Raw genomic sequence first — 113916 nt, forward strand, 5'->3', positions numbered from 1 at the left:
GGGAAGAGCAAAGATGAGCATGTACAGCTGTATGAAGCTTTTTGTTGTTCTGGTAGCTGCTAGTGTTAATCTAACACTTCCCTGTTTAAATTTAGTTAATGATCAGACCTGATGGGTTTGATTTTAAAAATTACTTAATTTTATTCCATGCTTTTTCCTTATTCTGCACTTAAGCTCCTCAGTGGGATATCCTGTGAAATTACTTCCTAGTGATTGGCATGTCTTGTAACACAGGTGTTTTCAATGATGTTTTATAACCACTGGTTAGTTAATTGGGGTGGAAGGATGACAGGGTTTTTTTCAGGAAATTTTTGACAGTTCATTGTTTAAAATCACAATGAAGACTGACAGAACACTTACAGGAACATGCATTGGCTTTTCTTTTTAGAGAGCACTGAATACTGTTAAAAATTTCACCTGTGTCTTGAATTAAAATGTTTCTACTACAATTGTAGAGTTCTTACAGTATATAGAACAGTTAAATACTAAGGAAAGGGAAGTTATCTGCTGGCATTTTCTGGAGCTGATTTGCAGACAGCCATGCGGCTTAAGTTATAGTCAAGATATACTTAATAGAATCATGAAGGTAATCAACCATTAACCTAACACTGCCAACACTAACCCATGTCCCTGAGTGCTATATCTACTTCATGGATGGTGACTTGTCTGCTTTCCTGCACAGCCTGTTCCAGTGCTTCACAATACTTTCAGTGGAGAAAAGTTTTCTTAATAGCCAGTGCAAACTGTCTGTGGCACTAAGTGAGGCCCTTGCATCTTGTCCTGCTGTTTATTACTTGGGAGAAAAAGTGACCCCTATCTCACTCCTTTCAGGTGGTTAAGGAGAGCAATAATGTCTTCCTAGTCTATTTTCAAGGCTAGAGAAACCCTCTTACCTTAGCTGCTCCTCCTAAGGTTTGTGCTCTAGGGTCCCACGGAGTGAACCCCCAGAGGCCTGTAAGAGGCCCCGGAGTTATTACTCTGTTTCTGAGTGTCAGATCTTCATCCACTGCTGGAGCCTCACCCACCTCTGGAGGCAGTTCAGTGGCTTCTGGGTGATGGCCTTATGTGCAGAGACTTCTGTTTTTTGCTTTTTTTTTTGCCCTGCTCCAAAGTAGAAGGGTTTCCTGTGTCTCCCGGGCAGCTGCAGAGGTTGCTCATGGTGCAGGTGAATGGGTGTCTGGGTCTGGTAGCAGTGAAGCTGCAGGACTGGCCAGGGTGAGAAGTGACAAAATGCTGCACAATGGAGTTGGGAACAGCCCTGTGAGCAGCAGGGTGAGAGGAGGAGGGGAGAAAGTACTGCAGGTATCATAGGGGACATTCCCCTGCTGCCTTGGGCAGAACTCCAATGGAGCATGGACTTCCCTGCAGCCCTTGGAGGGAAGTAGGCCGGGTAGGGATCCACGCTGCTCTCCGCAGGACCTGCACTGGGGCGCGTGGATGTTTCCTGAAGAAACTACAGCCCCTCTGGCAGCAGGTTTATCCTGAAGGACTGTGGTCCTTGGCTGGGATCCGACTCTGGAGCAAGGGAAAAGCGTGTGGAAGTTGTAGCAGCAGGGTAGAGTTGGTGGTAGTGACAGAGCCCAGCTCGGTGCCTTGCTTCTCTCAGGGGAGTGAATCTGACCCCCAAAAAAAAGACTTGGGATGTGAGAGGTATTTAATCTTTGTTGCTCACTTCCCTGCATTTTTAACTGGCAACACATTGAGTTTGCTAACTGGTAAAATGATGAATGGAATAGAAGCTCAGCTGGAAGGAACATCTAGAACAAAAAGAAATACCTGGTCCAACTTCCTGACTACCTCAAAGTGATGAAAAGTTAGAGCGTGTTGTTAAAGGGCATTGCCCAAATGCCTCTTAAATGCTGGCAGGCTTGAGGCATTCACCACCTCTCCAGGAGGCCTGTAGGATAGACATTTTTCTTAGGTCTCCCTGGAACACCTTCAACCTTTTAAAAAAAAGTGATAACGTTAGGTGTGACTGGGAAAACAAGAGAGGAATTTAGTGCTCTTCTAGGTAAGTAGGGCAAGAGACAGCCTCATTAAAACTGAGGAGCCCAAATCATTTTCAAGACTGCTTAGCCTGGAGGCATAAAAATATTAACAACTTTTGGAACTTCTGGAACAATGAAAGAGGTTGTTATCTTGAGCTAAATCTAAAGAGCCAAACTACTGCCAAAGCCTTAGTATTGCAGTGTGTGTTTTCAGCCTAGGGGTTGTGCTAGAACTATTTTAAGAGCTTGCTCCCAATACAGACCTAATCCTTTGGTTTGCTGAGGCTAGAAAGTAGAGTCCCTCTTGTTCATTGTCTCCCAAAACTTCTGTTTCTAGAAGTGCTGCAAATGCTTATGAGATATATGGAAATTTAATTAGCTGTAACTTCTCAAAGATAAATATTTCAGACTCTCTTGACTGGAGTGTTTTCCAAGGTCTGTTTAACCCAGTCTTTCCAATGCTATAAGCTATGGGAGAGGGTTCCTGTGGAGTCATTTATTCCAGTAGCTGTGCCATGTCAATGGTCCCAGCTATCTCGGCATTCTCATTGCTTTGGCCTCACCTTGTGTTGTCCCCTCTGCCATGAGAGTTTCAGGGAGCTCTCCCATGGCCATGTGACCAACCAGATGGGTTAAAAACAGGCAGGCAGGGACTTTAAAGGGAAATGGAAAACTGATGTTGCTCAGCTATACTGCTGAAATGAATGGGTGAAAAACTGTCTGTGCTTCAAACAGACCTGTCTGGCTCCTCATGTGCTGGCAGACCTCAGTGGTGAGCAGGAATGGGAACTGGTGGTGGGATTGAGGAGCAAGTCATGCCAGATGTAGGATGAGGGATAAATGTTTAAAGTAAAGCCTGCAGAGCATCATGGTTTTTACTTGCTTTAGAAATATGGAGAGGAGGCTACCCCTTGTTTTTTTCTTGTCTTTCTCTGACCCCATCTACTGAATTGCTTATGGGTCCCTTCCAACCCAAAGATATTCTGTGGTATGATTTCAGTCATCCAGAAGTTTCAAATCATTTGAGCTCTTGAGAGCATGTAAAAGATGAGCTAGTAACTTTGATCTAGTGGGAATTAAAAGCTTTATCTGTGTCAGTAGTCTGCTGGTGGTGTAGCTTTGTAGGTGTATGTGTTGTTTTCAGTTATTTGTTGCCATTCATACCTTGAAAACTTTTAAATAAAATTTTATGTCACCAGTTTGGCTGTCCCAGTTGCTTTTGGTTACATGGACTGATTTTCTTCTGTTCTTCTGAGGATAGATTAAAAATATAATTTACTCAAGTTTTGCACTCATTTTCTCACAAGGATTTTGTTTTAAAGAATATGGGGACAGCACTCATTTTATGCAACATGAGCTTCCTGGCTCTTGACCTTCTTTGCTCTGTTCTTCAAAAAGAAAGACAGGTGAGGCCCATTATTTAATTTCATTTTTACTGCAAGCAAAATCGGCAATATGGGTTTAGATACCTTTGCAGAAGAAGTGCTGCTATATGCTATCACAAAGGCAAGCCCCTGCTCAGTGAGTTACAGTGGCAGGGTACCTGTGTGGGCCATGGTGAGTTCCTTCATCCAGTAGAAGTGTTTTTCTGTACTGAACATGTATTTTTTGGGAGTGCAGAACAACATGGCCGAGGTCTGGATCATGCTTGTGACCTGGCTTTCCAGCACTGCTTGGCTGTCTGGTGGCAGTGAGTGAATAGTTTTTCCAGTGAACAAAACTTTTACCATTTTTAAGCATTTAATTGTGAACAAATGATACTCAAATACATCTGAACTTCAAACACACTAAAATACATTTTATGTCATGCTGATCAAAATATATTTAAATAGCTTTAAATATTTTATAGTGCATCCAGATTCATGCTCAGTGGAATGAGCATGATTCATGCACAATGAAACTCAATGGATGAGTTTCATTCAGTATTTTATTTAACTTAAAATTATGTTTTAAAGTTGTTTTTATGCCCAGATATAGGGAAGAAAAATATGTGGTTAAAATAAAAGCAGTAAGCCAGAAATGTTTTTATGAAATGAGATTGAAAACATCCCATACCTCTTAGGAGCACATTTTCCAAAGGCAAAGGCTGCAATGCCCCAAGAAAATGTAGTCATGGCATCACACTCTGAAAGCCTAGACAGGAGTGTGAGTTTATCTGATTGACTCAGAGTGAAGTGAACTGCATTTGCAGCGTTTCTGGTAATGTGTTCTGGAGCTCTGAAAAGTGTGAGTAGTGACAGCAAAGGGAATGAATTAATTTCAGCAATGGTCAGCACCTTGGTGAAAAGCAGGAACATGGCACTGCATTTTTTCAGACTGCTTTTCCAGGGAAGGACTTGCAACCAAAGAAAGTTAGGAAAGGCTTATGTAAGAGGAGCAGGTCTTAGCCTCTCAGAAGTGTAAGAAAGACCTGTGAGGAAATGGAGGGCTTTCACTTAAAACAGTTGATATCCTGGGCTATGGGACCACTTTCTGGCTACAGCACAGCCTGGGGTCCTGATCCTGATCTCTCTGATGCCCCTGGCACATGGAAATTCTCATCAAGGTCTTACCAGTGTTCCTCTGTCCCGAGCTGCCCTGAACATGGTGAAGGCTGTATCCAGATGCGGAATTAAGTCAGGTTTGAGAAGCCAGTAGGAAATCCTTTTGTGTGTCTTAGTCCAGATGTAGTTTGGCTGTGAGTGCTTTCTCTCTGTTTTGGTGAGATGGAATATGCCTCTCCAGGCTCATATTTTCTCTCATTAATTGCTGCTTCAAAAGCCATGGTACTCCTAGTTTGTTTTTAGAAACTTAGTGCCAGCCTGCAGCCTTTTGCTTAAGTAAAGCAGATGCTGTATGTTCTGGCCAATCTGAATTCTGTTAGTAGTCCAAATTGCAGGACACTTACCACATCTATCACTTTTTTATTAAAAGCAAAATCTTCATGGAAGTTTTACTTGAGTATTGTTTTAAGTAGGAAAATGAATGTCTCATTTCAGTCAACCAGTTCAACTAAGGAAGAGGCTGATCATGTTTGCAGCAATTTCAAAGAACTAGCAACAGAAACAGCATTAAATTAATAAAGAACTATGAATTTATCACCGTCTTTTACTGGACTAAGATTCTGTCATTTTCTTGGGAAGTGCATATTGAAGAAGCTAAGGAAACTTTTCCAGAAGAGCATGATCTTTTCTGCAAGTTGTAGGCAAGGATTTAGCTTTGGTCAGCATCATTTTCCTTCCCTTTAAGCAAGCTTGGTCATGACTATTTTTGTTATTGTTATTAACTTTGCTAACAGTATTGCTAATTTCTTTGCATGGTTATTTAAGTGTCTAAGAGTAGCTAGTTAGAGCCATACTGAGGCTCTTTCATTAGTTTCCTTAATCCAGCTACTTGTTCTTAGGTTAGTGAAAATTTATGAGGAGCAATACCATTTAATGATCGAGCTTTTGATCTATAACAAGTAGTTTGGGTATGTTTGACAGTACAGAGATCCTTATTCTGTTCTAAAACCTTGTGTTAATAGTAAAGAAGACAACAAAACTTTATTTGAACTAGAGATGTTGGAAACTTAAGGGAAGGGCTGTCAGAGACGTAGCAGTTTGACTTGTAAAGACAGTTATAGTTGGTGGCTAACTCTTTGATTTTTGAGGATTTCTGCTGCTTCAGGAAAACTAATGTTTAGTCTTGATGATCCTGTCCCATGGGGCCTCATGCTGTGGTTTCTACCTGATCTGACTCTGGTCTCCCCTTTACTGAGAACTTGCTGGCTAAATACGTTTAAATTCTGCTGAGGAGCTACTGCTTAGCGTTATTAGATATGTACATAGTTACTGGAGTTGCACCAAGAGAGGACAAGAACAGACAATATCTAGAAATACCTCCACTGAATTATTACACATAAAATCTCACATTGTCAAGGGGCGTTTTATTTAGGACATCATATTTAATGTGTGATTTTTCTGGTTTTTAGCTGTGTGCGAAGTGAATTTTAATCTCATTTGGAGATGAAGAAGAAGAAAAAGAACTCAGTGGAATAAAATGCTTTCAAATAAAACTAACTTCACAAAGACCCTGAGCTGGTTGTAGCAATATCCTGGAAGAGAGGATTTAGTTTTTCAGGTTTGTGGGTGGGGTTTTTTTGTTGGTGGTTTTCTTGGTTTTTGGGTTGTTTTTTTTTCTTTTTGCCAGGCTGATTTCTTCTGAAAACTGAGGTTATGCAGTTGTGCTTTCCTGTCTCTGTGTCCCCTCTCTCCCACCCAGCCTTGCTATGTAATGCTGGACCTTGCCAACCAACTTGAGTCAAATTTGACAGAGGGGATTCGGGTTCAAAGATATTAATTCTGACAAGTCTTTGCCTGGATGAAAAGGTGTCTTGTTTCTGCTACAAGCCCTTGGTTAAGTGCATTTGCTGTGCAGAGGGATGTGACCCAAGAGCCCCTGTGTGAGAAGAGCTTTCACCAGAGCTTGTGCCTGACGGGACTGCTGAGTTCTACTGCCTTGGGGTTAGAGCACTTGGAGGAGCTTTTGCTTTACCTTTTTTGGTTTCCTACAGAAGTTAGCACAAGCAAGCTCTGAGTAGATAGAAGTGACAGTGCCTGTTACCTGTTCAGTGGCACCTCTGTGGAGTGATTGCTCTGCTCCTGGCTGCAGCTGTCTCTGAGCTGTGTTGCTGCCAAAGACAGATTTGTGCTGCTGGAGATCCAAGTGGGAGAGCAGGCAGGAATCATTGCTTTTGCAGAGGCAATCGTGCTTCTCCGAAAGAGAGGAGGTCACAGTGGAGGGATCTCTTTGGCAGATGCTGAAGGAAGTCACGTGCAGGACTGGTGGATCTCCTCTTTTAATTTAAAATGCCAGTGAATGTGTATCTCATTGCACGCCTGAAAATTCATCCATGGGACACAAACTCCTTGGTAACTAAGCTTCTTTCTTCCATTCATATAAATAGACTTTGACAGCTGTGAGCAAACATCTGGACAAAGCAAAATAAGTGGGTAAAGCTCTGGTGGAATGATGCAATATTTTAAGGAAACAGCCGATACTTATTTGTGTTCTGTCTCCCTGCACCTACAGCTGTGATCACTGGAAAAGTGACATTTCCCAGCAATGTCTTTATAGCCTATGCACATAGTTAGATAATATTTAAAAAAACAAAAATTTGCTCTGAGTTATGCCAGGGTATGATGTATATTTCTTAATCCCTGACTGGAACGCCTTTCTACAGCCCATGTCAGCATGCACCCTTGTTTAATCAATACAGCAGCATGACATATGGGAAGGATGCCCATGTGATGGCTCTGTCTAAACACTCTCTGGTTGTAGTGCGAATGTGGTCTTTAGGAGAAGTAGTGTTTGGTTTAGCTAGAATTTAATGTGCTTCTTGATGAAAAATTGCCGGAAGACCTAAAGCAGTTCCTTCTGCTCGAGAACATATGCATTGCTTCATTAAAGTGCTTTTTCAAAAGCAGCAAATAAGAAGCTTGCAAACTTGAGTGGCGTAATTTTAATCGTCCCAGATGTTGAGTTTCATAGTCAGTTGCTGTTTGGGTTAGATATAAGCACCTTTTGGTCAGAGACTTCAATGTTTCCTGCAGCAGGGAAAAATTTTACTTGGATAATGAGAATAGCCTAGTCTACTTGGAATTGAAAAAGAAAAAAATTGATTCGGAGTATTAATGTTGGAGAACAAAGTTTTCTGCTTTGCAATTGCAGTTAGTGGAAAAGCTTGCCCCCAGCAGTGTTTGGAGCCCTGCAAATCCTGTTGGCTCGGAATTGATTGCTAATTAATGACCCACATTCTCACAGATGCACTGTGGCCTTCTGTGATGTGGCTGTACCAGTTGGAAACAATAGAGTCATTTATTTCCAGCTGTATCTGTCCCATGAATAAAGGACATGAAGTAGTGCCAGAGTGTGGTTTCTGTTGGCTGCAGCACAGAAATTTGGCAGCTTTTGTAGCCAAGGGAATGTAGTTTATAAAATTCAGAGATCTGATGACAACTGGTAAAGTTGTCTTCAAATTCAACGTGTTGGGCTTTTCTTGAGCACTCTTTGTGTATGTAAAGCCCAGTTCTGGCTACAACAGCTGCGTAGTTCAAAAAAACAGTTCAAGGCCCAGGGTGAAACCCTTGAAATGGGATGGAATATAGCCTTTACTCTGACCCACGCTAGTTAATCTCTTTCAATGAAGCCAGCATATACCTCTGTTTCTATGAGGAAGCCACTCAAGCTGGATCTGGTGTCTCTGCTTCCATCAGTGTGATGGTGGCTGTGTTTTCCTTTTACCATGGGCTGAAAATGCTCAATAGTACATCACCCATCACCAAAGCTGTGATGCTGTGATTGTGGACTGCTTCTGTTAAGCTGTCCTTGCACTAACGTGCGTTGGGCACCTCCCAGATAGGGCAAGGCTTTAATGTGCACCGTGAGGACAGTGTCCTCTGAGGCAATATCTGTAACTCATGTGTTGGTAACTCTGTAACCTCATGTGTTTTACCTGTGTTACATTGGGGTTTACATCTAGAACTGAACTGGGATTTTTTTCTCTTTGTATAAAAAGTATCAGTGATTGTTTTAATGTGTTTTGAAGTTATCTAAGTGCCAGAAAGATTAAATATTTTACAGTACTCAGGCTCATTGCACACAGGTTCTTTAAGCAAACTTGGGCTGACCATGTGCTGACCTCAGGCTGTTTTGCTGTTCCAGACATTCACCAACACCCGTGCAACTGGTTTTGACTGGTCCAGTGAAAACCGGGCTATATGTGTGATTTTGTTGATCAATTGAATAATCAAACCTCACTTCCTTGGGCTAAGCTGTATGAGGAGAAGCTGACACGGTGCTATTGATTTTAGCTCTGATAAGAGCTCTTCTCTGACTGACATAATGGCTGGAAGTGAGAATTGTGTCAGCTTGTAGAAGAGCAGGATAACGCACACTTGTGTGTGTTTGTGAGTATACATTCATGTGCATGCACGCACACACACTTATATTCACAGACAGTGAAGAGAGGCTGGGACACTTGCTGTAGTTCAACCCAGAGCATGTTTCAGAGGGTTTGCCAGCTCTTGCCATGGATATAATTTTTTTGCATTGCCCTGATTTGTTATAAGTGCCAGAGTGGTCCCATTGTTTGAGTGGGATCTTGGTCAGGTGGAATTCTGAGTGAACAAAGCGTGGCTTGGAGCATGTAGCATTTAGTTATTACTTTTTTGCCCCCTATGTCTGTTCAATGTTTTATGAATGTTTAGCAGAGTCTTTGCACAGCCTCATTAAGTGCCTTATTGGGCTGCAATGGCCAGGAGTGCTGTTAGCAGTTCCAGCAGGAAGTGTGGCCATGTATCCTGTACCTGCCAAAGAGCTGCTGGACTTGGGATAAGTAAGGCAACCAAATCCTAGAACAGTCATCAAAAATGCAAATTAAATTCCACAGGCTTCTGTCACAGATCATCAGTATCACGAATTTACATGTGCTCTGTGCACCTTTTCAAACACTGCCAGAAATGGACTTCTGCAGCTGTTGCCTGCAGCTGTTTATGGTTTAGCTGTAATTTCATAGTTCTGTACATGCTGGAGAAACCAAGATGGGTTATTGAGTACAGGCAGACTCTACAGCCAGAGGGAAGGACACTTTATACTATGCCACAGTGTAAATAATCCCACAAACCCAAACATGGAAAAGTAATTCTGTTGCTGACAGCTGATTTGTGAGTTTTCATGCCACAGGGATTAGGTGCTGCTTGAAGCTGACTTGCCAGAGGACTCCTGTAGTTGGAGCTTGCTGGATTTTGTTGGGGTAGCTCCATGTTCCCATAGTCTTCACCTTCTGGTGTTTGGGAGAGGGAATGAATTGTCCAGCTTCTCCCTGGTCCTTCCCTATCTTTCCTTTCCCTCTTCCCCTGACACAGATTTCCAAAGAGAAATAACTGGTTGCTGCTTTGTCTGTTGAAAGCTGTTCTTGGTTTTTGGCTTGATGTTGTCTTAAAAAGAGATTAATTGTAACGATGCAGAGCCATGCAGATTCCCCAGGCAGTGCAAAGGAGAGCTGCTTTACTGCGAAAACCAAGCCTTTTTAAACAATTAGCTGGTTATCAGTTTACATGGTTTTAAGACACAACAAGCCCAAGGCAACCATCCACCATACACCACGATGTGGATATGTGGCAGTCACGCAGCATGTCTCACACGTCTCTCTACCCCTGTTCCAGCTGAGTCACTCTTCCGTAGTTCCCTTCTACTTGGCCTAAGTAGCAGGCCTGAGCCATGATTTTACAAGGGTAACAAGGCCCTCATTTTGTAAGGCTTTACCTATATGCAACAACTGATTAAAGCAAAATCCTGCTAGTGGAACAATGATAGAGCATGATGTTCAGTACATACTAGTACTTCTCAAGGGAGAAGAACCTGAAATTTAGAAATTATGCAGGAATAGAGTAAGCATATGATAATTCAGTGTTGGTTGGAGGGATATAAAGCTGACAGTATAGGTCTACTAGCTCAGCATTTGTAGTGTTGGGCTTCAGTAGAAAAACCATCAGGTCACCAACAACAAATACATGTCAAAAAGTCCTTCTGGTTTATTCAGCGGTCGGAACATGGAAACAGTAGATTAAGTGTTGAGATCACACTGTGTCCATGCATTTTCTGGGTCAAGACCCTGCCCTTTTGGCAGCCCCTTTGAGATCATAGTGATTTCTGATAAGAGTACACACTTGCACCAATGCCACACAAATACCTTCCCAAACCTGTGCTGGTAATGGTCTTGTGCTGAGTATTTCTTATAACCAGATATCTGCTCACACTCATGGAGTCATTCATGCAGGAGTGGGAATTTTTGTACTGGAAGGTGTATGGTCCTCCTGGTTCTGCAGCATCTTTTCCCTCTCCTGCCTCAGCTGGTAGATGTCAAAATAATGGATTATATGTGGGACAATAGGCAAATGAAAAGGAGCAAATGGTTTTTTCCTGTTCTGCACCAAGCAGAGATGAGAATGCCCTCTTGTAGCTTCCTGCTGAAGTGGGACAGGAATAAGAACTGAGGGCATTTTGTTCGCAGGACCCCCGTGAGGCAGTAGAGGGGACTGAGAAGTGAGGATTTCTGGACCTTTAAACTCTAAGTCTTCTTCTAGATATAGTGGGCTATCCCTTTATGTCCATGTGACATCCAGGACAACTTGTGTGCAGGCGCTCACATGGAAAAAGGTTTCAGTCTCCAAACTGATAACTGCCATCACACACATTTTGTGACGCATATATGTCTTTCTTCTCTCTACTTGTGCAACTTTTTATCAGGATGTTTGGGGGCTGAGATGGGGACTTTTAAGTCCTCATAAAAGTAACTCACTCAGGCATATAAACCGTTGCTGAGAGCATGAGCATGGTGCTGCCTCTCCCTGCATCCTTATGTTTTGTGTGAGTGTCCAGCTCTTGAGAAAGCAAGAGGTCTTCAGAGGGCAGATTGTCACACTCAACTCAGAGAATTCACCCTGAAATGGCTAATTTTTTTACTTGATGAATGGAGAAAGTTTGCTACATGGAGAGAGGACTATCAAGTCTACTCCACTGAGAAATCTATATAAATGAGATTTTTTTTTTTAATCCTCCACCATCTTGAAGTGCCAAATAGATACTTTTCCACCAAGTTCATAGTAGTACTTGACTTGGAAGCATAGGATCATCTCTTAAAATGTGTTGTGTACCAGCAGGGACTGAAATATCTTGCCTGGAAAAAAACAGATCTAGCTTTTATAGCAGGACTCTTCTGTAGGTTGTGCTGATTATTGCTTTGTGCTGCTTGACTGTGATTTTTGGCACACAGTGTCACATACCAAATTCCCGAAATAAAATGCTACATGATATTCTAAGAGTTCTTATGAGGCTTTAAAAAGGGATTTGTCTGCTGAGTGGGTACCTCTTCTGGTGAAGCCAAATGATGCAGCAGCAATGGTTTAAAAGGAGAAAGCTTTAGTCAGCAGATAATTAGTCTTTTTAAATAAGTGCAAGGAGAGAAAAAGAAAACCTTCCATCAGACTTGTGTTTGTAGAAGTTGTCAGCAATCCTGCTTTGACTGGAGAGGGTGTGCAGCTCTTTGAATAGTTAAAACATCTGTTCAGCGACGTTGTGAAATGCTCGTGTTCGGAACCCCTGATAAGGGGGACTGCTGAGCTCTTGGCTCATAGAGGCTCCACAGGCAGCAAGGGCTGCACAAACTGTGGCCACTGCTTGCCTTTCCTCCTCCTGGGCAGAGCAAAACAGAGGAGACAACTACTATTTTACATGTGATTTTGCTTTGAGAGGGAGAGAGCAGGAAGTGCCTAGGAAATGGTTCATGACAGAAACCTGGAGTTTTAAATAGGAGAGAGGAGGAGGAGAGCTCATGGGCACAGTTTGTGAACAGTTGAAACACTGACACAACAGCAGCAGAGGAAAACCAGACTTCTGCAAGAGCAAGCACATCCCAAGCCGTCCTGATGGAAGGAGAGACAGTCCCCGAGGCCAGAGGAGCGGCCAGCAAAGCCACTCGGATCGCCCTCGGTGTCTTTGTGAGTGGCACTGTTGTGCTTGGCACGGCTCTTTTCCTGGGTAAGTGAAAGCATTGACACTAACCTGAGCACAACCCTCCCCAGCCTGTCTGCTGGGTGCCCGTGTTTCTGCCTCATGACGTCTTTTGGTGAAAATCTAAGTCTCTTTTTTCTTTCCCTCCTCTTTATGTTTATCCTGAAAGGGATATGAATCAGTAAAGGAGTTCTTGTTGTGGGAATCGTAGAGCTGGGGGGTGCAATGTGAACTCATGTAACATTTTGAATGCTGAATTTAAGTTTGGGTAATCAGTTGAAGGTGTTCTGACCAGAACTGGGTTCTTGCACAGGATGGAGAGAGGCAGGTGAGATTATGCTGATTACGGATTCACCGGTTGTGACCGATGTGGGGTAATAGTCTCTGTTTCCTGAAAATGAATCTGTGTAATGCACACATTTTATGGAATCTTTTGGATTTTCCTTCATTTGGTTTTCATTTAGGGCTTGACTAAAATTCCTGTAGAAAGCCTCAATAGTGCATATGTGTGCAAATTTTTTAGATCTTTCTGTTCTTCTAAGATGAATTGCAAAGTCGCCTGTACAAAAGTCATAAAGAGTGTATCTAGGATGAAATTGAAATATTTTCATCAGATATATAAACTGTAACTAGATGCAACAGAGAAGGAATTAGTTTTTCCCCCTCCCAGATTTGGAATTGCCTGTAGATTGGTTTTATCAGAATAACACTTGAAAGCGTATGCCTACGCTTCTGGAATTATGTGCCGAAGTATAAATATGCCCAGAAACTCCAACCAAAGAGGAAGCTGTGTTGTATTGTGTAAGAACTTTGCATAGTTGGATCCTCTTTTGGAACAATTCAGCCCAACTTTTTGTTTCTTTAGACCAAGACAAATTTCCCTAGATTAGTGGAAGTCTTCCCTCTGAGCATATCTTTTGCTTTCCTCCAGTCCTTTATGATATTGTGATCTTGTTTGAAAGCTCTGCTTTGTTTATAGTCAAAACATAGAAGACAATGTCAGGTTTTCTATAGAATATTTAAAGCACCAGGCTCACTCTTGGTTAGAGTTTTTCTGCTCTGGAGAAATTTCTGCAACATTTGCAGGCAAATAATTTCTGTGTTAGTGATCCCATTCAAGTCAATAAAACTTTTTATAACCATAAGCAGGTTCGAACCTTCAAATTTCTAGATGAAATTAAAAAAGTTTTTCACTTAAAGAAAGCAGTAGAGGATACCAGGGAGTAATAATGGAGAGACCTTATTTCTTTTTGCCTGCACTAGATTTGTTTCTTGCTTAGAGCAGTAAAAGCAATAGACATTTACCATCACAGCTTCTCAGAAATAAAACTTCTTTATCCATAGGCCAGGTGTGAAAATTCAAGCAAATATATTAATTCTTGTGGACAGTTTTCCAAGTGTGCCTGTGGCATGTTCTGTAGGCAGGGATTCAGTGTCAAAATTTTCATTGGCATAGCTGCTAAGAAAAAGAAAAGGCTGGCCTTGGGTCAACCAAAATGCTTTCAGGATTTGTTTGGAAATTGTCTGAAACTTTCAACCTAAAGAACCAAGGGAAAAAAGTTAAATTATTTTGGTTTAACATTTTTTCAGTTAGATGTTTCCATGCTTCATTGTGACATGGTTTTGTTTGTAAGTTTGAGCTTAATTTTTTTAGTTGTATTTAACTGTAGAAATGGACATAATTTTTTCTGTCCATATGAAACATTTTGGGCACCTTAAGATGTTCTTTTTTTCTTCAGTTTTCATTTAGTCTGCAAAATCTGCTGTTTCTGGTACACCTGAAATCAATTTTCCAGTCTGAGGAGTGATATGTAGCTTTCTCCTGCTTTCTTCTTCTCATAGTTGCTACAAGTCTAAGGTGGATGTGGGAGAATCGGGATTTGTTATTTACTGTTCCTTGCTCGTACTGCCTGTGGCACTCTGGTGGGAGTGGGGGCTGTGACACGGCAGGGGCCACCTCCTCCTTGGAAAAAGCAGATTGTTCTCCAGTTCTCTTGGGTGAGGAGTCAGGCAGATTTGAATCTCAATTTGAGAGCCTCTCCTCCTGACTTGGTAGTCCTTTGGGCTACTCTCATTACAGGAATGTTCACATTATTCGCTTCTGTACATTTGTATACTGTTTCCCTTATAGAGTTGTTGGGTTTTTTTAAGCTCAATTGTTGTGTGTATTTGCTTAAGAATCTGGTAACAGGCTTATCAAGGAAGAAGCTAGGATGCTGAGAGTTATAACCATGACTCTAAGTAATAACATCAAAATTAGTTATCTTAACAATAAAAAGGCAAGAGAACAAAACTGTGCAAAGTTTTTTCTGTCAAAATTAGCTGTTACTTAAAATGGAGATGTTACTGCCAAAATTTGATTCTAATGATAAAATTGTAAGTTTCCCAGTTGAAATGGCATTTTTCTTTTGTTTATAAGTGTCAAAAAGACAAGGGCTGCTTCAGATTAAGAATCAAATGATGTCTGGGCTTTTCCCTCCTTTCTCTGCTTTGCGAAGAAAAAAGTCTAGCAAACATTCAAGACCTGGATGGATTCTAAAGGGCTAAATTCTAATCAGCCCTATAATCAGGGATAAAAGGTGTGTTGGGAGGAGTGCAACACTTAATTAAAAGGGATATTATCCATTATTTGTAGTTCATCATTGTAGTGGCTCAAAATCATATTCTGGAGATCTCCACTTCTCTATTTTCTCCTGTTCTTCAATATTCCAATTACAATCTTTGTATGCCTCAAAACCTTGTGTATTTCTTGGTTAATTTACAAAGGTGTTTGAGATGTGTTTCACTAAACCAATGCAAGCTTTGGAAAGGCTGTCCGGAAATAGTTTTATATTCTCGTTTTCTGAGAAACTTGGACTGAAATCCAGCTATTTCTGTCATTAATTGTCATTAAAACTGTGAGACTGGAAGAGATGAAACAGCTTTATATTCAATTCTGGCTTTAGGACCTTTTGTAAAAAAAAAATCCTGAGCTGAAATGATGTTTCACATTTTTATATCACTTTTGAACAACACATAACTGCAGCAGAAATTGCTTTATAACTATCAGCACTGTTAAAGCTGTAGTACCATAATATATTCCATTGTTGGGTTTTTTTGTTCGGTGTTATTTGCTTTTTTTATTTTTGCCATGGACTGTTATTAAGATAATGGATATAATGAGACATTTCTTTATGCCTACTGAGCATATCTAGTGAGTGCTATTTCACCTATCCCTTGGGATTCTCCCTTCCTGATCCCAAGTATCAATTATCTGCATATTTTCTGCCTGAGAGCAGTGTCTGAAATTAGCAATTCCTGTGCTTAAATTTCAGTGGCAGTTGTAATACATGTTTTTAAAAGATGAGCAAAATTAACTGACAATTTCATAGTTTTTCTCAGCCAGGCTTTTGGAAGCAAATGCAATTACAATACTTTTGGGAGATGGTTCAGACAGAAACTGGGTTGTGCCTTATAAAGCACAGCTATCCTTGTGCCCATTGCAATCTGCTTTGTTCCAGGCTGAAATAAGGAGACCCTGGGAGAGTGTCCTGTTGGTGCTGGGCAGTGCAGTGCTGCTGCAGGGCAGTGTGAGCCCCACAGCTCAGGGGAGCTGTGGAAGCCCTGCAGAGGGTGGTGGGACTGCTCTGTGTTGCATTTCCAACCATGGAAGGTGCAGCCTGGTCTAGTGGAAGGTCCCTGCCCATGGCAGAGCATTGGAATTGGAGGGTCTTTAAGGTCCCTTCCAAGCCAAGCCATTCTATTTTCCCATGTTTCCGGGTTCTGGAGGATGACAACAATGCTGAATTGTTTGTGTCGTGGTGGTGCTCACTGTCAGTGAGTAGGGCTGAAGTGATGCCACTCCAGGCACTGTGCAGAGACAGCCCTTGCTCTCTGCTGCCTGTGGACAAAGAGGGGGAAGGAAAAAACAAAGGGACTAGGAGGGGAAAATTATTTGTACAAGCTGCAGTATTTACATAATATACATTCTAAATATTTACTTAATATACATTCTAAGTGCTCTAAATAAATGCAGCCAGAGAGGCACTGGGACCGGAGGCTGCACTGGTATTGGAATGATCGAGTACACAACATTTGGCTGCAGTTGTCAAATTCATTGCAAATGATCTCATTATGGTTTTCCATTTTGCAGTTAGCCAAGGTCTCATAAAGTTTCATCCGAAGCAACAGTACTGTTTGACTGCAGAATGCATTGAAGCTGGTAAGCAGCAGTTTTATCCTCTCAATTATATCATGATTATAGTATGTTAATGAGATATTTATACCATTTATTTTTTTCCCATTATACATTTTACTCAGAAAGCTTAATTAATGAGGGAGAAAGAGCAACAACCCCAAACTTAAAAAGTAACTGTTCAAGTTGCTTCAGTTTTGTTTATTTTGTACAATTAAAATTCATGTTTTAATTTGGTCTAATACTAGTCTAACTAGGTTGACTCAAAGTTTCCCATAGGGGTTATTGTTCTTTTTTTTTTAATAGGAAACAAAATGTTAACCTTCAGGTATATTTTTTTTCTTCCTTTCCAGTTATCAGAAAACTAGCAAGTGAATTGTAAAGCACAGAGATGCTGTTGTACCATATCTGGCACACACTTTATAGGATTTTAAATTGAAAGAGGATAGGTTCAGACTAGTTATATGGAAGAAAATTTTTATGATGAGAGTGGTGAAACACTGGTACAAGTCACTCAGAGAAGCTGTGTATGCCCCATTCTGGAGGTGCTCAAGGGCAGGTTAGATGGGACTCTGAGCAACCTGGTCTAGCTGATGATGTCCCTGCTTATTGCAGAAGGTTGGACTAGGTGACCTTTAAGGGTTCCTTCCAACCCAAACAATTCTATGATTTTATGACTAGGCACTGAAAAGCTACTGAGTCTTGGGCTTGTCAGACTGATCTCTCTCTTTCACTGACAGTAGTAACTGGTAAGAAAGCAATCACAAAAGGGAGCTGAAAATACAATTATCTTCTCCAGTGTACAGTAGATCAGAATTTGATTTGTTTTCTAGTGCAGTATTCAACTAGAGGTAAACACTGCATAGTTACTGAAATGCTAATCACAATCCACTTAATATGTATCACTACTAAATTCCTCAGGCAATTAATTCTATCATGGCAACAATGGAGAGGCTGTCTTCAGGTGTCTGGCTCCAGCAGCTCATGTTCATGTAGTGCTAGGTTCAGTCGTCGTTGCTGTATGGATCTCAAGAAGATTCATTGCAGATATTTTGTCTTCTTTGTTTGTTTGTTTGTTTCTCATTAATCATCATTTCTGGACTGTAGCCTTGTGTAATTCTCTGTTTAAGAAAAAGTGTTCCACAAAAATCAATGTAGTGTCTTTTTACAGCTGCCGGCATCCTGAGCAAGATAAATCAATCTGTAGATCCATGTGAGAACTTCTATCGATTTGCATGTGATGGCTGGATATATAATAACCCCATTCCTGAAGATATGTCCAACTATGGTGTTTATCCCTGGCTGCGACACAATGTGGACCTCAAACTAAAGGGTAAACGGATAATTTCTAAAAGTACTTGGTTGGCTTGTCACTATAGCTTGGTAATTGGCTGGGTTTGAGATGACCAAAAATCTCCACAGTTCTCATCACTGGAAAACATCCAACAGCCTGACTTGATGTTCTCTTTTAAGTATATTTTTCTTTGAAAATCGTATTGAATGATACTGAATTTAACATAAACAGAATTTGGGAGGAAGTATAGAACTGCTGGGAATTCTGGGAATTCTACCAGTTAAGAATGAAGGGATGAAATGATACTGATTATACCAAAAGGAAAAGACAAGGGGATTTAACTCTTTCTCTCTTGCAGCAGATTGTTACATCAGAGTGCAGGAGCTCAGCACACACGTGTAGGAATGTCTCAAAATCAATCATCAGTCCAGGGCAGCAGGCTGTCTCTAACAGTGGCCAACAGCAAGAAAATATAATAAGGCCAAACCAGAGTGATATTTTCCAGTACACTCACCTAGCCCTTGGCAGAGGCGATTTTCAGGCTTCCGGAGATGGAGGTTGTTTGGGTATTGGGTTTCCTTCCCACTGCCATTCAGGCTGCCTCTGAACTACCTGAGCTATCATCAGTGAAACAGAAAGTTGCTTAAGAATGTTTCTGGAGGAAAAAATAGCCCCAGGGTGGAAATGTGTAGGAAGAAAGGTATTTTAATCTCCGTGTGACTTAACTTTGGGCTATACTCTGCAGCGTGGCTACCTCACCAGGAAGCCCTGCAGACCAACTGGGGAGAAAGGGTGATGATTATTGTTAGGCAGGAAAATCTTGCCAGATTCTTACAGTCTTGGCTAGAAGTGAGTTATTCAAAAAAAGGGACATATTCAAGATTTCATATTGTTGGTGGTGTGCTTGAGCTTTGCCCACCTTGTGTACATAACTGACACATTAATTGACATGAGAACCTGGCTTGAGCTCACCACATAACAGAGGTCACTTTTAGGGTTTAATGCTTAAATATAGCACTTATTTTTCTTTGGATTTTGTGAAGACACCAAAGCCCTTCTCCAATTACTTTCTTCAGGATTATTGTATTCAATTTTCACTTCATTAAGTATTTTAAAAGCTGCATTTGGGTTCAGAATGTGAGTTTTGGTTTTCAACATACTATATGGTCTCAAGATTTGCATTTAAAGTCTGCTGAAGATGTCACAAGGTAGGGGAAAAAAAAATATTGCCAGAGCCTGTTTTAAGTTATGCTTTTCATTCTAATTGTTCTGCTGCCAGAATTGGGCTGTATTAGATAACAGTACATCCTGCATGAACCACAGCCACAAAGAGGCCAGTCTTAATTGAATATAGAGTAGCAAGCTGTCACTGTCGTCCTTAATTTCCTCTTTTTACAGGTCCTAATCAAGGACATCATGCCAAGCCAGATTTTTATTAGGTGTTCTTTCTGCAGTCCTTTTAGAAGTTGCTAATACATAGCTAGAAAAAATGCAAGACAAAGAAAGAATCATCCAAGTGGGAAGCATTTGCTTAATGGAAACTCCATATCAGATAAAGGGAGTTTATACAAAATTATTTTATAGGAGGGTCTTGGCACGGACAAGGACAAAGATGTGAAATGCTGGTTGATGTACAGGAGTGTTTTTAATAAAACATTTTCCATCTCCTCCTTAACTTTTTACTTCATGAACTGTCCAAAATACATTCTTGGTAATAAAAAAAAAAAAAAAAAAAAGAAAAAGGAAAGTGTTGGTAGCTGAAATAACAAGCATAACTTCAGACTCTAGGTATATTTGTGTTTTCTCGAGTTATTTCAATATATTAACTCAACACTGAGTTATTAATTTCTGTATGAGCACAACCTTGCTAGCAGAAATTTTATCAAGAGGAAGAACTCCTGCATAGGGAAACAGTTATAGGGCTGAATAGACCTTGGATGCAGATTTTATCTCTCCTTTCTCAAGAACTCTTAGTAGAACTTTGTACCACATGGTAAATATCCCTGTTGGACATTCAGTAGATTAAAAAAGCCTCAGTCTTTAAGACCTGGTTATTATGCAAGTTCTATGCTCTGAAATACTTATCATATTAAAGAAAACTGTTAATCTTAAAGTGATAACGCAGCTTGGCCAGAAAGACACATTTTTCATATTTGATTTTCTTTGATAGTATGATATAGATGGAAACATTTATTCAGGCTATATATTAAAGAATTATGTTACTTAACTAAACTTTTTGGCCATCTAATCTGTTTTCTGGTCCCTGAATGTTCCCGAGCCTGCTCCTGTTCCTGAGAAAGGGATTTTGGGCAAAGACCTGTTACAGAGGTTGCACAAATGTATCTTCAGTATTCTGGAAGCTTAATTTTCTTTTGTTCAGAAGCAATTTCTACAGAAGAAGATCTTCTACAGAATTTCTACAGAAGAAGATAATGGGTAGCAAGTGTAAGAATTAATACAGTCTTACAAAAAAACATAGTTTTAGCTATTTGATGTAATGTCCTGAGCCCTGCATTAGGTGTTAGTGGGTTTGAGAACAAAGCATTTTTTTCTATTTCTTTTGTGTTTGGTGTTTTGGTTTGTTTGCTGTTTCATTGGTTGTTGTTTTGTTTGTTTCTCTTTGTGTATGTGTGTTTGGGTTTTGTTTAGTTTCCATTTCTTGTGTTTTTTTTTCCTTTGTGTGTTTTTGGAGGTTTTTGAGACTCACAAGAGCAGACAACATTGCAGCTTCAAAAAAGGGCAGAACATTTTCTGTGTCAGTGAAGGTTTTTGGGGCCTTAATAGGGAATTCCAAAGAGAGGAAATGGTAGTAGGTCAATGGAAAAAACTAAGAGCTACTGGGTGGTAGATTTTTGTCTGCATATCTCTGGTTGATTAAAGGATCAGGATTAGAACCATCAATTTTGGGGTTCTTCTAGATCTGCAAAATGAAATGTGATAGTTAAAATACCTTTTTTTTTTTAAGATTTCGGTTTATAATGGGGTAAGAATATATATATAATGCTCCTGTGTGTTTCCCTAGCTGTCTTAAGATGCATTCAAGCTAAAATCCTATCATCATTTCCCCTTTAATTTCTTTTCCATACATTGCTTGAGGGTCATTTGGGTTTATTTTTCTGTGCTTAGAGGAACCCACAAACCACATGTGTAACTCACTTTGATCTCTTGGCTATACAAAATAAAGAAAATTCTAGCCTGGAGAAAGTAGTGGTAGGTCTTTCCTTGGATGTGACCTTCAGCAGGATTTCAGGCGTCGTGGAGGAATGTAAAGAAGATAATAGTGGAGAGCCAAAAATATCTCAAAAGCAGAGACTTGTGATTTGAGTTACAACCCAAATCTAGGTAAGGGGCATATAATATTTGGGTTAAAATTTCTTATAGACCTGTTCCTTACAGAACTTTCCTGGAGAGGACTGAGGTACAACTACCTCCCCTTAACCATTCCTGGCTGTTCCAGATTGTCCCTGACGTGAAGCCAGCCTTTCCTTTTCAGCCACACCACAGGAATGTGAAAAAGTACCTCACACTGAAAACACTCCTAGTGCCCAATAGACCTCTGATGAGGAGTCCTGTTGCAGTCCCTTGGAGTGCATCAAAATGGAAAGAATAATTTGGTCGTGGCCTGTGTTGTATGAACAGAAGTGATCTCAAACTGCAACAGCTTCAGGCTTGTGTCAGGCCAAGACTGCAGTAGCTCTATGAGTTACTCAATGTTTTCCCACTTACCATAAATTTACTGCAAAGCTATTTGTGTTCCTGATGAATTTTTCCATTTTGATTCATGGACCTCCATTAAGGTTTTAGGAGTGCTTTTGTATTGCCACAGAAAAGCAAGTGGCTTTTTGTGAAGAGTTCAGAGCTGGAAGTCTGAGGCACGTAATTCAGTGTTTATTACCTGTGGTGAACGTTGGTTGTGAACCCAGAAGCTTCTTTTCCTTTCTCTGAAGTCTGAAGGACAATGGTATACAGCTGGCTTTTTTTTTTTTCTTTCTCTGAGTGACCGTGCAGGAAGCAATAAATTAAAATAAAAACAACAAAACAAGACTCCACAAACATTCCTAAATCTCAGAACTGCAAAGGAACTGATTTTAATTATGTGAATAATTTCTGAACGCGTCTTCCAGACCTTTTAAATTTAATTTATGACTGTGGAAACCAGTTTACAAATTAAGTCTCCATACTGTTCCTGGTCCAGTGAGACACCTACTTCCGGCTGATTTGCTGTGCTAAGCTGTGTAGAGTGGCTGATTTCTGAATGTCAGTCAGTTTAAAATGAGGAATTTCCAATGTGGTAAACCAGAGAGAAATGGAATCCTTTTAGGAGAATATGGTGTGTGGGCTTCTGAATAACATGAGACAGACAGCAAGCAAAATATATTGGCAGCATAGGCAACTTTTCCCAAGATAATCTGCAATGATTTCCTTTGAAAAATAAGTTCTTTATGCTTAAAACCTGTAAGTAAAAATATCTCTTTGGAAATTTATGCTGTTTGACTATAGGATATCCTTTCAGACTGATCCCAGCTGTTGGTGTTGAGCAGTTGCTGTTGCTGTTGAGTGGTTGCTGTCCTGCACAGAGGACCCTGTGCCACAGGGCTCTTTTAGGGCTGGGTTTTTTCTCCCACCATTCAACTGGTGCTCGCCTGGGACCACTGGGATAGTTTGGAGGTGTCCCACAAAATCTGAAATGCAGCTGCTGACACTCATCCCCAGATTTCTGTATTAGCTGACCTGTCTCTTGTGATTTGTTTCCTTCAAAGTTATTTGAGCTTTTTGAGAGCTGTCCCAAGTATGAGGAAGAATATCAGCAGTAATTAAAATAAAAGAGGATATTTATGTTTTTGATTCCAATATATTACTGGGTAGCTGCTCTTGAGTGGAAAGAAAGCAGAAAATAGCAATAGCACTTCATGCTGTTTTGCTTGGTCTTTTCTGCAATAAATTGATCTCTTTTCAGTGCTACAGACACTTTTTTCCAGTGGTCCAGATCTTTCCTATAGTGGCTTATTTATCTGATTGTAAGAAAAAAATATAAGTGGCACAAGTCAGGTAAATCTCTCCAGGCAAGAAGTTAGTAGCTTTTTGGTAAAATGAAATACCTAAGTCAAAAGTGGAGAAGCCAGGACTTTTTCCAGGCTCTGTGGCTGCTTAGAATGAAAATTGTGTTTGTAATGGGTGATTTTGGAAAACCATGAGTACAGACAGGAGACAATTTTGGTTCCTAAATGAGGTTTAAAGGCAGCACAGTAACTGAGCCGCAGGATTCCCACAGCATCTCCCTTGTTTGGAGACTAGAATGGCATCCTCCTCTGAACCCTCCCCTAGAACCAAATTGGGGCATCCTGCTCACTCCTGTTCCACATGTGGCACATATTCCCCTAAATTTACAATGAGCCTGGGGTTTGTATGATACATATCACTCATACTTGCAGATACTGAATTTCAAAATTTTTGGTGGCTGTGTTTGGGTGGGTAATTTTACAGAATGAGGATTGATACCTTGGAAGGTGCAGCAACCCATGACATCCGATTCCCTTTTTTGTCAAAAAAAATCCCACAAGTGCATGTTGAAAATATTATTGTAATGAAGTAAATGTAATGCTGTCATTTAGTATGGAGCTCCACCTATATTGTAACGATTGGGAAATTTGAAATCTTCTGGTCTAAATATGGTTTAAAATCTCTAGCCAAAAAATTATAATGACATGTGTTATCTCCTAAAGCATAATACTGGGAGGCCAGAGGGGCAGGGCAGGGAAGAGGGCAATTCTACTCAAAAGAGTAAGATTTATTATTGAAATTAAATTTATGAACAGAGGCTCTCATCTCTTTATGAAACAATTTTTGGCTTGGTCACAGCTTGTGTACAGTTATGTTGACTTTTGGAGGAATTCACATGATGGGCTTATTTTTTGATACACAAACTCAGAGAATTTACAAAATGCTGAAACTGTAAACAAACAACGTTTCTGTTTCAGAAATGTGCTATGTATTAGGGCACTGAACAGCATTAGGAAGCATTTATGTAAGCACAGCTGTGTGAATGCTATTTCCATGAGAACTTCCATATTGTTAAAATGGATATTCAAGGAAAGAGTTGAAGAATTTCTTTTCAAGGGGAAAATGTCAGTATATTAGTTGGGTTTATTTGTCTAAATACACAATCCTTTAATGAAACTGGTATTTGGGAATATATGTTCGTTTTACTTGGTTTATGTTCCTTGGGAACTAGAACCTATATGAATTGATTAATTACTAGATTTTCATGAATTCCTGTGGAAATACATATTCATATTAATTACATCTATGTGAGTGCAAAATTAATTCATAATGATTTAAAGGTTTCATTGGAATATCAGAAGAATTAATAATAAGGGGCTCTTACTTTCAAGAGTCACTGCTCCATCCATGGTGTGATGAATGCTGCCATCAAGAAAATGACTGATGGACATTATTTGTATCAAATAAAAAAGATAGTTCCCTGAATTGATAACTGGTGTCTTGATCATGATTAAATACCTTTAAAAAAACCCAACCAACCAAAACAAACCAAAACCCCCACCACCCCCCCCAAAATCAAAACAATGAAAAAAAAAAAAAAAGGAAAGAAACCAAATTCCCCCACCAACCAATCACCAATCCATCCTCTCCCCTCAGCTCACAAAATAAAACAAGGGGAGGAGGGAGAAGCAGTTTATCAAAACAAGGCAAGCCTAGATTAAGGCATCGGCTCTACAAGGACCATTCTGAGGAATGAACTCATGGAGCTCCAGAATGCACTGGTAGTTTTATTAAAGAACAAACAAACAAGCTAGTTACTGGTTTGAAAATATGGAATTTTTAATATTTAATATCTAAGGCATATCTGAGGCTGTGTAAGCCAACACAAGGCCTTCCAAAGAAGTGGGAATATACAATACAGCAGGTGTAGGGCAATCTGAGAGGAGTCCAGTGCTCTGCATTATTTCATATTCCTGTGTGAACAAGGGGTTTGCCATTCTGAAATTTCTTTTGAGTGATTATTTCAAGCACTTATGAACTCCAGCAAGGCGATTCTGGTGACCCAATTATTAGCAATGGGGAAATGAGGGAAAAAAGGTAAGAAAGTAGTAGAAGGCTGGTTAAGAAGGGAATTTAAAAAACATGAAAGTGGAAATTAAGTATGCTTTGGAAATATTTTAAAACTGTGTTATAAACACCAGAAAGGTGTATTGATTTGCTATTTTTATTTTACTTTAGACACTCAAAGCAAAAAAGCTTTAATTAGGCAAGGATAGTTTTAAACATATGGTGAAAGATTTTTTGCAAGCCTTTTATGCTAGTTTGTTCTCCCATATATATATATTTAGGAAACAGTAGAGAAATCTAGACTATAATTCATCAGAAACTCAAAATAGGTAGTTATAAAATGCAATGAAATATATTTTGTACTGCATTAAGCTTGGACTGCTTCCCTTCCTGTGCTGAAACTGAGAATTGTTTACAGCCACCAATGCAAAAAGAAAAGGAAGAAGAGCCTTCATGTCAGTAACAATTAGCAAGTATTTCATTTATTTATGGTGGCAAGAAAACTTTTCATTGCTTTGTTTATTTGTGAGAGAGTAAATATTTTATCTTGAGACTGTGTATTTTCTTATTTTGGACTGCTGGAAACAAATTTTTATTTGAAAACCAATCATTTGCAGTTGACTTCTAATAAAGTGTCTGGTGGGGAAGAGGACTCCAGACTGCACATGTCAGACTGTGCAGAAGATACCTGAACTAGTAAGAAGCACTGAAGAGCAATTAGCAGAACTAGTAGTTTACAAAAAAAGAAATAATTTTAGGTTAGCTCATATTTTAGGGAAACCTCAGAAACCAAATATTGCTATCAATTGCTACTAGAGGAAAGAAATGTTTTTGCACACTTAAGTTGCCTATCAGGAGACATTCTCAGCAGAACCTGTGTTTTAAAGGCATAAAGGAATTTAATGAGGCCTTGAAATTATGTATTTGAGCTTGGATTGCACTGATGTCAGACAAGAACTGCGAGCAGGCATCTGCACATCCACTGAGATTTGTCTCTGTGGTATTTTCCAGGCAGGCAAGATCTTGCTTTGTTCTTCTTCCAAGGCTTTCAGATGCATAACGATTCTGAAATGGAAGCTGGGCAGGTGCATTTGTGTGGGAGTTTGACCTATGCTGTTAACCTGCTCAGTGGGGTAAAGTTATACTGAAACATTAAATGTTGTGGCCTACAGCAGATGTCCATGTCTTTTTCAGAAGAGTGCTCTGAGGGAACAGGTTTAACTCTAAGAATAGTCTTGGCTTGATGATACTCGTCTTGATCCCAAGAAACATATCCAGCTTGAAATACCAATGAAGTCTGTCACTTCCTTTTAGAACATACACACATACATATGTACATACATATATACATATAATATTCTTCACTCTCCCCTCTAGACCCCCTTCCAGCTATGAGTCCCTTTTCCAAGCTGAAGAGAAAAAAAGATATATATGTATCAGATTTTCTTATTTGACTATTTTGTATCTTGGAATGTTGTAGTCTAATTAAATTCTTATTTTCATGCATCAAGACCGGAATTGTTTCCATTGGTCGAATGATTACACAGCAGTCTTGTGTAAAATTTTATATTCTTTGGCCAGTGCTTTTGTTTTGGGCTAGAAAGAACATTGCGCCCCTCATAGGCACAATGAAACTTACCACTGCCGCCTCTCCTTCACTTTGGACTCTGAAAAGGAGGAATTGGAAACCAGATACTCTAAATGAATGTCAGCTGGCCTAAAACCATTCTGAAATGATCACTCTTGGAATGTGTAAGCTCTTGTTGCTTCAGACTGTACATTTGTCTAGCTGAGATGTCTGTAACAGCAGTGTGGTTTTAAAGTTTTTTGTCTGCCCTTTGGCATCCTGGCCAAATCTTTGCTCTGTGAACCACACTGACCTTGGCTTCTGAAACCCAGTGCACTGAGAGTTCAAAGAGAGGGCGATGCCTTGGTGCTACAGCTGGAGTGCTAAACAACCCCGGTGGCACAAGTGCAGTTGGATACTTGGGTTTTAGAGGTTACTTTTCAGGAACTCTTTTGCCATACCTCTTAAGCTTGAAGAAAATATGGGAAATAAGGGATAGACATTCTTAATTTGGACTAGATTAATCATAATTATCTTATAGTTCAGGGACCCCAGGGAATGACATTCTGCACATGTGTTGTGTGTTTGGTTTAATGGCTAAACTCCAACCAATGTTTGAGAAGGCTTTTCTCTACGTTTAAGAGGTAATTCCTCACAGAACATCTTTAAAAGAACCTGCTTCTGACATCAGAGGATCGTCTGCAATTGTCCAAAAGATTACTTGGGCTTTTATTTTTACAGAGGTAGCACATAATAGTGCTAACTTAGGGAGGAAACAAAGGTTTTCACTGATAGCTGTAAATAGGAACAGTTCTTTTATTTATTCATCTCATCAGTTCAGAAACTCAGTTCTTATAGCTGTAGAGCACAGTGAGGGGAGGATGACTAGCAGAGTCTTTTGGGCTCAAGTATTGAAAGTCTCTGTCATTGGGTATTTGCAGATAAACCTGCTGAATGTGTAGGCCCTTGGGCTGCTTTCTGAGTTTGATCCCAAAAGAAATGCATTACAAGCTGCTTTCACTTTAGTACTGAGGATCATCAAGCAACTCCCACTGTCTCTGAAATTAAAGGGACTGAGGGGCATTCACTGTCTTGAAAGGATCAAGCTCTTTGAGTGTGTGGATCAAGTTCAGCAAGCTTTCTGCTCATAAAGGAGCACTATTCCAATCACTAGGGCTCTGACATGAGTTAGATAGGGAGCAATCTGTGGCTCACTTTCTTTATCTGCAACGATGGATAATGACTGTGTCTCCTTAGTCTGTCATGTCTAAGAGTGCTTTGAGATCTGTGTCCTAAATGTATAGAGTGCAATTGCAGAAGTAACCACTGGATTATTTCCTATGACCTTTTTTGTGCCACAGACAACTACATTACCCATGTAATGCAGCTCAGTAGTTTGCACTGGGATAAAACATAATTGACTTTGGGGTAAAGTTTATCTCCCCAAAAAGCATGAAATCTTGAAAATATTAAGGGGCAGAGAAGCTGCTATCTCTTCTGGTTGCTGGTTCCAGTGGTTAATCACTGTCACTGCTGAATTTGTCTTCATTGTTCAACAGTTGGCTTTCTATGTGCCTTTTTTCAATAGACTAAAGACCTCTCTGGCACCAAGCATTTTCTAAGGGTGTTTTGATATTGTGATCCCATCACCCTTTCACATCTCTTGTGAGAAAAACCATGTTCCCTTATAGCATGCTTTGTTTGTCCCTCCCTTCTCTTTCTCCAGCCACACCCTCCAAAGAAACAACTCAATCGTTTTGATATTTCTCTGCCCTCTGTCCAACTGTCCAACATTGTTTTTACAATTCAGACAGCCAAAGGGCAGGCTGTGTTCCAGTCTGTCTCACCAGCCTGTGTACACACTAAGATCATCTCCCCACTTTGATACTTCCCTGGTTTTGCAGTCCAAGACTCCTGTCTGTTCTAACATTGCCCTGGGAGTTCATGCTGAATTATTTGTCTGCTTCTAGCTTTTCACTCCTCTAGGGTTACAACTTTCCAGGAAATGGGATGTCCCTTGGGGTTCTTGTATAATTTTTGTTTGTTTAGAGTCCAAGCATATTCCCTGGGGGATGTTTGCACATTGAGTTGTTTTTCTTCAAGATACAAAGCATAAAAATATATTTCAGATCATTGTCAGATATCACTGTGCAAACACTTGAGCTTGCATTTTCTACTCAGAGCAAATGTTTGTAAAAGAATAAGGACAAAAACTACTGGAAAAAATGCTACTGTCTTTACTAACAGAATGATTTCTCTATATCCAGGGTTGTAAAGTGCAGAGAAAACTTTTATTTTCCTCACTAGAATAGGAAATATCCTCATGAATAACATAGTGTTTTTCAGGATTTCAACTATATATATAGAAAACTGTCTGATATGGTATACAATATATATATATTGTATATATATATATATATATATATATATATATATATATATATATATACAATCTGATCAGGACACTGATAAATTGAATAAATATTTCTAATCTGAATAGATGGGAGTGCATGTTTCTTTTCTCTGCAAATCTGGCTTTACAATCCTTTTTCATGCAGTCCAAGTCAGAGGAAGGAAAGGTACGGGATTTCTTGGTGCCATAAATAAAATACGGCGGTTGAAAACCAAAGTGAAGCTGTGCAAGACAGTGGGCTGGAAAATCAACAAGGGCTGGAAATGGAAAGTAAGATTAAAGGTAAAACTTAGCCACAAGACTATCCTTAGCAGCTTTAGAATAGTACGCAGTTAAATAAACACACATGCAAAGCTTACTTTGCAATGTGCCTTGCTCTCACTTTTAACAGCAGATGATTGCTATTTACTTGAGGGTAGTGAACCACAGGAAGCTGGCCCTTTTTTAGCCCTCTTGCCCTGAAAAAGTACTATGTGAAGGGAATTGAATATAAACTTTCTTCCTTCACGTCCCAGCTCCCCATGCCCAGCTGTGCCTTTTTTCCTTGACTGTGTATCTGAGCATTTCCAGTTCAGACAAGTGAAGATCACTCCCAGCTATGGAGTGGTTTTTTGCTGGTGATGCTGAGACTTTGTGTTTTATACGAGAGTCAGGGAGTGCAATGATGCAAACCTGCCTGGTCTGGCGTGACAGAAATTCGAGAACCTTGACTGCAATGGGAACTTTTGCACCCCCAATGCCTTGGTACAAGAAAGTGAATGATGAGGCCATTTGCAACCTTGGGAAGTTTAGGATATTGTGAATACCTTTAGCCAGTTTCTGACTATGCAAGTGGTAGCTGCTTAATGAGATATGTTATTATAGAGCTGTGGAGTGCAATTGACAATAGGTGTTGACACTTGCCATGACTAAGTTTTATGTGAAGGGAATCATAATCTTGTATTTGAGCATCCTATGCCTATGGAAACATGAACAATGAGGTGCTGAGGTCAGTGATAGAGGCCAAGATCTTTTTTTAGCCTGAAGAGAACGACTTTGGAAATAATTTAAAAGTGAAAGATGTAGTTGAAAAAGAGCTATTTTGCTAAAAAAAAAAAAAAAACCATTCAAATGTATTTTTGATATTTGGCTAAGGAAATGGATCCAAACGGTATATTCAGCTTGCTTAAGCTATGCTGGTTCACTTTGTTTGTCCTGGTGATTTTTGGCTATGATGTTTTGCTTTGTAGGCAGGGTAGTGGCATAACTCAGTAGCAGCAATAAATTGCCACATTTTTGTTGATGTTAATAACAATTCTGTGCTTTTTCAGATGCCTGGAAATCAGCTTAGGTTGTGGTTTCTTTTTAACCTCTGCAGTCAGATTGCTATTCTATGTCTAGTGCTGTATCATTCAATTGAGAGCTGACAAGTGAGCTGTTATTTTAAGGGTGTCTTTTCAATATTGTTGGCGTGATGTGTATTTCCTAATCTGATCAAAACTATTTATTCCTAACAATTCTTCTTTAGAGGTACAATTTTGGTGTCCTAAAATGTAAGATTGCTTTAAGGAATTAGAACTTTTAGTTTGAAACAAGAAAGCAAGCAAGCAAGACAGCTCCAAGAATAAGCTCAATGTTCTTCTCAGTGCTAAGTGAGCTGTTTTAGTCAAAATGTTGGTAGTCCTGATCTCCCTAACTAGGTCAGAGTTTAAGGAAACTGTGCTTAAGGAAAGCCTATCAGACTGAACTTCTCAGTGGATTTATATAAATACCCACAGTTCCTTAGGGAGGTGTGAGAGTTGGAGCTTGGAAAGGCAAAGTAAAAAACTAAAGCAAATCTGTGGTATCTTATGAGGCACAGCAACATTAACTGGTCTTTGGTGGTCTTCCTCTTCCTATCCCTTGAAAGACAACGACGGTTTTGCTTACATTTTGGTGTCAAAACAAAAAATATCTGAAGCTATTCAGTTTTTCAGAGTGGAAAGACAATTCTCCCAGACCGCTATAGTTCAGGTGAATTTTTTCAGAGGGGCTGAATTTGCTCTCTGTGTGTCACTGGCTGGCATTTCTCTTACTGTAGATGAGAGCCTGAAATCCATGTCATGTGTCAGGAGGTGAAGCACTGCTCAGAGTGTGGGATGGCCTGGGGCAGGTTTGTTCTGCTTGCGGAGTCCTGGGAGAGCAGAGACTGAGCTGCTGCCCCCCCAAAGGCTGCCCTGTAGAGAGCAGTGTGCGTTGACCCACACAAACAGATATGCTCTGTATGGAGTGGGTTTGTCAGAGCCTGCAGATGCAGCCAGGCTACTCACAGGACCCAATATTGCTAATTTAGAGAGAGCTTGATGGGCCTACATTGATTTCAGTCACAGGAGTGACTTTCTTTCCATGAATAAACAACCTCTAGACTAATTGATTACATATATCTTTGATCAGTGTGCTGTGCTCTTCCCTTTTCTTGCTGCTCTTGCCTTTTCTTGCTATTCATCTTTAAGAATTTAAGTGCTCAAGGACATGTAAAATCCATATGTATTTCTGAGCTAAATAAGAAGCAAATTTCTAAATCTTGTATTTGGATTTTATTTTAGCTAATGTAGGAATCATGTGGATGTGAGCAGTGCTCCAAGTTTGAGCCTCTAAGTCTTTCTGAAAACTTGAGGTTAAGCCTGGGAAACCTCCGTAGCCTAAAGACCATCCATGGATCACACCCCTTATTTCCGTGTCCACAGGATTCAAACATCTTATTAAGTCTTTCATGTTTGATCACTGGATTTGATGTTATCTGAACTGAGAATTGTCTTCATAAAAGAATTCTGAGCAAGTTGGCAACATTTACCCCACCACACTCTCTGCAGGAGTGAGGTGGGGTAGATGTCACATTAATGACACGGTTTGATGGAAAAACACCAGGTCTGATTTTAACACAATTTGATGCAGTTGTATCTCTAGAGTTGATTTTATTGGCTCTTATAATCTGCTTCTCTCTTGAGCTTTAGCCATTGGATTTTATTAGCTTCAAAACTTCATGGTTGTACAGCTCACTGGCAAAGACAGAAATTACTGTAATGGCTTTAATGGGAGGGTAATTTTTCATCCTTAATTTTATGGAGGATTCATTTATCATTTATTTTAAAATGCCATTTTAAAAATGTGAACAGGTCTGATTATGCTGCTAAGAATTGTGCACGCTAAACATATATATTGATGATTTGCATTATAGTGTGTTTAACAAATTGGGAAATATTAGAGGATTTGAACCCAAAGCTATCCTCTTCAGAAGTATTTTTGTGGAAAAATCTTATTTGTGACTAAAAAGGAATAATCTCATTAAATTTCTTTAGGATCTAAGCAAAAGAATTGGGCAATGGGGTTGTTTCTTTCTTTGTTTGTTTTTTTAAGGAGAAAAGGTATTTGTGAGAGAGAACAAGTGGCATTTGCTCATCACTATGGTATTCCTTGAGTAATAAAGTAATAAACAGTTCGAGGTCTGCATTATGGTCCCCTGAGTGCTCACATGGGATCAGGAGGGGAATATCTAAGAGGGGCAGCATGGCTGGTTCCTGAGGGTGCTATGGAAATTTTTGGAAAAAAATGCCTTAAAATCCTGCCTCAAGCAGTGAGCTCCTAACTAATACTGAGACAAGCTGTTCAAACCCAGGCTGTTCTCAGCTATAGAACCCAGCAGTCAAACCCACCTTTTGCTTCCCAGGAGAAAGAGGCATTGCACGGTAGACTCTGCCAAGCTGCTGGAAAGAGCAGGGCTGGAGAGTGAGCAGCTGCCACTGTTTGCAGGAGGGTGCTGCTTTTGCATGTCAGTACCACCACCTCTCCAGTACTCTGCATGTCCCCAGCCAGTCCTGGAAGAGGAATAACGTTGCATTGACCTTGATCCAGCTCTGTGTGGGAGCTTTCTGGTCTTGACATGGCTGTCAAGTCTCAGTGGTTCTCTGCATTCACAGACCTCTGGGACTCTGGTACTGCCCTTTGTTCTCCCTTTTGTGTGGAGCATGCTTCTCAGCACGTTTGCGCTGTGCTGCCTCTGCTCATTTGAAACCCAGAGCCCTGGGTGGTATTTTGGTGCAGGGAAGGGAGTCTTGAATTTTTCTAGGCTGTTTAGCTCTGGCTGAGCACACAAGAGAAGGAACTTGATACCAGCAAAGCCACTCCTTCCAGTGGTCCCAGTAGCAATAAGGTAAGGCTGTGCAGGACCTGCTTGGGTCTTGCAAAACCGGACAAAGTCCAAGAGAGTTTGCCAGCCCTGTTCCTCTGCTGTGCTCAAGAGTTACCTGCTTCTCTTGGCCATGGAAGTGCTTGTGCTGTGCAGCAGCTGAGCTGACAGATCTCTCTGAAGTTCATCTGCCTCTACATTTAGACACAGTACTTTTTATCTGCAGCTGCATCATGGCTGATTTACAGCTTTCATCTAGGAACCTGTAACATTCCGGTTAGGTCCTGATTTCATAATGTGCCAGCACCAGAAGCTGAGCCACTTGAAAAAATTCCTGACTCCCTCCTCTGTGTGTTGGTTCCCACTCTCACCCCACGACTGCCTGTCACCTCAGTTGCTGAGGGTAGCTGGTTGTGAGGATGAGTAACAAGCTGCATCTGTCATTTGGCTTTATATCAGTTCTCTTTAAAGTAAATAAATAAAAAAAAATTATTCTTTGTTGGGGATTGAAAAAGGTGCCATTATGTCTGTGCTACTGCTTAAGAAAGTACGCATGGAGCCTCATACGTAATTAAACAAGTGCTATGATTAAGCCAAATGCTGAAACAGGCAAACAGTGTCAATGTTTTCCAAAGTATTGAAAAAAAATTATTTGTTTTTTCAGCATTGCTAGAGAAACCCATCAGCAAAAGACGAGACAGTGAAGCTGTACAGAAGGCCAAGATCCTTTATGCATCCTGCATGAATGAGAGTAAGTGGATTGATTTGAGGAGGGCATAGATGTACTCCCTGCATTTATAAAGGCAGGCTTTTTATCTCTCTGCAGAGCTCTGTAAAGCTCTGTGCAGATGCATGGATTTTGCTGATATGGATTCAACTGAAGGCAGAGGGTCTTTTCCACACCTGAAGCTGGCTGTTGAGACTGAGGTACACCCAGGCACAAGAAGTCAGTTTTAGAGAAACGTCTGCTTGACAGCACTATGAAGAGACATTTACCTGTTCAAAAGGATGTTAAACTGTGCCCCCAGGGTTGTGGGGTTAGTGCCTGGGGTTAGTAAATCAGAGGAATCCTCTGATGAAATTCTCATACTGATATTTTCAAGAGCCTGTTGCTCATCACCTTCTACATTTCTCTAAAACTGTTTCATCAGAACTCTACCTTAGGGATGGGTATAGACAGCCCTGAACTCTTTAGCTTTGGTATCTGCATGTCAAGCAAGTTAGCCATCTTTGCAGAATGCTTCTCCTCAGCTTGTAAATGGTGCTGTAAGGTAATGTAATTCAGGACACATCACTGCTCTTAGGTAGCTGCACAGGTGAAATAAGGCTTGGAAGTCCCCTTTGTCCTGACTCTTTCAGGATTTATTTCCTGCAGTTTTCTTCCAGCATGGCCTCTGTCTGACTGCCATCAAGTGAGACCATCTGCTCTAGACCCTTGGTGCCCTGATGCTGCCTGTCTAGCTTTGATTATGATCAGTAACCCCCCCTCCCCAAAAACAGTGAAGTTTCTATGCTAATTCCTAAGCAAGGAGGTGTTTTTTTTTTAAAAAAAAATTTGCTTAATGCCAGCCTTTGCCTTTCTTGAAAGGCACTGACTTGCTTCTCTTATTCTTGATAGAGATAAACAGGATTGGACTTCCATGCTGCTGTGCTCACAGGCAGAGCAGAGGCTTTGAGTTTCAGCTATTGTGGTTGCCTTGCCTGGAAATCAATCGATGCCAATAAATCTATGTCTTGTGTGGCTGCTGCTGCACTTGAATTGTCTGGAATGTAATTGTTGCCACACTTTGACATTTCAGATAAAATTGAAAAAGCCGATGTGAAACCCCTGTTAAGTATACTGAAACATTCACCTTTCCGCTGGCCTGTGCTGGAATCCAATATTGGACCTGAAGGGCTGTGGTCAGAAAGGAGGTTCAGCTTAGTCCAAGCCTTGGCAACTCTTCGTGGCCAATACAGCAGCTCTGTCTTCATCCATTTGTATGTGGCTGCTGATGACAAAATCTCCAATCGCTACATCCTGAAGGTACAGTACAGCATTTCTAATAGGTTACTTTGCAGGGTATCTTATGGTCTCTTTTTTAAAAGCACGTTTACATACCAAATGTTTACATTTGATTGTTGTTGTTATTATCTACTTGCTTACAGATGTAGGTGGGTGCCAATTTATGGGAATGTAGAAGCCACTATCAACCACATGCTATTGAAAAGTATTTCTGTACAGGTTTTCTTCTTTCGAATGGAAAAAAAAACATAAAAATGTCCAGTAGACCAATAGCCAGGGCCTATGTTCATGAGAATAAGAGGTCAATATTTAATTCTATATTGATGCTGCTTATGACTCTTTGTTTGCATGAAGAATGCTTTTTGTTTGTGAGGATGAGAAACGGTCCATCAGTAGCAGATATTTTGAATTTGAGCTGTTTTTCTTGAGATGGAAACAATCTGGTGCTTATGCAGCACCTTATGATCCAGATTTATCCCAAGTACTTTTAAACATGAAATAAGAGAATTTACCATTTTCCTGTAGTGCTATTGCTTTTAGACCAAAACATTACCAATTTGTTAACAGTGCATGGCATTACACAACAGTTTAGTAAGAAAAAGACTCAGGAAATGTTGCCTCTCTGCAGTCTGCCAAAACTTCAGATAAAATTGTGTAACTGTGGCAAGACTGAGTGCCTGGGCCATTGTTGTTTAAGAATGAGTTCAGATGAGTAGCCAGAGCAGACCCTCGCTCCATGGCTACAAGAAAATACTTCATGAAGGCAAGAGAGAAAGTGCCTGAGGAAATAAGAAAGTTACGATGGCATTCATCCCAGCAAAACAGCAAAATATGATCCTTATTTTGTTAGCATCTTGGCTAGTTGTAGGAATGTAGCCAAGAATACATTGTATTTATGGACTGTGGTGGTACTGGAGTGGATGTCAGTTCTAAGTCAGTTCTTCCACATGTCTTTTGACTGAGGCATTTAATTGGCATAAAACTGAAGGGTAGCTTTTCCCCATCTCTAGGACATTTTCCTGGATAGCCAACAGCAGATCAAGAGTTTGCTGTACTAAAGATGTCATTCTGCTACGATGCTGTTGAGATCCTGTGAGGCTTTTTTCAGTTGGAGACTCACTTAAAAGAACTGAAGCAGAAAAAACAGGGAGATGTTTATTTGGGTATCTCCTGTCATAGTATTTCAGTTCAAGTCGCCTGTCAGCAAATGGCTGGGCAGGGACACCCTCACTGCTGGTCTCTTGAAAATGATTTATAACCGGCAGTACCTTCACTCGCTGTGCTTAGGGGCACCCAGGAATTAAATATCTAACTGAAGCACTACATGCTATGAATAACGCATCGTTCTGTAGGGTATTCTGATGTTAATTTGATTAGGACCTTGATCTGCAGAATGCATCAGCCAGTGCTCTACTTTGTCCATGTTTTAACAAATTCCTTGGGGTGTGGATGTACCACAGAGTATTTCAATCTGCTTGTGGAAACGGCTTTATTGCAAAATTCTTTTTGTTCAGCATTGCAAAACCAACAATGGGTTATAAAAGAAATGGAAACTCCAAATAAATCTTTATTCAGCATTCAATATTATATATTTTTTTTTAATAGTGAGTACTGAAGCAGTTTGTTAACTTCTTTTGTTTATTTCTCATATTTCTGCTCCCTTGGTTTAATGTGCTGTCAAATCTAATTCTTAAGACCAGGGAATTTGAATGAGCATTTAATGTAACAGTTGCATGATTGAAATTCCCCAAATAACATGAAGTTAACTATTGCAAAGACACATGTACAAAAAGCATAGGAGTATATATATTTGCATCACTGTGTTGAGAAAAGAAAGTGATGCTGTTTTACAAAGAATGAGAGTTACATTGAACATCACAATTACTCCTTTTTGAGGGTAGTTTGTTTTATTTGTTTATGGTATATTTTAAAAGTTGTGAATATCAGCTAGTAGAAGAAAAGAATGTATTTATTTATTCACTTTAAATTCTAAGTTTTATTTATTTGTTACATGTAGGAAATGTGAAATATAACCTGAAGTATTTAGATTAAAAAAACTTATATGGATTGTATAAATAAATACAATCTATCGTGACTAGACTTATCTTTTAAAAACAATTGTGGCATCAAACCAAAAATGTGTAGAATATCAAAGCAGTTATTTCTGCTCCAATCAGTATCTTATTCAGAGTTTGGAAGCTGGCTGATTGAAGTTTTCAGCTTTGACTTCCATACCCTAACCTAGCTTGATCACTTTGAAAAGTTCTGGGAAATCTCAGTTCCCAGTAATTATTGTAAAATATATGCTATGCACTGATTTTTTCCTGGTTAGGAATTTGAAGCAGTATGCAAATATTCCCATGTAGATGTTTCACTCAAAACATTAAATGCAGATCTCAAACTTTCAGGCCTAATTCCAATATTAGGGTGAATGTAGACCAGAAAATCTGATCCATGTTTAGATGGAAAAGAGAAGTGAAGGTCAAAGTTCCATCTGGACTACCAGACACCTTTAGCTAAAGTACTGGGGACATAACAATATCCTGTGCATGCAGTCCTGGCTGGTAGCCACTTCAGTTTCAGTTCATCTGTGCAGAGGACTGAGTACATCACCCAGTGCTGGTCTAGGGTGAAGCTCAAAAGTGTAACCTCAGTTTCAGTGAAAAAAACCCCTAATGATGCCTCCCAGATAGACAGGAGCTCGCATGCTCCATCACCTCAGGGGCATTTGGTGCATACACTAGACTGGTCCCAAGCTGACTCTTGTACCCCTGAAATAGGCACAGGATGGATGCATGGTCATCAGCACCAATGGTTCAATCCTGTAAACTCAGTCCTTTTGCATTTCCTACTCACTGTAGCTGTTTTAAACACCTAAGTCACACCTGTGATTCTTTTCTTTAGGTGGCTTAGCTATTGCAGGGGTCATCTGAGGCTCCCCAGATCACAGGAATGTGGTTTAGTTAATACCTGTCAGCACAGCATAGCATTTTCCTGTTGTTTTGAAATCCTGTCAAACTCAGACTGGTGCAGTGTTAGATATTTGCACACAACTATTGTAATTGCCATAAAAATATGAACCCTTCCAAAGTTTCTTATCATTTTATCTTTGAATATGATGAATTTAGCTGTTAAATGTTACTTTGTGTTGTTTTTAACAGCTTGATCAAGCAAGCCTCTCTCTGTCATCTCGAGAGGATTACCTAGAAAACACCACAGAAGCCAAATCTGTAAGTACTGTCAGCTGGAAAATAGAGCCACCATTTCCCCCCTTATCTTTTTTCATTGTTGGTTTTGTTTCACTGAGTTCCAAACTGAGAAAGGGTTGTCCTTTCTTTGGATTTGGGTTTTGCAGGGTAGCAGAAAACACCACTTCTATCAAAACACTCTTGCAAAGTTTCCTAAATGAAGCTTGCACTTGTATACAAGTACTTCTGTCCCATGGTGGTTACTGTATTAGTTGTCCTAAAATACTGGTGTACATTTTTACACATTGTCTAATCCATTCGTAAGAGCTGAAAGTTGTCAGTCTAATCCAGAATTGCCATTTGCATTTCCTGAGATTTGTACTCCTTGAACGACAGCAGTTGTCTCTGTCATGCACGGTATTTTTACAGTGTTATTTCTCCTTTTAAACTTGCTCGGCATTCAAGGCAAGGAAAGCACAACCTTGGTTCCTAAGGCATGGAAGTATTGTACTCCTTCCTATAGCTGGGCATTTCTGGTCTGCTGCTACAACTCTCCTCAAGAGCAATTCCTGTTGTCATTTCAGTCTTTCTCTTTCTTTACAGTACCGAGATGCCTTTTTGCAGTTCATGGTTGATACAGCAGTGCTTCTGGGTGCGAATGCCTCCCGAGCTGAATCTGATATGAAATCAGTTCTAAAACTGGAAGTTAAAATAGCAGAGGTTGGTAATCTAATATAATCCTTTCTAGGAATGGAAAGCCATCATATCAAAAGTGTTAGCAATAGGGATTTTAGAAGCAGAAGGAAAGGAGCATATCCTGATGAAAAAAGGATGAATAATATTTCTCCTTTAGTTAAGTGTTAAACTGTAAATTTTATTCTCGGGGGAAAACCTTAGCCAAATACCCTTAGTATTTTAAAATGTAATGTCAGCTAGGCTGACCAGAGGCAAGGGGGTGGCATGACAATGTTTGAAGGATGGTGTATTAGCAAGGTCCTTTGGTCTGCCGTCTCAGTGGAGGTGGGGGATGGAGATCCATATGGCAACAGAGATACAGGCGTTGTTGGTGTGTTAGAAACTGTAGAAGTGCCTGAGGATGGTCCCATAAGAATTAGGTGATGAGATCAATATGCCAGCTGAAGTGCATCTATACCAATTCACTGGTACCCACTGGGCAGCTGGGAAAATATGACATAACTCAAGACCTTACATGTCTTTTCCAACCTAAGTGACTCTATAATTTTGAAGCTGTGTAGAATCTGAGCTCCTGCTGTGCACCTGTGTTGAGAATATATTACTCTGTTGTTGAAGAAGCAAACTGGGCTGATTCTCTGTGGAACAGTCCAAAAGCAGTGCATGATTTGGGTGGGATATTGAGTCTTGGTGGTGAGAGAGTGGTGTTTACAGCAGTACCTCCCTTAGCTCCTGAAGTGTTCTCATGGAGTAGTCTGGGAAAGTGGATGGAAAACATGAGTTTTAATTTAGGGGATCAACTGAATTTAGTGAAGCTAAGCATATTTAAATATGGTACTTGGTTCTGACATTTACTTGGTTAAATTTTTGCTCCCTAGTGAAGTTTATTTTATGCCACAGGATTATTGCGGGTTGAAGGAGTGTTTTTGCTTCTCTATATCTCTGTTTCAGAGTGGCTACTACAGGAATCCCACTCATGGGAGCAGCAAGTTCATTATAATTTCAACCTCTACTAAAACTAGAGAGAAGGGTTGGCCTCAGTGTTGGGAAACCACCAAAAGTAAGGGTACAGACTTGATGCTGGTTTGCAGAATTGCCAGCTGACCTGAGTATTCCTTCATATTGGCAAGGAAAGAAGCTATCCCTGTGAAAGGGTGGTCTCCTGTTAGCAGAGAAGCCTGTTGCACAGGACAGGTGATGCAACAGATGTCTTTTATCTGGATTCTGCTATTGCAGTCTACAGGATGCTTCTTAATGGTGTGTTTGTACAGAAGTGAGGGCCACCCACAATAGTGGCCAATCAGTGTTTCCATCTCTCTGCTGAAACGGATGAAATTTTGTCAAAAGTCTAAGACAAGCCAAATATTCTTTCAGTTATTTAGCATGGATGGACTAATGCACAAATACTTCCTTGTGACCCAGCACACATGAAAAACACTAAATATTTCTTCTGTTTATCAGTAACGGCAGAAGAAGATGTATCCTTAGCTCTGGTAACTCTAGTGCTTTGCTTAACAAGTGTCTTACAGAGCATTAATCCACAAAGTATGTAAGTGAAGCTGCTGTGTAAAAGTTATGCAACAAGCCATGCTTGCTTACACGTTCTTTTAGTAAGAATAATCCTCCTAATATCTGTCCAGATATTAGGCATGAGTCAATGGACATGGATTGTTGCATAAACCCTAATAAACATAATGATTATATAAGCATCTTACTGTGATTGAAGTAATCCTGTTTATGACTGGAGATTTTACTGTATCCTGTGTTCCTCTGCATTTTTTTCAAGTAAACATATGTAATGGAGAATGTCTATGCTCAGAAAGAGGCAGCAAAAATACTTTGGATATAGGAAGGAGTGGCATGTTTTGAGAGATCTTGTGTACAAAGACGATTTTTATTAAGTTTGAATCACTGGAGCAGGAGGGAAAGTTTTGAGAGGAAGGGACTAAATGGCTTCAAGAAGTGGGTAAAGATTTTTCAGATAAATGAACTTTGCAGAAGGGGAAAAGAAAGCAATTTTTTTTCCTCTATGGCTTGAGCAATACTAAAACCATAAACACTTACTGGAGAATTTTGATTGGAGAAGTGCCAGCTGCCTGGTTAGTCTGGTGTCAATCTCTGTCCTTTAGACTACCCAGCATACAGCCTGTTGTATAGGATTTCCCTTATAGCAGGGCTGGAATTGCCACTGGAAATTTTCGTTTCTCTTGAGTACTGAGAAAATATTGAGCTATATCTTGTACTTTCTTTGTTTTACTATTATGAACCACAGGGCCATCTTGGAGTCTGCATGTCCTTCTTGTCAGTTATAAAAGAACACGCTTCATATTTAGGATTTCTTTTGCTGTAACCTTGGACACTGCAGAGGAACTTGAGATAAGGCTCATTTGGTGTCGCAGATGAGAGGCCTAGCTGGGGAATGCTTCATTCATATCTGGCCTATAAACTCAGGTTTCCTGCTATGGAAATCAGGATGATGGGGTGAAGTGAGGAGAAACTTGTGTGTATCTGGCTGTTCCCCCAGGTGGAGTAAAGCCCTAGCAAGAATACATTCAAATCCAAGACATGAGATGCACTTCCAGTTATGAAGATGCACCTATCTCAAATCTGACAAATTAAATCTGAAGTTGGCTTCTACTTGATAGGAAGGAATGAATAGGTATTAATAGTCAAGGTGTACTTTTATCTCTTATGTATTAACATGTCTTTCCTTAGCATAATCAGAGCTAAATCAGTCTAGTAAGTCTAAAGAAGACATGCAGCTCATTAAATTTCCCAGTGATGAGTTAAACATAAAAGGAACGATGTTCTATTTCTTCTAGTTAAATGCAATCCTCAGAAATGGAAGTTAATGCCATAAATGCTTGGAAAACAGGTGGTGAGATATTTCTGCACTAGGCCTATGAAGGATGGTAATGACATCAGAGTCTCTGCAAGATAGACCTTGTTTTGATGGTTTTGTGCATTTTTTTCTCTTTACCAGATCATGATTCCCTATGAAAATCGAACAAGTGAGGTGATGTACAATAAAATGAACATATCGGAACTTAGTGCCATGATTCCACAGGTTGGTTGGAGATAATTGAAAAATTCTTCTTTTAATATATGACCTGTATAATTAAAACTGTCTTTACTGTTCAGAGCAGCATGTTAAAGAAGTATCATTAGGAATGTATGTGCTCATTTACAGTGTATGTTCTTTTAAACACAGTTCCAACTTTAATGAGGATTGAAAACATATGTAATGAATAAGTGCAATAGTTTCTAAGTTTTTAATAATTAAAGCATTGAAACCATTAGTTTTAAAGGTGGGACTTAGTTAATAAATCATCTCTCTTCATAGTCTGCTTTAACCAGCCTTCTCTTTGTCACTGCAGTTTGACTGGCTGGGATACATCAAGAAAGTGATTGATACCAAACTCTACCCTGAGCTTAAAGATATAGGTCCTTCAGAAAATGTGATTGTCCGTGTTCCTCAGTACTTCAAAGATTTATTCAGGATACTAGAAAATGAAAGGAAAAAGTAAGTATCCTATGATGGTTTCACCCACACTTGTAAGGGGACATCAAATGCTGGGCTTTTTTATATTTTTTTTTTTTTCATGAGTTTCAGCTATTCTTGGAATCGAGTCTCTAGGCAAACAGACTGTTTGATTTTGCCTGAATGAGGATTTAGATATTACCTTGTGCACAGCAGGAGAATTTTCCATTTCAACACCTTTATTCTGTGGTTAACACAAGTTGCAGTAAAGCTGCTCTTTCCAGATGCATTCTGCATCTCTTACTTGTATAGGGTCTTGTATCTTGTGAAATCCTTTACAACTGTAGAATGTGGTTGAAAAATGCAGGTAGCTCAAATTAAACATGGTAGATGTGCTTTGCACAGGGAAGCAAGACAGCTTTGGGCAGTGATGCAAAAGTGACATCCCATTTGAAACATCCTTATTGATGACATCTAGGGGATTTATGTGATAATTTGTTCTCTGAGGCATGTTACTGAACTTTAAAATAAATTTTGTTAAGATGTTGTCTCCAAATGTCAATCCTTGCTGATTTTACATTATGGCCACCAACCGAATGTATTTCAGGAAAAAAAATTACAAAGATTATTCTTGTATTGTCACTCTGTGTCTCTAGTGATGGAATGCTTACATTAATTCATGGTACCTGTAAAAATAGCACACAAATCAAACAATTAGAAAAATAAAAATTACTGATTTGCCTACAGATCACCAAATATTCTTTCTTAAAAAAGATTCAGATAAGTAGCATTACTGCCACCGCTATTAATCTATTGAAGAAAATTTTTAAAATTACTTGGGCTGTCCCTGCTTTCTAACTCAAAGTTTGTTCCATCGGTGGGTATAAATGTGTGATTTAGAAGATGCATATCTAGCAAGATGACAGGGGATTAGTTATTCCCTGCATAAAAATACACTTACATGCGAATACATTCTGTAACTACAGAGTAAATACCTGGAGACTTTTTCCTTTAGTTTCTTATTCAGGGAAAATCTGAGTATTCAAGAGAATTTAAGCCAGCCTGTATGTCGTGGCAGAAGGAGGCTGGTGTAATGACCAGAAATAATTGCAATGCCTGTTTTTAGCAAAACTCAAGACCAGGTTTCTGACCTCACGGATCAGGGAGAGAGGGTGAGCAAAAACAGTCTTGGGGTATTTACACTGCATGTTATAGGTGTTAATTGCTTAGGCATTTTCTGCCCAGTCTCATCCTAAGAAATTTGCACCATAAAATGTTAGAAATGGCAAATAGTGCTAAACTGAACCCAAGCGGGCTTCCAGTTCTTGTGTGTAAAATGTATCCAAACATCCCAGGCATGATAATCAAGTTTATGTTTATCTATTAGGTGGTAATGTTCATTACTTAAAATGTCAGAGTCTGCTCCAGAGGTAACCTTGCTATCTGGCCTGAGAAAATTAGGAAACCATCTCAATGTGAACTCCCAACAATGAGGTCTCAACATTTCCCTGTAGGGTGAACCCTGAAAGGTTAACAAAGATATTTTCTTTTAGGTAATCTCATTTGTCATTCTCCATATGACATTTTAAAGATTTATTTAATGTAAACAACATGAATTTGATTTGTTAATCAATTTTGTAAATATGTAGACCTGAAATCCCTAGAAAAGCATTTTAAAATTTTAGATTTGCTTCAGTGTTTGTAATGGGAATTTTCTTCTCATCGTTTCAGGAGATGGAGTGTCATTAAGAAAAGCAGGTACTTTCACCAAGTTAATTTTCTTTTCAGTTACAAGGCTACCCCTAAATTATACTTTTATTCCAGTGCCTTGTATGTCATCTTCCTAAATGAGCACCCTGCTAGCCTGGGTACTATTTAAAATATCACAAAAAGATGGCTCATGCCCCTGCATTTTACACAGTGGTCTGGTAAAATAGCTCATGAAGTTTGTTTCAGGTGGAGGAAAGAATGGAGTAAAAATTAAGTCTGACTACAGAAGCAGTTTGTGTTGGAGGTGGCAAGTTGTATGGACTCACAATCATTGTATTAAAAATTTCTCCCTTAGAGAACCTTCTGGGCAATCTTGAATTGTGAAATCATTCACAGGTCAATATTACTAGCAGAGAGCTCATTGACATGGTGTAGTATGAATTTAGCAGAAATTTACTTAACTGCATGTAGTCAAGTTACTGTGTGGAGCTTGGAATAGGTGCAGCAGTGTGGTCAGAGGTTGGTCTGAAGCCCCCAGGCCAGGACACTGCTCTGACTCCAGCCCAGGAGCTGGGCTCTCCATAGTGAGCTGCCCAAGAAGCTCAGCAACCAGCCTGCAGGAGTTTTCATCAGCTTGGGGTTAGCTAGCCTTAGTCATATCGGGTGCTGAAGTAAGTCACACCTTTGTAAGAGGTCTTCAGGGATTCCTCCAGCTTTTTGGTGTACTAATTCATTTTTAATGGGGTTTATCTCTACTACAGGAAGAAGAGAGGTGTGTATGTTGCTGTGATATAAATGAACAGTGGCAGAGCTGCAGTACAGCTGTGCCATGTGAGAGGGGAGACAGAACTGTGCTGGCACTAATTAGGAGCTTATATCTGTTCCCTGTTACCTGTGTGCTGGTGCTTCATGTGAGCCACAAACAGGATACTCTAAGTTGCATCCTTTCTGGAGATCTTTGCAGCTGTTGAAAGAAGCAGCTTTATTATTTTCATAGATCTTAGAATACATAATTAGTTTAAAAGAATTGTAGAATGGTTTGGTTTGGAAGGGATCCTATAGATTACCTTGTTTCAACACCCTTGCCATAGGCAGGGACACCTTGCACTAGGCTGGGTTGCTCAGAGCCCCATTGTGATGACCCACCCTGAAGGGCAAGAGCAGCCTGGCCTTGAACACTTTCAGGAATGGGGCATTCACAGCTTCACTGGACTACATGTTCAGTGCCTCATCACCCTCACAGCAAAGAATTTCCTGCTAGTAGCTGATAAATCTATCCTTTTTCAGCGTAAAGCCAGTCCCCCTTGTCTTATCACTCTATGTCCTTGTAAAATGTCCCTCTCCACCTTTTTTGTAGGCTCCTTTTCCTTTGTCTTACCTTCCCATATTTTTGCAGTATGGGAGTATTACTTGAGAAGAACTCTAATTCATATAGCATATCAGGAATTTTCTTCGAGATGGATGGAGGCACTAGATCTCTTTTCTGGTCTTTGTATCCATCTGAAAAATTAGAGAAGTTACAATAATTCATCTTGAATTAGTGCCTCTAGCAATAGAGGCAAAAGTTTTTCAGTACTTATAATTTGATTCGTGACTCAATTCTGAATACATTTTTCAAACAGATATAAAATTTGTGAAAGATATCTTTTTCTTAAAATGTCAATTAATTTTTCTACCTATCTCATATTAAATCTGTCCTCTTTAATTGCTACCATGTCTGTTGATTAAAATATTGCAAACTCAAAGAATTTTATATGAGCAACCTACTTTATTCTCAGACAGGACAGAAAGTACTTTAGTAAATATTCATAAGTACTGGTTTAATTTTAACTGTCCCAGCAAACAATCTCTCTACCACTTCCTTTGGGAGTGTGTGTCACAATAAGGGTCATACTGCTTAAAAGTCAGCCTACACTTTCTGCAACAGGCGTTAGGAAGTTAAAATAGAGTGTACTCTTCTGAAAGGTTACAATGACGAATAGTCTGGTCTCATTGAAAGAGCAGAGAGGATTTTTATGTTTTATTTGTATACTGGATTTTGCTCCCTGTTGTAGAGATTAACTTCTCTGAGCCTCAGTGAACTTTTTTGTGAAACTGAGATGAAAATCACCCCGAGATCTGCACTGTGGTAACTTTATCAGCAAAATTGTCAGTTTTTAAGCCAACTGAAGATAACCAAATGATTTAAAGTTTGCATAGTTAGCCCAAAATGTAAAATAATCATTTCCCAAACAGGTAAACAAATTCAGATAAATGACTATTTCAGTTTGTTTTGGAAAACAAACTAAAGCACACCGCACTTCAAACATGTGAAAACAAACCCCCTCAACCTTTCCACCTGTTGCCCGCTCCCCATTAATAAGCATTCAAGTGGGACCTCCCTGTTGTTTTTTGTATCGTAGATTCATTGTGGTTGCAATCTGGAATTATTACTGTCTCATCAGACAGCTTGGTTTTAGCATGTGTCAGCCTTTTCCTTCCTAAATTAAAACAATCCCCAGTCAATTATATTTCCTTCAACTGTCATCTGTCTTCATTACTTATACCTGACAAAAACATTTCTGAATTCTTGTTGATATTACTGTCTTTCAATAAGTCACCTTTTTGAGACCCAGCCTTTATCAATTTCAGTCTTTCAGTCACTACCATTTTGAGAGAGGTTCCTCAACTCAAATGTAAGGACAAGCACTGCTGTGTGAAAATAAGTACACAGAAGAGAGAATTGATTTTGGTTTTGGTGATGATTAAGTATCAAATTGTAATTGGTGTAATCAAAACATGAATTGGTGCGTGATAGTGATTAATTTAGCTAAGGAATTTACATAAGGCTTTTGATTGGAAGCAAATCTTTAACCTTTTAGTCTGTGAGATTTGTGTAAATGCTGTAGAAGTTGCTACAGCCGGATATTCTTCAGCTCCGCTGAAATATCTGAGGCAGATTGTTGTGAGGTTTCTGGAGTTCATGTCATTTACCAAAACAATGAGAGCTGAGGGCTTTTAGGGTGCTTCACTTGTCATTGAGTGAGAAAATTTCACATTCTCAGAAACTTGTTAAGGAAAAGATCTGAGCTTTGTGGCATTTCTTAGGTTGAAATGAATTTTTAATGATCCTGAATATTATCTTCAAATGGTGTGATAATCTAAACAGAGCTAACTATTTTGGCTTTTGTGACATGTACTGTCTTATAAATGTACATTATTCATGCTAAAAATCTTTTTCAGATATATTTTACAATTATTGTGGGCATTTAGGTGCACTACAGAGTATATCTGTGTACTAAAAGAGGGAGCGTATCCAGTATGAGAGGTGCAACAACACATCTTGAGCTAAGGTTTTGTGTGGGTGGACTGGAGCTTAGTTAGAGGTAAAACTGAAGTTATGTCTCAAGCAAATGCTGCTGTCAAGATGGCATGCCCACAAAGCGTGCTTCCAAGCTGTTATGATTCAGAGGAGGGAACTGCTTGGTATGTGTCTCTGAGTGCAGCTAATGGCGTGACGCTGTAGCCACAGCTGCATTGCCCCACACTTATGGCAGTGGGAGATTGCAGAAATGGGAGTTCTAGAGATGGGGGAGTTGTTCAGGCAGTCCATAACAGCACTCTTGGTTGCATAGAAGCCATTTTCCTACCTACAGAGAAGTCTATAGCCTGTCAAAAATGTTATGTATATCCCAGTGGGGAACAAATAACATTTGAATATCCTAGCTTTGAAGCAATGACTATCCTTGAAAAATATGTCATGTATAAAAGAAGATGAGAATAAAAAGTGTAGGCCATTGTTGGACTTGTTTTGAGACTGTTTGAATTGCATATTTCAGAATGCAGCCTTAGCTCATACAGCCACTGACGAACATGGAGAGAGATCAGTCTTCTGGATAAATCCTCCAGTCAGGTGCCCAAAGTTTTAGAAAAGGGGCATGGATGCCAGATCTCCTGAGAATTTTAAACAAGCTCTTCCTTGATCTCTCAGCCTCAATTCTTATAAGACTTTTGTTACTGACACTTCTCTTTTTTTGGTATTTCAGTTATCCATCTGAAAAGAATAGGAATGGTAATACTTTAATAACTTTGTGAATAGTAGAAGTTTTCAAAGCATATTGATAACTTCTAATGAAAGATACAAATATAAGATAATGAGAGTATATATGGGATGGACTGTTATCTGTTCTGTTACCATTTATGTGCCCTACTAATGAGGGGAGATAACATTCACTTTGATCTACAAAAGAAAAAAACAGTTGATCTCTGGATAGAACTTTGATTCCACTATTATTATAACACAGTTCTTGGCACTTCTAAGGGAAACAAAAGCTGCCTTTTGGAAAAAAACGTTACCTTAAAATGATGTACTAGGTGATGGACCTCTTATAAATAATCCCTCAAAGACGCTTATCATGGGGCACTTATATATTAAATGGCTGCAATCATACAGATTCTCCTGTGTAACTGGAATTTATAAATTTGGCCATCACTCATTAATTTTTTAGGTGAAATTTCCACCATTCAGGTAAAATGTTTGTAGACTTATTTCTGTGAGTGCTTTGTGGTATTTCATATGTGTTTACATGTCTGATAAAAATATGCCTGATTTGACAGGACTCTTGCCAATTACCTGGTGTGGAGGATGGTTTATTCAAGGTTATTTAACCTCAGTAGACGCTTTCAGTATCGGTGGCTGGAATTTTCTCGGGTAAGTTTTGCTGTCATAGCATTTACAAGGGTCCTGGTGTTGGCACTGTTGGTTTCCCTTATAGTTACGTATAAGTTTCAGCTTATACTTTTGCAAAACACAAAATGTTTTCCATGCTGGATAAATTTCTCGAATAAACTTTTTTTTTTTTTAAGACACCCTCTAAAACAATTGACATACATATTTTTGTGTATGACACTAAGACATTTATATGATGCTAATGTGACACTAAGACAAAAAAAGTCTTAGATGATGTTCAAAAGGTTTTGAAACCTCCCCTTTAAAAAATTTAGTCTTCTTTTGCAGAAACTTGAATTAGTTTATGTGGGCTGTGATATTCAGGCCAAAACCTTTTGATAAAAATCTAAACTTTTTGAAAACTACTGTTTGCCCTCGTGTGAATACAGCTATAGTAAAACAGAAGTCTAGGATTTCACTTTTCTAAAGCTCGCTCAAAGCTCTCCCATCTCTAATGCCAACATTACGTGAGGTATAGCACAAGGATACCCAGCCACTTCCACAGAGAAGATGATCAGATGCCTTCCAGCTTGGGGTTGCAGAAGAGCCAGAAAACTGTCACAAGCTGTGAAAGCAGAACTAATTATCTGTTCAGTAATATAGGCATTTCTGTAAAACACATACTTTTGATTAAGTGAACCGTGAATAGAAAGCCACCTTGGTAACTGTGTGGGCAGTGTGAGGGCTCCTTAACTAAACCAAGGATGAAACTGAATGGTACTTTGTCTTGTGTCTAAGCCTCTTTGGATGGTGAACTTTGTTTGCCATTATGAAAACTGGCTGACAACAGGAGGCTGGCACGGTGCAGGAGGTGTGGGTATTCTGGCCTCCCTGGTGAGGCATGCAGGTGACTAATTACAGAACCTATACTCTTTTTCTTTGAGTAACACTGGAATACTTCTGCATTGATCACATACCTAAAAATAAACTCCAATAGCTTGATGGAAACTACACAGGAAAGGCAGCCTCTTGTATTTCTGAGATCATATTCAAAATAGTCTTGTTAAGGATGCTATTTTCTTCATGTAAAATATGAGAAACTGGCTGTCAGAACCACAGTGACAAGTTTGTAGACGTCCCCTCCTGGGACATTTCTTGCTAGTCAGGTAGAATAGATTGATGCTAGCTATCAGCCAGTGTGTAGCATAATACTGAGTTACATTGAGTTATATAATGGCCAGAAGAAATCCTGAAGGGGATCATTAAGCTTTGTATACTGTGCATTTTAATATGGTAACTGGCTGCTGTCACATCTCTGGGACACAGAAGCTTAGGGAGAAATCTAATTTAAAGTTATTCAATACTTATTAATAATCTCATCAAGGCTGTCATAGAATTATGGAATGGGTCAGATTGGAAGGGACCACAGTGGGGTCATCTGGTCCAACCTCCCTCCCTGCTCAAGCAGGACCATCCCAGAGCACATGGCACAGGATTTTGCCCAGATGTTTTTGAACGTCTCCAGTGAAGGAGATTCCACACCCTCTGGGCAATCTGCGCCAGCGCTCGTTCACTGCACAGGGAAGAAATTCTTCCTTGTGTTCAGCTGCAACTTCCTGTGCATCAGTTTCTGCCTCTGGTTCTATTGCTCAGCATCACAGAAAAGAGCCTCCAAAAGGCTCCATCCTCTTGGCACCTTCCCTTCAGATACTTTTAAACAGTGATGGACTTCCCTCTCAGTTCTATCTTCTCAAGGCTGAGCAGGCACAGCTCCTTCAGACTTTCCTCATAAGAGAGGTATTCCAGTCCCTTCATCCTTGTTTCCCTTCACTGGATCTGCTCCAGGAACTCTGTGTCTGGCTTGTCCTGAGGAGCCCAGAACTGGACACAGCACTCCAGACCTGCCTTCCTGGGGATGAGTGGAGGGACAGGATCACCTCCCTGACCTGCTGGCAATGCTCTCCCTAATGCACCCCGGGACCCCATTGCCCTCTTGGCCCCCAGGGCACTGCTGGCTCATGGACAGCTCATTGTCCAGCAGCAGCCCCAGGCCCTTCTCTGCAGAGCTGCTCCAGCAGGTCGGCCCCCAGCCTGTGCTGGTGCCTGGGGTTGTCCCTCCCCGGTGCAGGACCCTGCATTGGCCTTTGCTGAATTTCAGACCATTCCTGTGCCCATCTCTCCAGCCTGGCAAGGCCCTTCCGAAGGGCTGCACAGCTCTGGGGGTGTCAGCCATTCCTGCCAGCTCTGTGCCATCAGTGAACTCCCTGAGGAGGCCTCTGCCCCTTCCTCCAAGTCACTGATGGATAAGTTAAACAACACTGGCCATGTAAATGGCTGTGAAAGCTTACAGCACAGGAAAAGCAGTGAATCAGCAGCTCATTCCTGGTATCTGCCCCTGGGACCTGGAGATGGAGAGTTAGCTGAGTGAAGTAAACAGCAGTAGCTAATAGTTAATAGCTGAAGTTAATTGGAGTAAACAATTCAGTGGTATAGGCTTCACAGGTCAATAGAAAGGCAGATCAAGGATCCCACAACATTGGATTAGTCTATTGTTGAATAGATTTGTCTAGACAGAGGATGGAGAACTAGAGACACTTTAGGATCATAAAAAGGATCCACCAGCTCCTTACCAGGTAAGTGAATAAAACTTTGAATTGCCACTAAAAAGATATGACCATGAGATCAATCAATGACACTTAAAGGAGGAAAGGATGTATTTTATACATTCGTTGTTTCATTAATTCAGTCAGCTTCAACCATCACGAGCAGACTATTTTTTTCCCCAGGTTCTCATTTTCTATTAGTGGCTTTTATATCTTGTATGTAGAAATCTTGGCACCAGGGCCTTACAATCTTTGCAAGGAGAAGGAAAAATACATGATGAGACTTTAAAAGAACTTCGGGTTTAGAAATAGGACAAACCTGCTGACTCAAGAGAAAGTGCTTTGAGTACCACATCAGCAACTATCAGCAGCTCCTCTGCAGTGGCACTTTGAGACCTTGTAAATGTGCAGTGGCACCTGGGGAAGAGGTCGGTTAATTGTGTCGTGAAGCTCTGAATTGACTGGGAGAGCTTGAAAGCTGCTATTTATAGCCACTGTTACTACCTGAAGTACTGTGTTTTAGAGTGGTACATTAATATTAGGAGGACCATTTGAGGGAGTTCCTGTTGGCTGTTGTAACATAAATATCAATAAACCAGCTGTGAGATATAATCTATTCCTCTCAGCTCTATTTTTATTGGTCTCACAGCCTGTGCTGCCTTTATGTCCTCCTTACAGTCAAGCCTCCCTCAAAATAATGATAATTATTATGTTGTAATAATAGTATGTCACAGTCTAAAAGCCGGCTCTGTCTCCTGACTATTTCCATGGCTGATGCATACTCACATCTTTTGGAAGGAATTTCAAGCTCTGATGACTAATGCCATAACTCCCCTTCTTCCCCCTGCGTCAGGAAAAACTCCATTGCGGGTTTACTCTCACCCCAGAGAGAATTTTTCTTCTCTTTTGTTCTTACCTTTCTTTGAGTGTTTTGTTGTGTTGTGTATAAAGGTTGAAGAATTTGGAAAAGGAGTTGATTGTCAAATTTGGCTCTGTTTAGGAAAAATAGCACCTTATTATGTATTGGTTTGACTAATAGGGTTTTCTTTTAGAAGCAATGTACTCTTTGCCATCGAAAATCTATTACTGCATACACAGTATTAATAAAAAAGCATTTGGAAATGCAATTCATTGGTGTATTTAAGTGTGAGTCATTGATTATGCTTAATTACAGACAATATGATAGGGAAAATCAATCTTTGAGCTACCAAAATATCTCACCTTCAATAGATGAGGGTTAAGCTGCACTGGAATTTTCCAATGAAATCTTTTCCTATTGGAAAAAGACAAATTCAAACCCTTCAATTTTGCTGGACATTTAATCTTGTGCTCAAAGGAGGAGAATAATGGGTAAAAGAAAGGGCTCAGAAACTGCAAAATTTGGGCTTAAGAGGCTTTTATAATCTGTGAGACCAAAATCCCTATCCCACCTGCTCTGACCTGATGCTGACTATACTCTGCCTTTACACAGCTGTCAGGTGTTAACTGCTGGACTGGGATTGGGCTTGTTCTTTGTGGAAAAGCTTAAAAAGTTCCTTAAGTGGAAAGGGAACACTTTGAACCTTGAAAATAACAAAATTTTCTTAAATCAGCACTGCTTATTGCTCATATGGACCTATCTTCTGTCTTGTTGTGTGCAGGATTTATTTACACAAACTAGATCTTAATGAGCAATGTAATGTTAGCTAGGTAAGCACCCTGTGAGAAATAGAAACCAAGGTGGCAAATGCTCTTGAGTTCTGTTTTGCCTTGCTCCTTGTGGTGTTGACCATTCTTTGCTGTTTCTTTTGAAGCTCATTTATGGTGCCATCATCAGAGTCTGAAAGTATGTATTTAATACCATTCCTTTAGTAAAATATGCCAGTTGTCCTACCAACATCTTTCTACTGCAACATAGGGGGATTTTTTTATTTTTTGGGGGGAGACAAACATATTCAGTGTTCTTGATGATTCAAACTTCTTTTCTCCTGAAATGCTTTGTTTTGGAAAGGAGCTGAAAGCAACTCTTTTATACAAACTGCTATAAAAGTAGTTGGACAGGTAAATGACAAAAAGGTGTGGACTTGTACCCATCTATGTTAGATGTGATTAATTCATGGCAATGGAGGGCTCTGCAGGAGGTGTTTCATAAAGACTAACCCAATTTTCATGAGGACAATCTTCTTAGGCTTCTCAGCCCATCAGAGGAGAGGCAAATGTTTTCAGGAGATACCTCACAGCAGGGTTTTCCTAGAGAAAATTTTCTCTCTACTTAACACAGAAACAATACCAAGATTAGTCCAAAGTTAGCACTAATTCTCTAAGCCTAGTCTCTCTAAGCCACTGCTACCATTGTCCTGTTCTTAAGTTTCAAATCTTACAGGTTTTTTGTGGTGTTCAAAATATTTGTCATTGCATTGGATGAAAATAGAAATAACTGTACTGTATCATTGTTTCCTTTCAGTAGCTTTTTGAAAAATATGCTTTGGCCTATAGCGCATGTGGGTTCTTAAACAGTATGTCCCTGTCAACAGGTGATCCATGGGACTACAACTTTGCTGCCTCAGTGGGATAAATGTGTGGACTTTGTAGAAAATGCCCTTCCCTATGTTGTGGGTAAGATGTTTGTGAAAGCCCATTTTCAAGAAGACAAGAAAGAGATGGTAAGTCCTCTGCAGTCTCTGTCTGGAAATTTTCAATCAGTGGTTTCACCCTCACAAATTGCTGATGTTAGAACAAAGTGTATAAAGAGATAAGATGCTTAAAAATGTTTTAATTGAATTTAAAAAAACAAAACACGAGGAGAAAATTGAACGACTTTGAAGAAGAGTTACTTTTCTGTGCATCTGGGTACTGCCCCTTCTTTCCATCTGCAGTCCTTCAGACAAATAAGCAGGCAGTTCAAAAACAGGTTGACTGCTGTTAATTTATGTAAATAATGAAAGCCAGGCTGTGCAGGAACAGAGTGAGAGGTATTGATGAGAAATGTTTTAGTATAGCTAATACAATTTATTATAGTAAAGTTTTTACTGGCTAAGCGAAAAACTGGTTGATATTTCTCTGCTTTAGGACTGCCCTTTGAAAACTGTAACTACTACACCTGTAATCTGAGCAAGAGACATGTGACTGATGTGTGGCCCAAATTAAGGGAAGCTGAGGGCCACATAGTGAGAGTTTATATTTGTCATTTAATTCTTTTCTGCTGAACACTGGAAGGAAATATTCTTCCATACATTTGAGTCTAGAGAGATGTTCATCCTCATTCTAAAATTTCAACAATAGCTATGTTATCACTTCTCTCAATAACACATTCAAATAATTAATTACCCTTCACAATAATGTTTGACTTATTTTCGGTTCATGTTTTTCTTATAAGGCTTTCCAATATCTGTTTTTACAGCCATTGATTTTCCAGCAGTAATCATTTTTGAATTGACTCCTTTAGTTGTTGAACTTAGCTTTCCATGCAGGAGAGGCACAACCGTTTAGGAAATGGCATGAGATGGCACCCTGGGAGCAACAGCTCTGTGAAAGCCCTGCACTGCCCTGGCTCAGTAGCCTGAGTTTGTCTGTTTGACTTTATCTACTTCGACTACTTTCTCAGGGAAGGAAATCATAAATAATATTTTAGAAAGCACACACTTATTTGACTTGCCCAAATCTTTGTCATCTGTTTCTCTCTCAGGTTCTGCATTTCTTTTCATATTTGCCTTCATCTAGAGTTTTCTCTCTGAGATCCACCTTTTCAATCCACTTTTTCTTGATCCAGTTTGTAATGTGCTATTTGGCCATTTCGTGGCAAAAATATGCCAGGCATATGCAGTGTGTTATCCTGCAAAGATAAGTGGGAAGAGTAGGAGTATAAAAAATGTACACTTTATGGAGGGGATGGACACTTTTTCATATTTGCATATATGAGGGAAAATTATGAGAAGCAGATAGAGCTGACTGGTTTTTCTTGAAATAAGAGTTAATTGGAATGTTTATTCGTGTGCACATTCCTTTTGGACCAAAGCCTTGGAAAATTATAAAGTCTGAATTCACAGTAACACCCATAGTGAGAAATGCATATAAAATTCAGTGTAGGTCACAACATTCTGTCTTAAAATGAACAACCCATGAAGATAAAATTACATACAGGTAAAATTTGTTGGATTTCATTTAGAAGTGTGCTTTTCAAATTAATAATTTGTGGTGTTATCATTTTCATTTCACTGGTTCTCATTTCTATTTCTTTTCCTTAAGCAATAAGAAAGCATGTGAGTAAAGCACTTTTATTTGTACAGATTTTTTTTCTTTTCTACCTGACAGCATATATCTGTCTATGATAAGCAAATCCTGAGTTATGGATAATATGGATTCTTTTCCCCCCACCCTGTGTTTTGTGATTGATGTTTCATACCTTAGATACTTCTCTTTTTTTTTTTTTTATCAAGAAAGACATTATTTGTGTCTAAATATAGCACTGCTTCTAACTCAGAGTGCCCGCAGTGTTTTTTACAGATACGCCTGAGCAGTTTCAGTAATAACTTTGATAGCAGGAATAGGTTTCTGCCCCTGCCCCCTGCAGCTACAGCTGCTGCATAAAGCCCAAGTATACACCAGGGCCCAGCTGCAGAGCTTGAGTTTGAACTTGTAACCTCCAAAGGCAGGGAGTTCACCTCATTAGTGAAGGAAGTTAATTGAGTCAGTGCTCTGTCATCAATATCTTTAAGTTACCCTAGTTCCTGGGATGCAGTTTACTGTGAATGTTCACTCTTTAGTCATATTTAATGCTAGACCTGCTCCAGTTGACCCATATTGCCTCTAAAAATAAGAAAATGTTTTTTGAAACAGGTAGGAAAAAATGAATAATCCAAGGAACTTTGCTACATTTTTTCTGACTGCACCACAAATAAAGGACAGTTCCAGATTAAAATATTCATCTGATACATTAATGAAAATTTAGCTAAAAATAATGTTACTTTTGAGGGTTTAGTCCCTGCTTTTAATGACATTTCAGATCTACTAGATTTATAGAGTAAGATTATACAAATCTCTGCTGCTTGACATTTTCATTATTTTTAAATGTAACATAACTGATACCACAAAGTTCCAAAAAGTCTTCATCTAATGGCTATCTGTCATGTCTTGTGCTGTCTCAACTCTGGTTTGTGCTAAAGGACTCAGGCAATGGCTGGATCCCTCTCATTGCTTCACTGTCACAGCATTCCCCATGGCTATCTGTCATGGGGTTAATTTGCTGATGTAAATAGAGGCAGCTGGTTGCATACATTTTTCTGGGCTGCCAGACAGATCCATAGGAATGAGGGTTCTTTAGACTTATATAATACATGTCTTAGCCATTCTATTTCTTGTTTTCTGTCATTTCAGGATTTTCTTACTGTGCATACTCACCAAACAGTCCTATTATTGTTAGTTTTTACTTGCTTGAGATGTGGTCTTGGCTTTGCAGAGGTGTCTAAAGAGGCAGCTCAGATGAAGTGGTTGTGGGCTTACCCAGTTTTGCACAGATCCAAGATGTCACTGGTGGTCCAGGACCACAGAAGCAGTTAAGGCTGCTCAGTGGTGAGACCCAGGGCTTCCCTGTAAGTAAAGGGTAGCAATGCTTCACAAATGCAGGCTAAATATTTGGATGCTGCTTTGTATTTGGATCATGATGCTGTCAGCCCAAATTCAGTTCTTAGCCAGTATTTACAAGATGTGTCTCAGTCTCTCATAAACCAAAGCAGCCCACAGACATTCTCTCTGCAGGAAAGGGTTTATTTGTGCAGATACCTTTCAGCTGGCTCCTTCTGCATGGGCCAGCGATCTATAACCTAAGGGTCAGAAAACTCTCCAAAGGACTGCATCTCAATGTTTTTCATGATTTCAAGATGTGTATTCTCACAAATATGACATGAAATGATCAGTGATGAACAGGGTGTGTGATTCCAGAAGGGAAAGGAGATGGAAAAAAACTTACTTTCAGAAGAAATGTCTTAGTCCTGGAGAAAGCAGAAATTAGTCTTCAAGGAAGGACAGCAGATACCATCTAATCTGCAATCATTTGTGGTCTAACCAAGTCTATCGCTCCTACATACACCAAACCTTTCCTTACAATGATTCAGCCATGATATGTTTTACTGGGGAGGGATTTACTAAATATTTTGCAGATGGAGGAATTGACTGAAGGAATTCGCTGGGCTTTTATTGACATGTTAGAAAAGGAAAACGACTGGATGGACTCTGAAACAAAAAGAAAAGCTCATGAGAAGGTAATAAATATAAATGTTGAATAAGTAAAATCCTGTTATGATAAAGATTTGACTTGAGTGACAACACTATGTCATGGACAGTAATTGCAGTTCCAGTTACTTACTGATCATTTTGTTTGTGAAGGGACACTTGTTTTTCTGGATGCTCAGCCATCTGATCTCCTGCATCGCTGCGGAAGTTGTTTTTGTTACCTTGTTCTTCTTCCCTTGTGCCCACCTTTCCCTATCTGGCTCTGCCTGATGTAGACTATGAGCTTATTTCAGATTTGGCTTTTCTTGACAAAGTCTTCACCTTGGCTGGGATCCCAGAGACACACCAATCTACAGAAAGAAAACAGTGTCTAAAACACCTGTTACAGCTGAGGGTATTTTCTGTGAAGATGAAGGATCCAGCATAGAAGGGGATATGAGAATAATTCAGGTTTCATGATTTTTCCCGTGTTGTGGTGGGAGGCCTAACTTGAGAACTGTCTTTTGAGAGTGTAGGGGTGATCCCAGCTGAATATCCATTTCCTAACAGAATGCCATTTATGAAGTGTTATAATCAAGAATGGCATTGCTGGTCTTGCTTGCTCTTCGATAAAGCCACAATAAAATTCAGGAGGCAAAGGTGAAGGCAGGAGTATGTAGTCAAAACCTCCTTTTCACTCTATTCCCATGTTTGCAGCATGTGATGAGTGGAAAGGAAGATTGTCCAGATGCAGAGCTCTGCCCCCAGAGCAGAAATTGGTGGGGACATATAAAAAGAGAAGTGGAGGGCGTTGTGTAGGTCTGTGTCCTTATTTGTTGAGGCAATGGGATATCAGTGAATTAGTAAGCATCCTCTTTGAGTAAACTGACAGGCAAGTGCAGCTGAACTGTTCCTACTCTCTGTGCTTGAATAAAAATAGCAGCGTTTTGATTTAAAAGCAAACATGGCCTTCAAAATTTTTTAGTAATTCTAATGAAAAGGCTGTTGAGCCATTTTATCATTGGAAAGATTTAAATTCCATATGCAGTCCATTTACATTTTATACGGCAATGCTCTTCATATATGTGCAAATGAAATAGAGCTGCATAAATGCACCAATAAACTCTATAGCAAGAGAACAATAGTAAAATGACATTTATTTCCTGTTAACCTAGTGGTAAATGGGCTGCAGTTATTACTTCTTACTGGCTGTTATGCTTTTTTTTTTTTTTAACTAGAAATACCATTAGAAATATAATGATTTGTAATTTAGATATTTGTTAAAATTGATGCAAAATAAAAGCAGGAAGATTTTCTAATGATTTCCTTAATAAAGATATTTCTATATAACAACCTGCTTAGTGAGTTTGTTCAGAATTTCCTACCTGCCTTTCAGCAGGGAAACAATACAATCATTGCCAAAAACGAACTCCTTAAAAAAGCTCTCCCTTTCCCATTTTTAGGAGGATTGTCATCAGAAGGCAGGCTAAGTCTTTGGTAGATAGAGGTGGCTGTTTCCCTCTTTTGACACATTTTGGAAGCACACGGCACCTTGCTCCCAATTTAGATGTGTCACTGAAGGTTCTGAAGTTAGTGGGGAGAGTCTGGGCTGAACAATGCGTGACAAACTAAATTCCATAGGTACAACAAAATAATACTACAAGCCATAGTACTATCAAATGTATAGCCAGTGGTTTGAAATCATTCTCACTGAACTGAAAAACTGTTTCATAGTTTGGTGACATAGGAACCAGGTCAAACTTGTAAGACAGGAGTGTTATGTAATGTCTTAGATACTGCAGTAACAATTATGTGATACAACTTGCGTCCACAAGTTTAAGTTCCTACTCACAGAAATAGCTACTTGGCTGGAAGGAAAGAGCCTAGAGAGACATTTGGTAGATTTCCAGACGTGGAATGTGTGCATGTTTATTAAATATTATTTATTGTTAATGATAGGTCTTCTATTTGTCCTGGAACTCTTGGATGAGCATGTTTTTAATTCAAGAACTAGATTCATTATGTGTAGGGTCAGATAATTCACAGGGGAAATCTAAGTTTTATAATACAACAGAACCTTCAAAATCCGTTACACTGTTCTAATTAAATCTCATGAGCCTAGCACTTTCTGCTGTTACTTTTCCAATACTTAGGCTTTAATAAAGCAGCACAGACAAGCAGGAATTTTATGAGGGAGATTGGTTGGTTAAAAAAAACCCCAATATTACTTTATTGTAGAGATCTTCAAAAGTTACATTTCTTTGTCAATAAATGTCATCCACATGCTGGACTCTACACCCAGGATGGAGAAGCAGCAGGTACCAATTATTTATTGGGAGAGAGAGGGTGTAGGGCAACAGCTAGGGGCTTGGGGGCTGTCTGGTTTGGAGGAAAGGAGGCTGAGGGGCCACCTCTACATCTTCCTGAAGTGGGGAAGTGGAGAGGGAGGTGCTGATCTCATCTCCCTGGGGTCCAGTGACAGCGTGTGTGGGAACAGTTCAAAGCTACTTTATCAGGAGAGGTTGGGCTGGACATTAGGAAGCTTTTCTTTGTCAAGTGAATGGTCAAACACTGGAACAGGCTTCCTGGAGAGGTGGTCAATGGCCCAAGCCTGTGTTTAAGAGGCATTTGGACAATGCCCTTGAAAATGTGCTTTAACTTTTGGTCACCCTAAGGTGGTTGGGTTGGTGGTGTCCACCAGGGTGTCCATCCTAAGGTAGAAAAGATATTCTACCTTCCAAATGAAATGTTCTAATGCTATTCTATCAATTAAGTAAAGAAAAGAAGCTTGTTTGGTCTTTTATGTTTCATCAGTAACTGTCACATTGTCCCGTGTGCAGATTGGACCTTCTGCCCAAAGTTCCATGGCAGAACTGTACCCTACATGTAAATGACTGATTCAGATATTTTGCTCATCCTATGTATTTTTAGTCTTATTACATTCATGAAATGTTCAAATGCTCTGAAAAGAAATTAACTACAGAAACCTGATGGTGGTTTTGTTTACTGTGCCTGTTCCACGTGATCTATTTAATTTGCCTTTAGTTTTTCTTGAATTCCAGGCATATTTGGGTAATTAACGAATTTTTTACTCTTTTCCTGAAAGAAGAAGGTCAGTGCGGGACCGGGGTGTCTGGACAACGAGCATAGAGAGCCTTGTGGTGATTGTTGATTAGATGACAGCATTGTAATGTAAAGGACATTGCAGTTTTGAAATAGAATTAATTGCAAATCCTCTCTGTGATTCAGATACTCATTGTTTCACGTGTATTCTGCTTCCTGTTTTCTGACTGATGCCCACCTTTCTTTTGTGCTTGGTTGAGGCCAAATTTGTATACCTTGCTGTCAGCCTGATGCTTTTGCAAAGGAACCATCGACCTCCAAAGGACTTACAAAAGACCCTCTGGTAGAAACTATTCTTGAATTTTGCTTTAGGCAGCTTGTCAGATCTATCTAATCACTCCGTCTGTGACTCTTTGTGTCTGTCCTGTTGTTTTATGTTACTCAGAGGGGACACTACTAATTTGATGTTAAAAGCATTAAATCTACTACTCCATGTGACACAAGGAACAATTGTCTTGCAGCCTTGATATCTGAGAATAATCTCTTTAGCCTTGTATAGCTTGGAGTTAAGGTTTGACATTCCTTTTGCAACAAAAAAATATAACGAGATAACATCTAATAATTTACCTCTCTCCTCTCTCCATTCCTTTCTTTCTGTGATCGAAAGATGAATTTAAACCAGACCATCTAAAAGCCAGTCTTGCAGAAAAGGTTCCTTACAGGGTTAGGTGACTGCCTTCACGTGCAGTTCTCACCTGGCTCCCTGGATGGAGCTCACGCTGCTTCCAAAGGAGCTCTGAGTACGAGAGAAGCGCTGGGCTCTGTGCTGTGATGCTGTTTGCTCTCCTGTCCTTACTCCTCTGCTCTATTCAAGCCCTTCTTTATTGTATCAAATTTGCTTCAAGTATGTCTGTTAACCCCCCCGAATTTTCAATGGAATGCTCTGATAAACAAGCAAAGAAACACCCCAAACAGGTTTCTGTTCTTGCCCTTTTAGCCTCCCTTTTGTAGGGGTAATTACATTTTGCCCTCATTTGCAGAACAGAGCAATTATTCAATTGGGTGCAGCTCCAAGGACGTGCCTGGCAGCACTCTTCAATGCATGTTCTGTGAGTTACCCATGGCCATGTCACGGTCTCTGAGCAGGACTGCAGAGGTGGGGGGGAGAGAAGGGAGACCCTTTTGTTTCCCTCACGTGAAGGTGCAGAATGCAGGCAGCTATGGTGGCTCAATGGTATTGACAGGTGCGTTTTGGCATGATGGGCCACAGGGAAAAGGGGGAACCCACAAATGAAACTCCATCGAGGTAACGTGTGTGACGAGGGCTCACTTCTTTAAAATGGTAATTTATTGCTTTTGCTCCTCAAAGGATAATTCAATGGAAAATCATCACTGACATGTTAAATTATTCCCACTCCTGGGCAGGAACCATTATTTTATTAATCATTATTTTTCCTTCTTAAAATGCCCTTTGTTCTTGGGTTTAACTGGAGCTTGAAAGAAGACGTTTTTCTTAAATTCTGCTATTCGTTTGTAAAATATCCTGTTAGACTATGGCACAGGAATAACTTCCTATTTGGAAGTTAGAATTTTTTGCTTTGCAGAACTATTTTTAAAGCATGGATGATAAGCCAAAAAAGAGCTTGTTTATCCTCTAGTAAGATTTTTCTGTAACATTATTAACCTCCTTAAGTCATGGAGCACAAATCCCAAGGTCACTGTGCAACCATTTGGCTCCTGAACTTGCCTGCTACTTTGCTTTATTTCTAAGGAAGTTGTATATGCAATATTTGTTTTCTCCACTTCTCTGAGTCTGAAGACTGAGTCAAGAGGAGCACAGGAAAATATCAGGACCATGCCTAGCTATAGGTGGCTCTCTTGGGCAGTGTTTGCTACTTTTGTTTAGCCTACAGGACTTGTTCTGCTGCTTCAGAGAACTACAGCACATCCCCCTAGACAACACAGTGGAATTTGGGCCAATAGCCCTTAGGAAATCAAGAGCCATCTGTACAAGCCCTGATTTTACAAAGTATAGGTACTTTAAAGGAGGTCTGTGTCCGTGGGTTGTCCCACTGAAGCCATTCGTTTCCCAGCTGGAACTTACTGGCCCTATCTAGCCCTGCAGTCAATTTTCTGAGCCTCAACCCCCCTTTCTCAGTTCTCTGTGGTCCCTCTGTCTTCACATTTGGGTGATTTCACTATGACCATGACAGTTACACTGCTCAGAGCAGAGTCCAGTGTCTGCTTCGGACAGTGGCCAAACAGTAGCAGATGTTTAGAGATGAATGTAAGGACAGGGCAAGCATAAAGGGACACATTCCCACTGTCCTTTCCTGGCCTCTGACAAACTGCAGCTCACTTGCTTCCTGAGCCAGAAGTGGAGTCTTTTTATTTATTCATTTTTTCCTGCCATGGGTTTGCATAATGACTTCTTGAACTCACAACAATTTTCATCATCCACAACTTCCCAAAGAAATGAGTCCCACTGCCTCACTGTGCCCTGTGGGTAAAAAGAATGTCTTTTGCCTTGTCTGAAACATGTCACCTTCTCCTATGTTGTGGTAGTGCAGAAACCAGAGAATCATCATTGCCTGTTCTCTTTTTGTGCTTCTGTAAATTCTTGGCGCAGCAATACAGACTGGGAGAATGGAGCCTCCTGCTTTTCTTCACATCGCCTGTCCAAGGCATGCACTAGATACAGTTCTGAAAAATAACATTTCGCTGAGATCTGAGGCAAACCCAGGCAAAAAGACCAGGCACCACAGCTTCAGGAGTTGAAATTAATCTTGCTTAATGCCAAGCCAGTGTTGCACAAAGATGACAAATCCTCCAGTCTTGAAAGTGGTCACTGGGTACTCTGCAAAAATTAAAAATGTCTTTTGAGTCTCGTGGGGTCTGTGGACCCATCCTATGAAAAAGAATGCAAAAATATGACAGAGGAAAGAGCCCTGAGACTCAGTGCCTCTGATTTCAATGCTATTTCTAGAATGAAAGCCAGCACAAAGCTGATAGAACGACACTTGGTAAAAGAGGGGGGTGGAGTTTCAAAACTAAAGCTTGCAAGACACCTTTTACACATTGCTTTAAGATCATTTTATATATTTGCTTCAAGGATGTCAGAGAACTTCACAAAGTGTACGACTGCTTCAGAGCATTCATAGAAACTGCTAGACATACTTCAGAAGAGCTAAAAAAAGCAGGAGGAATTTCCAAAGGCTCTAATTGCAGTTAGACACTTCATTCCAGTTCAAAAGCCTATAGGGGTGACTGCTAAGTTCCTAATTTACTGGTTTTACTGGGAAGTCTGATTCAGATATTCTTGAAACAACCTTGCCATTTCTAAATTGGAAAGTGTACTTTTGTACCAATTAAATCTTAGCCATGCTACTCCTTTGTGGAAGTGAGCATTCTGAAATTAGGGTGGCCTCTGAATCAAAAACTTCTAGGGCCTGCTTGTATTGTTGTAGGGGTTGCATTGCAAGGTGCGATGAGCAAATCTCCTCATAAGGTTGAAATCTGTTGAATATTGGAAAAGGCAGAATGACATTTTAACTCTTTTCCAACATGTCTGCAATTCCCTTGTACATTAATTATCACTAGGAGTTTATCTTCCGGGTTTAACAAAACTTTCACAGAATCACAGAATGGCTCAGATTGGAAGGGACCACAGTGGATCATCTGGTCCAATCTCCCTGCTCAAGGAGGGTCGTCCCAGAGCACATGGCACAGGATTGTGCTCAGACGTTTTTTGAACATCTTCAGTGAGGGAGACTCCATACCCTCTCCGGGGAATCTGTTCCTGTGTTTGTTCACTTCAACAGTAAAGAAGTTCTTCCTCATGTTCAGGTGGAACTTCCTGTGCATCAATTTCTGCCTTTTGTCCGGTTGCTCAACATCATCGAGAAGAGCCTCTGAAAGGCTCCATCCTCTGACACTCTCCCTTCAGATACTTATTGATGAGGTTCCTTGTCAGTCATCACTTTTTGAGCCTGAACAGCCCAATCCTTCTTCGAGCATGTGCATGGACATATGACAATAAGGGGACAACTCAGTACGAATCTGGAAGAAAAGTAGGTGCTGCTCAGAAATGATGTAAGGGATTTGAAAAGTTTGCACTACTTACCTAGTCTGGAATTCGGTCTGGATTTTGAGGCTGCCACCCCTGCATCATTCCTGAGATAGCTGTTTGGGAAGTGCCGAGTTTTAGAGTAACATTTTTTCACCTGGAAGAAACAGAGGATGTTACTTTCCTTCTAGAGTGGAAGTCTTCCATGCTTGTCTCTGAATAAAAATGGGTCTTCACTTTCTATCATATTAACATCCCCTTTTCTTTCTTATTCATTTTACATCAAATATTTATTTCTCATCACAAACTTTAATTTTTGAACTCTAAGAATAACCTATCACATCTTGAATTTAATTTAACCTTCTCAGGAAAACTGGGCTTTCCTGATGAGAAACCACAGAAGATGATCTTCTCCATTGGCCAGAGTTGAAACTAATAGCCATGGCATGTTTGCTTATCTCTTATCTCAGGGGTTAGATTGCTGCTGTCAGCTTCTCCCTTGTTATCTGGCTGCTGCTACTGCTCACTCAGTTGTGCAGGGATGTCAGTTCCATTAATAACCTGAGCACCGTGCAAACAGATAGAGGAAAACAGGTGAAGGGAGAGGAAATTGTGTTTAACCCTGTTCTCACAGCTGTCATTTTTCAGACTCTGCCACGACTACATAAGGCCAGAATGGGTGTGTGACATCAAAACACTTGTGACAAATCTCATGCTTGAAATAGGAAGGAGACAGATGGACAGACACCTGCAGATGCTGAGGGACTTAGGTGAATCTGAAAGTTGTATGGCAGAAACAGAAACATGAAAGCATTGTTATGCTAAATGATAGAGTGATTCTTCCAAAGAGCAAGAGATCCTCCACCAGCCCTGGAAGCCTTGGACAGTTTCAGCTTTAACTTTCCCTATTTTTGTTGTTTTAACAAGTAAACCTGTTTCCTGTAGAGGTGCAGTTACAGAGAGTGTAGTCCCTCAGCTCAGCAGTAGCAGATCTGGAGGTGCAGCAGGGCCATTCTCTGCGTGGAGGAGTCTACAAGGGCATGCTCAGCCATTCCCTCTCTCTTTGCAGTGAAAGTGCATTTCCTGGCCGTGGGGATCTCCATGTGCTGTAAACGCCCACTGAGAGGGGAGCTGCCTGCTGGCTGGGAGTGGGTGAGGAGCTCAGCAGGGCAGGGCCATGGGCTGGGACCCCACCGTGGGCCCTCAGTCTTGGCACTGAGCTGTCCACAACCAGGAGCGTGAACCAGCAGCACTTCAGTTTGCTCAGGCATTGTACCAGTCGCTGGGGTCTGAAGCAAAGTTGTGAAATTTTAAACGGCTTCAGGTACTGGTATTGCTGGAGTTTACTTGTAAAGGAGCTTTACCACAAGGAGCTCATCAGACTCAGGAATTTGTTGCTTTAGTGGCCTTTTGGAGGCCAGGATGCTGTGACTAAGAGCAAAGGCTTCCTCAGCGGCCCTCTTTTGGGAGGGAGCTGTGAAGTGTCTTGTGCTCAGTTTTCTGCATATGGGATGAGCTTAATCAATGTGAAATTACCTAGATACAATTTATTTAGAAATAAAAATATGCAAAGGTTTGGAATGGGGAGGAATTTGATCTTGTGTAGAGAATAGAGTATTTTCTGAATATATTTTTTCTATATTCTGCAGCCAATGTTTTTGATTATGTATACACCTGCTTTCCCCCCATACATTACAAGGCATCGATAACTAGTGACATGCTTACTGGTACAGCGCTGGTCAGGGTCCCTGTTCAAGCAAAAGGAATTCCTCCTCAGAGATAAAACATGCCAGTCATGAGTAATAATTGTGTTTAAGTTCTCAGTCACTATTTCATTTTGAGTGCTGTTCAAAGGAGTCTCTACCATGTCTGGTTTCAGTTGCATCAAGACTGCAGGTGATGCTTACTTGTGAAATGAGAAATGAAAAGGGAATTTTTCACATGCCATTCTTTATTTAAAAAAAAAGAAGTGCTCAGGAACCTTTGCTGAACCTTGAAAATGCTAAATGAATGTAAACTGATGCAAGCAGACGCTAAGGTCAGAAGTTCTCCCTTTCTGGAACAGGTTACTCTGAGTTTTGCATACAGTTGAAAAAGAAACACTGTGGTAAATCATATCCCATACAGTTATGATGGGCGGAAAGCTTCCTCAACCATTCCTGATCTCCTGCTCCTCTCTGTGTCCAGTGCTACAGATCTCAACACACTGAGGACTTTTGAGTCCCTGGGGATTTTTATTGTGCTAGCACAGTGAATTTTCTTAAGCCTGCTGCTTGCCCAGAGCTAAAACAAAACAGCAGAAAAGATTTTTGGATCAAGGTGGGTGCGTTTTTAGCAAAAGGCATCATGAACATGGAAGTATGGATCGACTGATGAGGTGTTCTGGGTGTGAGCAGCAGAATGGGCCCGGGAAGAAGTTTCTGTAGAAAACGGAATATAATAATTTCTGCAGCTCACCAATGTGACAGAGACCAGCCAAAGTGGGTGTTGTGGGTTTGTGGTTTTTTGTGGCTTGTTTGGGTTTTTTTTGGGGTGGGGGGGGTGGGGGGGTGTTGTGTTGGTTTTTTTTTTTTTTTCTTTTTTTTGTTTGGTTGTTTTTGGGCTTTTTTGTTTGTTTGTTTTGTTTTTTGTTGCTATTGCAAATCCTTAGGATCCTGGTGCAAAATTTTATCAGTAAAGACATCTAAGGTAATTTCAAAACACAAAGAGAATTTTGAGTTGGGGGAGTATGTTTGGTTGTTCTGTTTTCAGAGTATTGGAAAACATGACGTACTGCCTGAAAATAAAGGCAGGAGGAGTATGGCTTTTTACAGTGCTAAATAAGAGTCCAAGCCTAGCTTGGCATGAGTCCTATCAAAGGCAGCTTAGCAGCACATACTGTGGGGCATGTGTCTATATCTATATCATGATTCTAATGATAGTCTGTGTCTTCAGTCCACAACACATTAGTATCTGGCTTGTTTGAAGTGCAGCTGGAGGAGCTCCCAACTCTCCACACACCCTGGTGCAGTCATGCCCCAAGTGATCCACAGGTGTGCAGAGGGGAATCCAGTGCAGAAACCCCCACGCTGGAGCTGATCTGGCACGGCTGGTCGGGTGCCATAGCTGGGTCATTTTGCATATCTGGGCATCATCCTTTCTTCTGGTCCATTCCAGCTCCACTGAGAATCCAAAGACCCTTAACATTCACCCAGGTGCTTTGGACAGGAACAGTTAGCAGTTAAGCACATCCTGTGCCAGGAACTTGGTCATGCTGGTCTGCAGTATAAGTGCACTTATATTTACAAAGATGAAAATATTTTCTGTGTGCCACAAAGACAGGTATTACAGATCTGCCATTCTGTTTGTGAAAGACAGAATATATGTCTCTCACATATAATATTGTGTGTATAACATAATGGAGTCATGCTAGTTGTCATACAGAGATTGCAAATGGAAAATGGAATTAAAATAAAATGAAACAAAGAATGTGTGTTTCTTAGCAAAATGAAAGGAAAGCTGGCAGCAGAATGAGTTTTTGGTGGAAGGAGAAAATATGAATAGGTCTATTAATTGTAGCACATTGAACTGAGGAGCTGTGCTTATGAAAATATCACAGTTAATTAGTATGTTTATATAAGTAAGACTGAAATAAGGATGCTAATTTCACACTTTCTCTGATTTAGTCCAGTTCTATTGCTAAAAAAGTTTAATAATTTCATGTGGGATTAGTTTAAAGTGAAAAGTTAATTCCAGTGAAACTTTCATCACAGTGCTTGAACCAATTACTGAATCTTTGTATTCCAGAGAGCCAGAAGGGATTTAAGACAGGAAAAAGGGGCACTGATGTACATTGTTGCTTTTTCTGACTCTTTTGTCCATGGTACAAGTCCTACTAAACTTTTGGATGCTTTAAACTTTATTGTGAGTAATAATAATATTGTCTTGCTGAATAGTAGATATTAAGAGTAGGCATATAATCTCAATGAACACTTGTCTTAGGAATTGCTGTCTCCCTTTTCCTCTCTGTTTCCTAGGATTATAAGGCATGGCATGATATTTTTAAGTGTACTAAGTAGTATTTTCTTGTCAGTAAGTTTTCTCTGAGTGAGGCTTTGGTTTCAAAAGATCATTCAGAGGGGGAGGAGGTAACTACTGTACCACATAACCCTTCTCCAATTTGTCACATCATGTGTCCCCAGAACTTGTCTTTCAAAAGTTCCAGAACTTGTTGGGTCTCCCCATGTTGTGAGTGAGTGATTCAGCTCAGTGATCTGGCAGAAAATTAGCTGGGGATAAGCTTGGTTAAATTGCTGCTGCGTTATTGATGTGTTAAGTGGTCCAACAGGAAGATGTGTTGAGGAGCTGAGGCAGCATGAGAAGAGCTATGGACAGAGCTGAGAGGAGTGGGGAAGAAGAACAAGGACTAGGACATTTTTATTTTCATTTGGCAGCACAAAGTAGTTAAATGGACTCAGCTACTTTCAAACCCATAATGTGTATTTAACTGAAAGCAATTTTCTGTGTACATGGGTGTCATTATTCACATAAGTCACTTGATTATTTATTTTGCTTTTTCTTTAACCTTGGCCTCAAGCTATTACAAAGATGGAATGATAGCTGTATTTTCTGTCTTCGTTATTTTAGCAATTATTTTAGAGCATTCAAAACAATTATTGTAATACAGAGGGGATGGTTATGGTGCAGTGTGAAGTGGCGGTATATGAATTATTATTAAATGAAACACCAGCTCTTGAAAGGTCTACACAGCTTCTATTGTTGTGACATGCAACAAAAAGACGACAGTTACGCCGAGTTTTAAAAATAAATAATGATAATCTGTATTCTTGAATATGGATTAGACAGTTCACTGCAGATCAAGTACTGTTAAAAATTGTCTTTTCAGGCCAAATGTTCATGTTTGAGTTGCCACTTCACTTTCCATTGTAGCTGACAATGTGAAAATCCCTGATATTTCATTTTCCCACAAAGGAGATGCCGTGCATCATTAGGGTGAACAAAATCCATCTCTCACTCAAGTCAGTAGTGACTTCCTACCAACACCTGTAGGACTGGGCTTTAGCCCTGTGATAGAACTTTCCTGTGTTTTGCCAAGATCCATCACTCTATTTTCCTAGTTTTTCCATATGTAAACCCTAGATAGATAGATGCAGTCATATTTATGCAGCAGTTTTACCAGATGGCTCTTGTATCATCTGTACTCAATGAAAAATGAAAAGACTGGGCACAAATATAAAGGCTGAATTAATCTTTGTAATTAAATGGAACATTACTTTGCCATGAATGATTTTAGCTTTCACAATGTGTTTCGTGCTAATTTTTCAGTGAACTGTAATTGTATTGATTTTTTATATGTTTAGAAGCTTAAAAATGATCTTCACAAAGTTATTGAGTCAAGTTAATATACAGAAGATCTCTATCAGACTCATAGAACTTTGTAGTGAGATACATGTTTTGTTTTGTTTTCTCTTTACAGTAAGTAAAATATGGCAGTGCTTAGTGCTATATAAAATATCCAAGTCATACTCTGTGAGGCAAAAAGGCTCTCAGAATGCTCACACACTTGATTGTCAAGTGAGAATTTGAATAGGCTGGAAACTGGGCTGCTTTGCAGCTCTGAAGCACGTGTGCATTCCCACGTTGGCAGGTTGTTAAGCAGAGAGTGAAAGCTCGTTTATTATTTTGCCTGTGTAGTAAACTGACTTGCAATGCTCTCACTGTGACAGAAAGACACTGATGGTAAAATCCTGGCTGTGTTGAAGTCAGTGGGGAAACTTCCATGCACAAGGAGCGGTGGAAGTAGTCCCACTCTGGCTCCTCTGCCTCAGAGCCTGCTCTCTCTGGCTGCTGGGATAGAAAAGAGTCATCATGACTTCCCTAGAGCACCCTGCGAGAGCCTCTTCCTTGTGATGGTGGGAGAGAGCCCTGCAGCGAAGAGTTTCCTTAATTTACCCAACAGCCCAGTGCAGGCTGAGTGCTTAATGATGCCTGGGGAAAGTACCCCATCGCCTCTTTTCTTCCTGTACACATGGCTGTTTAATATGCAAATTAGAAAAAGGAGTTAAATGAGCCTTTAAACCATAAAAAAGTTGTGCATGGTGGATTTATGGAGGATTCATGTGCAACTGCCACATGGCTGGTTCCTGTACATTTGTCACATTTCATTTGACTCCCTGTGCTTTCCTCCTGGAAGGCTGGACTCTTATACATACTTTTAATCCTATCAAGGGGGAAATAATGACATCGTTATCAAAGAGTAATCAAGCTGTAGAAGAGTTTTCCACTTTCTTGTGCTGTATAAATAAGGAATCTCCTAACTGCTGTTAAATATTACACAAATGAACAGAAAAATCGGCTCAGAAACAAGACTTCCAACAAGCAAATTTAGAAACCTGCTCTAAGTATGATACTTTCTAACTTGTGTGAATGAATTGGGCCGTGTGCTGGGCTCAGCAGAAAAGTTTTGCACCTGATGCAAATCTTCTAGGAGTGATCCCAGTCACAGGGATTCCCAAGGACTTCAGAAGACTTATGTTCTCTCATGAGTTTTGCTTTGCCTGTAGGAAACATTTTCCCTAACCAAACATATTTCATTGTAAGTATCAGCTTTTTCTTTCTTATTTGCTCAGATTTCTAAACCACACATATTGTGGTAATGCCTACTAAGTAACAAATGCAATAATATAAGATTTTCCATCTATCTATCTATCTATCTGGATTTTATGTAGCCTTTATTAAAAAATCTCCATAGTGTCTGACTATTTTATTCTTTTTGTTTAGAAATCTCAATCTCATGACATCAAATGTGAAAGTCACAAAGCAAGTGATGAACTCATGCATAACATTTGAGATTCACCAGATCTGTTTAAGTAGCTGACTTAGCGGAAATTAAAACTAATGGGTTTTGCTCTTTCCAAAGCTAGTTTTAACTAGCACTGAAATATGGGAAATGGTAAAGGAAATTTTCTGATTCCTTGCAAAGTTCGGTCAGTTAGACCTGACAACACCACCAGGAAAAATGTAGACACTGTTGATTACATACAAGCTTGCAGATGAATCCTGCTCCCTTCCTGGCTTTTTATTCTCCCTCCCCACCACAGCATTTAAAATATTGTGAAAGACTGCCGAACCTTCTGGCAAAGTGAGGAAACATTCTGTTGAGAGTTAATTTGGCTCATTTCATATTTTCCATTCAGCATTTTTCTTCCATTGCTTTTTTTATTACTAGGGAAATTTGCATGACAATGGGATCTTGCTTAAGAGATCATCTGCTCCTGCCGCTAATTTCCTACCTGAAGTTGTTACCTTCTGTTTGTGACATCTTAATTATCTCAGCCAAAATTAATTGTGATGTCACAAATGGAGCATTATGGCTTTGGATTGGAAGTGAGATTGGGAAATTGAAGGAGTTTGAAGAAGAAAAGAGGCCTTTCTTCTTGAAAAATAAAAGAAAAGACAGAATGACTTTGGTTAAATGGAGGTAATCCTCCATCACCTTTCCTCTTAGAGTTGTGGAACAGTTGGTTTTATGTCGTGCTGTATAGGAGGCCCTGCTCTATTGAGATACTGTGAAGTGGGGGAAGGGGAATCTTCCCTTGAGCAGTCAGTTCCTACAGCAAGAAGGAAATAAAAGCTGTTGGACCCTAGAGAGGTCCAGGCTCTGCTCACACAGAGCAGAATGCAGGATTGGTAAGGTTGTACTTGGTTAAAAGGCCAATTATTTCTTTTTATATCTCGCAATATTTGTTTGAATTTTGACATTGGAATTTGAAGACCACGGAGGAGCATTTTTTGAGGGGTGGAGGGAATTCCAAAAACTTATTCAGCATCCTGAAAACATAAAAAATGAAAGTTTTGTGCTATCCTAGAACATCATAGCTGTAGTTTATTTTATGGACTTGTCACATTTCACTTCTTGGTGTGTCATATTATCTTTTTGTATACTTCTGCTTTTCTTCTGGAATCCTGTTTCCACAGAGATTCTGGGTGTCTGAGTGGCCTGCTGGTGTTTTTGTGAGGACATTATCAAGGCTGTTTATACACTCACACCACGATTTACAAAGTAGGAATACTCATCTACAGCTAGTTCACAGTGGACTGTTTACTCATTTATTCACTGGACTGTGCATAAATGCTGGGACCAAGTCACAACTGAAAGAGGATTAATAAAAAGCGAAGTGTCTTATTTTAACACCTCTACTGACATTAGGGAAAGGGTGAAGACTGCAAAGTGAAGGAGGGAAACTGGAGAACTAAACACAGATCAGTCCTGTGGTTTTCAGAAAGTATAGTGTCCTTCAGAAAAGGACCCATCCTCAGGTGCAAGTAGAAGTGGCCCTCAATGGAAACACAGTCTGCACTTGCTGGGTCCAAGGTAGATTCACATCTGTGCATCAAATCTATTTGAGCAGTTGGAAGTGTACCAGCTCCTGTGCCATAGCAAAACAGGCCATTTCCTGTTGTCCTTTGGAAAACATCGTACAAACAGGCATTTGACCATCTGATTAACACAAAACCCTGTAGGGAAAATCAGCTGTTAAGGTTTTGCACTCAGGCACGTTGCTGAAAGTACGCAAAAGCTCTGCAGGCAGCGGCAGACCCACTGTGATAATCTGACAGTGGAATCTGGACCCTCTGCGTTCTGATGCCGAGCTCATCTGTGGCACCAAGTTTACCCTGTAAGCAAGTTGTTTTGAAGTTAAATTAGGATGGCTCTAGGGAAGCATAACAATAGAAAGTGGAAACTGAGCAAGAAAGAGAAAAAGCTGTATGCTGAGAAGTGGTTCTATCTGTCAAAACTTTTTTTCTCTTTTTCTTTTTCAAAGGCAAAAGCAGTTATCTCGAAAGTTGGTTACCCGCAGTTTATAATGAATGACACATATATTAATGAAGACATCAAAACAGTAAGTGTCAGGCTTGCAGTCTTTATTCATTTATTGCAGCCATTCTTTGCTCTGTTTTGCTGCTGTCTAAAGTCAAAGCTAGTCTTTTGTTTGGCATGCATCTGGACTCATGCTTACCTGGTTATTTTTATTTTATTTTTGGAGTGTGCTAGCTCTAAATTGTGTCTAAATAGTCAATGCTGTTGTATGTAAGTGAGATCACGAGACTTGCTGGGAGTAAAATCTGCCTGCAAAGAACCTTCCTGCTATTAAGCATTTTAAAGGTTAAGCAGACACTGTAATAATTTTGCATTTAGTTATAAAAATGGAACCAACCAAAGGCTTTTCTTCTCAAAATAATGATTTTCAAAAAGACTAATGCATTTTACCTCAAAATATCTCAATGTAAGATGCCCTATATGAATTCTTCTCATCTCTCCAGGCTATGAATTTAGTTTACAGTTGATGCTTATGAACATGCCAAGAGGTCTTAACCAATGTATAGGCCTGTGCGTGCTGGACAAGGATACTGTGGTGGGACTCCTTCCTGCTGCAGTACCTGTTCAGCCTAACTCTGGCAGGAAGGCAAGTGATTAATAATAATAATAATATATTTTACTATTTTCCCGCTGTGGCATGCGTTTGATGAATTATATTACTGAAAGTCACAGGCAAACTAGAAACACAAGTTCAATCCTGAACCAGTAAAATACAAGAGCAATCATTTTTGCCAGAGCACATGAACAAACACTAAATAGAGGCATCATATATTCAGAGAACCAACTCTACCAGCCTAGTCCTTGTCCAGGGAAACTGTAGGGTGAGATGGAGCAGTGAAAACTGTGTAATGAGATGGAGCATGTGACCTCCTCTGTCACTCAGTGTATGGAATTATTTGCCAGATAAGTGTCAATGTCTCGTGAAAAATACTTGCTAATCATGCTTGCAAAACCGTGGTTTACATCTGAAGAACAGCTTCCTCACAAATACTAGAGTTGTTTTAAACTGATGACAGGTATTTATAACCTATTAACTTCCCTTTTCCTTTCCTGTTTAGTTTTGTGTCTGTGAATGCTATTAGATTTGGAAACTTATGGAAGCATGGAACCCTATGGCTGTAAATATTTAATGTGACAGAACTCTCAGAAGGCACAGAATGAGAAGTATTTTTTACAAAATGTAAAGCAAACTGAAAACTGAGACTTTGTTACATTGTTGCAAGTGGTTTAAAAATGCACTTTTAAAAATAAAAGTAAGCCTACTTCCTCCTGGAAAAGAGACTCTCTTAATAATAGCCATAGAAATGTGTAGTCTGCAATCCATTGTTGGGTGCTTATGATTCCTTCAGCAGCACTCTGCAAAGTGAAGAGCCTTCCCAACCTTCAAGACCCTTGTGCGTATCTGTTCAGCCACTATTTTTTTAACTAAGCTCATAAAATATTTATTCTCCCTACCAAGTGTGAAAATTTTACTTGCTTTGATAATCGCTAAAAAATTGGGTGATTATCTCACATAAAATAAAAGTTCTGCTTGTTTTATGTCAGCTTTTGTTTCTTTGGACATGCTTTAAAAATGTCTGTGCTTTCTCAATACAGCTGAAGTTTACAGAAAGTGATTATTTTGGCAATGTATTGCAAACTCGCAAATACGCAGCCCAATCTGATTTCTACTGGCTTAGAAAAGAAGTTCCAAAAACAGAGTGAGTAGACAGAAGGCAGATTTACATAATCTTCTAACAATATTTTAACTTATATTATTTAATTTATGTATTAAACACTGTTATATATTAAGTTTCAATAGAATTATCTTAACAGCAATTTGTTATGCAACAAAAAGCCTATGGGCAACCTCCCATTATTCAGAAACGCCTGTGGATTTTTTTTTTCTTTGGTAAGTTCTAGGTATCCCTGTTTATATGCAGAGTAGTCACATGCTTGAAGCTTAAACTTAATTTAATGAAAAAAGGGGTAATTGAATCGCAATTAAAAATGGATTATGTCTCTTGGTCACAGTTAGAGTTTGAAATGGTACAGCGGGGATTTATGAAATAAATTTTGTAGGAATGAAATCATAGTAAGAGATAATTTTATTAGTAGTAATACAAATCAGCATTGTGAGTTACCTGCTGTTGATAGCAATGATACAGAGTGAAACATAATTTAATCTATGTATGTTATTTTTATTTATTTGTAAACATGAGAGTTCAGGTTGTGTCCCAAATTGTTATAAAATACATGAGAGAATCATTCTCTTTTCTTACTGGTGGGTAATCAAATCCTTAAAATGCAAATTAAAACCTAAGCAGAACTTAATTAGTATAATCATGCTACTTAAAAATGACTCCTTCTACACACAGACTTTGAAATCAGAGCCAGTGCTTAGCTCCTGTGGTGGCATTTCCTTAGGACTCCAGAAATCCGGAACTGAACCATACCTTGTTCCAGGGGTGGCTCTGTGCTGTCCGTGAGGCAGGGGGACAAACAAAGCCTGTTCATGGCTAGAGTGTTTTAATTCGGCCCTGTGTGTTCAAGGCGTTATTTAGAGCTTAGACTTAACTGTGAATTTTACCTTCTCATCACAGCTTTCTCTGACATTGCACTGGTCAAGCCCAGGGGACGATTTTAGGGATTTTCCTGGATGTCAGGACTAGACCGTGATGGTGTATTCTCTTTAGGGTAACAGTTCTAAGAGGGCAGTGGCCTCTCTATAGCAGTGCTCAGCCTTGGGGCGGCACAGATGCAGAACCTGTAGGTTCTTGGCACGATGGGAAAGCTCTCCTGTAAGGAAATCAGTTGGTAGGCAGCCCCTGACTCAAGGACTCTAGTCTGGGAGCTGTCACATGGATATGCCTAAAAAATGAAAGTGTTATCCAATTGCCCACTACAAGATTGAACACCTTCTCATGCCTGTCTTTACCACCTTCATTCGAGGACTACATGAAGCCAGCCCCTAATCAACTTTGTAGCTCTTTTCTTGTCTACCCTCAGAGCGCATTCAGGCCTGTGGGATGCCAGTTTGATTTCTGGTCCCTTCCCTTTGTTAGCACAGCTATTTGCTCTGCCGTCTGCAGGGCTGGAGGTAATCTTCACCTGAGCCCTGGCAGGGAGGGATAATTAGGGCTCCTGCTGGGACATTATTCTGTCTCTGCAACTGTTCAGTGATAGAAAAGGGCTCTGAAAGTGGAGTCACTCTGCCTGCTGAGGGCCACTAAGGCCCAAAGAGTCATTGCTGCCTGCAGTAATTTTTAAAAAATATTTTAAAATAAACCAATAACTCCCACTTACCAGTCTGAGGCATGTCAAACCTGGCCTCAAAAACATCAGCCACTTTTTAGCCACTTCCCAATTTTAAAATATGATACTCCACTGCTTTCTGATGCTTTTACCTCTCTTTTTTTCCTCCCATTTTTCTCTTTTTGCTTTTTAAACTTTTGCATTTCATAGAACTCCGCAGAATTTTTGATGAAGCTTGGTGCTATGTTAATAGCTAATTACCCTTGGGTTTTTGTTTCTATTTGCTTCATTTCTTCTTTTCCCTAGTTTAGTAGCTTTTAGCATAACATTTATATTTCGAGATAGATATTATAAGATCATCAAAGTTGTGGACCAAAAAAGATAAATAAGAAAATGAGTGTTTAAAGGAAATAAAATAAAAGTTGCTAAAGTAATATTACACCCAAAAGGTAAAACACTATATTCTTTTAGCAGGCAGTCCATGTTTCTCAATAATGTTGAGAATGAGGAATCACTTTCCTCAGCTCTATGTGAAATTAAAATGATAGTTCAATCAAAGCATCAGAGAAAGACCATCAGGGGATAGACAGAGGAGATGGCAGATACAAGAGCAAGCAGTTGGATAAAACAAGGGGGAACGTGGATAACAAACTGGGAAAGAATTGTTTTGGAAATTCAACATTTTTTAATCTGAAAAAAGGAAAAAAATTAAAGCAGGAGTAATTATTAAAAAGCTTTGTTCTCTCATCTGTTCCCTCCATCCCTGGCATTTATCTGCCTGACAGTAGAAGGGAGCATGGAGGAGCTCAAATGAGGCATTGCTCAGGACATGGGTAGTCGGACATACGTGTCCCTACTGGAACCAGAAAGCTGTAACAAGGCAGTGGGGTGCTGCAGTTCTGCCCCTGTTCCAGGGCCCTGTTCTGCCAGTCCTGGGGCCAGGCTCCCCTGAGGACACCACAGCACTGGCAGGTATTACTTGTGTTCAACAGCAACTTTGGATGCCAGCTGCCATCCTCACAGCTGGCTGGGGAGATGACTGTCACCTTCACAGCTGGCTCTATCAAACATGAAAAAAAGTGCTCAGGTATCAGCAGAGAGAAAAATGAAAGGGATTTGTGCAGGAGCTGAGGAATATGGTGCACAAACCAGCACAGGTTAGGTTGAGAGGGCTCAGTGGAGAGTCTGGAAGGGGCAGTGTGGGAGGGTGGGCACCAGGTGTGAAGGCAATCATTACAACCCAGGTGAGATACTGCTGGAGCAGAGGAAAGTGAAAGGAATTACAGGGGGAAGTGATGGTGATGTGGAAGGGAAAAGTTAAGGAGAGTCAGAGTTTTAATTGCATTTGTCTATCCATCCATGGAGTCATACACATTCATACATACAAATATAGGTGTGTATGTGTGTGTGTACACAAACATATACCTGTACCATTTTACCAGCGATAGAATCTGTTCTAAACTCTGATATCATACTTGCAAATAACAAAACATCAGAGGACTTCTTGGGCACACCACTTCATTATTATTCATCTTTCTCTTTGAAGTCAGCATATAATCTAAGATTTTTAGACCTGGCCAAACCTTTCTCCATTTTACACTAGACTTTCAGTGCTGGGGGTGTAGACATCTGGTATCCTGATAAAAGGACACAAAGGAAGTAGGCTATGAGAGGATTCTGGAGTCTCCTCCAGGACCTATCTCTGTTTTTGTTGACCACACACTATTGTGTAAGCCCTGGCTCTTGGTTTGCCACAAGGGAGGACAGCTCTGAGATGTTCTGAGTTGGATGCTACTAAGGACAATGTAAAAGCACCTTCTGCAAAAAGAAAAAAGCAGAAAAAAACATCAAAAACACTGGGCAGGCTGTTGTCTCATGGAGAGATGCTGCTGGAAATCGTGTGGCTAGGACCTGCCCTGGAGAGGAGAGGCTGGAAAGGAGCCTCCTGGAGCCTTTTCCTAGTCTTTGAACCTCATTTTAAGCAGTGATGTGGCACTGAAGGCTGGGCCCAGCCTTACTATCCCAGTTGCTTGCCCATTCTTGAGGGAGACAGGTGGCAGCCTGGCCTAGGATAATAATCTGTACACGGGAAAATACATAAGAGAGACTAACAATGGGAAGAGGAAATACAATTTTGAAAGTCACCTTGAAGGTTGCCACCCATTTAGAAGTTTTTCTTTATAGTGTTTTCTTTGGAAGACATTTTCCAGCTTCCAGAACTTTGTACTGTTTTCCATCTCCAACCAGCTTAATTCTTTTTACATTCACAAGTTTATTTTCCTTGTTTATATGATTATTTATTTTTTATCTCTTTTAAAGTTGGACAGCAAACCAAATGATTTCTTCCAACTCAAAAAAATGAGGATCAATTTGCAAGTTCAGTTTGTGCTTTACAGAGAATGAAATAAACTAATAAGCTTTTTGCTGTTTTGTAAACGTTCCCAGCCATCCCTGTTCATGAATGGCAATGTAGCACACTATACTCTTAACACAGAAAGAAAATTTCACAGAGAAAATTGCAGCCTCAAGAACACAGGCTAAGAGAGTTTCTGCCCCACTGGCTGTCTCAGTGTATGTTTCACATTTTATTTTTACAAGGAAAATCCCAACCTTTCTAGTGTCAACTCTGCAGAATTGGGTTTTGACTGCTGCAGTAGTAAATAGGTAATGCTACAGGACATCATTCATAGCTGTCCCTTTTTCACAAACTTATAGCAAATGAAAACAGTGTAAACAGTTCTAGAATTTTCATTTACTTACTTTGTAATTAATAAGAGCTTGGAATATGTAATGCTTTTCCTTTTTTTCTATCCTTCTGTTAGTAAATAAAGTGCACAGAAATTGTAACCTGACCGAGAGCAAATGCTCAGGGAATCTGACTTCAAACAAGAATGGGAGAGTTATTTCTAAATTCGTTTCACCTTAAAATTTAACAGCAACAGCTATTTATTACACAGCTTCATGTTGTGTTTTTATTTGGTGTGTTATTAGTTTGTTATTAGTTGTTTATTGGCACGTTATTAGTTAAGGACTGTCCCTAAGGATCAGTCATTTCAAGGAGCTCACTGAAAGAGCATGGCAGATGAGAAGTGAAGCTGTTCTGCTAGTCTGGATGGAAGCAGTCTTGGTTGTTTCTACTCTTTTGTGGAAAATACTTCCTAAATCTTTTTGAGAGGGCTCAGAATGGTACAACAAAATGCTGGAATGGAAATATGCCTCTTGCCAAAAGTTAAATATGAAATACTCTCCTTGCTACTAGAGAATTCTCATTCCTCCTGACTCCTCAGTATGGCTGCTAAGTGTCCCCTTCCTAACTGCTTAAAAGCATAACAAATTTCATACAGGGTCATTCTTGAGGCCTCATTATGAAAGAGCAATTTGGAAAGAACTGAGTTCAGTTCTACAGTGGGAAAATCAAGGCTGCTCTCAGTCTCTGGCTCATGCTAAGCTCAGCAAACAGGATGGGCTCTGCTATTGTGGTGGTAGATCATGAGAAAAGCAGCAGTCTCAGGACAGGGATGCTGTGATATGTCTTAGCCTGCAAGCTCTTAGTCTATGAGTTCATAGCTGTGAAAATATGGCCAGAGGATGGTGTGATGTCCTTCCTCAGTAAATGTGGACCAAATGTTGTCAGCATTCACTGCTGCCCTTGGGCAGAGTGAGGAGCTCCTGTGGGCACAAGTACCTGCATCACCAGCTCCTCACCCAGTCAAAACAAGTGCAAACTTGTGCTGTTGGAGAGCTGTCTCTAGTCAGTGAAGAGCTCTTTGCTGCTGCTTGTTGTGGCTCCTCGCTGCATCTAGCTGTGGTAAGCCCCCCCAGAGGATGGAGAGAAGAACCCACAGCACATTAATCTGTTTTGAAGTATCTGTTATACATCTCAGGCCCTTGATCCTCTGACTGGAAATAAAAGGCTAAGAGGAATTTGCAAAAACGGAGCATTTTTTGTCCCAGAAGCCTTTTTCATGCTTAAAAATTGCTGTTTGAGAACAGAAAGGCCGTTGTAAGCAGAACAAGGCAAGAGGGTGAGGTGCAAGTCACAACACTGTGTCTTTGATCAAACTTACAGTAAAATATAAATTGAAATGTTGATTGCTTCAGATGGGTCCTTTTCAGATGGGTTTTCCCCTTGTCAAAAAGGGACAGTCCTCCAGATTTACAGCTAAGCCTGGAGCACAGGTCCCAAGGCATAAAGAGCAGGCTTGCATCCCTCAAAACAGTTCAGCTGATTGCTGCTGAGAGCAAATATGAAATTGAAATGTAGTTAATTAAGCCCCTATTTTTTTATTTATTATCCCCTCACCATATACATTCTTTCTTCAATTTTCCATTATTTCACTACATTACCTCTAACATTTAATCTCCTTATTATGAAGAAAGCAGAAAAGAGACCAGAAAACAACCTCCCCCTGCTCCTCCCCTTCACAATCTCCTAATAAACAAAATAGGGAGAGTTGTCTGTGACAATTAGAGCCTGTAATGTGGTGCATGGTTAAAATATGTACATGACATCACTCTTTCAGCCTTCATTGATTAGTTTTTCTAGTTGATGCATTGCAGAATAAGCTGCTCAGCTTGGAGAATAAAACAAGCAGTAAAATTTATTGATAAGAGAGGAAATGCTGCCATTTTAAAACTCTCCTCTTTTTTACATGGTTTAAGTGAGGATGTTAGTTTTCAGAAAAACAGTCAGGATCTGCAGTTTACTCTTTTATTACTGGGGCTATTTTAAAGCATGAATTGTTTATACATTGTCGCCAATATCACATATTTTCCATATTCTGATTGATCTTCATTTGTCTTACTCATTGTTTTGCAGCTCCTTTCTCTTCCCTTTAAAAGAAGTTTTCCAAAGCAATTACATTGCATTCACATGGCTTTATAAAACTTTTGAGTAATATTTTGCTAATGACATCAGGATGTTCCTGTTTGGACCTTTACTAGAGCTACTTCTAAGTTATTATGAACTAACCACTAATTATCATCATCTTTATTTCTTTTACCTCACTTCTCCCTTATAAAATCATAAAGTGAAATCTTGGATTCACTGAACTCAGGGTTTCATCTGAGGGGATTTGGATCCTGCTGAAGTCAGTCAAGATTTTCCATTCATATGGTTGAAGCCACTGTCAATATAGATGAGCTTAGGCTAAGGAGATTCATTTGCTATTCATAGAATCATAGAATATCCTGAGTTGGAAGGCACTCAAGAGGATCACCAAAGTCCAACTCCTGTTCAAGTTTAGTGTTTCTTCCAGTATATATGAGAAGTGAAACTATGAGAAGAAATGCCTGACAGGAGGTCTGTTTGTTTAGGATGGTCATGTAGGGTACAAAACATGAAGCTGTTTATTTTGAATTTACATTCCCAGAAATTACCTGTTTATGCTGCTGGCATAATCCTAATTTTTCAACTACTTGTTCAGCAAAGCCTCTAAAGCCATTTTAATTGTTTCAAAATGCTCTCCTCTAATTTCAACAGGGAGTTCCTCCACACGTGTTTGAAACACACCCAAGAGAGTTTTTACAGCTGTTGTCAGTGTTGCAGCCTCTGCTGGGTGAATTTTGTTTCATCAGCATGGCTGGCCTCACAAGCACAGTGGTCACTTAAAAATTAAACAAATCACATTATAGGAACACTAAGAATCGCTCCTGTTTGGCATTCATTGCCTGTATGCAGTTAAAGTCATTAAACAATAGATTTCAATGTTCTAGAAAGTGTAGGTAGCATGTACTGAAATGGAGAAATACTTAAACTTTAATGTGTCTTAAGTCCTTAATGTTTTTTGCTTCCTTGTACTGAGTTCAATTTTTATCTTTGCTCCTTTGATTCATAAAGGTGAATGTCAATGTAATGACAGGCAATTTCTTTTGTTCTTACTACAGGTGGTTTACAAGCCCAACTACTGTAAATGCTTTTTATAGTGCATCTACCAACCAGATCAGTGAGTATCTGCCTTCTGAGCCTCCTCATAAAGGGCCTGTTTGGGAATGTATCTATCAAGCTTCAGAAAACAGGTGTACCTATTGTGCTGTTTTTGACTGAAAATTAGAAGTTCAAACCTGGTAATTCAGCTGTGAGACTTTCGTGAGAGAATCATTCTGGAAAACCCAGAGCTCCCACTGATTTGAACTACTGCTGAGTTACCCTGTATCTGACGAGGTGCCGTGAGTCTGTGTGTGTGTGTGTTTGTGTTTGAACTCTGTCCATTGTGAATGATAGCTTAAATCACTTTTATTAAAGCCTAATGTTTCTATCTTCTGTTTTCTGTAGCAAAACATGTGCACACACATCTCCATAAATACACACTTATAGTAGTTCTGTCCTCTAGAATTGACAGATATGTAACAATAAATGTGACTAGAGAAAACTCTGATAAAGACCAGAAAACATAAGAAGGTGTATCCAGTGGATTTGTTCAATACCTTCAAGGACAAGGAGTGATATTTGTAGTTAGCTGAAAATTCTTACCTGTATGTGCAGTACTACCTGTCTTATTCTAATTTTTGTTACTGGTTGTTTCTAGATAGCATATATTCTAGTGTGGAAACAAATAAGATAAAAAAGCTGAGTTTTTCAAAGATGTGTTATGAGTTTGGATGTTCATTCCTGTTTGCTTTAATGGGGCTTTGAATTGAAATTTTCCATCAGGTTTTAAAATTCTCTACCAGTCTTTCTGTGTAAAACACTGTTACCTTTACCCTGGCAATTCTCTTTGCTCTTATTATCTTTGCATGTTAAAACAGCCTTCTTTTTCTATGCTCTTGGGGTCTGGAAGGTGGCTGCCACGATTTCTGTGGTCTCAGTCCGCAGAGACAGGGCCTCAAAAATTGTTGAGTGATTCCCCCATTTTCTCCTGAATCTCTCTTGGTCACAGAGAGAAAGGCACAAAGTTAACATGTCACACTGAAGAAGGTATGGCAGAGGACTGGCAATTTGAGTCTGCTGGTATTTGCTTCTACCAATTTCTGTAAACAGTTTTGCCTTCAAACCACTCACTGAAATTCTTTCGTGTCTAAGTGATCTCATTTTTAAAGCATGTATATTAATTAGGCAGTTCTTTTGATTAAAATTAGTGCTAGATTTAGATAGCTCTGCCTTAATTAGAGGGCTGCCATCATTAAGCAGTCACATTTTTGTTGATCATCTGAGGGAGCACTTGGATGAGGTGGTCACAGCTCTGAGGTAACGGCGAAGCATTACAGCTTCTCTTCCTCCAGCCACCGCTGCTGCTAGAAAGGTTTTGTGTGAGTAGAGAGGAAGCCTGCTCAGAGAAAAATGAGAACCATCACTGTTATACCTTGTTTAATATTGGGTTCTTTCAAATTTGAGCAGTGCTCAGCTGTCCCAGCCTCTCTGCCGTGGCACATTAGAGAAAACTGTGATGAGAGGCTGGAAGATACTGAAAATTTCACACTTGCTCTGTCTAAAAGAGTCAGGAGGCAGAGTGTTGTCAAACATAACCCATCAGTCATGGGTGTAGGGGTAGTTGTATATTCTATCATAACTGCTGATCCTCTTGTTCTGCTGGCAAGTGACCTGGAAGTTTAGACAGTGCCACTCACTCTCACTCCTTTTAGGACTGTTTCAAAGAGGAAAGGGGTTTATGTGGCTCTTCCTGAACAAAACCCTCTCGTACCTGAGAGAGAGGTTCAAATGTAATCATGCTCTAAAAATGATGTGCAACAGGAGAGAAGATTCAGAGAAAGATACAGTACTGTCTTCCACTGCTGGTTGGTGTGTTTTTATGGGGCAAGAGGCCCTGAGTGATGTGGGAAGAACATTCTCTGGTAGAAGTTGCTGATAAACATTTGACACATCACTACTGATTTCCCATTAATGCTGGGGGAAGAACTGCTACCTTACTGCTTTGCAGCTGTGATTTCAGTGGTAATCTATACAAAGTTCTGGGGGCTGCTCAGCCACAAGAACTGTGGCATTTTTAAAGGCCTAGTTAAACAACAGAAAAAGAGTTCTAGAAACCAGAGTCATTTGAGAATAGCAATTAAATTTGTACTCTAGCAAATTAAATGTAAAACTGTGATACAGCAAGCCCAGAAAGATTTCAAGGACCAAATTTCTAGGAGCATAAGAACTAATAATGAAGCTTTTTTGTCAAATTCAATGAGAGAGGAGAGTCTCTAAGGCATGAAAATATGATAATTCTTTGCACTGGAAGAGTTTGGGAAGTTCTAATTCTGGAGCTTTTTCTTGTGAGAGGTTAGTCCCAGAAATTGTTTAAAATTTAGTGTCAATAGAAGGGACTTTAGAAGAAATTCATACAATGAACTGTGACAACTACAAGGACCAGGTAATATTCTCTCAGGTATTTCAAAGGAATTTAGACAAAAAAAATTCCAAACAACCAGCTTTGATGTATAGCCTATGACTTATAGTGGCCTCAGCACCGGAAGAATAGGTGTGGCAAGTGTCAAATCCTCTTTTTCAAATGACATTTCAGAAGGATCTGCATAACGAGTCATTTCAGCCTTTGTATGAAGGAATCTGGTTGTGACCACAACATGATTGAACAGAGAGAATGAATAAGCATATGTAATAACGAAGAGTGAACATGAGAATGTGAGATATTTTTTGCTCTTTCTTTTAGAAAAAAACCCCCATGCTTTCTTAATCTACTAAAGGTTTTTTTTAAATTCAGAAAGCAAGTAAGCATGCTTGATATAATGATAAGGTTTTTTTCCAGAGAACACCTTTGATGAGGTTCTTTCCCAATACTAATAACTGAAAGTTGTCATGGGACAGCAGAGATGGTGCTTTCATAAATTATTGACTGATCAGAGATAAGAAAAGGAGGTAGAAATCAATTACTTGTTGGCAAATAGAGAGATGTGTTGTGAGGATCTGTGCTGCTCACTGCATTAGCAGATGAACTGAAAAGAGGGTTTCTGTTCTGTACAAAAGAACAAAGGGATGTAAACCCAGTCCAGGAGGACAGTTGCCTCTGCTGCTGGCTGCTGGAAGGTAAGAATATGTGCTAGCAGAAGAATTACCTCACAGGCTGTTGCCTGACACCTTCCCTTCACATCTGCTACTGATCACTCCTGTAAATGAGTGAATGGACCAGATATTCTCTTCATCTGCTTGAGTACCTCTGCTCTTCAGTAAGCAAACTGGACTTTAGTGTTTTCAAGACCCATCTATTTTTTCTCTTCTAAGTGAGTTTACTAAGAAGAATTTGAGAAATATGAATTTTAAAATGCATAACAGAATTTGATTATGGATAGCAGTTTCTACATGAATTGGAAAATCCTCAGTTCCAAAATTTGATTTTAAAAATTAGGACCATTAGTTTGGAAATGGAAATCTACTGTGTGATGATATCAACAAAACCACAGCCACTCCAAACTTGATTAGTCACTGGAGGCTTTTTGAAAAAGTTTAGAGAAAAAGAAACATCAGTGCCTTGACCCATGGATTCTGCAAAGGGAGTGATCATCCAGTACCTGCACAGGGGAAGGGGAGTGTGGACATCCTGATCTCTTCTGAGCTTTAGGCAGCTGCTTTTGCTTTCTGTGTTCAGAGCACAGGGAGGTCTCTGACGCTTCTGATGGAAGGATCACAAATTCCTCTCTCTCTATAATCTATATCACTGACATAAATATTGGAATATCCATGTAAGTCCATGTGATCTTCATATACAGGCAGGCCGTTAGTGTTTTCAAACTGACTACTCAGTTACTTGGGAGAAAAGGTCTTGTTTCTCTAAAAGAGAAAATTAATAGAGAATAGAAACTAGATGATTTTAAAAATTATTAGATTTGGGAGAATATAGCAAATCTTGCATATGCACATGTACAAATATTGCTGTCTTGTAGTGCAGTTTTGTATTCACTGTTGCTTTGTTTCATTTTCATTACTATTGATACTATTGGTAGTTTAAATGACCAATGATTCTGTTAATATCTCCAAAGGAGAAATAAATAGCTGCAACAAGGTGAGATGTGCCGCAAAGAGCAGAGTTAAAAGATATGTTACATATCATTTATCTTAATATAATACAAGTTTACTCCTGATGTTCTCTGTATGTGAGTTCTATTTACTTATTTCCTCTGTTTCCATAATTCAAAGTGTCTTAGGTGAACCACTATGCATGTTTATAATGGTTGTTAATATTTTTTTAATCCTAGTTTGGATAATTTTTCAATTTTCTGTGCATTTGCTCGTCAATTTCCCCTTTAATTATAGGTACTTAACAAGGACAACAGGTATGTGTCATTGCCTTTAGAGTCTCAAAATGTGTATCTAAGTACACTTCATATCATCTAAGCAGCATGAATACTGTCTTTTTAATTATCATAATTGGAACACCAAAAACACATTCCTAAAGGATTAGTTTATTTTAATGCACTCTAGAGCAGTCAACAAATATGTGCTGAAAATAGACACAAGTGATGATCAAAGTGTGCTAGCATACTTCCGTTCAAGAAAATGTTTTATTTCATTACAGCACTAAAATATTGTCCTTTGAATACATTAAGGATAAAAGGGAACTGTTCATCAGACATTTGGTGTATTTAGGGTTTTTTCAAAGTGTAAATATGTATGCCTCCAGAATATATAAAAATAGTCACATTGGTGGGCTGTGAACAGTAATGAAAGGGAGATTTACAGTGAACTGAGGCAAATATAAGCAATGCACTCATGAGGTGTAAGCTTGAATAGATGTACTGGATAATTAATGTTGATATTATCTCTGTAAGTTTATATCCATGCTCTTTCTAAGTCATTTGTGCTGTTATTGCAGTTCTCTAGTGAAAGTCAAGAGGCCTCTTTAGAGAGCGGCCTCAATACATGTTACAGGAAGCAGATATAATCTACAACAGAATGTAAAAATTGCATTCACATTAGCATCCATAGAGAAAACCCCAGATGAGAGCTCATATTAGCCAATAAGTATCATCTTTACAGGAAGCATCACGCAGATATTGACGCTGGCAGCTCACTGATGCTGTGAGTTGCAGGGGAGAACTCTCATCTTGCCAGGAGCCAGGGAAGTGCTGGAAAACAGCACCTAGTGCTGTGGCCAGGGCAGGATAAGGGGAATGTGCATAGGGGCATTTTCTCTTCTGTTAAGAACTGGACTATTTGGAAGGTTATTGATGAAGTAGTTTCAAGTGTGCCATTAGTTTCCTGGCAGTTAATGAACATAACAGATTTGGACTGAACACTTTCTGAGCCCTGTTATTAAGTAAGCTTTAAGTGTCTTAAGTGAGCTCTCATTTTCAATTTTCTGTGTTTACTAAAGACCGCTGTTCTCTTTTATTTAATCATGGTGCATGATCCTTATGTCCATTCTTTAATTTTTTTCTTCCTAAAATTCTTATTTATGAGTATATAAAACAGAAGAACTTGTCCTTTATTCTTCACCCCCTACCCCCATTCCCTCACTCCGGGGAATCTACTGAGGCTTTTTCCTCATAAAATAAAGATTAAAGTTTCTTGTAAAACAGATGTTTTCACATTTCCTACTCCCTTAGCAGACAGTATTCCTTGGCACCTCACAAACCACGTCATGTTGCCCCACTGTGGTTGGTAAACACCAGCTTCTCTCTTTTTCACGAGTAGAAAAGAGTCTGCTTGTCAGGTGAAGCAGAAACCGAGCCAAGAATTGAAGCAGAGGCTGCAGAATCCTCTGCCTTAGGACCATTACTTCCCTGTATCTCTTTAATGAATTTATTCACTGACTTCTTCATAAAATTAAGCTTTGTATTCATGCATTGCATGGAAGAGTTACTGTGCCTTACACAATTGATATTTTCTATCCTTACACAATTTCTGTTTTCTATCCTCTTTGTCCACAGGATAAACTTGAAATAAGATGTATGATTCAGGTCCATGTAATGACAGACACTTGGGTCTCTATCACCTAGATATGGATGCTCAAAGCTGTCTGGGGTGCTTCACAGTGTCTGAAAGGTTTTCTCATGTGTTTTATCTGAGATAAAACTTGCAGGAGCACCTTGCCATTGAGACTGGCAGCTAGACCCCAAAGAGGACATCAAAACCATCAAAGGGATGAGATTCAATTGTCCAAATCGAAGTCTATGGAGCATTTTAAACAAATGTATCCTGCTCCTTGGGCTGTTCTTAGACAACTAACCAATACCCCAGCTGTTTTCACATTTAATTTCTTATCTAAATTCAATATTCTTTGATTACTGACCAGCAGTTAGTCTTCTCCTTATATCTTCTCGCTTTAAAACTCCACATCTGAATTCATTCAATGACACTTGAAAAAACAAGTTAGAGCTTTTGAACACATCTGAGAACTTCCAGGGCACCAACTGGCACCAGAGTACCCTGTACCACACAGTTTAGCACAGATGTCTCCCATATCTGTTACAGATGGGATTCACTAGCCTGTCAGAAGTTGCTTTAAACAAACCAACCTCATTATTGGAAGTTGTAAATGCACTAACTTGGAATAAGGCTTTACCTTGCTTAGTTAAAAACATCATGCAATATAACTGAATAATGCAATTGAACTATAAAATTTGAATTCATATTTAGATTTGAACTCCGAAATTCCTTGTGATTTGGTGAGTCTTCTCATGTGTTTTTTGGTTTATTTTGTCCATTATTGTTCTGCATTTTTTTCAGGGAATTATCAGATCAAATATAGTTATTTGTGTCTTCTTGGTAAACTAGCAATATTATACTGAGGTAAGGGTATTCATCTGCAAAGTGTGTATAATAATACCATGAAGGTATCAGCTAGTAAATGGATTTATTAATGGCAGTAAAGCCCCTGAAAAATTGGAGAAAAAGAAAACACCTTCAAAATTTTAATACATTCTGACAAGCTTTACAGCACCATGCTGGAGAGAGGTGCTGAAAATTATATCATGGATCAAATGAAGATAAAAACCTTAAATTACATTAATAGTAGTCCTGTACAGGCAAAGTTCTGTCAGAGTTTCAAGATGAGCATAAATTCAGAGTGAAATATTTGAAGTAAGCCAGGTGTACTCCACTGCTTGAAGTCCCCTGCATTCCAGAGCCGTAAGGTGACTAAGAGGAAAGTTGAACAGTCACTGTTCAAGACACAGGGGCTTGGAAAGCCAAAAGCCTCCCTGGAGATGAATCTGTCAAGGGTTGTGAAGAAAGGTTTTTGCAAGTGTAGCTGTAGCAGCAGCAAGTTGAGAGAAAATGTAGTGCTGGATGAGGGCAGGGGACCTGGTAACAACAGAGAGATTTACCCTTCGTGGAGGAGTAGGGTAGGAAATGTTTAAACAGACTGGGCAATGGGCTCTGACAGGGTGCACCTACAAGCTCATAACATCATTATGAGGCCAGTCATAATCTTTGAAAGGTTATGGTGACTGGGGGAGGTTCCTGAGGACTGGAAGAAAGCAAATGCCACTTCTATCTTCAAGAAGGAAGATCTAGGGAATTACAAACTAGCCAGGCTCACAACAGTCCCTGTGTACATGATAAAGTAAATCCTGGAAACAGTTTCTCTGACAAGCTTTCTACACTGAAATTACTAGCTCAGTGGAGGAGGAGAAAGGTGTGAATATGATTTATTCTTCTGAAAAAGTTTCAGCACTGTCTCCCCTTACATGCTCAAATACAAACTGCAGAAGAATTAGCTACTCCAGTGGATGGTCAGGTGATACAGTCTTACACCTGGCCAGGGTGTAATGAACCCATGAAGATGTATCAAGTCTGAGGGTTGACCTGCAGCCTCCCAGAGTGGCTTAATAATATTGTGGGATGGCTCCTTGGGAGTGTTTTGTAAAGCAAAGGTTTTAACAAAGTAGAAAAGAACAAACAATACAGAAACAAAAGAACAGAAGAATAAAGGCTGTGTGCAGGTGCCAGAGAAGTACCTAACACCTGACTAGGACACACCAAGAAGCACTTGAGCAGCTCTGTGCTCCTTCTTAAATACTTAATGTTTTTGGAGGGCTAATTTGGCTTGCTGGCAATAGAAACAGCTACATGTTTGGAGAAACATTTCCAAAGCCCAACCAGTGCCCCTGTGCTGGCACTGGGCCAGCCACGGTGAGGGAAGAACGGAAAGCTCTGGTGTTTCTCCTTAAGAGTCAGGGATAACTGAACCCCCTTTTCCTTATTTGCAAACATGTGTTTGGGTGTGGAAATGCACTGCTACAGTCAGGTGCACTGAACCCTCCTTGAACTGCTGGGCTTTAAAGGCTGCGGTCAGCGCAGAACATGGTCTCTAGCATGTTGGGATGAGTGGCACAAAGTCCATCTTGAGGATGATCTAGCCTGGCTGTCCCTCCTTGCACCAGTGAGATGCATGCATGTTGGGTACCAGTGCTGTCCTGTGGCAGCCTGAACTCGGCTGTCCACAGAGCAGCGCTCTTGAGGCATGTGACACCAGTGCCCATCTCAGCACGATGCTGCAGCCCAGTTGCATTGTTCTAGATTTAGGTAGGTTATAAGAAGGTAGTGAAAGCACATTCTGCAAATCCAGGTCTTGATGGCAGATGGACTTGTGTGGGGTCTGTGATAAGATAACACACTATTCTTTCTGTGTGCTGTTGGTGAGTAATGGCCTGTTGAGTGTAGGTACTGGGCCTGCATTTGCATCTAGTGCATCAACAGAGAGCCTGTTTATGAGAGACAGAGAGACTGTCAGCCTGTGTCTCTCTTCTGGGGCCGTATAGAGGGAGAAAGCTTTAAACGATGCACAACATAGGCTAAATTTGTGGTCAAGTGTGAGCTCAAAATACATTCCCAGTGCCTGTATCTATTCCTTAAGATGTGAAATTCCCTGAAGTCTGTCTGTCTTACTCCTTCAGATCTGTCCTTTGCCTCTTGAAATCCAGTGGCATATAAATAATCCCATTAGTATTTATTGCCTCTGCAGCCTACTATGATCTCTCTGAGTTTTGTCATTAATTCTTTTAGGTGCAATATGCCAAGCAAAAAAAGAAACAGGCTTCACAAGGGAATTGCCTAAATCAAGGGATCCAAATTAGCACAAAATAAGAAACTGTCTGGTGATCAATCTCATGTTACAATTTCAAGGACATTCTGGGTATAAGACATTGCTATTCTTGCTCCCCCCAAGGATGATGTAGTTGTTGCTTGCCTGAAGGAGACGTTGCATAAAAAGTGTTCCCAGATCTTAATGTGTTCCTTCTAGAGCTGGAATAGTGGACGAGCACCCTCAGTCCCTCAGTGCTGCAGACCTCTGGGGAATGGGATCCATTTGCTTTACTAGCTCACCAAGAATCACTTTCAAACCTAGAATTTTTTTCTTACTAAAAACAAACAAAACCAACAAAACCACAAAAACATGCACCTCTCAAACAAAAAAACCCCAAAGCAACTCCTACTGGTGATAATATATTTCAGTTTCCTGAGTTTTTCTGAAATGTGTATTACGTTCTACTGGCCTCTAATTCTGCTTTGGCCTGAAAATACTTCCTGAGATTCCTTTAGTGCAAACTACAGAGGTGTTTTCACACATGTCCAGAAGCAGAAACCACTCCTTCTACCAGCACTTTGCTCTAACCTAAAATGGATCCTGACTCTGAGTAAAATAATTACCAACCTGTTGTACAGATTCAGTATTGGAGCTTCCATCCATTCATTCACATTGACTTGTTCAGTGAAAACTGTCTCATAGCTTAACTCACAGCTGACTGTGTTTCAGCAATGTTCTATGAAGACACATTCAGTGTAGCTGGATAAGCCTGAGTGAAGATTTGCACCTAATTGGCTGTAAATAATGTATATTGCCTCTACTGCCGACAAGTGCAAATTCACTACAAGTTTATACCTGGAAAAAATAATTGCAGCTCCTTAAATGATCTTGATAGCCTCTTGGTGCAGTGACAGGCACCTAGGATTGTGTGATCATTAAACATAATTTGTGGGGCGACTGTGCTCCCTTGGTTCGTACTGCTTTCAGTATGGGCTCATTTGTTCATTTTGGCCACAGCTCCTCTCATCCTTTGCTGTGGGGATGGGATCATTTAGAGTTAGCAGAACCTAAGCATTCCAAAACCTTTTCTAAATTTCAGTATTTGGAGGGAACATGTTCAGACTAGATTTTCAGCTCTGAACACAGCTTTTAAGGCCTAAGAAGCAATTTTCATCAGGTTGTGTGAGTGTACCATTGCTGCTTAAAATGTTTAAAACGTGCAATAAATAATCTTCTCTGCATTCTGGGAAGCAAGAAGGCTTAGATCAGTAGAACTTTGACATTGGTAAAATTATGGTTTGTAGTGCTGGAAAAGAAAATGATACCGTGTTTGAAAGAATAAAACAACATCTGGAGAAGTAAGGAAAAAAAAATCCAGAAAACACTTGGAAAATAAGTTTGAAGCCCACACTTTTTAAAAGCTAATTGCAGATAGGGAATGATGGCAGCCATGGGGAACAACAGAAAAAAGCAGCTGGGCAGGCCAGAAGGACATGCCTTGTGCCACATCACTTGGCATGAATTATACTCAGCATACTGGGGTTTTTGTTTTGTTTTTTTGGTTGGTTGGGGTTTTTTTTGTTTGAAAGCAAGTTTTTAAAGACTTTGTAAGGAAAAGACAATAATGTTGCCTGATAACTTAAGTCATATGTAAATAAATCCATGACCAAAGTATCAACAAAAAACTGAATAGGGTTAGAATCAAATGAATATGGTTTTTGTATTGTTCTGGGTGTTCAGTGATTTCTTGAAAAGATATCCATAGGGTAAAGCAGAAGTTCCTGGGAAAACAAGTGAGCCACTTGAGGAAATGTTCTTCCTCAACAAGGTGATGACCATGTGGGTAAATCTTCTAAGCACGTGTGTGCCTGTGCTTTATAGATGGCAGTTTGTGACACAAGACAGTAAATTCAACATTTGGGCCTGGAAGGGTGGCAGTTTTCACCATCACATAAGAACTTTGACCATGGGTGTATATTTTATTTAGTAATTCATTGGGCTGTCAAACTTTTACCATGTGCAGCTTCACTGTCTTTAGTATCCTGGCACTAAAATGTCACCCTGGAATTTAAAAAAAAACCTGTGACTTTGAATTTGAGGAACAGTTTTGATTCCTATATGAGACATAAGTAGCTCATCACTCACCAGAGTGTCTCCATTGATTATTTTTTTTTTTTTGGCAACTGGTTAGTCTACCAGAAGCAGACAGGTAATAACTGTAGCTAGACTGACCCTGCAGCCTTAATAATCTACAGTTTTCCCTTACAGAAGTGCCTAAGTATGTTCATTTACCTCTGTTTTTCATGGAGTAAATAGAACCAGGCTTACATTTTATCATTTTCATATTTCTTTCACTGGAGCCTCACTAAGATAAGAGTATTTTAATTCTTATTGCACTTTACCCATGTATTATCTATTGATCAGTCAGCACATGTGAGGGTAGTCAGTACTCTTCATAGAAAATATGAGGTGTGTTTTTCACAGGAACTCGTGCATTCACTCAGAGGTGTGTGTGGCAGGATCCCTGCTGCCTCTCCACAATCCTCTCTATTGTATTCAACCACCCGAGGGAAAGCTCCCCTCGAAAAACCTTCTGAAACCAAACAAATGAGGTCATAAAATCTAAACCCTTGGGCATTGTGACAGCTATTCAGCTGCATTCAATCGACCTCACTTTTTTTGTTGTTGTTGTTGATTTTTTTGTTTGTTTTGTTTTGTTTTGTTGTTGTTGCAGGATTCCCAGCAGGAGAACTTCAAAAACCTTTCTTTTGGGGAACAGAGTACCCTAGGTAAGTAATGCACCAGGGAACCTCATCCACCTAGAACTGAGGAATACCAGGTAAAGGTATTGCAAACACATACAGACAAAGAAGAGGCATGGAGAAGAAGGCTGTGGTACTGAAGGCAACCTGGGAAAACTGTCGTCCTTCTGTTGGGTTGTTTCCCTTGGGTTGTTTCTTCTCTCCTGCTGTCTCCTGCTTTTGCCACTGGAAGAGCTGACTTTGAGAAGAGCCCCTTTGTGCAATACTTTTTCTTACCCTTGGGAGCTGTATGTGTTGCTGTTGTCTTAAACTGATGACTGATTTCTCACAGGAATTGATAATTAAGCGCGCCCAAGTGGAAGTGTTTCAATGCTATAGCATGCACATGCAGCAGCATGCACATGGCAGGTATTAAAAGGAATTGTAAATCAGGTAACTAACATTTTCTGAACAGGAGTGAATACCCTTAGAAGCCAATTATTATCAGTTTATTGTTCACTTTCTGCTAATATCTAAGATTAGCAGTGGGCCCTTGTCTGTGCCTGTCGAGGTGCATGAGAATATCTTCATGAGCATAAGTGATTGCCTGAGATTGCCTGAGCAGGCCCATGTGCCAGTGTAGCTGAGGAAGGGTAATTATAGGTCACATGCATTAAATTTTGAAAAATCACTGCTTTTGTGCAGTTCAATAGGTTTCTATTTTAGGGCAGGACAAGACCGTGAAAAGTTTCTGATGGCAGTTTCTGAAAGTTATTTTGCAGTTCTGTAAAACCAGTTACTGGTGAAGCATATCCTTAATAAATCTTTGTTAAAAAGAAAATCAAACTTTTTGATCATTTTGTGTTTGGCATCATCCAATCTGGATTTTGTCCTTGTAAACAGGAAAATTGGCAATATATGTAGAAAGACACATTCAATTTAGGAACAAATTAATTTGTATTCCAAGAGAATTCTTGTGGGCCAGCTGACTTTGTAAGTGGTAATTGGGGATAGAAGAAAGTCTTTTTTGTTAAGGTGAACTTATTTTCTGTTACAGTTATTGCAGACCTCTTTCCAGCTTTGCTTTCTGAAGAGATTTCTCTGTATCCTGACCTCCTGCCATAGTGATAAAATTGTGCTTCTTTCAAAGTATTATACTTTGCTCATTTTTCTTCTTTAAAGGTTACCTTAGCTTAAATTGGTTTTGCTTGAGTAGGTATCAAAATGAAATTTAGTAAACAAATGTAGCTGGTTTTTATCAGACAATACATTGCTTTTGTCCTTGAAATATTCTGGATGTTTTCTGTCTGCTTAGAAGAAACAGTACCTGGCAGTAGAACAGATAAACCATCCAAAAATCACCAGTGCTTGCTGGAAAACTGATTTAGCAAATATTTAACATTTAGTGGCATTTTAGTGTCCAGTTGCAGAACAACCTCCAAAAAATGGTTACATCTATTTGCATAAAGTGAAGCTTAGCTATCACTTTTACATCTCAGCACATGAAATAAAATAATTAATGTTCAAATCATTCACAGTTATGATTCTTCAGTGCCAGGTACGTTGAAGTAGAGACTTCAAACTACCTGACCTTATAGCTTCCTTACACTTCTCTGACCTTCCCCAGTCCCAGAAAGTTCCCCTTTAATATGGTATCTGCTGGGCTGCACCTATCCCTTCCATCTCTGTCCAGCTGTGCCCAGAAGTGAGAAGCATGAGCTGAGCTGGAAAAATTTCTGGAAAAAATGTTGTTGAGCTGGACAAAATGCTGGAGTTCACAGGTTCAAAGGCCAAAATTCACTGCAACCTTATCCCCATCTTTTGGAGCTAAGGAAAGCTGTAGGAGTGCCAGAAGGCTAGCCCGTTCTTTCTCCTGTCACTCATGGTGACAAAAATCCTTAGAGGAAAAATAAGATGTATTTTGTAATAGGGCTTGTTTCTTCTCGATCTCTTTACATGTTTTGTGCCATTATTTTTATACTTCTTCAGCTGCAAAAGATCCTGTATAACCCATTTTCTTCAGATATGGATAACAAGTCTTACATCGTGCATTTATTAGGGGTAATTATCACTGTGTGCTACACAAGATTACAAATTTGTCACACAAAAGGATGATATATCCATTGCTGAAACATATAATTTTAACCTGCATTTTTTGGAGGTGGTTTGTAACAGTACGTGGACTAAAAAGCAGAAGGGAAGATTTTAACACATGCAAAGTACCATTCAGGAAAGAAAAAAACAAAATGAAGGATTTTCATGGGAGCAGAGGGAATTAAATGATATAATACTTTTTGGGCATGACTGAGATGAGCAATTAGTGCACTATGGATCATTAGGTCCAATCATACATTATTTCAAAACCCTCTGCCTTTCTTCTATTTCAATAAGATGTGTTAGAAATACTATAAGCTACTTTGAAGCACAACATCTCAATAACTGAAATAATTAAAATCACAAAAAGCAGCTCAGTATATGAAAGATGCATTGAGTAAATCACCTACCCCCATGATATCCACTGTATTTGGTGTAAAAAAGCCCTAAGCTTTTCTCTCTTTCATCCCTATTTCTCCTAAAAGCAGTTTTATTGGGATATAATAAGGAAGATATAATTATTTGTCAATCAGGAATATATAGTATTTCTTTTTACTCTGTTTCCTGGGTGTATTAGATCTGACTCTATTATCATGCCCTATTCCAGGGCAGGTGCAAGGGAATTATAAGACCTTTCTTTTTAAAGCTGAGTGGAGATCTGTTAATGCTTTACAAAATATAGTCTTTGTTTCAGAGTAGTTACAGCTGTAACTTTGTCCTGTTCCCAGTCAGGATATACAGAGTGCAGTCAGCTGAAGGAGACATTTTGGAGCTCATATGGTGCTGATAAGGGATTTGGTTGGAAGAGTGAACCATCACAATGCTTCTAAAGTTTTAGATTAAATGTTACTTTTAAACAAGAGTTCAATGTTAAGACTTTCAACGTCTTTAAGTCAAAATTGTGTAGGTCTGATTTTTAGACCCATAACCCCTGCCTCCTCACCCTCTTTTTAAATCAATAATGATCTTTCCTGAGGTCTTTTGTCCTTTAATGTTCGTGACTGTGAACACTTTCTGAGGAAACTGCTTCTTCATGTTACAGGTCATTGAGTTACGGTGCCATAGGAGTGATTGTTGGCCATGAGTTTACTCATGGATTTGATAGCAATGGTGAGTATTTGACTGCATTTTGATAACTATTTTATTTACAGAGTTGACAGATTAGAAATCTGACTTGTACATGCTGTAGCGTTTTTCTTGTTTTGGTTTTTTTAGGGGTGCTGAGTTGTGTGAAAAAAAGATAAACTTGTATTTATTAGACTTATTTACATGGAATTATGCTTGTCTGAATTGGATTTTATTTGGTAAGAAATACCACAAGTTTGATTTTTTTTGTTTGTCTTGAATGAAAACTAAATCAGCAACAGATTCTGAAAGTCCTAGCAGGGGCAGTGGCAAGGGCCAAGGGATTATTTCTGATTGATAAAAGTTACTTCCAAGAAAACTTTTCATTCGAGGTTTGACATTTTTCAAAAGATAATTGCAAAAGTTTTAAAATACAATACTGGAACAAGAGTGGTACAGAAAAGGTGTTGCAAAATATAAAAATTAAATTCAAAAAAGAGAGAGAGGGGAAAAAATGGTCAGAAAATGTCAATCCAATTGTCCTGACAAACTGGCTGGAGTGTGGCATTGCCACTATCTAGGTTTGGCTGTCTCAGCAACGTGCTTTTAAAAATTTGGCTTCTGAGAGAAAGTGAGGGGAGAGGGGGGAGAAGGGAGGTGCAGGGAGACAGAAACTTGAACCTCCTCCAGGGAGTAATTTTGAATTTTCTTATGTTGTGTAATATTGAATACCTTAAAAAAACACCCAAAAAAACCCAACCAACAAAAAACCCCATTGTATCTTGGTATCCCGTTGATGCTGCTCTACAACACTTTGTGTCCACAGACACTCCAGAACAGAGACATTTTTCTTCATAAACTCCCACCTTGTTTAGGTGAGCATCTAATCGCCACCTTGTCCCCTGCCAGTCAGAAAGGAACCTAAGGTTTGATTCCCTCAGCAGACCCCTCCTTCTTGCCAGAGTGTTACCTTCCAAATAGAGAAATAAATACATCTCTAAGGAATCTGTCACCCTTCACAAGACAATACACAGAGGGGAAAAAAAAAATACAAAGATGAAACAAAATATCTTCTTTACCTGGTATTACGTCTGTGTTGCTCCTTACCTCTCCCTCCTGCAGTTGCAAAGAGGAGTCAAATCACAGAGCAAGTCTGCATCCACATGGGCAGTCAAACACACTCCCAGAATAGTCCAAACATGTCTTGTGTCTGACTGGCTGGAGTCATGATGGAGATGAAATATTCTCCTACAACTGATAGGGAGCAGGGATCTGAGGCTGAAACAAGCCGCTGCTATAACCATCAGCCTGGGCAATGGGATGTGTGTATTTCCCCTGTTTCCGTGAGTAGGGTTTTAATGTTCTGGTTTTGCTCCAAAATTAAAAATGGAAACTTCAGAAGTTTGCATGAAATGGATTTTTTTCCTGATCAAGTGAAGAATTAATAATAAATTAGTTATCATCACATTTTCAGAAATAAAGATATATGGTCTGAGGATGAAAAATACAATTATACTTGCAAGAAAGCTATGTACCTCTTACACTGCGTAATTATGAAATGTACTATAGAACTCATTAGTCATTACTATCTTTTTCTGCAAATGGAAATTATGACAATAAATAGAATGTCAGCTTTTCACTGCTGATTTGAGTGGGGTCAAGATTTTGCTCACTGATGCTATCCATTTTGTACACACTCTTACATGAAAACATTCACCTCTCATTTCTGTGAAGGTGATAGATTCCTAAACTGTACAAGTTTTCTCCTCTGCAAAGAAATTTGTTTTCTTTCTTTCCTTTTTGAGGTCGGAAATATGACAAAAGTGGAAATTTAGACCCTTGGTGGACGACTGACTCTGAAGAAAGATTTAAAGAGAAAACAAAATGCATGGTTAATCAATACAGCAATTACTACTGGAAGCAAGCTGGCTTACATGTATGTAAACCACCAGTGACTGAAAACAGTGGTACATGAGGAGTTTGGGTTGTTGTGCTTTTTTTTCTAAGTTCTCTTTTTAAAAATCCCAATGTATTGGGATATTAGGCTACCAACTTCATTTCTCACAACAAATGATTTTTTGAGGTGAATAATTGTGCTAAAAATTGTCTGTCAGGTTTCATTAGTCCAGTCAAATACCACTACCCACACTATGGTGACAGGGTTAAACCATTTCTCTCCATCACATAGTTTTGGAATCAGAGGAAGAAGATGAAGCCACTCAGTAGGGCTGGTCTAATTATTGTGAGCATGTTAAATGTCTTCTGAAGATGAGGTCTGTAATGAAAACTGAACAGTCACTCTTTTAGAAAGAAAATAACAGCATGTTAAATATTCCTTTAACGATTCTGCCTGTTATTTATTGCAACTATAAAATGGATGCAAAAGCCCTACTTTATTTCAGATTCAGCTCTTGCTATTTCTTCCATGTGTGCACACAGACCCCATTTGTATGTCTAATGAAGGGAATATGACAGCAGTAGCTCCTAGAAAAGGATTGAGAAAGAAAGTGCAAGGGAATTGTTTCTGTTTCATTGTCTATCAGAGGTATGGTCTTCCCTGAAAATGTGTACATTCATATGTGTGTCCAAAATGAGGATGAACAGGATACATCCCAGACATTCAGAAATGAATAGCTGAAATTCCAGTAATGTTGTCTGGGACATGATTTTAATCTTAGTTTTCAGGATAAAACACATACTCCAGTCCTCACTCAATTCTATCCCCTCTTACATACATTCTAGAAATACTAGTACATCTTTGCTTTTTAAGAATAGTGAGGCCCCATGAAATACTTATCAACAATTCTAGTGCTTTTTTTTTTTTTTCCAGGCTTGTTTTTTGCTGATCTCAGAGATAACAAAGCCATATTGTGTTCCAAACTGAGGTCCAGAAACTCAGACTTGAAATACTTCATAATAAGCTAATTTACAAATAAAAATTCTCAGGTCTATTCCTGAATATTTGTAGGACAAAAACTGCCATTACAAAAATGCCACTCGAAGAAGATCATTAAAACCTTCCCCAAGTATGTGGAAGAGCCCTTCCTATGCCTCTGCCATTGGCTTGGTCATCCTCTTTACCTTTTGCACTGTCTCTTGAGATAAGGTGGGTCTGAATTTCCTCCCAGTGTAGATACTGGCTTTGAAGTCCATGGATGGGTTTACTAGAGAGATCCTGTTACCCACAGCCTTGTCATCCCATTTCTTCTATATCCACAGGATAACCAAAAGCACTTTTTAGATGATAGAAGATTTTTCCAATTTTCTGCCATATTTTATGGCTTTTGTATGAAGAGCTATGCAAGCAAAGACCTTTTTTATTATCATTTTGGCCTGTCATTTACATCAATACTCTGCAGGTTTTTTACCCTTGGATGAATATTTTTCATGGATCAAGAAACCTATTTATTCTTCTTCTTTCTCATCTGGTATACAATAAAAATGTCTTCAGAAAAGAAGCCTAATGAAAGAAAAAGTGGATATAGAAATTGCTTCAGAGTGCAATAATCACATAAAGTCATCTCATCAAATACAGGGCTCATCATGGTCCCTGATCCCTGCCACAATCTCTCTGTGCAGAGTAGTCTCAAATACCTGATCCAGAGCTGCCTGAGATCAGCAGAAAGGATTCTTCCACTTTTTAGATGACCTGTGGCCCTATGCCACTGTTAAGTTACTCTGATCTTACACTCTAAGTCAGTCTCCTTCACAAGCCCAATGCAAGTAAATTGTGTGAGCAGGAAGGCCAGGGAAAAAGGCAGCTGTATGCATGCCTGGCCCCTGGTGTCCCAGCACCTTTTGTCCTGAAAGCTTCTCTCTCACCTCCATCTCCATCCTCCTGAGGGCAGGGGAGAGCTGGCAGGAAGGGTTGCACTTGCCTCTGTGGCTCCCATTTTTCTCATAACATTGCACCCAAGGCATCAAGTAAGATGTCCTGAGTCCACTCTGGGTGCTCCTCTGCCCTGAGTGTGGGGCTGTGCCCAAGTACCTGGCCATTCCCTTGGTGTTTTTACCTCTTCTTCTCCATTTTCACCTCTTCTGCCATCCTGAAACTGAGCCCTGTTGCCAAGCCCACTGTACTGATCTCTGTGGCATGGGAGAGCTGATGGCTGCAGCCAGCTTTGACCTTCAGAGCCCTGCTCAAGACTGTGCTCAATGATCTTGCTTATTTGAGGCACAGGAGAGAGGAAAACTGCTAATTACAAATACAGTTGGTAACACAAGGACCTCAGTAGGCTGGGTGAGTAGAGATGATGCTGCTCCAGCAGAAATTAGGATTTCTTTGTAACGACATTGCACTTGGTAATGCCAGGAGACCAGTTTCCTCACAAAGTTTATATAGTGCAGTTTCCCACAATACATTCTTGTTGCTATTGCTCCTGCTCTTGGAATCAATACACAGGAGAAGCAACAGGAATCTCCTCTGCAGATATTTTTAGAACACTGAATATACTACCAATTTTGATTTTGTCTCTGACAGTTATTTTTTAATTCTGCTTATTTATGTTATGACTTAGAAGTTATTTTAGCATCCCAGTAGTATATTAAGAGTTATGTGGAGAAATAAATATAGCCTTTTGGATAAAAGTTTAAGAGGCTACTGGATATCACATGTCACCAGATATAAACAGTCCTTTGGGGAAAATTACTGACACTCAGCTCAAAGATCAGGGACAGGATTCTTAAGTGCATTCTATCTACTATATTTTTGTGCTACAGAGATCTATGACCAGCGCCAGGATAACTCATCACAGAAAATAGTTTACTGGCAGTTTTCACATGGAAACGCAGTTTTCCTAACCAAAGTTGGTTGAAATTCACTGAGGTTGTTCTTGCCTTGTTTTACTTTTCCCCCTCTTTTTGAAGTTGATCAAGTAGGAAGTTCAGAAATGGGTCAAATGACTGACGATCTTTCCTTGTGCCAAGGTGAAAGGGAAGAGAACTTTGGCAGAAAACATTGCAGATAATGGAGGTTTGCGAGAAGCTTTCAGGGTAAGTAGATGAAAAATATCTGAGACATCGTATTATTAAAAAAAAAATAAACGAAAATCATAGCTGTGGTTATCTTCATGTTGCTGAAAGGCACTTAGTATCTCTTTCTTATCAGGCATACAGGAAATGGATTACAGAAAAGAGGGGAGGAGAAGAAGAGCCTTTACTTCCAGGCCTTGACTTCACGCATAACCAGCTTTTCTTTCTGAGTTATGCCCATGTGAGTAATACAAATGTGTTGCAAATCCCCGTCTATTAACCTGAACAATATGGAGTGCAGAGATGAGCTTGCTTGGTTTCAACAATCTGCATCATCCAAACACAAACTTTTGAGAGTATAAGCAGAGACTTCTTGACAATTATTATTTATTTCTCTTTCCTTCTTTGTCCTTAACTACCTATGGTGCCAGACCTGCTGAAATTATTCTTGGTTTTGCACAGTGTTGTCACAGCAACTTTCTTTCTTCTTTCGACTTCCCTGCACTAAAAGGGTCTTCCTGCAGGTATTGACTCCTCAGACTCTCTCAACTTTAACTAACACCATTTGTTACTCTGTATGCTGTTCGAGGACACTAAGCAGCAGTGAAGAAAGTCTTCATTTATTTTTTCCCATCTGTACACTAAATATACTGTAAAAAAAACTTTGATAAGGGATGTGAGTTTTTTAGAAAAAACATCAAGCAAGGGAGAGGATCAGAAATTTTTTATTTGGGTAAACAAACTGGGGCAAACTCCCTACATGAGGGGTAAAAGGCTATGAAACTTGCCAGCAGTTGAAGGAATGAATCATCCCAAACTGAAGAAACAGGACCCAGTGCAACCAGTCCTGGCTGAAAATAATTTCTCTGCTGAGAGTCAGTGTAGCAGTCTGTGGGCCTATGGCTGTTTCAGTTTGACTATATTGAACAAAGAAAATATTCCACTCTCATTGTTTATGCTGAATTAAGTTTCACCTCGTGTCAGTTTTTCTCCAAGAAAATTTTGAAGCAATAGGGAACATCTGGGCATCTTACAGGATCACTGCAGGAATCATATGTCCAGTGGTCCTTCACAGGGAGGACACATGCACAGTGAGAGCAGTGTATGCAAGGAATTATTTAAAATGTCAGAACTGTGTTGAGCCAGACAAAATTGCACTGAAGTCCACTGAAATCCTATGGGAAATCTGGCTTAAAGGATGTTTTTGATAGGAACATTTAATGTAGAGACTTAGGTACGGAAGGGACAGTTTAAAGGAGCTTTTTCATGCAATGGATAGAGTGTAAGAGGGACTTTCTATCTAACCAGGTTTTTTTGTCAGTTATGATTGGGTTAAGTATCTTATCAGGAACAGGGAACTGGGGACCACTGATGGAAATGTGGAAAATGTGTAATTTCAAAAGAAACTGACATTCCAACACGGCATTAATATGTCAGGTAATATAGCAGCAATTCTAGAGATGGTAAGCATAATTATGTGTTCCTTTTAGACACATTACATAGTTTTGAGACCAAGAAGTATGTTTGGTAATTATTAAGGTGTGAGATGCTGCAGCACAAGCTGACAGACAAGCTACCATTATAGAGAACTTCAAAAAAAGAACTAGTAAAGTGACTGTGATTAGATGACGGGAGTGTGTAGAGAAAAACAGTGGGTGGACACTGGATCTGTTAGGGGATTTGAAAAACAAGAATATGCCAAGGGAAAACTGCAGATTGGCAAAGGTGAAACAAAGTAGGAATTTATAGGGCCTTTCCATTTTATGCATTCTATAAGTAACAGGCATCTTAAGAACAGTGACATTACATTTTGCTTTACATAAAAAGCCATCCCAGATAATGTGCCTGTTTCTGGTTGGGTTTTTTGTTGTTGTTGTTTTTGTTTTGTTTGTTTGTTTGTTTGTTTTTTAATATTTATTTTATTTTATTAGGTAAGATGCAACTCCTTTAGACCGGAATCCGCGAGGGAGCAGATATATACTGGAGCTCACAGCCCCCCTCAGTTCAGGTAGTGCAAATGTGGTATTTCCTTAGTGTACACAGAATCAATCACTACAGAACAGAAGTGCAGAAATATAGCATTTTAGGAGGGGGTTAGGGGGAAACACAAAATTGGACTGTGCTCTTGGTTTAGATGGAAATTGAACTGGTTTTATTAGCTTATCTTTCACTATTACAAATGCTCTTCTGTAAAATTGAGGAGCTTGCATCTACCTTCAAAAGCATTTGAACCAGCGCACATTCTGATCCCTGTGATGTCCTGTAATCATGGCTTGAGTACCTAAAATGCCTCATCTATCACTTTCTTTCCCTAAGCAATTCTAGTTTAGAAAACAGTGAATCTAAGTAGGGTCCTTGATTTAATCTGTCTGAGTTCATTAAAAGCTCCTAATTCTTGACCTTGAATTACATTGACAGTGCAAAGCAAAACGCGCCCTGTGAGTTCAGTTTAAACTCTTCCATTGTCCTCCAAGTGACACTTTGCTTGAAGGAGCTGTGATTGTCCAGCCATGGCAGAGAAAGTCTGTCCTTGCCAAAGGGCCTCCCACAGGCTCCTCCAGCCACAGACACCCATGAACTCCCTGCCATGGGAAGGGGGAAAGTTTTAGAGACTACATAGGAATTAGGAAGTCAGAACTTGTTTTTCTGCTTCTTCACCAAGAACATTTTGGTTTTGTTGGGATTCATGTTGGTTGCATTTACTTAACTAAGAATTCTGTGTTTGCCCTTGGTCAAGTACTACATTACCGCTTTATTTGGACAAAGGATGTAAACTCCACAACAAAATTCACACAATACAGTGGATTATTTGCCTTCTAGAGAATCCTACCATTTTCTGTTGACTAAAAGAGTGTTATACCAGCTAGTGAGGGTAAAAGTAGTGCATATGCAATTATGTGTGCCTTTTAACATTGAAAATACATCATGACAATAAGGACAGGAGCATTAGGCTGACCTTCAGCCTACAGGGATATTCTTTTCATAATTCCTACCTTTGTTAAGATTTTGGTAAAGTAACCATCTGTTGTCTTTTAAAATCCTCAGGTTTATTTACCTATAGATGTATTTATATTCTGAATCCTTACATAGATACATTCCCATGAGATGGTGATATACATGGAACTCTAAGGATAGAGTATTTATTAGGAAAACTTTTGAAGGCATCAGGCTATTAAAGAAAATTTCAGAGAAGTTTAGATTAATTTGAGATCTAGAAAATGTAAACAAAAGTTTTTCTTAGGTTTTGTGCAAGATACTGTGAACTGGCTTCTGTTTCAGAACTGAAGAAAAGCACTGGTGCTTGTCTCGTCTTGCAAGTCATATCAGCTGGGCTAACAAATTATCTATTTCTCCCAACTTGGTTTTATTTATGTCCCAAGACCATTATAAGCGTAACTGTAATACAGCTAGCTCCAACACTGACAGCTCTTTCTGTCCAAAAATCTCAAATGGCCCTTTTAAAAGTAATTATAAAAGGTAACAGTAAAAATTATAGAAATGAGCAACACGTGTCTTGAGCACAGGTGTGTGCATCTAAACTACTCACACCAGTTTCTTTTCACAGTCAAAAAGGAAATGGCATTTTAAAAGTTTATATATATATATAAATAAATGTTTCAGCAGGTAATAAATTTAAATTACTTAGACTCTGCAAGTACATCTTTCTATCGATTACCAAGGGAGGCTAGCGTGACCTGCTCAAGGAAAGGTGTCTCTACTATAATTCAATGGGATGAAATCCAGACACTCCACTCTGATTTCAGTTAATGTGTGGCAATATCAAACCATGGGTAGAAAAGTGGCATGCATGCACACATAAAGATTTTTCCACTGGATAAATTCTGGGTTTATTTGTTTTTAATTGGCAGATTTTCAGTATTAGCATGTGTCTTTGCTATTTTTGAATGCCAATTTCAGATTGAAATCCCTGGCATGGCAGGCAGAACTCCCACCAACATCAGCAGTTCTGCATGACCAGCTCTTGCTGTTCCAGTCCCTGAATATGTATCTGCAATTTTTTTACAGTAAAGTTGCATATCTTATTTGAAGGATAGCCTAATTTGGTAATCTTCCCTACAAAACTGACCTTTAGGCATTTTTGTGCCAGATGACTGCAAATTTTCTTACTCACATAAAGTCTAATCAATGTAATAAGAATATTTTCTACCATGCTGAGCTGCACTGAGAAGCTGATTGTCTGCAATATAGAAAAATGCCTCCCCACTGCATAACAAAGGAAAGGTATACAATTACACAGTAGATATTTTTCTGCTTTTAACTCAGAAAACTCTTTAATACAAGTTTCAGGTTAGTGAATCCCAAGGTGGTTAAAAGCATAGGGAAAAGCAGCAAAAAACACAATTGCAATCTAGCAAAGGTAAAATAATAGTTTCTGACTGCATCAAATAATGCAGACGTGGAAGTAGGAGCCAAGGATGACTGCATGCGAAGACCAAGCTCTACCCCTATGCCTGAAGGTGCCAGTCTGGAATGCAAACACATTGTCCAGCTTGTGTCAGGCAGGGATGTGATGCTCTTTCAGTATCACACCACCTGTGGTAGAGGCAAGAGACCTTGGGAGCTGGTCAGGGCAGAAGGCTCAGAAAATATATTTCCAAAATATCTGAGGAGTTGAGATGCTCACAGGTGCAAGGCTGAGCTGCCCAACAAGAGGCTGTAATTGCCCCCTGACCCTGCAAAGTCCCAGGGACCCAGTGGGTGTGGGGGTGTGTGGGTGGGCAGAGAGTGTTAGGAGAATCGGTAGCCACATGAAACCACTGCCAGCACAACCCCAGTGGGTGCTTACATCCTCCTGCCTGCTGCACTTCAGCTGTCATCAGCAGGGCTGGAAGAAGGATTCTACCCTGCACAGCTACTGCTGGTCTCCCATCTGTACTGCCAGGAGTTACATCAAGGGTTACCTTAGAAAATTGTTCTAAAGGACACAGTATCACAAAATGCATTTGTTTTTCATCGAGTTTCTAGCAAAGCAAGATGTTTCTCGAAGCATGAAACAATATTTGCTTCATATTAACTTTAACTGGGAGCCCTTCTCCTGGACCTTTTGGTTTTATTTGTGGAAAAAATCATATGAAAGCCTGAAAATTCAGCCCGAAGGAGAAAACATTGAAACACTCGCAGACCTGTAGTGTTTGACAAAAGGCAACCTGCATGTCAATCACTTTTCTCTTTGCAGGGTAATTGGAGCCATGAGCAACTTTGAGGAGTTCCGTAAAGCTTTCAATTGCGCGGCGAACACGACCATGAACCGCGGGGCAGAGTCCTGCCGCCTCTGGTAGCTGCTGGTCCCCTCCAGCTCTTCTGCCAGCAGCAGGCTGCAATGTGAACTGCTCAAGACCATTGCCAGAGTTTCAGAATGATGGTCTGAAATCTGGAGAGGTGTTATTACTTCAAATGCATCTTCCTCATCCATGCTGATGGTCTGCATGGATCTGATCTGTCCCTGTTTAGAGCCTAGAAACATTCCAAATAGAAGAGCTTCTCTTTAAGTGTAATAATAAAAACTAACTCCTTTCAACCATAAAACTACTCCTGCTCATCTGCAGTTGCACTGCTGTTGATGGATAACTGCCATTATCAATTCTAACTCCTGATTTATAGTTGAGCAAGATGTAAATGCTAAAATCCAGTTTTAATCTATTGCTCTGCAGGGGTTCTATGCAGAATGCTCCCACACAAAATTTATTCTTTCTGGATGAAGAAATTCATGACCTGCTATAAAGCCAGCTCTGATCTGCTGCGTGATACTGCATTTTCATAACTTAAGCTGTCACAGCCCAGCATGCCATAAATGATGTTGCATGATGTAAAGACACAAGACTTTATATAAGTTCAGTTTAATATGTCAGATTAGTGCCTCTGGTTTTGGAACAGTTTCAAGCTGAGAAAGTTCCTCATGGTATCCATCTGTAGGACTGAATCATAAAGGATACTTGTCAAATCGTGGCCTCTTCTAATTTTAGAACAGTTTATGATAAAAATCAATGTATGGTGGAAATCAGAGGCTCTCAGAGGGAATTCCCAGCACCACAATACTCATAAATATTGCAGAATTTACCCCAGATTACATTGTAGGCAGTTTTTCCCCAGGGAGGGTTTTTAGCTTGTGCTGAAGATAGCTTCATATATATTTATTTTTTTCAGCCAGAAATACTATATCACTTTTAAATGATGGCTTTCATAGTGTCTGGGTCTTACATGGCGTTGTAAGGAGTGTGCATGTTTGCCCTCATGTTCTGAATGGAGCAGGATGACTTGTGATATTAAGGTAAGAATATGTGACAGAAAAACAGAATACCAGCATCATTTGACTTGTCTGGATAAAGAGAGCAATTTAGGAGTAGAGGACTTAAAAATACAGTAAAAATACAGACCAGTTGAGTTTTCAATTTGATTTTTAAGAATATGCATGAAAAGATATTTTTTTACAGCAGAAAAACTTTAACACATAACTATTACTGTGGGAGGTGGGATGGGAGGTGAGGCAGGAGGCACACACAGCTCCTTTTTTCCTAACAAAAATGTACCTATATAAGTGGTATATATTTATACCGTCTGCATTATTTCATTTTTACATGGTGGAATTTTTTCAAAAGGAGTTTCTTTAGGCTGATTTAATTACTGCAAATCCATATTGGTCTCTGTGTGTATATACATATTTACAAAATACAATTTTTATATGCTTTAATTTTATTTTATCAGTATTGAAATGTTAGTAAGATAAACTTTTTTTACAAGTATTGGTCTAATACTGTTGGATAAGGACTTGGTTGGACGGTCACATCCAGAAGGTGATTGTCAATGGCTCAGAGTCCTAATGGACATCATTGACAAGAGGTGTCCCTCAGGGGTCCATACTGACACCAGTGCCATTTAATATCTTCATTAATGACATAGATAAAGGGATCAGGGCACCCTCAGCAAGTTTTCAGATGACACCAAGCTGAGTGGTGTGGTTGCCACACCTGAAGGATGGAATGGTGTCCAAGGGGACTTGGATGATGAGAATTGGCCCTTGGGAATCTCATGAGGTTTAACAAGACCAAGTGCAAGGGGCTGCACTCAAGTCTGGGAAACTCCTTGTATCAGCATAGTCTAGGAATGAACAGGTCAAGAGCAGCCCTGCCTAGAAGGCCTTGGGAGTGCTGGTGGGTGAGAGGCTGGACATGACCCAGCATCAGGCATTTGCAGCCCAAAAAAACCCACAGGGTCCTGCGCTGCATCCAAAGCATTGAGGGCAGCAGGTCAAGGGAAGGGAGAGGAGGCCACCAAGATGATTAGAGGGATGGAGCACCCCTCCTATAAGGAAAGGTTGTGAGGATTTCGATTGGTCAGTCTGGAGAAGGGAAGGCTGTTAAATTTCAGCCTTCAGTACATGAAGGGAGTCTACAAGAAAAATGGAGAGGGACTTTTCACAAGGGCATGTAATGCCAGGACAAGGGGGAATGGCTGTAAACTGAGAGTAGTTTTGGATTGGATGCTAGGAGGAAATTCTTTACTGTGAGCGTGCTGAGGCACTGGAACTGAAATGTTCAAGGCCAGGTTGGATAGGGCTCTGAACCACCTGGTGGAAGTGCAAGGAGGTGTCCATGCTCATGGCAGGGGGCTGGAATTAAATGATCCTTAAGGCCCATTACAGGCCAAACCATTATATGATTCTGATTCTATGATTGTCCAACAGTCATGGTGGAGGAAGGTTTTCTGAAGCCTACTAAGTGAAACAAATTGGGTTATTTTCCTGTGTGTCTTTAGAAAGTAGGGGGACATAATGGAAGTATAATTTATGGAAAAGGACAGGATCTCAAACTACCTTCCAGGAGGCAGATATTCCTGTCCTCAAGGCTGTGTTGCCACTTCCGCAAAACAAAATATTGTAATTTGGGACCAGAACATTCTTTTATCAATTTTTCCCTGAAAAAGTTAAAGTTTTCTTAAGAGGAAAGAATTTTCCCTTCCTTCATGCCAGCCCAGTTCCTGAGTTCCATGGATTACAGATTATCATTTTAATTGCCACTACTAAATTCTTTTCCTGGAGGTGTTGTTCACATAAATAGTGGTGGCAGTATTTTCATAGAACTTTTCCTCAAACAAGCTGGTATGGTTCTTCAGCAAAGGAATACTGTTTGCTGGCCAATGGAAAAGTTCCTAAGCGAATTGTGTATGTACTAACTTCATTTCTGTGCTCATACAAGCACTGACATGACTTGATGTTGGCTGCTTTGGATCAAGAGCACAAAGTTCAGGCTTGACATCTTGGCCCAATTAAAGGTAGTACCAATATGGTTGTTGTTCTCAGAAAAAGAAGGACATCAACTCAGGCACTTATCTAAATTTTCTAAATTACTGGAGTGTAAGAAGAGGATTTCACAACAGTCAGCTCTGGGTTTTCTAATTTTATCTCTCAAATCAAAGATGCATTTGCAAGAGTTCCTCTCTCATGGTTATTTTCCAGTGGGACAGATGCTGTCATTATGTGATTTATGAAGTTGTTTCCCTGTACTGGATAGGATTTTTTTCTAAAATGTCTGATGTTTATTGCCTTAAATGTCACACTTCCTGCTCCTTGTTAGGCTCTGGTCTTTCATGTTTAATACAAGGGATTTCTGAATGATGGTGTGCATATTTTCAATGGCACAGGAACCACTGCAAACTCTTTCATCCTTGCTGGGGAATCTCCTGCAGCAGGCAGGGGTCAGGATCTGGGGTGGGGGAGAGGAGGGAGCTCGGTGTTTTGGGGACACTGCACTAGGAGAGAGGAAGAGAGGGCATGACCAGATTTTGTACCCTGATTTTGGCAGCTGAGAGGGTACCCACACACTGCCAGGGGGAAGCCAGAAGTCTTGCTGCTGACTGGTATGTTCATCAGTAGTATCCTATTTCAGGAAATTCTTGCTGTTGACTCAGGTTCTTAGTGTCTGGGATTTAGGTCTTGCCTGTGTCCAGACTAGGACCCTGGCCTGCCTCACCTGCTGCTTTTTTACCTCAAACCAAAGAGTTGATCGTGCAGTTTACAGTTCACTTTGGATAAGCTGCTTAGGTACCATTTGGAAAGCAAAGCAGAAGGTAATTTAAAAATTTCTTAAAACTTTTGTCATCAAAGACAGGCAAGACATTAGTGATGGTTTGTGAGGGCTCTGCCCATTGCCTCTGTTTTATCAGACCACCTGGCTGTGCTTTGGTTTTGTATTGTGCCTCCTGGGTCTGTGCCAGCAGTGCCTTCCTGCATTGCTCTCAAGTTCCTTTATTGCATCTATGCAAACAAATCCTTCACCATATGTAGCCTTTTCCCAGAGGTTTAAAATTGTTATTTTGCTTGATTTTCTGTCATATTACGAAGTGTTTCTTCCTGTTGGCTCAGTAATCTACTTCTTTTTCAGTGACCAGGAGGGGAAGGGTCACCTATGAATGAAATATTTTTACCTTTGTAAATCTGAGGAGACATTTTTCTACTGTGTAGAGATAAAGAAACAGCTTCTACTCCTCTCCCATGTCTCCTTCTTCAAGTCTTAGAAATACAGAAACCTATTCTATTCTAGTTAATCTAGTGTGGGGTTTTTGTTTGTTTGTTTTTGTTTGGGTTTTTGTTTTGTTTTTGTGGTTTTTTTTGTTTTGTTTTTGGTTTGGTTTTTGTTTTTTTTTTTTAAAGCCTGAAATGCTAGTTTTTACACTGTGAATATTTCTGTATTGTGGAAGACTTAGCTCTCTGAAAAGGCAGCTGTGCTATTCACCTGTGTAAACTCCTTAGGTAAATAAATGATGTCCAAGCTGGGTCTGGACACTGAAGGACCAAAAAACTCAGCTGCATTATAAAACTCTGCCTCATACCCTGTGCAGGGGGAGGTTGCCATTCTTTAGGGAGGATAACTGTCATGTCACTAATTGGTTGAATAATTTATAAAATAATCAGATGGGTCTGCATATAACTTTTCATTGAGTATTATTCAATTACAGGCTTGGAAGTATATCTCATAATAATGTTTTATATACATAAATATATATATATATACACACATGTATCTGTCAGTGAAATGTTTAAAGCCTGACCACTCAGGAGGCAGAACTATAGTGATTTAAAAGGCTGTTTGTGTTTAAATCTTTTTTATCTGATTTTTATTTACTGGTCAGTCTATTGTACATTTGAATTTTTCTACTTGCATAGTACATGGATTGACTGTTTTAAAGACAACTGTGTTAGCAAATAAAGCCAAAGTGATGAAGAATTTTCCTATGCTTGCAGTATGGCAAAACCTGCTTGGCTTGGCACTGTCCAACTCTACAATATTACTTCTATAATATATAGTCTTAATGAGATGTAATAAAGAGCATAATGATGTGGCCCCAGGTTCTCAAGACTACTTTTACTGCTTGACAGGCTAAGGAGGGGTGAGAGATCTCCTCTTTCTGACAGTTGTGTAGGCATAGTCAGCCAGAGTATAGGCTCCACTTGCCCTCCTTATCCTGCTGGAGGCAATTGAAATTAACATCTGTTGAGCTGTTGTGGATGAGGGCTGGATGCTGTAAAAGGTGCAGAAGAGCAGAGAGCAGAGCTGTCTCAACCAAAAGCCACTGAAAGAGAGTGAGAAAAGATCTGCCTGCCTGTCAGCCTCCCTCTTCCCCAAGTCCATGCCACTCTCTGTTTTTCAACTGCCTTAAAGCATTTTCCAGAGGAGTTTTGGATAGGATAGTCCTTGTGCTGCGGCTGAGTTTGAACTTCAGCTCAGCACACAATGCACTTCATGAGCGTGACTGAGCACTTGTTCAAGGGCTGTTTGGGCACAGGGGCTGTGCTGGGGCCTTATCCATCACCACCTGGGCTTTTCTGGGCTAAGTGCTCCATTTCCTGGGCTCTGCCCTGACCAAGTTTCCTCACACAGCTTGGGTGGCCGTAGCCAGTGGTACTGGCCCAGTTCAAGGCAGCACCATGCCTGTGAGCATCAAGGAGCAATTTCTGCTGGTGGGGGCAATGGGTGATGTTGGTCTTGCTGCATCTTTTGGATGATGCACTGTGGTGATGCAGCCCCTTGCAGGCCACTCTCCTCACAGCTCTTGAGTTTGGGGTGGCAGGGTGTCTTCAAAAACCTGCTTCAGTTCTGTCTCCTACTTTACAGTGCAGCCTTACAATATTTCTAAGGGCAAAAGCAAAAGTTTCTGTGCAGGAAGA

At 39.7% G+C, this 113916-nt stretch overlaps 1 protein-coding gene across 1 annotated transcript; it reads left to right on the forward strand.

Annotated features, from left to right (window-relative positions):
- Nucleotides 1-12132: 12132 nt before the first annotated feature.
- PHEX (phosphate regulating endopeptidase X-linked) lies at nt 12133-108549 on the forward strand. Its single transcript, XM_066177513.1, has 22 exons — nt 12133-12548; nt 16654-16722; nt 17867-18028; nt 33846-33932; nt 34981-35207; nt 38348-38416; nt 38978-39094; nt 42051-42134; nt 42445-42590; nt 48855-48948; nt 54023-54151; nt 57644-57745; nt 73650-73727; nt 75302-75405; nt 82826-82884; nt 94598-94652; nt 97741-97808; nt 99569-99699; nt 102690-102755; nt 102871-102975; nt 104666-104742; nt 107932-108549. Exons 1-22 carry the CDS (start codon nt 12437-12439, stop codon nt 108032-108034), a joined length of 2244 nt encoding a protein of 747 aa, XP_066033610.1. The 5' UTR covers nt 12133-12436; the 3' UTR covers nt 108035-108549.
- The last annotated feature ends 5367 nt before the right edge of the window (nt 108550-113916 follow it).

This window comes from Chamaea fasciata, unplaced genomic scaffold, assembly GCF_029207755.1.
Source record: "Chamaea fasciata isolate MVZ Bird 193981 ecotype frontalis unplaced genomic scaffold, bChaFas1.0.hap1 SCAF_2, whole genome shotgun sequence".
Lineage (NCBI taxonomy): Eukaryota > Metazoa > Chordata > Aves > Passeriformes > Sylviidae > Chamaea > Chamaea fasciata.

What these genes read in the sequence shown, in the direction of transcription:
- PHEX (XM_066177513.1), top strand. Translation starts at nt 12,437, where the DNA reads ATGGAAGGAGAGACAGTCCCCGAGGCCAGAGGAGCGGCCAGCAAAGCC. An exon ending in CCAATCGCTACATCCTGAAG is followed by an intron (nt 35,208 to 38,347) that starts GTACAGTACAGC and finishes TGTTTTTAACAG; the next exon opens with CTTGATCAAGCAAGCCTCTC. An exon ending in TTAGTGCCATGATTCCACAG is followed by an intron (nt 42,135 to 42,444) that starts GTTGGTTGGAGA and finishes TTGTCACTGCAG; the next exon opens with TTTGACTGGCTGGGATACAT.